Source organism: Eutrigla gurnardus (assembly GCF_963514095.1).
Source record: "Eutrigla gurnardus genome assembly, chromosome: 3".
Lineage (NCBI taxonomy): Eukaryota > Metazoa > Chordata > Actinopteri > Perciformes > Triglidae > Eutrigla > Eutrigla gurnardus.
Window position 1 is genome coordinate 23,206,461 of NC_139917.1, and position 138,675 is coordinate 23,345,135.

The 138,675-nt window shown below is 40.4% G+C and overlaps 17 protein-coding genes and 3 long non-coding RNA genes across 25 annotated transcripts in view; 16 read left to right on the plus strand and 4 right to left on the minus strand.

Annotated features, from left to right (window-relative positions):
* Positions 1–2,081, minus strand: part of dnaja1 (DnaJ heat shock protein family (Hsp40) member A1) — a 6,532-nt gene extending 4,451 nt beyond the window's left edge. Inside the window, exons 1-3 of the mRNA XM_084004330.1 lie at positions 1,987–2,081; positions 471–622; positions 1–146 (exon numbers count right to left, since the gene is read on the minus strand). The exon at positions 1–146 is cut by the window's left edge and continues 44 nt beyond it. Coding sequence (XP_083860456.1) covers positions 1–146; positions 471–602 — 278 coding nt within the window. The 5' untranslated portion in view covers positions 603–622; positions 1,987–2,081. The remainder of the gene's footprint in view (positions 147–470; positions 623–1,986) is intronic.
* An 86-nt stretch (positions 2,082–2,167) lies between these two features.
* On the plus strand, positions 2,168–4,515 carry aptx (aprataxin). Of its 2 annotated transcripts, none has more exons than XM_084004347.1 (7): positions 2,168–2,375; positions 2,594–2,640; positions 2,782–3,069; positions 3,205–3,264; positions 3,401–3,627; positions 3,897–4,000; positions 4,128–4,515. In XM_084004347.1, the coding sequence occupies exons 1-7, from the start codon at positions 2,246–2,248 to the stop codon at positions 4,280–4,282; spliced, it is 1,011 nt and encodes a 336-aa protein (XP_083860473.1). In that variant the 5' UTR covers positions 2,168–2,245; the 3' UTR covers positions 4,283–4,515. The 2 variants fall into 2 exon arrangements, with proteins under 2 accessions (XP_083860473.1, XP_083860474.1); XM_084004348.1 differs by having other exon boundaries at positions 2,171–2,375; positions 2,782–3,060.
* Positions 4,516–5,552: 1,037 nt separating this feature from the next.
* scpp1 (secretory calcium-binding phosphoprotein 1) lies at positions 5,553–8,440 on the minus strand. Its single transcript, XM_084004367.1, has 9 exons — positions 8,255–8,440; positions 7,950–8,003; positions 7,423–7,470; positions 7,044–7,097; positions 6,911–6,937; positions 6,756–6,821; positions 6,545–6,589; positions 6,366–6,425; positions 5,553–6,277 (listed from the first exon to the last, which is right to left on the minus strand). The coding sequence occupies exons 2-9, from the start codon at positions 8,001–8,003 to the stop codon at positions 5,768–5,770; spliced, it is 864 nt and encodes a 287-aa protein (XP_083860493.1). The 5' UTR covers positions 8,255–8,440; the 3' UTR covers positions 5,553–5,767.
* Positions 8,441–10,568: 2,128 nt separating this feature from the next.
* Positions 10,569–15,947, plus strand: sparcl1 (SPARC-like 1). Of its 2 annotated transcripts, XM_084004236.1 has the most exons (12): positions 10,611–10,663; positions 11,408–11,493; positions 11,688–11,743; positions 11,873–11,935; positions 12,016–13,080; positions 13,278–13,386; positions 13,768–13,889; positions 13,986–14,106; positions 14,190–14,326; positions 14,442–14,590; positions 14,739–14,887; positions 15,352–15,947. In XM_084004236.1, exons 3-12 carry the CDS (start codon positions 11,690–11,692, stop codon positions 15,378–15,380), a joined length of 1,998 nt encoding a protein of 665 aa, XP_083860362.1. In that variant the 5' UTR covers positions 10,611–10,663; positions 11,408–11,493; positions 11,688–11,689; the 3' UTR covers positions 15,381–15,947. The 2 variants fall into 2 exon arrangements, with proteins under 2 accessions (XP_083860361.1, XP_083860362.1); XM_084004235.1 differs by lacking the exon at positions 11,408–11,493 and having other exon boundaries at positions 10,569–10,663.
* Positions 15,948–18,981: 3,034 nt separating this feature from the next.
* Positions 18,982–20,281, plus strand: scpp9 (secretory calcium-binding phosphoprotein 9). Its single transcript, XM_084004479.1, has 6 exons — positions 18,982–19,087; positions 19,537–19,611; positions 19,712–19,771; positions 19,886–19,951; positions 20,029–20,079; positions 20,177–20,281. Exons 1-6 carry the CDS (start codon positions 18,983–18,985, stop codon positions 20,243–20,245), a joined length of 426 nt encoding a protein of 141 aa, XP_083860605.1. The 5' UTR covers position 18,982; the 3' UTR covers positions 20,246–20,281.
* A 1,051-nt stretch (positions 20,282–21,332) lies between these two features.
* odam (odontogenic, ameloblast associated) lies at positions 21,333–23,814 on the plus strand. The gene is made up of 10 exons (XM_084004448.1): positions 21,333–21,355; positions 21,441–21,506; positions 21,592–21,627; positions 21,705–21,752; positions 21,858–22,109; positions 22,224–22,280; positions 22,366–22,488; positions 23,280–23,312; positions 23,419–23,502; positions 23,622–23,814. The coding sequence occupies exons 2-10, from the start codon at positions 21,447–21,449 to the stop codon at positions 23,655–23,657; spliced, it is 729 nt and encodes a 242-aa protein (XP_083860574.1). The 5' UTR covers positions 21,333–21,355; positions 21,441–21,446; the 3' UTR covers positions 23,658–23,814.
* A 79-nt stretch (positions 23,815–23,893) lies between these two features.
* On the minus strand, positions 23,894–26,667 carry LOC311009960 (uncharacterized protein). The gene is made up of 14 exons (XM_084004426.1): positions 26,537–26,667; positions 26,363–26,461; positions 26,133–26,261; positions 25,613–25,723; positions 25,184–25,204; positions 25,074–25,094; positions 24,943–24,969; positions 24,793–24,819; positions 24,658–24,687; positions 24,550–24,579; positions 24,387–24,422; positions 24,260–24,295; positions 24,078–24,143; positions 23,894–23,976 (listed from the first exon to the last, which is right to left on the minus strand). The coding sequence occupies exons 1-13, from the start codon at positions 26,654–26,656 to the stop codon at positions 24,090–24,092; spliced, it is 741 nt and encodes a 246-aa protein (XP_083860552.1). The 5' UTR covers positions 26,657–26,667; the 3' UTR covers positions 23,894–23,976; positions 24,078–24,089.
* An 815-nt stretch (positions 26,668–27,482) lies between these two features.
* Positions 27,483–28,410, plus strand: LOC311010006 (uncharacterized protein). The gene is made up of 4 exons (XM_084004489.1): positions 27,483–27,533; positions 27,633–27,706; positions 27,812–27,886; positions 28,010–28,410. The coding sequence occupies exons 2-4, from the start codon at positions 27,650–27,652 to the stop codon at positions 28,190–28,192; spliced, it is 315 nt and encodes a 104-aa protein (XP_083860615.1). The 5' UTR covers positions 27,483–27,533; positions 27,633–27,649; the 3' UTR covers positions 28,193–28,410.
* A 562-nt stretch (positions 28,411–28,972) lies between these two features.
* On the plus strand, positions 28,973–29,436 carry LOC311010047. The gene is made up of 3 exons (XR_014596727.1): positions 28,973–29,048; positions 29,183–29,230; positions 29,319–29,436. It is a non-coding gene; the product is annotated as an uncharacterized lncRNA (long non-coding RNA).
* Positions 29,437–34,285: 4,849 nt separating this feature from the next.
* On the plus strand, positions 34,286–34,954 carry LOC311010017. Its single transcript, XR_014596725.1, has 4 exons — positions 34,286–34,332; positions 34,411–34,484; positions 34,584–34,652; positions 34,770–34,954. It is a non-coding gene; the product is annotated as an uncharacterized lncRNA (long non-coding RNA).
* Positions 34,955–38,331: 3,377 nt separating this feature from the next.
* On the plus strand, positions 38,332–40,204 carry LOC311010039. The gene is made up of 3 exons (XR_014596726.1): positions 38,332–38,507; positions 38,619–38,750; positions 38,846–40,204. It is a non-coding gene; the product is annotated as an uncharacterized lncRNA (long non-coding RNA).
* Positions 40,205–41,911: 1,707 nt separating this feature from the next.
* On the plus strand, positions 41,912–46,918 carry LOC311011552 (uncharacterized protein; the record flags this gene model as incomplete). Its single annotated transcript, XM_084006586.1, has 13 exons — positions 41,912–42,042; positions 42,137–42,433; positions 42,545–42,601; positions 43,064–43,186; positions 43,318–43,353; positions 43,445–43,483; positions 43,606–43,839; positions 45,813–45,857; positions 46,056–46,103; positions 46,193–46,237; positions 46,386–46,445; positions 46,536–46,640; positions 46,865–46,918. The coding sequence occupies exons 1-13, from the start codon at positions 41,989–41,991 to the stop codon at positions 46,916–46,918; spliced, it is 1,197 nt and encodes a 398-aa protein (XP_083862712.1). The 5' UTR covers positions 41,912–41,988.
* Positions 46,919–47,852: 934 nt separating this feature from the next.
* On the plus strand, positions 47,853–50,178 carry scpp5 (secretory calcium-binding phosphoprotein 5). The gene is made up of 11 exons (XM_084004474.1): positions 47,853–47,914; positions 48,004–48,077; positions 48,169–48,228; positions 48,369–48,440; positions 48,545–48,592; positions 48,692–48,751; positions 48,905–48,934; positions 49,035–49,082; positions 49,175–49,225; positions 49,318–49,398; positions 49,851–50,178. Exons 2-11 carry the CDS (start codon positions 48,024–48,026, stop codon positions 49,866–49,868), a joined length of 522 nt encoding a protein of 173 aa, XP_083860600.1. The 5' UTR covers positions 47,853–47,914; positions 48,004–48,023; the 3' UTR covers positions 49,869–50,178.
* A 3,681-nt stretch (positions 50,179–53,859) lies between these two features.
* Positions 53,860–55,472, plus strand: enam (enamelin). Its single transcript, XM_084006587.1, has 6 exons — positions 53,860–53,922; positions 54,035–54,064; positions 54,229–54,294; positions 54,403–54,444; positions 54,639–54,758; positions 54,969–55,472. The coding sequence occupies exons 1-6, from the start codon at positions 53,866–53,868 to the stop codon at positions 55,455–55,457; spliced, it is 804 nt and encodes a 267-aa protein (XP_083862713.1). The 5' UTR covers positions 53,860–53,865; the 3' UTR covers positions 55,458–55,472.
* Positions 55,473–56,587: 1,115 nt separating this feature from the next.
* On the plus strand, positions 56,588–62,126 carry cnga1a (cyclic nucleotide gated channel subunit alpha 1a; the record flags this gene model as incomplete). Its single annotated transcript, XM_084006588.1, has 7 exons — positions 56,588–57,033; positions 58,871–58,984; positions 59,375–59,560; positions 59,647–59,751; positions 60,004–60,110; positions 60,455–61,065; positions 61,152–62,126. The coding sequence occupies exons 2-7, from the start codon at positions 58,890–58,892 to the stop codon at positions 62,124–62,126; spliced, it is 2,079 nt and encodes a 692-aa protein (XP_083862714.1). The 5' UTR covers positions 56,588–57,033; positions 58,871–58,889.
* Positions 62,127–70,894: 8,768 nt separating this feature from the next.
* Positions 70,895–85,726, plus strand: tacr3a (tachykinin receptor 3a). The gene is made up of 5 exons (XM_084005485.1): positions 70,895–71,325; positions 74,764–74,952; positions 75,921–76,071; positions 82,725–82,921; positions 84,080–85,726. The coding sequence occupies exons 1-5, from the start codon at positions 70,958–70,960 to the stop codon at positions 84,420–84,422; spliced, it is 1,248 nt and encodes a 415-aa protein (XP_083861611.1). The 5' UTR covers positions 70,895–70,957; the 3' UTR covers positions 84,423–85,726.
* A 24,509-nt stretch (positions 85,727–110,235) lies between these two features.
* Positions 110,236–116,373, plus strand: bdh2 (3-hydroxybutyrate dehydrogenase, type 2). Of its 3 annotated transcripts, none has more exons than XM_084005711.1 (10): positions 110,236–110,263; positions 111,885–111,978; positions 112,748–112,826; positions 113,331–113,427; positions 114,435–114,543; positions 114,884–114,944; positions 115,123–115,236; positions 115,636–115,694; positions 115,822–115,914; positions 116,273–116,373. In XM_084005711.1, exons 2-10 carry the CDS (start codon positions 111,907–111,909, stop codon positions 116,324–116,326), a joined length of 738 nt encoding a protein of 245 aa, XP_083861837.1. In that variant the 5' UTR covers positions 110,236–110,263; positions 111,885–111,906; the 3' UTR covers positions 116,327–116,373. The 3 variants fall into 3 exon arrangements, with proteins under 3 accessions (XP_083861837.1, XP_083861836.1, XP_083861835.1); XM_084005710.1 differs by lacking the exon at positions 110,236–110,263 and adding an exon at positions 110,669–110,731 and having other exon boundaries at positions 111,888–111,978; XM_084005709.1 differs by lacking the exon at positions 110,236–110,263 and adding an exon at positions 110,672–110,731.
* Positions 116,374–116,598: 225 nt separating this feature from the next.
* LOC311008386 (sodium/hydrogen exchanger 9B2) lies at positions 116,599–127,039 on the plus strand. 2 transcript variants are annotated; one of them, XM_084002034.1, is made up of 13 exons: positions 116,599–116,735; positions 117,719–118,007; positions 119,007–119,208; positions 119,455–119,625; positions 121,511–121,653; positions 121,922–122,049; positions 122,433–122,608; positions 123,068–123,174; positions 123,676–123,825; positions 124,066–124,174; positions 124,592–124,728; positions 124,868–125,090; positions 125,469–127,039. In XM_084002034.1, the coding sequence occupies exons 2-13, from the start codon at positions 117,861–117,863 to the stop codon at positions 125,528–125,530; spliced, it is 1,755 nt and encodes a 584-aa protein (XP_083858160.1). In that variant the 5' UTR covers positions 116,599–116,735; positions 117,719–117,860; the 3' UTR covers positions 125,531–127,039. The 2 variants fall into 2 exon arrangements, with proteins under 2 accessions (XP_083858160.1, XP_083858161.1); XM_084002035.1 differs by having other exon boundaries at positions 116,600–116,735; positions 124,868–125,051; positions 125,469–127,038.
* A 295-nt stretch (positions 127,040–127,334) lies between these two features.
* cisd2 (CDGSH iron sulfur domain 2) lies at positions 127,335–130,852 on the minus strand. The gene is made up of 3 exons (XM_084002054.1): positions 130,643–130,852; positions 128,502–128,716; positions 127,335–128,392 (listed from the first exon to the last, which is right to left on the minus strand). The coding sequence occupies exons 1-3, from the start codon at positions 130,743–130,745 to the stop codon at positions 128,303–128,305; spliced, it is 408 nt and encodes a 135-aa protein (XP_083858180.1). The 5' UTR covers positions 130,746–130,852; the 3' UTR covers positions 127,335–128,302.
* A 1,241-nt stretch (positions 130,853–132,093) lies between these two features.
* Positions 132,094–138,675, plus strand: part of suclg1 (succinate-CoA ligase GDP/ADP-forming subunit alph) — an 18,220-nt gene continuing 11,638 nt past the window's right edge. The window contains exons 1-4 of the mRNA XM_084005413.1: positions 132,094–132,213; positions 134,989–135,089; positions 137,486–137,602; positions 137,886–138,098. Of these exons, the coding sequence (XP_083861539.1) occupies positions 132,180–132,213; positions 134,989–135,089; positions 137,486–137,602; positions 137,886–138,098 (465 nt within the window). The 5' untranslated portion in view covers positions 132,094–132,179. The remainder of the gene's footprint in view (positions 132,214–134,988; positions 135,090–137,485; positions 137,603–137,885; positions 138,099–138,675) is intronic.

The window sequence follows — 138,675 nt, forward strand, 5'->3', positions numbered from 1 at the left end:
TCAAAGATGTCCATGGGCGACGCAAAGCTCCCACCACCGCCGCCGCCAGTCCCTCCTTCCTTTATAGCCTTTTCACCACCACGGTCATATACCTCTCTCTTCTTGGCATCTGACAAAACCTCATATGCCTGAGAAATCTGCTTGAACTACAAAGCAAAAAAAACACACTTCTTTGAAGAGGGTACATGTAAAAACATACAGCTGATTAAAAGATTTATTTCACACTGGGAGCAAAAAAATACCAGCGGACTTCAAATTCTTCTTTTACATGACCTTTACATATGCCACAATAATATTTAAAAATGACCAAACACCCGAAATTTTGTCTTTCTGGTAAATTTTACACTATATTATAATATTAAGATTGTTATGAATAAATTGCCATCACAAATGTGTATGCACGCTAAATTACTTGCATACAAATTATATACCGCTGCAAATGTTTCGAAGGGCAAAAAAAAGGTACTCACTTTCTCTCCTTCCGTGGGATTTTTGTCAGGGTGGTATTTCAAAGCTAGCTTGCGATAGGCCCTTTTCAGTTCGTCAGGAGTAGCAATAGGTTTCACACCTAATGTGTCATAGAAGCCCGTTTCCTTGACCATGTTTGTCTTTGATGGATAACCTTAGGAAAGTAAAAAGAAAGGCAAAAATACAAACAATATTTCAATATTCAGTTCCAGTTTAGCTCTCAAACACCTCTGAAACAAGGGGAAATGGAGGACTTGCATGCAAATACAAACTAAGCATATCATCATGTGGTAATGTCTGCGAGAGGTGCCTTTACGTTGTCAGTGGTGGAAATGTTAGGCATGTTAGGCCTTGTATTCAGCTTTAGAGAGAGACATTTGTAAACACTCTGTTTCGCTCATGTAAATGTCGGTGGACAAACATTTTTAAAATGTTCCATATCATACAATCCAACGTAGCACAACTGTGTGGCCTAAAACGTAGCTTTCAATTGAATCATCATCTCTCCGACTTATTATTACAAGCTTTGTAAATGTACAACGACCACTAGTAGATTGCATTGCACTGTGCAGATGTAATAAGATGTAATGGCATCTCAGTCTGTTTCCACAATGAAATATATGCTTACGGTACACTTGAAATTCACTTCATGTCAAGGTCTCATTTTTCAACGTTGACAGTGTGCCCCAGTGTACTGCTCACTTATGGTTATCGTTTGAAGATAATTTATTCAGAATGGTAATATACGAGAATGAGAATATATCTGCGTCCAGATTTATAATGCTACTCATACATTAGCATAATAACCCAGATATGAGACTGAGATGAGCATCAGGTGTCGTCGTCGTTACACGTATTCTCTCAAGAACAGCTAGGCCTATACCGAATAAACAGGCGTTTTAGTTAATTAGTTATAGCATTCATGACTCACACCAAAGATGCCGCAGTTTCTCTTTCCATTGCGAATGTGAGCAAATGTTAGTTAGTTGTAGTGTTGACTAACAGTTACATTGTGTGATATGGTTTGTAGTAAATATCTAATCATTATCATTCTTTACGTTTGGACCATGAGCCTGACACGAAATGTAACGATTATTACACGGTAGACAGAGGAAAAAGAAAAACATACAGGGAGGTTCAAATATAACGCAACGTTACTTTTTACACGTCATGCTTGTTTCGCTTAACGTGAACGTTACTTGCACTAAATATTTCCTCAAATCACGAGAGGCAGGCGCTATCAACCACGGACGTTATGTAACCAACACTGGTTTATTGTGGTTGACATGAGTCTGGTTTATGCGAATAAATCAACAACTACTGCTCGTGATGGAGGTGACAAGGTTTCACATAGGCCCCTACGTACTTTAGCTAGCGTTACTCAACCTAGCCCAAGCTAGCCTCGCTAAAGCTAACACGCTATATCCATGTTGTTTCTCTAACAATTAGCTCCAGAATTAGAAAGTGACACTGGTACAAATAAAATATGTCATAGTCGATATTTTGATATTTTCCAACCTTGTATGAAGAGAGTAGTTTGAATCCTCGCAACCTCAGCTCTCTCACAGACTCTTCCAGAAGCTTCTCTTCAAACCCGCCTCCACAAAAATCTGATTTGGTGACGTCAATTTCCTGCGACGGAACGAGTCACCAAAACAAAAGCTGTGTCCCAATGTGTGGGGCTGCAGTGCTGTAATAGCTAGCTACAGGCTGCGTCTTGTCTGCCTAACTAAAGAAGAAGAAGAAGAAGAAGAAGCTAGCTACATAACCTGATAAAATGCCAATTTGCTGGCTTATCAGCGAGGAGGACAATCATAAACCCATTCGACTGCCTCACCAACAGACAGTTTTCCTGGGTCGAGGTCCAGAGACCACTATTAAAGACAAAAAATGCTCTCGACAGCAAGGTAATACAACGAAACATGTATGTATGATACACCGGCCACGTTAGCATGTAGATTTAAACATAAAAAAGGGTTTATTAAAAAAATCTCTCCCAGTTAAGCCGGTTATAACTGTATTTGCTTGTTTTGTTGTCCTTTCGAAAGGCGCCCATAAATACAGTGTGTCCTGATTATTAAGTGTATGAGACAAACTTTAACCTGTGTCTTTGATTCTCAACCAGTTGAGTTGAAAGCAGAATGCAACAAAGGTTATGTCACAGTTAAACAGGTAAGAAACATAGGGAACATTTATGTTATCATAGTGAAACTCATTGGACTTTAGAAAGCACATGTAATACTGAGTTTTGTGAAATACTTGTAATCAATCACTGTTTATTTAACTGTGTATCTCCTTGTCTTTGTTCCAAAGCTGGGCTTGAACCCCACCACAATAGATGCGACAGTGGTGGGAAAGGACAATGAGGTCAAAATGAGGGCTGGACAGCAGCTTCGTATTGTCAATCAGCTCTACCCATACACTGTACATTTCAAGGAGAATTCCACCAGGGACCACGGCGGCACCAAAAGACAACGAGAGCCAGCTTCAGAGGACAGAGAGGGTTGCAGAGAGGCTCAGAGTGTGAAATCAGCCAAAAAGACAGAAAAAGTCTCCTTGTCAGTCAGCCATGGAGACGCCACAAAAGACAGTGTAAGAGAAGTAAGACAGTGTGTGCACCTATTTAATGTATGATTTTGATGATGTCTACATGTTTTTCCACTTGTGTGGATTTTCTATAGAGCCAGTATGTTACGTTTTATAAAAAAAAAACACTTTACCTTTAATTTGTTGCAGGGACATTTTGGACATTGGAGCCAAGGTCTGAAGACCTCAATGCAAGACCCAAACATGCAGGTAGCTGTTGTAAAAAGAGATGTATAGTTTGTGTGATGCTACCTGATCCGGATCCCAGCTGGATTTGTTACTCCATGACTTTAGTGTGTTAATCTGACTGAGAATGTTTAACAAAACACGCTGCCCCTTTCTCTAGGTGTACAAAGATGATAAAGTAGTGGTAATCAAAGATAAATACCCCAAAGCTCGCTACCACTGGCTGGTCCTCCCATGGCAGACCATTTCCAGCCTGAAGGCCTTATGTAAAGAGCACTGCGACCTGGTGAAACACATGCAGCAAGTTGCCGACCAGTTGGTTCAGCAATGTCCAGATTCTGGCTCGCTACGCTTCCGCACAGGGTACCATGCCATCCCCAGTATGAGGTACAGTAAGTTATAGCTGTTTGAATGGTACTAATACATTGGTAGCACACTAAAAGCTTTCAAGACAACTAACATATTTTCTTACCGATAACTATTGATTTCAGTATTATTCAAGAATGTATTAAAAGCATCAGTAGGGTAAATTTAAACAAATCTGTGTTGCCATTTATGCAAATTTGACCCCAAAGTTTCGCGAGAAGGAGGTTCAGCACATATTTGATGTAGACGCATCAAAAAGTAATACATTTTCTGTATATTCTCTTTTACAGTCAGGTTCACCTCCATGTGATCAGCCAAGACTTTGACTCTCCTTGTTTAAAGAACAAAAAGCACTGGAACTCATTCACAACTGACTATTTCGTAGAGTCCCAGGGTGAGAGCAAATTAAAAAACAGTTTTGTTGTGATGTTGGTGTTTTATTAACTTTGCATACCACTGAAGGAAATTGTGTCTTTTGCTGCAGTTAAGTCGTTTTTTTATCCCCTTGTTGTTCTCTGCAGATGTCATTCAGATGCTTGAAACAAATGGAAGGGTCACTGTGAAAGAAGGAGCCAGCGAGTTGTTGAAACTGCCTCTCCGCTGTCACATGTGTCTCAAAGAGGTTTCCACTATTCCAGCTCTGAAGGAACACTTGAAGTCTCACTTTTCCAGCTGAGAACGTGTCCTTAAAATGTTTATAGGTTCAACATAGGACTGTTGTAAGGTTGGGTATTATTTTAGAATTTTAATCCATGGTCATTATATGACCGGACAGATGCCGTAGCTATAGTTGCGGTTTGAGCATGTCATTTCTCTCTGTATGTTTTAAGAAGAGGGTCACTGTGTGAAGAGGCCCAATCCCTGCAATGGGAAATCCCATATTACATCTATTGTCCCCACATGTCACATAAATTTGTTGTATTAAATGTTTTCCAAAAACTGAATATTGTATTTTTCAAATTATAGTCTTACAGCTTGAGTTTACAGCTTCGGAAGTTCTGAGCTGTTAATATTGCATTAGAGAACAACAACAAAACATGTTTTAAATGAAGCTATCAGGCTAGGAATAGACACACCAGTCTAATAATCTTTGTTGAAAAGAGACTGTTTCATGCCAGACAAAGTTACCATGGCATCTGATATTATTACTTAACAAGATAGATTTTACCCCTAGCGCCCAAAGCTTGCCGAGTCGACAATTGCCAAAGCTTGACAAAACTTGACTCCGTATAAAATAAGAAGGAAAAAGTTAGCCCCTGTACACCCATAATGTACCCATACACTTATGAATTATTATAGCTGAGGAGACTTCTCTAGTGTTCATCTGTGATTAGTGTTCACAGATTGTGCTCGATTGATTGTTAGTTTTGTTATGCCGGTTAGGATGGGACAACTTTAACCTTTATCAGGTTGATGACATTATTTATGCCCCAGCATAGAACTGCATAATGTTAAATATCAGGGTTGCAGGCCTTTTCAGAGCCAAAACAATGCAGCGTGAAGTGTTGACTTTGTCTCCATCTAGTGTAAGGTTTTTTTTAAATATATTTGCAAGGTTAATTTGCTGACAGGTTAAGCAGGGCTTCATAAATAAACTGGGAATTGAGCGACGACATTTAGCTCCAGGGTAAATTATTAAAAGACAAGTTTAATTTGATGAAATTGTTTTTCTCCTGGTAAAAGGTATCGTGGCCCGTACGGGGATCGAACCCGCGACCTTGGCGTTATTAGCACCACGCTCTAACCAACTGAGCTAACCGGCCGTGCTTGCCATATCTTTCAGAACAGAACTAATAATAGAGGCCTATTGCTTTGTCGACCGTCTGATTTGAACACGCATAGTTTTGTTATAGTCTGAGGCAAGTATTAATACCAAAATGCAAGTAAAAGTCCTGCGTTGTGTTTCTGCCCATATGTGAATGATAAGCATATATCAAACATGTATATAACATGGTTATATTAGTTTATTGTTATCAACACAAAAATAAATGCTTGGGTTATTTCATTGTTACAGTAATAATCACACATACAAAATTCAATCAGTTGCAGGTAACATTATAATGCCAGAATTAACGAGCAAAGAGCAAAATGCATCGCAGGCAGGTCATTTTAATGTTGCAGTAGTTCATTGTGGTGAAACGTAAGAGGCAACCACATGCCATCATCTCCTTAGACTAAACTCTCTTTCACTCTCATCCGGCACCATCAGATTGTCCACCGAGTACTGAGCGTCGTCTCCTATGTCCTGGAAGAAGTACTCTTCACTTTCGCAACTTTGTGTTCCGTTCACACAGTCCTGGGCTTTGATCTGCTGCGGCTCGGCGCTGTCGCTGGCGTTACTTTCCTCCGCGCTGTCGCTGGCATCGCTGCTGTCGCTGGTCTCGTTGCTCTCATCGCTTTCGCTGCTGCTGCTCTCGCTGCTCTCACTGGCGGCGGCGGCGGCGAGGTCAGCGTTTTCACTGGTGTCCGCGCTCTCGCTGCTGCTGCTGCTGCTGTCGCTGGGATTCTCCACCGCCAGTAGGTTCGTGTCGTTCCCCTGTACGAACGTGTTGATGGTGGAGGGAGTGGGCTGTTTCTCGGTCAGGTGCACCGATTGACCCTTGACCTCTGTGCTGCTGTTGTCCTCCGCGCTCTGCACTTTGATGACACTCGCAAACTCTTGAACCCAATTCTGAAAGAGAATCAGCAGAACAAAGTGTTACTCAATACTAAAAACCAGCTAATGTGTTGTATATAAAAAAACAAGATATTTCTCCCACCTTTCGCACGTTCTCCTCGCTGCTCATGCTGTTATCTCTGGTTTCAGTCACGGTGTCATTCTGTGGGAATACAGTGGACAATATGTGCTATAAGTGGAGACCAGGATGACGTGCCACACATAACCAACTGACCAACAACAACTAGGTTTGACAAAATATTTAATTTGAATTAGTCTTACCCCATCATCATCCTCATCTGATTGACTGTTACTCTCCTCTGAAGTCTGTTTGCGGAAAAAGAATAATAAAGATTCAGAAACATTTTAAACATGGAGAATGCACTACATTATTTCTTTTGTTTCACATTTCTTTTAGTGTTACAGTTTGTTATTAACCCATCAATAACATACTTAATGTAGTTGAGTGATAAAAATACACAAAACAACCTACCTTGTCCTCCGATGTGGATTCTAATGAGACTGATTCTGACTCTGAACTCTGACTCTGGCTCTGACTCTGAAAAGATGATACAAGATAAATTCAGACACATTGACAGAGCATGGTTAGATTAACTCCATCCAACCGATAAGATCAAGGTAACTTACTTGTTCTGAAGTATTTTCCTCAGAGCTCTGCAACAGAAAGATGAAGGTGAAACCATTGAGGTGAAAATCAGCAATCAAAAGCTTCAAAGGGTCGTCTGCATAATAATTGATCCTCTTTGCTGAAATAAATTACCTGAAGCTCTGAAGTGTCATTTTCCGAAGATTGAGAGAGAGACACACTTTCCGTCTGGGAAAGGAAAACAAAGTCAGCACCCACCCGCGATACATTTAATTATACCTTACAGCTGCAACACGAACAATCATCACAATCGAGCTGTTGCTGCATGTGGCTCCAGACACACGGAATCGTAAACAATAGTGTCTGAAACGGGAATCGTCTCGAGCTTTGAGGAACGACACCTATTGTTCATCTGTTGGTCCGATTGTGTCAGAAGAGCACAACCTGCCTGCAGTCAGATGACTGATGTGTAAACAGTTTTGAGGTCCGGCCCTGTAACACCAAGAGTCAAATGTGATGCTTTAAGAGAGGACTGATTTCAGGTTGCACTCACCGAGTTGGAGTCCAGCTCATTTGATTCCGAAACAGCGTTGTTAAAAATCTGTCGTAAAGAAAACGCGGGTCATATTTAACGAAGGTGATTTCTTGATGTGCACAAGATGCATTGCTATGAAGAGCCTTTCTGCTTTTCCTGACATATATTAGGTCACATTTACACACTGCAACTGGAAACTGACATTATGAAACAGTAAGAAAATGTACAACCTGATAAGACATGGGATGATATAAAAAAAAAGAAATTCATGCTACGACTATTCTGGCCTAATTAATTGCGATTCCTGATATTATTGAATTAAAGTCAACAAAATATACTTCAAAATCGTAAAAATTGCACTTAGACATTCTCTTTGCATTTTCAAGAAACAAATGTTATTAATGCCTCACAGATAGGACACACATCTTCTCTTTTAAATGTAAATTAATCTAGAAGCAACCCGATATCTTAGTAAATGTGTCACAAATTGCACAATGTTTACATTGAAAACTGCAGATTTTTTGATTTACTGTTTCCATACTTACGGGGTTGGCAAAAACTGCTCCAATCAGGCAACACATAATCATGGAGACCTTCATCTGTAACAGATATACAGTATGTGATTAATATTGCTACTTATTTGACTCCATCATAAAATATTCTTCTGCATATATGCATGCACATGCATTCCTCAAGTGAAATTTGGGGTAAACTGGTGTGTATTCATAATTCACACACATAATGTATCAATAATCCAAACAACAAATACGACAAATGCAAAACATGCAGCAACAGTTGCCATGTGGCAAATTGGAGGCAGTTAAAAAAAAGTAAACGTATGATCAATTACCTTTTTGTCCGTTAGATTTAGAGCTGGTGTGAGAATGTCAGCGTTCCTCGTTCAGTGTTGGTAGAAGCAAGCAGGAGCCTTTTCTCAGCCACGTATGGAAAGCTGGCAGTTGAGGCAGTGATAGCTCTCAGTGTGGATATGATGTTGGAAACTCCAAGGACAACTGTATATAAGTCGTCTTCATCAAAATGATTGCATCACTTCCTTCCGGATGTCTCTCCGCTGTCGACACGCAAAGGTGTATTTATTCCGGCAGAGCAAGCTCAAAAACAAACACACACACTGGCACGATAATGGTCACACACACACACACACACACACACACACACACACACACACACACACACACACACACACACACACACACACACACACACACACACACACACATTGAGCTACTACATGTCCTCCGCCCCTCTCAAGTCCCCAGTGAAATATAGTTTAGCATACTAAACCATAGGGTTTGTGGTCTGTTGAGAAAACAAGCTCACCCACTCAGAGAGGAAAGGAGGACCAGACGGGGTCACGCTTGTTTCCGGTGAAGTGGATGTTTTTTTTTTTAAGTTTTCTTTACTATCTTTACTATCCAACAGTTGGAGTTTGATTGTTGCCTGATGATTAAATATAAAGAACAGGTGAGAGGTATAGTGCTTTGTGCAAGTGTTGAAAATACTTCAAAATAGAAAAAACAGAGAAATCGTACTTCACAAGGACACATTCATGTACTTAAAGCTAAAAATTATAAAAAAAAAAAAAAGGTTTTGTAAGCCATTGTCCTAGTGTAACCTTATGTTATTGCAAAATGGACTTGTTTTTTTGGAAATGGGGCATGTACAAGAGAAAGCCTAAATAAAGACATATTTCCTCCCCGACGGCCATAACTGTTTCCTGGATATCCATATATGGTCAGGCCTTAAAATAAGGTTACAGAATTCCTTGTTTAACCTCACTTTGGATTTCAACCATGCAAAAGAAACCTGTAATTAGACTGGATGTTCACCAGTCTGGAGCTGTTTGCCAAGAAGACCACAGCTCCCAGTTGTTGTAAGGTCCTGCTCTAGAGAAGGGGGAGGAGTGAGGAGAGGGATGATTTATGCTTGTTGTGGCACACAGAGCAGCAGTCAACAGGCCTGTCCTCAAGTTACTTAAGTTTATATGATGAATCCACCGGTTCAGCCAGTGTTATTGATTTTCTGAACCAAACTGTAGATTCACAGAAGGACACGCAGGTAATAGACGAGTGGTTCTCATATCTGCTCCTCCAGGGCCGGAGTGATGTAGGCTTCTGCTGCTCCCTGGTGTTTAATGAGCAGCAGCTGCCCAATTGTGGCTCGTTTGGAAACTCAACATAGTACTTTTGGGCCAGAGCAATGTGTCCGGCCCTCACCTATACACACTGGTGGAAAGGAAGTAACTAAGTAGCCTATAATAACTATTTTATTAACTTACTTTACTTTAGACTCCCAATCCAATACATTTCAGAGGGAGTAAAGTACCACTATTAGTGGCCAAAGGAAGACAGATTTGTGACAGAGTGACATCTAGTGGACACAATTATGTATTATTTCTGTCCTAAAACTATGTGTATCCGTTTCACAAATTGATTTGGCTTTTATTCTGTCATTAACAGTTTAGACACAACACACCTATTCACATATCAACTCCCAATTCTCTTAATTCATGCTTTGTATATACATTATAAGTCATTCATAAGAGTGAATTTACACAATTAAAATCACTCACAATTTGTATTCATAATGTTTGAGTAACACGACGCTGTTTCTCCTTACAGGCTTAGAGGTTAATGACACGTCCATCACTCTTAGATCCTCAACAACTTTACCACCAATAGTGGTGAAAGCCTGTTGAGATACATGGAAATGTTCTTTTACTTTATATTGCACTCGTAAGTTAAAACAGTAAAACATATTTAACAGTGTGCAATTAAACTCATGATAGATAGTGAGTATAATAAACCATAATATACAAGAGAAAACTCCTCCTAGTGTCCTCCACAATATTCCTTTACTTATACTATTTCAAGTCCAATATCATAATATGCAATAAATGTGTGTCTACCTGTATCAAAACTTATCAGCGGCCCAACTCTCTGTATATTTCCCCCCAAAACAGAGTCAAGAAATAATGTATGGGGTGATTATTTTGCTGTTTTCTTTAATCTCTTGAGTTGTGCAGGATCTCTTTCTCTCTCTCTCATGTCCCCTCTGTAGCCAAAAGACCCTCCCAAAGCGTGTGTGTGTGGGTGTGTGTGTGTGTGTGTGTGTGTGTGCACCAGTACAGCACACCAGTTTGTGTGGACAGTGTGAGCGCTGTCTCAAATACAAAAAGGACACCTTCACAGGTTCAACAGACAAGGCTTCTCATTTCTCCAGCAACTGCCAGCCTCAGGTAAATCCTCACTTCTGAGACTTCCATCGGTTTGGAAAGGTTATTTGTTAATTATCAAATCAAGATGTGTGTGACATTGCGTTGGGTCACAACTTTGCAGTTGAACTTGAACTCTTATGCTGGAGCCTCTCTCGTGATGGCTAAAACTTTACTCTGATGTTGACGTTGACTCCGATGCCTTCATTATTTTGTACATATCAAGAGATATATGACTATTAATATACAGTTTACATTATGTACCAATATACTGTACTCTATAGGCTGAATATACTACTATAGAGATTGAAATGTACTTATAGCTGTGCATAATCTACGACAATAGATTTTACATTTGTAAAACATCAAAGAGATCAAATATTTGTATTTATTTAATAGTGTGAGAGATTCATATATCATATAATAGCGGCTTTATATTAAAGATGAAAGGTTTATATGTGTCTTTTGTAACATCACAACAGTGTTATGAAGAGTAATTTCCCCTTGGGGACAATAATGTATAAAAGTTCAACACACATAAAGTGATTTATTGCTTTGGGTTCATGTTCATACGCCCACCTCCCCTCCCGCCGCCAACTATTTGGGGTTCTTATGGGCCGAACCAGAGCGCTATTGTTCCCTTGGACAGGCCCACTAGTGTCTGTTTTGTTTCCGTCCAGAGAGATAAAAAGTTGGTGGACTTAGTCAACTTTTTCCAGTCTGGTAGCTTCTGATGTTTACTTTAGCTCTGAATGTGACTTTTGAAAGAGGGTCATCCCAGAAGCCTGTAACCGTGACAACGGTGGAGGCCAATCCCGTAGCTCTGCTGGCCACCAAAGTGTTGGCAGCACACGGTTGGGCTCATTTTGTTTTCACTTTGAAAGATTTGCCAAGTTCATGTCTTTGTTGCGACAACTTAGAAGTCAGATTATAATTATATAGTGTGTTCCAGCTTGGCAGTGATTCACAGTAACACAAATTAGCACTTGTTATTACATTTTGTTTGTGTTTTTGTCCGGTGTTTGAAGTATTCCTTCCAATGTTTCAGGTATGAGGGCCTGCTCAGTATTCCTTTGCTTGCTGGCAGCAACGTTTGCCCTGTCTGTGAGTAATGTTTATCTTGATTTGACACTAATCTTTGCAATGAGAGGCCTGCAAAACAGAGCATGTGATGGAAGATTTGTTTATTGCAGGACTGAATGAATCATTATTAATTATCCCCACTATTTCTAGGTAAAAGGTAAACCCCATAAACATCATGGATTGCATAAGACTTCACATACAGCCAAAGAAAAGGTAGACTCTGAACTTTTATATGTATTTGAAACACAAGATGATTTCATGTTAAAGTAATATTTCCTTTTCTCCCAAATAAGGACATCATCATAGAGGAGGCGATCGAGCCACAGATCTTACCCACTTTAGTCACGTTTGAGGCCAGCAGCCAGGAGCAGGAAGACGAGGAACTGAGCTCCCAAGACAACGCTAACAAGGAGGAGGGAGAGTTGGAGGTGACTGGAAGGAGCGACAAAAGCACCGCGGTCCTGCTGAGCGAGGAGCAGCTGGTCGACCTGCTGAAGAAAGAAGCGGAGGACGAGCAGGAAGAAGCAGAGGAAGGAGTGCTAGAGGAGGAAGACGTGGAAATGGACGGAGGCAAGGTGGACGGGGAAGCTGAGGTGGAGGAGAGGAAGTTGGGTGACCAATTAGAAATGGAGGAAGACGCTAAAGAGGTGACCGATGAGGAAGAAGAAGAGAGTGTGGGAGGTGCTGAAATACTGGAGCAAGACGTTGAAGAGGTGGAGGTGGAAAATATGCCACTCAAGGAGAAAATAGCAGACGGAGAGGAGCGAGGGGCCTTGCTGGAGGATGGTAGCACAGAGTCAGAGATCCCCGTCGATCTCGACTACGCTGCTGATAGTGGCATTTTACAGCCTCTCCAGATTGCATCTGCTAAAATAAAACCCCACAATGATGAAACCCAGCCTCCATCAAAAACTGATGGTAAAGAGAAGGAGAGCAGTGAGAAAGGACTGCCCACCATTGCAAATGACTATGAAGGAGACATGCAAAACACGGAGGCACTGGACAGCGAGGAAGAGTCTGATCAGGACAGAGACTCAAAGGTCGAATTCAAAGACGTCGATGAGAAAGAACCAGAAGCAAACGTGGACCCTCAAGAAGCAAAGAGCAGTGCGGAGTTTGAATCGGGCTCCCAGGAGGCCGGGAAGGAGGAGGAGAAAAATAAGAATGACAGCGGGAGCAACACCAAGGGAAAAACAAAGAAGCAGAAGAAGAACAAGAGGGCAAGGAAGCACTCTCCGCAGAGCGAGGAGACACAGTCTGGACAGGAACACAGCTTCCAACAGGACCGTCAGGCGTCCGAGGGCAGCAGCATTAACAATGCAGTCCAAAAGGCAAAGAGAAGAAGAGCAGGAAAATGGGTAAAGCATACACAACATGCAGTACATTTGTGGTTACAACCAATATTTCTGGATTTAGATTTGATCACATCACAAAAGGGATTCTCAGAGTGACAGAGTTATTACTCAACTCCGATAAATAAGAATGTTATTTGTTGTTGACGAAACAAATGTATGTTAACATGTCAAGAGTTTGTGTTTTCATGGTTCCTTTCCAGGGTCCTTTAGTGGGAATAAATCCAGTGCAGATCAGAGCCACAGTGGATCTCTACCCCAGTGCCAGGCCCTCGCTCAGTGGAGGCGTACATCTCCCAGAAGCCCCTGTTGGTTGGTTTATTCCACACTCACCACACTGACTAATGCACTATCCCAACAGCCTCGCACGGAATCTGCTGACTAGATCATTTAGCTCAAACTTCCGCATGACTAGTGTCGCTCCGCTTCACGGTCACTACCAAAACACGGCTCGCCGCGCGGCTTAAGGAGTGAATAATGGAGATCAAGTTGAATTTGATCGCTGTACAAACTCAAAAAGGCCCGAGGAATGTAGGGGACGGTGGGTCGCGGCTGTAGCTCGTGGATTTCCAGTCGCCGCCACTCTGTAAAATAAAAACAAATCTGTCCTGAAAATGCTTCCTGATGATACTGTTGTTTTTTTAAATTCAGAAAAAAAGGCTCAAAGGTCACCGCTGTGTCTTTTCTTGCTAGATCCGTGTGACAACTTTCCCTGCAAACGTGGGAAGAAGTGTAAGCTCAACGCGGACAATAAGCCGAGCTGTGTGTGTCAAGAGCCGTCAGATTGTCCTGCCAGCATGAATGAGTTTGATCACGTAAGTAAAGACGTTCTATTGAAAGCTGAACTGCAACGGCGTTCGACGGCTGCTGGACTGCAACCGGTTGCTTTTCTCATTGATCAACTTCTGTAGGTTTGTGGGACGAACAACAAAACGTATGAAACGTCGTGTGAACTCTTTGCCACCAAATGCAACCTGGAGGGCAGTAAGAGAGGACATAGACTTCATCTGGACTACACCGGGCCATGCAAACGTGAGACTTAACCACTAGTTTCAACATTTTAGTTGAACTATGGTGCAGGGAACATTTGTTTGACCCTAATCTTTCTCTCCCAGTAATACCTCTGTGTGAGAACGCCGAGCTGATCCAGTTCCCTCTGCGAATGAGGGATTGGCTGAAAAACGTGCTGCTGCAGCTCTACGAACACGACTCCATGTCCTCTGGCTTCCTCACGCCTAAACAGCGTTTTAAAGTAAGATCCACTGGATTCTCAGGCATAAAAAAAAAAATACTTAAATAGGGTCGTCTATGTTATTAACAGTCTGTGTCTTAGATCTAAGTTATATTGGTGTTCTGTAACCCCGTAGGTGAAGAAAATCTTCGAGAGTGAGAGGCGTCTTCATGCTGGCGATCACTCCGTTGAGTTGCTGGCGCAGGACTTTGAGAAGAACTACAACATGTACATTTACCCAGTGCACTGGCAGTTTGCACAGCTGGACCAACACCCTTCTGACAGGTACATTTTATTCCTCTGCGCTGACAGTACACTCTCATATCGTATATATCATAAAAGCCACGCGTAAGCCGAATTAAAATGCAAACATACCATATATGTATTAGATTCTCGCAATAATCATAATTGGACGTTCGTCCTTCCTGCGCAGAATCTTGACCCACTCGGAGCTGGCTCCACTTCGTGTCCCTCTGGTGCCGATGGAGCACTGCACCTCCCGCTTCTTCCAAGAGTGCGACGCCGACAAGGACAAGCAGGTGTCCTTTAAAGAGTGGACTTCCTGTTTTGGCATCAAGAATGGTAAGAGCACTAACACTATGTAACCAGCAGGCAATGGTACACTTTTCTAATCGTTGATGGTTCCTCCTCAGAAGAGAAAAAGATAGTCCCTCATTGATGTTTCACCTACACGACATTTGGTAGGCAGATACAACATTTATAACGAAGAGATTTAACTAGTTATAACGAAAAACCAACAGGAAGTCAGACATTTTTTAACTGAAAGTGCCATAGCATGGCGGTTAAAACCACAAGGTTGTTGTGACTTAAATGACTGACATTACGTATCAAATTCCAGTAATAATGTAACATCACATACTAGAAATTAGTAATGGGTGCTCAGTGAAAACACTGCTTTTTTTATCCATGATTTGTTTCTATTTGTTTGCTATAATTCTCTATAATGCATTTCTAAATGACTATGACAAAAAGTGTTGTCATTTATTTGTCGTCCTATTAATGCCTTCTATCTATTTTCTCCACAGACGATATGGATACCAACCTGCTATTCTGAGTTGAATTTTTGTGTATCATCTCCTACACAAGCCTCCATGAACCTCTGTAACATAAGAAACTCTGACACGTACAGATGAAAGAAACTCATTTTTACCTCCTGCTGTAGAGGGCGAGTGTCGGTTGGTCATGGCTGTTATTTTTGTATCAGGCTTTGGATCTTTGTTCTGTAATTTAGTCTAAGCTGCTATAATCATTTTATTAGAATATAAGAAAGTGTTATGTTTTTTCAATGCCTTCCAAGCTTCGGGAAAAAGTTTACAACAGCTCATTAGTAGAAAGCTTGTTGTACTACCAGGCTTTAGAGTGATTTAGTGCAGAACTTCTCTTGAAATCAAGGTCACGTGTGCTTGTGTTACAGTAGGAAATGTAAAACAATAACTGTGTTTCTTATCTTTGCAGCAAATGCTGTAAATGTTCGTCTTTGCATCCTACATTCCATTGTAGCTCTGATTAAAGCTTTATTGACAGCAGTGGACTTCTCAATATCGTGACGTACAGTAGAATACTTCAGTGTTGTTAATGATGACTTTCCTTACAGTCCTGAAATAAAGTTATTGCATTATAGTGGTAGGAACATCAGTTTTATGCTCTGATGTCTTGTTTTATTCACTGATCAATTCCACCGTGACATGAAAGTATGACCTCTGCAGTTTTTCAGAATGCAAGTCACTGATACCTGGTTTGGGTTTTACCACGTAATCCAGAATAATGGCCCTCTGCAAGGTAAGAAAGCAGAAAATAGCCTTCAGCGTGGTCATGATGATAACCCTAACATGTTTTGAGATGAAGCGCTGGACTCTGATTGGCCCTTTCTCCGTGATCATTGAATCTGAAGTTCTCTATATAAGCCGTGCAAAGAAGCAGCTCTTCACCTGTCGACCATCTGCTGTGACTGAGATGATGTTCTGCATGCTGTGGATTGTCTTCCAGACCGTGGCTGTTGTGGTGGAGGGTGGAGTGTCTTCAGGGAGTGCTGAGGCGCTCGCCAATGGGGGAGTGAATAATAACGGAGCAGCAGCTGGCAACAATGCCAACCCCGGGGCTCAAAACGGAGTCCCAATAAACGGCGGACCCTTTGTGGCACGCTTAGTCCAAATTGGTGGCTCGGTTTTTATCCAGCCAGTCGGAAACCAAGCAGGTCAGGCTCCCGTGCAGCAACTGATTCCCATCAGAGCTCTCCAACAAGGTGGGGCGTTTCTTTTCGGGCAACCGGGCGCAGCCAACGTGAATCCACAGGTGACTCAGGGTGCTCAGGGTGCTCAGGGTGCCACACTGTTTGCTGTGCTGCCACAGAGAAATGCTGGAGGGAACCCACAGGATGCCCTGTTGACCCCCGGCCAAGTGCAGCTGATCTCATTGGCCGAGCTGAACAACCAGCGACAGCCGGGAGCTGCCAGAGGGAGGGCAGCCGGCGGAGTGAGGTTCCAGCGTTCAGCGGGAGTCCGCCAAAGGAGGACGCCGTCTCCGGTGATGAAGGTGATGGCGGCTGAAGAGGAAGAGGAGGAGGAATGCTCCGGGGTGGATGTCGAGGAGAAACAAGCAAAATGAGACCACACAACTGTCAGATCTCTTATTCATCCCCTACATCCTCTCTCACTACTCGCTGTTCATGCTCAAATGTTCATAACTAATGACCAATAAATGAGGAAGTCAATTGTTGAATCTTTATGGTCTTTATTCCAATTCATCAACAAAATACATATTTAATTGTACATCATCTTTCGCCCGAAATATGTCCAAACACAGAATAACATCAACCATTGCCGAGTTTCTCTCTCTGATGTTATTTGTGTGTCAGACTGGTACAAATGATGCACACATTTCTATTTGTGGTATTGCAACATGGTGATTTGGCTCCCTAAATATGAATAACATCTAACAACCTAAACACTCACATCATTGCAGAACAGTTTTTATAAAGCCAGTGACATAATGAAAAATAGATTCCTCCATGAATTAATAAATCGTATATTTATAGATGAATGCTTATTTACATAATTACATTAGAAAAAAATATTTCTCAAAATAATTTAACAGCAAAAACATTCCAATTGTATGACAGTGTATAATTAGTCTACATCCCCAGACCAGACTACCACAGAGGGTGTTTACCTGGTCTGCTGTGGGCTGCTCAGTCAGCAGCAAAAGAAAAAAAAAACCTTTCCCAGACAGCATCAGGACTGACAACAGAGCCATCCAACCACACTGGGAATGAATGTAATGGATCTATAGGCCTACAGCTTGAGAAAATGTGCTGTTGTTGCATGACAGATACAAATCTGCTCCTGTCATTCAGCAACATCAGAGGTTTTTATAAATTAAAAGCAGTTTGACACTTAGTAATCATCACCGTTGAGTTGTTGTGCAATGACAAATTTAAGGGTGTGTGTGTGTGTGTGTGTGTGTGTGTGTGTGTGTCTTTAAAATCAGCTTGAGACATATATAAACTGAAAATTATAGTGAGGCCTCCCTCCAGACATGCCTGGGGGATTTATTTTAACTTTGCATTAAAATAGAGCAGCAGGAAACATGACATTTGGTAAGATGTCTGCTGAAGTCGCAGCCATCTTCTTAGTGTGCTGCTTGTTTAGTTGAAAGTTTAACTCCATTTCAGCATAAACACATAATTTCTTCATGCATTTCTTCTCTATAAAAGCTCCTGAAGAGTTGTTGTTTGCCTCCTGTGGCCACAACCCGCAACCTTTGGGTGGTTCATACTGGTTCCTCGTCAGTAGCTTCTAGAAACCTCCACGAACCCTTCCCGAGGCTCTGAATCACTCTGTTGTCGTTTGAGGTCACTCTGTACCGAGAACAATGTCACCCTTTACATTTTTTAAATCTTGTATGGTAGAAAAAGATTATGTCATATCACACATAGGTTCCAATGACACATAGGTGACAAATAAGAGCATACAAACAAGTCAGTGTTCTCCTCTCTAATTGGCTCGTTAGAATCTCTGGGACCGATAAAAGGTGCTCTGAATTCAGAGAGAGAACGATAGTCCTCCTTGGCACATAACGGCTGAAAGAAGAACACCCCCCAAAAATAATAAGGTATGTTTTGTGCAATGTAATGTATTCAGTTTTAAAATACAGAAACAGTCACACTCTACGTAATATCATGTATATCACCACAACAATTTCAATTCCACGAATAAAATGTGTATTTTACAGGTTTCAGCGTGTAAAATGAAGCTTCTCCTCTATACAACATTTGTAGCAACCGTCTGCTATGTGAGTACTGTCTGTCTGTCTGTCTGTCTGTCTGTCTGTCTGTCTGTCTGTCTGTCTGTCTTTAAAGCAGTGCATGTAACTTCTGTCTCTTTACCTATTCCCAGGTCAACGCAGGCAAAGTAAGAAACATTCCTACTAATACATTCTGTGTGATTAGTGGAATAATCCAAATTTAGATCACGACCAGAAACAAATGCTTCATCTCCCCCTTCACAGAAACAGAGAATGATGGCAGCTATGAACGCTATGAACGGAGGAATGATGGGAGGTATGAACGGAGGAATGATGGGAGGTATGAACGGAGGAATGATGGGAGGTATGAACGGAGGAATGATGGGAGGTATGAACGGAGGAATGATGGGAGGTATGAACGGAGGAATGGCGAACGGAGTGATCCCTGGGATGATGGCTGGAGGCCTGAACCCACGGATGGTAGCTGGTGGCGGAGCAGGGTTCATCGGGCAGCCGCAGGTACGTTTATCAGGTTGTCATTCGATTAAGTTGCTTCGACAGGAAAGAAAATGACACGACGTTATCTGACAGCGTGTTTCAAATGAATGAAGAGGAGTTGGGGTCTTGGATTTTATTTAATCTAAATTGTTAGACTAATTGAAGTAGATTAGGATGAAAATGATTCATTTAAATTTCATATTGTTTAAAACAAAATAAATGAGCAGTACATGGTATGGTATTGCTGAGTTTGGCAGACATTTTTTTTTACTCTCACTACACCACAAGATGGTGCTCTCTTGTTGTTTCCCTTGATAGTCCCAGCTGTCTTCAAAAACTCAAGCATTTGGCACCAGATTAAGCATTATGACATTATACAACAATATCTGCAAAGATAACTGATCTTTCATGTAAACAATTTTAAATTTAAATTAACATATTTGTATTCTCTCTCTCTCTCCCTCTATCAGTTTTTTCCAGGAGTTCCTGCTTTTGCTGCACCCGCCCCCTTTCCCAATGTGTACCCAGTCCCTGCAGTCAATGGGGTTAGTGTCCTGTTAACAACATGCATTATTTCATTCTGGTTCAGGCTTCAGAGCAACACACACAACAAAAACCCATTGATTTATGTCTTCCTACCAGCAGTTTCCCTTCATGGGTGTTCCTCAAATGGCACAAATGAATCCTCCTCAGCAGCCTCTGATGGTAATCACTCATCTCCATCACTGATTCTCAGTCCACGACACACTTTGACTATACAGTAGGTACACGATTTGTCAAAACTGAACACAATCACTAAATCGTGCTGCCTTGGTGTAGGGGATCACAGGTGGTGGAACGCAGCAGCAGCTCCCCCTTCAGCCCGATCCTTTCAGAAGATTCAAGGTAGGAACCAAGTCAACTTTACTGCATGTGAATACTGATGAAAGCTGGCTTATTGTTGTTTTTATTTTACTCCACAGCGTCAGCTTATGAAACAGGATAACATCTTAAAGACCACCGTGGACACTCAGGTAAGATTGTGTCATTTTCTTTTGTCTCGCTGCGTTTTCAATTCATTTTCTTTATTTGTCTTCATTCGTTTTATTAATTCGCTCTATGTTTCCTCAGATTCCAGCTCCAACTGAAACAACGACAACAACTCCCTGTCACGAAGAAGATCTCCATCGAGATAACTAAGATGACACTTTAATAACTTGTAATCAAACATACAAGAATGATCAACACACAAAACTTGATTTTGTCTATCACCAATGACCATGGAAGTTTTGTGTGTTATGTGTTATTTTAAAATGAATCACAGTAAAAGATATATAATAATAAATAAATAAACTGATGTGATTTTAACTTTCCAATAAAATAAATCATACTTAATATGAAAGTTTTCTTCTTTTCATTTTCTTTTACACAATATAAGAAAAAACACCACATTATAAAACAGAAATACGTCTCATGAAAGCTGAACAATTACACTGAGAAAATGTGATGTTTTGAACAAAAGTAAGAAGAGTTTTTTTGTGTTTCACTCACTGCAGTTTCAGCTAATTGAAACGAGAGAGGAAGTACACGCTATAAAAAAATGTAAAATCATGAAAAGTCCATCAAAAGCGGATTGCGGCAAAAATGATTATCTCTAATGCAGAAGCAGTCAAATCTCCAAACAGACTCACACAGCGGGTGTAATGACTAATTGAATTTAATTGAATTGAAATGAATTGTTTGCTGTGTATCTCCCGCATGAATCCCAGCTCGGCCAACTCTTACTGTCATACCCACGATTTACCAATTAGATGCCGACATCAGTCAACGCATGATGAATTACTTCTGACAAATGTCTGATTATAAGCTCTCAACTCCTGTTTGCCTTTTTTTCCTCATGACATGCCAAAAAAAAAAATACACCCTGAAGCTCCACACTGAAAAATATGCACATAAACTTTACAATCTAGCGAAGACGTAAGACGTGGGTTATCTATCTCTTCAACTGAGACTACAAAATGTTTGGAAAGTGGAAAGTAGATAGAGCTTTAAATTCAGAAACATTAGTGGATTGTTAACGCTGGCCATGTCATGGTGTTTGGAGACATGACTTACACCTAATAACATGCTTCCTCTGCTGTTGTGAGTGTCTGAGTGTGATGCCATGAGGAACGTCTGTCACGCTGACCACACATCGTCTGGATGGGCCGGCAGCGGTCCGTCACAGCTCACACAGACAGAATTTAAAAGGGGATCCGTATCAGGTGAGGAGACAGGCACACAGAAATGGAAAGCACAAAGAGAGGAACAGTAAGAGGATTTTTGTAACGCTGTGAACATTTTATTCCTGTCATGATGAAATTTGAAACAAGGCTTGTGTTTTTACCGACTGTAGGACATCATGAAGCTGCAGACTGCCACTCTGTTTATCTGTCTATTCACGACAAGCCTCGCTCTACCAGTGAGTTCAATCTCTTGCTAAAGTGTACGTTTCTCTTATCTTATCTAAAATGGAAGATGAATTGTTTTTTTTCTGTGTTTCACAGTTGCAGATTGGATTTATTGCAAGCAACAGCAATGAGGTAAATCTCTGTTAAATGTTAAAGTTAAAAATCCCTCGTCATTTAGGAATTTAACCAATTTGCTTTTGTGTGTTCAGATCCTAAGACTGAATGGACTAACACTTGCAACTCTTGGACAAACACAGGTACTGAAAGTGCACAAGATATTTTGTTTACTACCTTAAGTTAATGCGCTGATAAAATGCATGACATTTTGTGGAACCAACTAGACCACATCCCTTCTTCTCCAGGCGTCTTCGATATTACCCCAGTTTGTGCTGCAGCAGCAGCAGCAGCCCGAGCTGCTGCTCACTCCACAGATGGTGAACTTCAACCCTCAAATGACCAATCCCTTCGGCCCCCAGGGGCCCCAGTTGTTTCTCCCGAATCAGGGCAACCATTTTACGCCCATGTTCGTTTCCAACGGCCAGCAAGAGCAGCTCGGTCCTTCACAGGACCCCAACGCTCCTAATGGCCCTCAGCAGGCCCAGAACCCTTTTCAGGTATAACAAAGCAGCACGGTGTTACAGTGAAAGTGTTGTCTAATTATTCTGGTTCATCACTTCAGCTGCTGCACTTATATGGAGAAATGAATAACTCTTATATAATTCCTTTAGATGTTTCCACATTTTCAATTCCCGTCTTATGGATTTCCTCAGCTTCCCAGACAGCAGGTATGTTGGGAAACATATTGACCTGTGTGCAAACTTAATATCTTCATTAGATGTTCCCAGGAGATTTAAATGGATTTATCCACAGGGCTTTCCCTACATCGTGCCTCCGTACGGCTATCCCCAGCAGAGGAACACTGTGCTGCTGCAGCCCAACAACGGTCAGCAGAAGTTGGAGAGACCCACACAGCGACCCCGGCTCCCTCTGCAGGTGAGACGTGACATGACATAAAGCTCTAAAGAAGATGTGGATGTAGAGACCATTAGAAGCAGTGTGGGGGTTTCTGGCACAAGTCTGAAGAAGTCAAAACTTCAGGCACACTTGGAGTATTTAGAACAGCGTTATTGCTTAGAACATGCCTTTCAGCTTGTGGCCTTCATTGGGTTCAGTGTAGAAAAAACAATGTAAAAAATTATTTTAATATGATGTGTGTCTATATCAACCTCCCTTTGCCATTTTGAATTAAGGTTGAGAACCTGCAGCAGACTATTATAACTAAAGTGAAGACTTAATGATGATAACATAGAGGCAGATGCTGAGTCATGTTCGGTAACTATGATGCAAAGCCGACCCCCTAACCCTAACCTCTAACCCTTACCCTCTTCTCTTTGGCGTTTGACACCATGTACAGTGTTGATTTTATGTGTATATGTGCATACTTTTTACCTTTTTATTTTTAAATTTTATTTTATTTTATTTTTATCTTGTGCGGGCAGTGCACCCTTTTATTTTCTTATTATTTTAATTATTTTATTTGAGTTTTATCTGATTTTATCTGGTTTTATTTGCGTTTTATCTTATTTTATTTTATTTTATATTGATTCTATCCTATTGTGTCCATCATTGTTATTGCGCTTCTGTTGTGTTGAAATGTATTTATTTACTGTGAAGCACTTTGGAAACCGTTGTGTTTGTTTAAATTGTGCTATATAAATAAAGTGGATTGGATACTTCTTACCCCTAACCCCTAACCCTTTTTTTTGCATATCTCCCTGTTTTAGCAGGCTTCCCAGCCTAATGTGCAAACAGAAAGAGTGAGTACACTACACACCCATGTGTAACATTTCACCATTAAACCAAGCAAGTTGATGTGTGTACCAGTTAAATCTAATTCTATTCTATCCTTACTATCTCTATCAGACGTGGCCATTGGGGACACAGAAAGAGTCTCCAACAATTCCTCCTTATCCCCGTGGCGACACATCTGGCCCAGGGGTTGATGAGGTAGGAATTTAAACATTCATGTGCACACAAATACAAACCCTGGTTTGTCCATGTCATTGTGTTGTGCAGGATTTAATTCAGAATATTTCAACAATGATTGTTTTTAAATGTTTCTCCAGGGTCAATCCAACTTCCCCTTCCTGTTTGAGCCTTAGATGTCACCTGGCAAATAACAACGAGATGATCAGTCAAACATTCATTTCTGTGTGTTCCGCCACGTCACGCATTCTTCAAAATGTGTGGAGTGTGTCATTCTTCTCAATGCAATTTATTTGGACTCAATTCCTTTTATATTACTCTGAAACTGTCTTGTTTGTGTCAATAATCTGCTCCTTGCTCTTATAACACGTCAAATAAACAACGTTATCAAAGTCATTTGTTTAAGAATTTTATTCTGGTTCACACCTATGTTTGTAACAGAAAAGACAATTATCTTCTTTAAAGTTGTTCAAACTTGTAGTCGCTGGTTTCTTCCTGGGGGAAAGTGTGAGATAAGAAAATTCGTCAGCAGCAGTTATTTTTTGCAAATTAATGATGATGGATTCAAATCAGTTTGACTGCTTTAACACCCTCACCAATTAAAGCCTTCAGTAATCTTCTTCTGGGTTGTCTTCCTCAGCAAAGATATTACCAAGTTTAATCTTGAATATAAATGAAATTATTCAAATTAATCAAACGAGTGAGCTTCATGTGTGTGTGTTTGTGTGTGTGTGTGTGTGTGTGTGTGTGTGTGTGTGTGTGAATGTTATGTACTTACAGGCTTCACAACCCCAAACTCAACCGAGATTTTGTTCTTCAATTCGAAAGAGAGAAATTATTATTTTCATTAAAAATATTATATCAATAACAAACATAGAATGTCCTATAAATGTCAAAAAGCTTACCGGCTGTGTGGCATTGTAGAAGAGCTTCACGTATTGCTGAAATTGAGATGAAGAAAAACAAAAAAATCATAATGCTGTTGTTGTTGAAGCCTATAGAGTCGAAAAACAAAGGCTTAAAATATATATTTGAGTGAAATTAAAGTTTGATAATAAGCGACTATACCCCATTCTTTGGAGCTTCGTGTCTTCCTCCCTGTAAAACAATTCAAATCAGAATGAGTGTCTAAGCTTCCATCATGTAATCATTGCTTCAAAGAAATAACTTTATTACCCGATGGTGGTGAGCTCCTCTTCCTCCATGCTATGGATGGACTGTCATTAGTATTCATTGATAATGAAGTCTTTATCTTTCTTCTTATCATTTACCTGTAATACAACGTTGTATTGAAATTGATTCTTCACTCACCTTCAGCATCAGAAATACGTTCTCCCCCTGTAAGATTTTCACACCGAGGATCAGTGGAGTCATATCATTTCATTATCTGCTGTATTCAACAACACAGAGTGGATCGATCCTCAATAAAAGTAAAATCAAGTCATTAACTGTAGTATTTACCTCCTTCAGGGTTATATCAGTGACGTTCTATGGAAGAAACGTAACACGGTTAGTTGAACACTTTAATATCCAGTTGGGTCTTTCATGTCAAATATATAGAAAGTAAACTATAACATTTCTCATGATATTACCTGAAGTGTAACGTTGTCAACCTGAAAAGGAAGGAAATCAGAGTTTTTCCCAATTGTTCTGGTGAATACGAGTGTGTTAATATCGCATTGAGAGATAACAGGAGGCCTACCTTGAACACGGGGGAAAACACCTAAAACAAGAAAGACATGATTGAATACGGTATCTTCATGTAGTTTAAATACACTTTGCAGGGACATTTGAGGAAGTGAGTAAAGTTTAGATTAAAGCTACAGACATGAAATACAATGGAATTAAAATGGCAACAAATAAAACTGAAGAAAAATAAAATAAATGTAATTTTTTATTTTGTCAAGGTACAGTAGAGGTCGTTGAAGTTTGACTTTCTGACTGTAGGATATTGTGTTATACAATTCATAAAATAATATAGATCATAAATAGTTGTCATATGATGTACGTACAGGTATTCAGACTCATGAAAAAGCATCTGGAGTGAATTAAAGACGAGGTAGGCAGAAACCCAATTAATTACACTTTTGTCTTGTTTTCATTGGAGAGCATCTTGTCATTGTGAGCTTACTCTCGCACCGGGGTTCTTCCTGTTGGGCCTCTTGCCTCTTTTGTGTCTCGCAGCTTGCCTGCCGAGTCCAGGAACAGGGACTCCAGACTCATCTGACGTGAAACCGGGAACCTGTGTGAAACACAGAAAAAGTTCCAAACCCCCAACCTTGTAGTTAAAGGATGAGCCGCTGCACCCACTGAGCCAAAACCGCCTCCACTTAGCACATCTCATCTTGTTTGTTTCATGTCTAAACATCAAAGTGTGGTTTTAGAGGGAGTTGTATGGTGTAACTATTGACTGATGGACAACAGGTTATCTGCTCAATATGCTGGTTGCCTAGCAACGTCACTGTGATGACAAGAGTCTGGGAAGTCCCTGAGACTGGCGGCCAGAAAAAAAGCTGGAGCATAAAATTTCCCATAAAATGAAAACATGTAATTGTTCGTGCAACTAAACAAACTCTCGTAAAGAGTATTTCCCCAAATGTTCAAGTAATTCTTTAATTGCACCAAACTGGATAAGACTTTATGGTAAATACCTGTCTATTGCCCCGAGCCGAGACTTGAGAAGGTCTCCCCCGTTCATTCCTGTCGGTCCCTTTCATGGGGCTCCATGGATTTCCATTTTGTGGTCTTCCATTTGGTAACCAAGGGGGCATCTCATGTCCCTATATGCCAAACAAGAACACAGACCGGAATCACTGATGGGCTGAAACCGCCGTGTCATCACAATGAAGTAATAACTATACGACTTGAACCAGCAACACACCCATACTGGGTGGCGAGAGTCCCATCCTGGCCAGTCTCCACCTGACCCCCCGTCTCCGTCTTCCGGGGCTCGTGTCACCGATTGGTCATCGTCTCCACGCTAAATGAGAAATTATATGAGAAAAGACAGATGGCAAAATGACCTTTGGAACGTGTGTCTATACTTCTCTGTTACCTTAGAGTCCGGCTTGGGTCCACCAGCAGGCGGAAACCTTTCATCCTGCCATGGCCTCCAGAAATCTGGCTGAGCAGCTGCTGCTGACAAAAGTAAAGCTGCAATACACAAGACCCGCATCGCTTCTGAAGAACCTGCGAAAAAAAAAAAAATGTTAATCTGGACTCAAACAGATGTGACATTTCACATCACAAGTCACTTATACAGTAACACTCACCTGTGCTGTGTGTGTGTGTGTGTGTGACCCCTCATGCATCGATACTTATATCAGACATTGAGACGTTGAGACACACCGGACTCACAAAACAACACATCTTAGTCACGCTTGTGCAAAACAGCAATTACTACACACATTAAGCTAAGCTAATCTCTTGATCCCTGTTTTTTAACAACACATGATACATGATTGCAACAAGGATTAATAATAATGAAAAAACTGGCAATAGAAAACCTCTTTGTAACATTTACATGAGTGTACTATGACACGGTTTTGGGTATAGCAGCATTTACTTATAGAACAAAAGCAGATGAGAGGAAATGCAAGCTTGGCTGGGTGTTGCCTGTTACCTGCCTAAGCCACTAAGTCACTAGATTTGTAATAAGGCCAGGTGTTCCGATGTCTGACATCTGTTTTCTGATTTGACAACACTTAAGGGTGGCGAATAAATTAAATTAATATTCTCTATACTTAAACTGGAATTTAGATTTTAATTCCAGACAAATCCAATGCATTATATTATATATTATATTATTTCTAATATGAGCTGTTAAATGAATGCTACACATCCGAGGTGTTGTTTTCATGTCTCAGGTCATTAGCCACACCTTGACACGTGGAAGTGGAGGATTTCCTAATATCTGCAATTTCCCAACAATGCCGTATGCTAATGAGACGGCATCCGGTCCTGTAACTGTATATAAGAAAAGCTCGAGCTTTGGGGAAATACAACCGCCTCCTCGACTATCTGCCAAACAGTCTGCTGAAGTCCTGAAAAAGGTAATTCCATGAATCTTCTGCTTCTGTATGTTCTGTGTGAGGTTGCTGGTGATTTTGCTGATATTATGGAAAAGCTGAGCAACTCTTTTATTGTAACAGGAAAAAATAAAGAGACCATGATGAAGGTAGTACTTCTGCTTGCATGCCTCCTGAGCCTCACACTGGCGCAGCCCGTAAGTGTTACAACAACACTATCAACACCCATGCTCATATGCTCACGCCATCATTCTTATTGTAACAGTATAACAGCAATATGAGACTTGTGTGGTTTTCTACAGGTGGACATGGAGCACAAGCGACTTGCTCGCTCATCGTCTAACTCCGACTCTGACTCCGACTCCAATTCTCATGAGGTGAGTGCTTTCTCCATCCTCTACACTTCAACATTCAAATCCTCTGAATGTCAACTTCTGTAAAATCATTAGAAAATTGCCTCTGCTGTATGTTGACAATGAATCATTCTGATTTCCTTCAAGCGTTCCAACTCCAACTCCAACAACCAGCTTACCCCTCAACAGTATCTCCAGTTGTTGTTGAACATCCTACAAGCTTTAACTCCACCGCCTGCAACGACTGCGACCACCGCAGCGACGACCACGACTACAGCCGCTACGACAACTACTGCAGCTGCCACCACTCCTGCCCCTGCCACTACATAAATGCTGCTAATTAAAAGCTGACATTTCACCCATCGGTGAATAGAAATCATTATTGAATAGATTTGTATTAATCAGCGCTGGTTTGTGTCAGGACGACTGCTTCTTTCTCTTTTCAAATTTAAAACAATGCTTTCTTAACACTCATCGTTCTAGTTCAATTCAACTGTGTGTGTGTATTCTTTGTAGTATCTGCTTAATAAATTTCATTAACTGGAAAACAGATTGTTCTGCTTATTTGCTGAAATCCACATGAGAAAAATGAATGATCTGTCTAAGACAGAAAGAAAGACAGAAAGAAAGAAAGACAGAAAGAAAGAAAGAAAAAAAGACAGACAGACAGACAGACAGACAGACAGACAGACAGACAGACAGACAGACAGACACAAAGAAAGAAAGAAAGAAAGAAAGAAAGAAAGAAAGAAAGAAAGAAAGAAAGAAAAACCCGTCTCCACACCTTCACTATTTCCCAACAGCTCTGAGTGACTCTTGTGGTGACTGAGGGCAGAATGAGCCACCACATCCATGGTTTCATCACATTTCTCACAAATATTAGAAATACACAATCACAGCCCACTTTGGCAGCTGATTGGATGGCCGAGGAGTAAAAATGTCTTTAAATAGTGGACCTGGACGGAAGGAGAACCACTGCTAAATTAGATGCCTTCGGTGGCTACTATTCCAGGAAAGTCCTAATTATTTGCCACAAGGTAAGATGATCCCCTTGATGTTGTTTGTAATGTTGAAGCAGCAGCTGAACTTGATGCCCGTCTGTCTTTTGTAAAGGGTGACGCCCGTCTCAGCTATGAAACCGCTGGTTTTGATTTTGTGCTTCACGGTGTTGTGCTCCTCCGTCCCTGTAAGTATCGCAAACCAATAATAACAATCTTCAGATCTGCCCACAAGTTGCATGTTCTGTTAATTGCTGCGGTGGAATGGCTTGGAGGAATTGAGGGAAAAGAGCATTTGCTGTGAGATCATTTGTGTCTTAAGGTCTCTGAGGAGAGGAAACGAGTCAGACGTTCAGATGACAGCGATGAGGTCAGTATCTAGAAATACCATCGATATAATCACATAACATTCTATAATATAGCTCCATATTAAATCTGCTTTTCTTCTTCTTTTCCAGATGAATCAGATCTACATGCAGCCTCAGTTCCAGCCATTTCCTATCCCCATTCCTGTGCCGTTCCCACGGCCTTTTGCTCTCCCTTTTGCTTTTCCACCCGTTCCTCCTCCGGTGATCCCTCCATTTGGGAAATGAGACGAGCAACCGACTGACTGAGGAAAAACTGCATTGCGCACTATAAACCTTGTGAAATGTACACTGAAATGCTATAATTAATTAATAAAATGTGTGCATAAATGAATGACTTTTTTGTCAGAGTTTTTGGTTTTTACGTGAAAGTATTTTTTTCTTCATCTATTAAAGTGGCAATCCATAAGATTTGGGATGTGTTGCTTCTAGCGGCCTCTTTGGCGGTAGATGGAACTGCAGGCGAGCCTCTGGGATCTCATCAACATTTTTTTTCTTTTACAATTATTGGTCCATATACTGTAAATGTCTGTAAATCAATAAAAACTATATACAGGGTGAAGTTGGAATAATTTGCAAATAATTTTCTTTAATAGCGCCAAACAAATGTTATGTATGAATTAATTTCACCTGGGTAATTGTGACACTTAACGTAATCATTGCACCTGGTCAAAAGTGATTACTGATTCATTTAAATTAACAGAGGCTTGTGTCTGACAACAAACTATTCCAACTGCAACAGTGAATATGCATTGATTGCTTCCTTGAAACAGATATTTTGTTTTCCTCTGATTTTCCAGCACCTACGTGTTTGTGTCTGCGTCTGTGTGTGGGCGTGGCTTCGTTCCTTACTTCCAGTTCCACACACACACACACACACACCCTGGCCATCAATCAGCTCATCACCCCTTCCTTTCTGCACGCCTGCATCTCATCAGTTCATCAGCCTTGCATTATTTCAACACACGGCTCTTCACACATCCAGTGCCAGATCATTAATTCAGCTGCTGGTAGCTGCATGTGTTCAGAGCACGCTGTGTGACACAAACTCATTTGGGTCTCTGCACTGTGCTCCAGGATTCCTGTCACCCTGTCTGCCTGATTGCCTGATTGCTCCTTTGTCACTCAGAACAACTTTCAAACTATGTATTCAATTTGAAGTATCTTTTGTGTATATACGCACTGTTTTACTCAACAAAATGTAGGTTTATTAACAACACCAGTTTGTTTGTCTTGGGAGAAACATCACAGTTGGGCTTAAAATAAGTAGGCCTATGTGCAGTAGGACAGGGGTTCCCAAACGTTTCAGCCCCCAAAATAACAGTGCCAGAGACTGGTGACCCCCAATATTCAGGGGACTAAAACATAAGAATGTGTGCTTATAGGACGCACACACTTATAGGCGTATACAAGCACGGCATAACGACACCACAAAAGAACAGCCTGAAAACCATGATATGATTTTACATATAACAATTGAATATTAGATAAAAGCAGGATAGCCAAAGTAATCTCCGTGTAATTTATGAGTGAACAACTTAATTTTGACACAATACTTTCACTTCCATGTTACCAGAAGAAAATCTCAAAGTAATAAAAATCATCTTGCGAACCCCCCCCCAAAAAGCGCATTAGGGTTTAGAAAACGAAACCTTAAATTTGGTTAGGTTGAGGAAAACCGTCCATCAAAAAGGATCTTAACTCACTTTAAACATTGACATTATTTTCATGCTGAGTGACATGAAAAAAAAAAATAAAAAATTCATGAGCAGGAATCACTAGATTTCAGTTGTGTGACTATTTCCAGAACTGTAATGAGGCTGGGTTGCAGTATCAGATACCAGACCCCCAACAAAACTCCCATTTACATTCGTTTACATAAAGAGTTACACTTAAGTTCAATAACTATAATAAGACAAAATCACTGTTAATTAGACTGCAATTGAAATGCTTCTTTTAAGAAAATTAAACACATGGACGTCTGATTGGGACTGAGGATACTGGGTGTTTCTTTTGATTCCTTGGTAAGCTCTGTGAAAGAGCCAGGTGAGTAAAGGAGGCATGTTGTAATTATATGAGACCATATGGCGTTTCACCATTCTCTCCCAGTCACAGACTGGTTTACAGCTCTTCCCAAGATTATCCCCTAGATTACCTTTCATTCCTCAAACCCATAGAGGGATTATTTTCCTGGTGGAGGTGAAGTTTATGACCACATGATCAGATGTCTCTTTTTGATGCAATGAATGCCGGATGTCTGGATATCTGGGCAGGAGATTTACTGCCAAAAAGATTTGTTCTCACATATATTGCAAGAGAGGACTTTACAGTTTTTTTCAAAACACCTACAAAACACAATTGGCCGAATAGATAATTTTCTTCTCAAAAACACATTTTGTTAAATATATACTAACTCTTCATTTCAAAATAGAACACATCTTTCTCTGCACACACTTACTTAAACCAAAACACTGGAAGTCTGACTCAAAATGAAATTATTCTGTCAAAGAATAACACTTGTTTTCACTTCACAAGGTACATGCAGTCAATCAAAGTACACCAGGTTTCAAAATACTGGCTATTGTTGACATTACAAAAACAGCATAGACTTTTATGTTTCAGTTTTACAGGTATTTGCATGCAAAACATGCAATCCACCGTTTTTACACTACATTTCTTGGTTGGGAACTGTATGTCTACATGTAATGTTCATATTCAAAAGCATTCCAGTAAAAAGCAAATCAGTTTTTTTTACTGTTTACTACAGGAGGTACAGTAGATATACTGCTTACAGTATGATAGAACAGAAACAGTTTTACAGTGTTGCTTACAGTGAACAAAATATCCATGAAACACACAAGAGCATTCTGAACAAAAAACAACAGCAAAAAGCTCAGATAAAAAGTTTGTCTTTTTCTGTTTCTGTTTCCTAAAACACCACTCCTAAAAGTCCTCCTTTTACTGTATAAATGTCAATGTAATAGAAAAAAAATAAGTCTAAGCCAGACTGGAATCAGCTGTAGTTGGCCCAATTTACCCAACAAATCAGCTCTGTGTCAATTATTCAATTGTTTGTTTATTACAGTTTTTTGCAATTGTTTACATGCAATTTTGAAAATATAATCACAATTATCCAATCACCACACTCAATTTGCATAATTCCTAGATTGTTTTCAAAATGACACACTACAGTCAAAACATATACACATATTTGTGAAAATGCTATTAGTTTTCATTTAACCAACACAGTCATTTACATTTACATGTCCTCAATGATCAGACACTATTGCAGCCAGTTTCACACTGCTATGATAAATAAAAAACACATTTGTAAAAAAACTAATTTTAGGAAATAGCATGTGCTAGATTTTTGGCCAGACATTGTTATGTAAGGGATAATTTAAATGTCAAAAAATAGTGACAAACCCACAACATTCTTCATGATTAGTTTGAGATATAGGGAGAATGTACACACATAGGCCTACTATAAATTTACCAAGCACTGCACAACATTGATACTGCAGACTGAATATTTCAAGTATTTATTTTATCTACCTCTTCCTCTACCTAGGCCTCTTCCTCTATCTCCTTCTTCTTCTCTTCCTCTACCTGGGCCTCCTCCTCTACCTCCTTCTCCTCTTCCTCTACCTCCTTCATCTCCTCTTTGAGCTCCCCCTTTCATTCTCACTCTTCTTCTTCTTCTTCTTCTTCTTCTTCTTCTTCTTCTTCTTCTTCTTCTAGCTCCTTCCATTTTTGTTGAAGACAGGTGAACACACCTTTTATAGCACACCTGAGTGCTGCGTTTTCAAATAAGCACATGTGTGCTTCCACACTTGGTGGATGTGATTATCCAATTTGTTCATTAGTGTGGTCTTTGGCAATCCGGGGCATTGTAATGACAAGGAAGTAACCTCACAATCCTTATCTGTGTCTAAGGTGTGAAAATGTGTGTAGAGTTTTACAAATCCCTGTGTGTAATGTTTTGCAAAAAGGGTGAAGCAGACATTGTGTGTAATTTTGTGCAAATCTGTGGAGGTGTTTTGCTCCTTGGAGTAGAATTTTGCAAATTGTGTGGACATTTTTATTTTAGTGTGTAAACAATCGTAAAAAACTGTATCAGCTGAGATATATTGTTTTTGAACTGATATCATTGCAGAAGCAATAATGTTTTAATACAGTATCTAAGGTTTGGAATATTGTTTTTGCTATTGTGGGATGTTGTGTGTTAACATTCGGAAATAAACAATCCATAATTTTGTTGGGAGGTATAGCTTGTCTGTTAAGAAAATGTAAGCATTGTAGAAATGTGTTCACTGACTGCATATTGTGTGAAAACGACATGAAATGTGTGAATGGTATGGCCGCAAAAGACTGATGCTGTGCTTATTGTGTTTAGAGTTTTGAAAATGTGACAACTGGTTGGACAAACGCTTGTTAGCGACTGAAAAAAACTGTAAGTGTGATGTCGATGACAGCTTGTGTCCAAATGGAAAGGACAGTAGCTATCCTCTACAATATTGGGAATAGGTACAGTTTTGCATTTCATCACAGGAATAACCTGTGCACTTGGCATATTGCAAATTGATTCTGATTAATTTCTTTAAAAATACTGTAACAATGCATAGTGAAGTTATATTGGTTTATGCTCAATGCATAAATAAAATATACCTTTACAAAGACACCGTTGATACATATTGTAATGCAACCTGATGCTATTGTTTTCTCAGATCAGCTCATGTAATAAGTCACATGTTATTGTTCAAAGGCAAATGTTGTTAATGTTCTGGTCCAAGAGTTGATCATGAGATGTTGCATGCTGCATGTTGGTAAAGGGAACTGTGTGAATCGTTGTGAAAACATTAACAATTTTAACAATCAAAAGTACACATCACACAATCCAGGTGTTGGTTTCATGTCTGACCATTAGCCACACCTTGAAATGTGGAAGCGGATTTCCTAATATTTGCAGTTTCCCAACAATGCTGTATGCTAATGAGATGAAATCCAGGTCTGTAACTGTATATAAGAAAAGCTCGACGTTCGGAGGAATACAACAACCTCCTCGACTATCTGCGAGACAGACTGCTGAAGTTGTTTGGATTCAAAGGTAACGATATGAACCATCTGTTGCTGTATTTTCTGTGTGATATGTTTAAGTTATTCCTTGTTATCTCCTGTTCAATAGGATAGATAAGCGTAACCATGCTGAAGTTTGTCATTGTGCTTGGATGCCTCCTGAGCCTCACTCTGGCTCAGCCCGTAAGTGTAACACATGCTCAATATCAATACCCCAGCTGACAATTACTATAACTGTAGCAGTATGAATGAAAACACCACAAAACTTTGGTTTTCTATTAGGTGGACATGGAGCATAAACGACTTGCTCGGTCATCTTCTGACTCTCAATCTAACTCGGGTTCCAGTGAGGTGAGTCCTTTCTCCATCCTCTACAACCAAACGTTCAAACACATCGAAATGTCATTTACTGTACAATATTTCAGGAAACTCATCTGTTGTACAATGACTTTGAATATTTTCTTTTAGCGTTTCACCACCAAGCCGACTACGGTGAACACCCAGTCTACCGTGACCACCCAGTCTACCCCGGCTACCTTAAACATCCAACAATTGCTCCAGTTGGTTCTTGCCCTCAGCCGGCAGTAATAACCTGCTTCAACTACGACCATCATAATACGAATCCCTCTATTTCGATGGCATATACTAAATAAACTTCATGAATGAAAACAAATGAGCTGTTTTTCTTAAAATGAAGCTGTGAAGTGTCTGTGATGGAAATGATTAGATGGATATATTGACGGATGGATGGATGGACAGACAGTTAGACAGACAGTTCCAACACCTCTTGTTTGTCCGACTGTTGTGAGGACTGTTGTCAGCCATCATATACATGGTTTCATCTCATTATATTTGGAACAGCACATAGATGTCAGGTTGCCACTTACTCTCTGTTAAACAGAATCAAATCAATTTCAATCAATTTTCACATTATCAGTAGTGTTATTGTTGTACATTAAAAAAACTTTGATGATTAAGTCTTACAAATGTAAAACTTTATTTATGTTAACGTCTTCTGACAAAAGAAGGGGTTGACTTGGACCGAGTAAAGGGGTCTTTCAAAGACATATATAATGGGTTACATCACAGTCTTTAGGCAAGGCAAGGCAACTTTCTTTGTATAGCACCTTTCATACACAAGGCAGACTCAAAGTGCTTCACGTCATAACATTTCATACAATAAAGTGAAAAAATAGAAGAATCAAAAGAAAATAAAGGCAAAATTAAAATGCATTGCAGAAAGACAAGGAGAATAAAAACATTTGCATAATTAAAAACAGTGCAGACATTAAAAGATTTAGCAGAAAGCTATGGTGAACATGTACGTACACGTGCATTTCATTAGACATTGCAGTCCAGTCATCCTTTTCCGAGAGTTTGCCTGCAGTTTCTTTGGGGGTCTTGCGCATGTATAAATGGTAAATGGCCTCATTTATATAGTGCTTTTATCCAAAGCGCTTTACAGGAATGACTGACATTCACCCATTCATTCACACATTCACACACCGACGGCGGAGTGAACCACGCAGGGCGACAGCCAGCTCGTCAGGAGCAATTGTCCCCTGTCTTGCTCAGGGACACTCTGCTAGGAGGAGCCGGGGATCGAACCAGAAATCTTGGGGTCCTCCCGCTCTACCTCCTGAGCTAATGCCCACCGTATAATGTATAATGTATAATGTGAAAAAAAGAGGAATCAATTTCTCTTCCAAAATGCATCAATGTTCCACATCTAGTTTTTCTCACTGAAACTCAACCACCACAACGCCTTCACGCTCCCAACTCATCAAATACATACACATGTTCAGTGGCCCATATGCTTCAAATTATGACGCTCTATGAACCCGTCTAGTGTCAGTTGTGGACATGTGAGGGATGCCGTGTCAGTTTCTCCTTGTTATTTTCTAAATAATAACAAGGATTTTCTAAATATACTTCTGTCTTCACAGGAAGTTAGGTTTAGGCAACGAAACCACTTAGTTGGGTGACACTTTTAAATTAACATGGGACACGAACAGCAGTCTCCTGGACAAAAGTCCTGTGTTTGTTTCATCCATCCACCTCCCTACGAAACATGTTTGTAACAATAATACCAGAAAAAAAAGTATTGAAGGTCTGTGTGTTTGCTGGTCTGATCCCCATATAGCTGAATGAATGAAACAACCGGTGCTTGGGTTTATCACCAATCCCATCCAGCGCCACCGAGCGACTGTTAAAGTCGGCTGCTACCACACTGGGGTTCAAGCACAGACAAGAACTCCCAATGCAACACCATTGCAGGAAATACTGAATGTATATTTCACAATGTCACAGTAATGACTCAGGTTTGTATGTAACCCTGAGAGAGTCTAGCCGGAATGGGAAACCAGAAAGAAATCAAACAGACAAATGGCTGTTTGATTTAATACATTTCATGTGCACTGCTCATATCACATATCATTCTTTGTGCAAAGTGCAAATCCATAAAAAGTCTACATATAAAATGATTTATGCTCTGATAGCCTCTGTTGCAGTGTGACCAAGTCACACAGTATTTTGGGAATCTGTCTCCCCTCTGAAGTGAAACGAGTTTCTACAAAAATTGGGCTTTTCTTCACCTCAGTTTCACATCAGGGATGAAAACAACCATTTTTATGGGTTGTTTTGGCAAAGGAACACGAAGTTTTGTCATGTGAACATGTGTCATTAACTTTCTTGTAGCAAAAGCGAATTCTTTGGAATTAATGGAGAAAGATGAAGAATAGATGTGCCCATGATACGTGAGCAGAAAAGGAAACTTAAAGGAAGTACCATTTTACCAACAAGAGAGAGAGAGAGAGAGAGAGAGAGAGAGAGATCATTTTATACTAAATGCTCAATTATTCAATGATGATTCAACGTGTCTTTGTAATCTTTGGAATTTCAACAAACAGTTATTTACATTTTAGTTCAGTTTCTTAATGCAAAGCATGGCTGTGTCTAGTTATGGCAATAAAATATAAAGATTTAACATCGACTTTTGCTATATGGTGTCTTCTCTCCTTTCTATAGTGTCCACCTTATTTCATATGCTCTAACGCCATATTCACATAACTTTTGCACAGGATTGATCAAATGTATTATTGACCTTTTGACCCGAGGCTAGTTTTTTGTGAATGAGATTAATAATGGGCTTTGTGTCCATATCTGGAGGTTTTGACCTTATAATGATGATAAACAGCTGTTCGGCTTGTTGACTGTAGGTCTTTGAAAAAGGTATTATCCCAGATATTCTTTTGCAAGAAAAAAAAGAATATACTGTAAATAAAAACAAATAAAGAGCATGATGATGGAACCAGTGGTCTGTGAAGAATTACATTTTAATATCAGTGTTGGTCTACCCCCTTTTGCCCATCATTGCGAAATAAAACCTTTTTTTTTTTTAAATCTCGAGATAGTCAGAGATGGAATCTCTGAATGACACTTGCAACAGGTCGTAAAAATGTAATGACTTTAATGAAAAGGTTCACCGCGAGTAAACAATATGATTACAGGAGTGGGAAAAGGATTGAGCAAGTATTGTTTTGCAGGCGGAAATATAGCTCCAGGCAACATATTACTGTTTCGCAAGTGCAGAGTGCTTCAACAACATGTCAGTCTTCTCCGACTTCAACGGCAAATATTTGGAATTCTTTGCTAAATATAACTGAAAAGTGTTAGAGCGTATTTATATTCTACATTTAACTCAGAATTCAAATGTTTTGACACAGTGCGTGTGTGTGTGTGTGTGTGTGTGTGTGTGTGTGTGTGTGTAATCAGCTGTACAGACTGAGGTGAGTGGTTAATTCAGCACAGCATGTGTTGAAAATACTTTAAGTCTGTGAGGATTATAAACAGGATGTGAACCTTTAATGTTTCAAAAACAGTCTAGTCGAGTAATGAAATAGCGTTCACGCCTATTTTGGTTTTGTCTCCGGAGGCTGCCATGAGACCGACCACATCTGATATGAAGTAACACCTTTAAAGGGCGAAGGCATCCTGGACACACTGAGGCTGCTTTAAAGCTAATGGAGTTTCCTGAAGGGACCAGCTTGAAGAAAGCGAACGCGGGCTTAACATTTTATTCAGTGTTTATCGCTCGACGGCGTTCACCGGGAGCTTCACCTATCAGGGGATTTGAATTACGGTTTGAAGCTCAAGATGAAGCTTTTTCTTCTGCTGTTCTTCTACTTGATAAATGACCATGTAGCTGTAAGTACCACAAACTAATGCATCTTCTTTTCCTGCTACAGTCTTAATGATTTTCATCTCAATACGAAGAACGCACCAATATTTGATTGATATTTGAATGTTTTTGTTCAGAATTGCCATCATAGCAGTGATTCAGACAGTGATGAGAGAAGAGGGAATTCTCATCACTTCAGCAGTGATTCAGACAGTGATGAGAGAAGAGGGAATTCTCATCACTTCAGCAGCGAGTCTGACAGTGATGAGGTAAGAATCGAATCCATTCTATCATCAACTATAGTGAAATTACAGAAAAAACAACTTGTCACAATATTTTATAATCATATTTCGTCCTGCTGCAGAGAGGCAACCATCACCCAGTGTCTTGGCCGTTTCCTCCCTGGCCTTCCTTCCCTGTCTGGCCATTTCCTGGTCTGTGGCCGCAGCCACCACCAGCACCTGCCCCTCCTCCACCTCCAGCTCCAAAACCAAACCCGACCACAAGCCCGGGCCCGACCACAACCCTGGGCCCACAGCCCCCCGGGACCACAGGTGTTGCTACCACCGAGAGCCCTCGAGGAGACAACGGTTGAACTGTACTGATCTGAGAGCAGGAATAACAGATTGAGTTACTCAATGGAAATGTGTGTGTGTGTGTGTGCGTGTGTTTTGCATGTAGTGTTTTATCATGTTTCCATGGTTGAAAACAATTTTACAAAAGCACATTTACATTTACATGTCTTTGTCGGTATATTTCAGTATTGGTCCTTTCTACATGTATTGTTCTGTAAGTTTTTATATCCATTCAGTCTGTATTATTGGTCGTTCATCTCTTTTTAATGCCAGAGTCCACATAAACAAATACAAACTACAAAGGCAAGGCAAGGCAAGGCAAGGCAACTTTATTTGTATAGCACATTTCATACACAAGGCAGACTCAAAGTGCTTCACATCATACAACAAAGTGAGAAAAAAAATAGAAGAATTAAAAGAAAATAATAATAAATTAAAAAATGCATTACAGAAAGAAAAGAGAATAAAAACATATTTGCAATAATTAAAAACAGTGCAGACATTAAAAGATTTAGCAGAAAGCTATGGTGAACAAAGATACGTTGTGATTCCGAACTTATAATTAGTGCAGTTATGAGTCTTGTTGGGAGCTGGTCTCGGGTCAGCGGTGGAGACCTGTGGGAGGCTGCTGATGACACACCGCTGTAACATCCAGTCAGTGGGCGCACACAGCACCATCCCTGGATCAGCACAGCTTAAGGAATGGATGAGAATTGAGCCTTTAATATCCGACTCTTTGCTTCATCGGTGAAGTCTGTCGCACTGTACTTTTATCATGACTCAGCACATTTATTGCACTGCGCTGGCATGTCAATGTTTTAATTATTTAATGTAACATTCAAATCCGTACTCATTCCATAATGCAGAATTTAATCAAAGTTTTTATTCGTGTTTTGTGCCATAGGAGTGGATTTTGAACAGCTACACATTATGAATGTAATATTTTTTTGGGTTATCAATGTCAATTTGTCTTGCGAACTTTGTTAAATAATGTAAACCAGCCAAACAACAGGCAGGGGAAGGAGTGGAGTAAGCACTTCACGCACTGAATAATGACTTTTGTAGGTTTCATTACTGTTACTTGAGGTTTTGCTAAAAAAAAATGTAATTAATTTGTTATTGTTGAGGTTGCATTTTTGTGATAAAAGTCTGTCTGCCTGTCTTTCAGTCGATTTGTCCGTTGTGGTTAATATTGATGCTGTGTGGATTTTACACTTGATGAAGAAATTATTTCTGTCAAGAAAACCTTTTGGATTTTGTTTTTTCCACTTTGAATATGTAGCTTATAGTTTTGATGAGGCATCACTTAATTAATTGTTAATTTTGTGACCATACATACTGCAACCTAGACTCATTTACAATGCAAAGTTAAATTATACCCATTTTATCTTATTTTTAAATAAACTCTATCCAGATTCAAAGTACACTTCATTAATCCCCAAAGGTGAAATTCAAATGTTACAGCAGCACAAAAAACATTCTAATCTACATAACAATATAAACCAGAAAGTTGAAAGCAAAATAAATATGTTCAGAAGTAAAGAGTACTCCTTATATTCTAATTCAACTTTAAATAATGGTGATTCAGATTTCTGCCAGGTGACAAAGACATAATAGTCAGGTGTTTTTTTCACCTCGTAGCTATGAATAAGAGGGAGTGTGTCTGGCTATTAGTGTTCACCGTATCATTTAATAGTTACCTGTCCAGGGTGTCTCCTTGATTCCCAGTGCATGCTGGGATGGACTCCAGATAAACACCCGTATTTATAGATATATTTTAAGATGTACTTTTCTCCCCACGGCGCTGAAACCTATTTAGCTGTCACAATATGAGCACTGCTATGTTTGGATGAAACGTCGATCCTTGAGTGACAGTAAAAAGCCTCCAGCTTTAGCTTGCTCCCTTGAGCACTTGTGTAAACTTGCAATGTGCCATACAGGAAACTTTCCAACACACCAGGTAGAAGCTGCCTTTGGGAGTTTAAGACCTGTAAGACCACCGTTTTGATTAATTAAATGTCTCCATTGTCGGCCTGTCTGCTTTGGGGTCCCTCTTCTCTGGGCTGCCTCATCAGCCACACCAGGTGTGTAATCTTGTTATCAAGGAATGTTCTCACACTGTTATCATTTCTAAACTTACCTCTTAAGCAGGTTTAGAAAAATTAACGAACACGAAACAAACTAAAACGAGTTCACACCTGCTAGACCTTGGTAGACACCTGGTGTGCTGGGAATGTTGTATAAAAGAACATGTGAGTTTCTGCACAGTCAGCACTTGAACGTATTAGATTAAAAGATGTTTAAGTCATTGTCCTTTGTTAGGCATCAATTTCACCTTATGAATCAATATCTTTATACTTCATACAGCCCCCTTTTTTGATTGGTTCTTTCAACTTGTAGCTGTATGTGTGTCTAGCCATCTTGTTTATCTTTTTTTTTTTTCATTTCTTGCCCAACGAAGGTCCATGATGGAAACATTACTCCTACTTTTTAATTTTACTATGTTATCTTCTTATTTTTTCTCGGTTTTGTTGCACATTACGCATATTCGGTCTGACCATAATGACACCAGTGAGACACTGACACGTCAGCCGCACCCACAGGTGCACTGAGTAACAGGAAAACCGCAGGTCGTGGGTTCTTCTCTATATGTTTATTTATTTCTGCAGACATTACAGCATCCTAATTGAAGGAAAACAGGCAGTTTGCAGTATTCAATGGATTTTCTATGACTTCCAACTCATTGCTTCATTCACCCAAACGATTAGATCTTTTTTCTGCCCTGTGATTGGTCGTCTCACTTCATGAGCAGAGCATAAGTCAATGGCCCGTCTCATAGTGCCTCATTGAATCTACTCTTCTGTGCTGTAAGTGGACGTTCCCTGACAACGTTCATTGATCTTGTTGAAACCATTTTTTTGGGGGGGTGGAAATGATTATCTTAATCCTATTATCATGTTATTCCATAATGGTGTCTGCAGTACCAGTAAGTATGCTCATTTATTGACTATATTCAAACTTTATGTGAAAATCTGCCGTGTCAACGATCATTTGGTTTTTTTTTTCTGTTATATTTTCAGGTCAGTCTGGATGTCCTTCCTCCCCAGCTTTCACAAGGACTAGTTGTTGAAGCCACAAACCAGCTACGTGATGCTCACACGCTCATGACGCCAGCCCCACTTTCTCCCAATGTGGAGATACCACAGCCTGGGGTCCCCCAGCAGCCAGGTCCCCTGGGTGGCCCCCAGTTCTTGCCTTCCATGCAACACTACACTTGGCCTCCACTAGGGGGCAGTCCGATGCTCATCCCTCTGCAGCAGGGCATATTAGGATCTCAGATCCCTGCTAACCAGCCGATACACTCGCAGCAGCCTCTGGTAGGGCATGAAGTAGAAAAAAAAACATTAATTTACTGCAATACATCCCAAATATACTGCTCAATTAATCAGAATGCAGCTAATTTAATGTTTGCTTCTTCTTTATTTTAGATGTTCCCTCCTTACCGATACTTCCCTCTTGTCTCATCTTCCTATATGAATCAACTGGTAAGATCCAGTTTTTTTGATGATAGAAAAAAAACTGTCTTTGTGTTCTGAGGATGATGCACTGCAAACAGTATTCCCTGTACTGCTCTGCACTGAACTATAGACTGCAAATGCAAGAACATTTTACAACCACAAGACAGCTTGAAAGATTTCACCTGGGGGGACTTTAAGATAATTCTATAGTGCAGGATTCATGCTGTCAACATGTATAGGAAACCTGAAATGAGTGTGACAGACAGTGTGGAAATATAAACATCTGTACTTTGCTGCAATCTGTGACTTGACTCTGAGATGGAAACTTGGATACCGTTAATGTGTTTTTCTGCCACAAGTGATTTTGTAATTGTAACTGTCTGATTTTTGGAGTTGGAGAGGGTTTTAATTGCAGCTGTATTTCACGTCAGTGCAGAAACTGTTGACATATATGTTAATATACATTTTACAACATTTTTCTGTTCAAAGTTCTCCCCATATGGATTCCCGATGATTCTTCAATCACCTCTTCCAGCACACCAACCTCCGAACAGCCCAGCGTTACCTGCAGTAACGCCTTCTGGGGCTGCTCCTTCAGAAGACGCACCTCAGGTGTCTCTGCCTTTTTATAAACATGATCGGACAGCAGAGCTCATAATAAAAAAGATGAAATATTCTACTTCAAAATGTGTCAAAACTTAAAGCATGTAATTATACTCAGATTGTATGATTATCTTCCACAGAATCCCCAAATAATATACATGCTACAGCAACCCAAGGTAAAAGCAAAACACGCTCAATTAATGGTCAGTGTTGTTTTGTAATATGCTTTCTGATTGTGTTTATTTGACGTTTGCTGTCTTTCTTTAGAGCTCCCCACTTGGCAGTCTCAGCTCAGAGGAGCTCCAGGTAATACAGCCAAGATTTGTATCTCAGCTTGTTCAATCACTGAACTCAGTGATCCCACTGATGAGCCAATGGGTCCTCCTCCCTGAGCTCCTCCACCATCTTTCCTCTCTCCTGCGTTTCAGATGGCAGCTACAATGGACCAGCTGGGTGTGTACCTGAGCACCGTGCTCACAAACTTGCCTGCAGGAGCCATTCAGCCTGTGAGCCAGGGTGCAGGGCTTGTAAATCCAGAGCAGCGAGGCGTCGTGCCAACGGTGGGGACCTCTTCAGCTGCCGTCCCTCAGACACAGGGGCCGGTCAGCTCCGGGCCACAGCCAAACACTAATGGGCTGCCTGTAGGATTGGAGACCGCCACTGTGCAAGCACCTGTTTCACCCACTGCACCCATAACATACTGAGAAGATCCTTTTTGTTTTAATAATAAAGATTAAACGTGACATGTTTAAACCTTTTCATTATTTCATTTAAATATATTCTTATCTTAAACCTGCACAATGTTTTTGTCACCTGCAAGCAATGAAAACAAGCCATGAACAACCACATATTATCAGCTTTTTAGTCACTACGGGAAACATGTTACACAATAACATTCATTTGAAGTCATGCTTCTGTAAGCTCTGTTTATGGTCCCCGACTCCTGGGGGAAATATCGGACTCTTTATCTGCTCCACTGCTCAGCAGCAGTGAGCATTGCTTACACGCTCCACTATGTCCACCAGCTAGTTGCTAACTGTGTGTGTCTGCTGTGCAGGTATATTATGCGGTGGGGTTTTTAGTGCTTTCAAACAGCTCGGGGCTGAAAATGAGGTTGACGACAGTGCAGAGGCAGAAGCAGAACATTTTTAGAGAGGAACTGCTCAATTGGGCGATAATTATCTGTGGGTTCATCACTCTGAGTGGCAGCACAAATATGAATTATAGCAGCTTTAATATATTCAGTTTCATGCACATGCACATAAATTGGAAAATGTGACTTAGTACATTCCCTGATCATATTACAGTACATTGTACATGTGCAGTGATACGCAACCGAAACTGGCTTACGGCAATTTTACAACAGGCACATTTGTAAAGGAAACACGTGTTTTTTCCTATTTAAGAATTACAGTTTAACTCCCCTCAAATGCCTTAAATGGTCCTTATATTACTGAGTGATTCTGCCCAGTAACATTGTGATTTAAGAGGTTGTCTTATCATCGTGATAACTTTTCCTCACGGTTTATGGTGTGTCCAGTGTGCAGCATTAAAGTTTCACCACAGGCAATCAGGTTTCTGAGTACAGTACAGCGGTTAATTGGAACCGGCGAATCAGTCGCCGTTTAACAAACGGAGGGTGAGTTTGAGTCAATATAGGGAAGTCTTGATAGGCCTCAAACATGTTGTGATTGTCATGAAGTAATTAAGAAATGGTACAACTGTATAATAATAATAATAATAATCATTATATGATCAGAATCTGCTATAAAACGGGTTCAGAATGACCACCTAAATAAAATATATCTATTACAGTTTCATTATATAATATTTGTTTCCTAATCCCATGCAACCATGGTGTCCCTTTGGGCTGAGTACATGTTGCAAGGGTTCACCTGACAAACCTGATCAGTGAGGGATCAAATGTGATTAATGTGTCAAAAATGGGTTAAGACATTTCTTTCGGGGGTATGGCTTATGTCATCATAAAATTGAAAATCCTTGGCTTCTCACCAAACACCTGTCATACGTTTGCTTTGCCCTTTGTGTTGTCAGCTAATAAATAGGAGTAAATCTCTCTGCGGGGATCACACCACCTCCTCGACAAGCCTTCAGTACTCGTGTGTTGCCGGGAAGGAAAGGTAATGTCGACCACTAATATCATATAAAATGACATTTTGAAATTGATTTCAATGCTCTTTCAAATGAATATTGACATGTCTAATGACTCAACAACAAAAAACAACTCTCTTTGACAGTTTCAGTCACGATGAAATTCATCCTGCTTGCTGCCTGCATCTTTGGGGTTGCTGTTTGTGCCCCCGTAAGGAAAACACCCTCTATTACTAAAATATATAAACATATTTCTCTTCCATGTTTTAGTGTCTAAATATATGACAGAACAATCTTAGTTAGCACTTGTGGAGTTCCAAATAGTTTTGGGATTTGCTCAATTTTCCTGGAATTGTAGATGTTTAAACTTTTATGAGCATGTAAAAGACTTCTTGTGCATGTTTTTTTTGTGTGAATGTTATCAGTAAATAAAACTAGATTTACAATAACAGATTACACAATTATTGATTTACACTGACCTGCATTCCATTGATTCTGCTGTATTTTCTTTGCTTCTTCACAGATACAGATGTTCATGGAGTTTGACATCCGTTTCGCTCCGGCTGAGGTACATTAGCTCAAATGGGCTTACCGTATGTAAATTATGACCTACACATAGAAACCCACAGGAAAAGACACAATGTCAAACATCACTGAATAAGGTGCACACAGGTCTGCTATTATATGTTCACCACTGATGGTAATGTCTCTTTAGCTGAGCCTGTTAGTGACTCTGACTTCTTCTTCTTCTTCTTCTTCTTTACAGGCAGCCTTGGTTATTCCTGTTGGAGCCCCAGTTGGAACTCTGGAAGTTGTAAGCGCTCATTTAAATGATTACTTTTTATGAATGATATCTATCAAACACTCCTTTGTATGATATCTGGATCGATTTTTATTTTCCAGTTGCTCCCAGTTGATGCCCAGAGGAGGCCTGTTGTTGGAGGACCTGTGAGTGACACAATATAGCTTGAGTTCTGTGTTAAATACACTACTATGTAGACCAAATTATTTTGTCCGAATGAAAGATAATTAATAGTATATACAGTCCAACAACATCAAAGTGCACCTGTGTGCTTGCATGTGTTGTCGTTGAAAGGTCCGTGGAATCATCAAGCAGGAGATCCTCGAGCCAAACGGTGTAGACACCACAGATGTGGTGGGTGCCTGCAGGTTTTTAGTTCTCTGACAGAAGTTATGTGATTTTTTTTCTTTAATCTAACGATCTTTTTTCTTTCTTATGCTGCAGTACTTCCCCTTCGGTTTCGACCAGCCGAAAGCGGTCACTGTTGCCCCTGCAGCACCTACTACTAAGGCTGCACCTATCGTTCCCATCATTGTTACTACTGCCAAAGTAAGAATGACACCTTTTTATTTTGAGCCATTTATTTATTGAAGAATCAGTAAGTAAACCGTATAAATGCTTTGATTGAGTTAAATGGAAAAGCTTCAAGTGACGGCAGCGGTTAGGAAACTGAATTGAAGTGATGATGAGGGCGACGGGTTCATTTCATTTTCTGCTGAGGAGTTAAGAAACATGGATCTACAAGGGCTCATCAGAAGCCTCTGTTATTCCAGGCTGCCAGACGTCGCGGGGATGATGAGGATGATGAGGAGGAAGAGGATGACTAAACAATCAGACTCAGCAGGATGGGAGGAGGAAGGAGCAGGATAGGTACACATGAATCAACATTCATATATTTACAAGGGTTTTTATATTCATAATTCATAATTCAGCCTGTAACAACAATAAAACATGATCTTACATTCATATATTTCATGTCTGGGTAACAAAAGATGTATTAGCTTTAGGAGGAAGATGACCAGCCAACACTAGCTTTTCCCAAAGTATGAAACATGGTGAAATGCATTTGTAACAGAAATTTCTGCTCTGTATGGTGTGAAAAAAGTGTAAAGTGTCATAAAATAAAAATGTTGCTACGCAATGAAATTATCCCAGTTTTGCTTCCTCACCTTTGTTACAGCTATACTTCATAATACATAAAAATAACTCCACCAATAAAAACACGCCTATGCACTCAATCCACAAAACGATCATGCATCTGATTGCTTTAGCAGAGTCGAGTAAATCATGCATCACATTTAGCATTTTGTGATGAAATCATTCTAAAGGTATGTATTTTTAGTCCCATCAGTTGCCTGGATAGACTCGTGTCTGTGATTTAGAAACACAATCGACATGAATGCAACTGGAAAAACATCTACATTCATATCGTAGTAAGATAGAATGCATCTTTACTACCTATAACGTCAAAGTAACCGACGTAATATTGCAGTTGCCACCTAATGAAACTGTTATTATGGCAGAATGAGGCACAGGCAGCGTGAGGGTGTGCACCGCTCTAGACATTGTAATCAAAAAAAGGTCTGCTATTACACGGAAAGTGGATTTGACCACTGGTCATTTAGTAAAGCTGGAGACTAGACAGCTGTACTGCACCTACTTATTGGGTAGCATCACTCCCACGGACTGTGATTGGCTCTCAGGTGAGCTGGCGCCCTATAAAAGACAAAGTTACTCTGCAGAACATACGATCACCTGGCATCATCCTCGATATCAACATTCATCATCCGCTCCATCGCTGTGTTTTTTTCTTATCGCAGAAGGTGAGTTATAAAGAACTTCAACATAAGTTCATGCATCTTCTCCTAACCATCCATCTGGTACGAGTTATTGTTAATGTGATTGTCTGCAGGACTTGTATCATCTGCAAAAATGAAAGTGCTCATCCTGTGTCTCTGTCTGACTGGCATGGCCTCAGCTGCACCTGTAAGTATAAAGAGAAACTTATTTTTCTCCATCCAGGAAGAGTTCTGATGTCTTTTTATCTAACAATTTCTGTGTCTGTCTTCATTTTCAGTCCATCTTCCATTACCTGCCTCATTACGCGGGTTCCAGGCAGCAGCCACAACCCTCACAGGTAATCACATTGTGTATTGTTTCACTTCTGCATCAAAACGTGGACACGAATGAGCAAAGGCTCTTTGTTGTAGATAAAGCACAGCAGAAATATTGCTATGTTGCGTTCACTATCTGCTGACAATTTGTCCATCCATTCAGGTGAGAAATCCCTTCACAGCTGGACAGTCTCTCCCGCCACACGGAGCACCTGGCGCTTACAGCGTGGAGCTGGTATGTCAGACCCTTTCTTATCTCTGTTAAACAGCCTTTAACTGAGATGTATTTGTATTCCCTTGCTGTGATTATGATGAATGCTTGTGTTTTTTTGTTGACAGATTTATCCCCATGGATTTGGCGGTGCAGGTGGATCCACTGCTGCACAGGTGAGCACAGACAACCACCTTTTTAAAAAAATGTGGTAAAACATCACCTACCTCACTACTTTTCATTGATTTATTTCTCTGTTTTCTCTCTTTCTGCAGCCCTTTGGTTTCATCAAATACTCTATTCCTCAGCCAGCGGGCAGACAGAGTGTTGAAGTTGTAAGTGTGGAGTTGTCCCCTTTTCAGTTTAACAGACAAAGCAACACGACAATGTATTGAAAACACACATTGCTTGTAGAAGCATGCTTGAGCAAATAAACATAGCCTTGGGACATGAGATATGTTTATGCTAATTTGTTTTTACATTTGCAGTACTACCCCTACGACTTCTCCCAGCAGAGGGTAAACATTTTACATTATTAAAGAATATATTATGTAAATATGACTTCTAAACAATATGTTTTACATGGTTGAATACTAAATGTGGGTGTTTCTTTTCCAGATAATGACGAACATCCCTCCTATGACAAATGCCCCTCATATGCCAAATGTGAGATTTAATGAAAATACATTTTACTATTACTTTTTCATAGTTTTTTGAACATCCTGTTTTACTCACCAGCTTCATTTTTTCCCCCACAGGTGCTCCCATTTGAATATCCCCCTCAAAATATTCCTCAGCAAATCCCAAATGTGAGGAGAAACATGTGTTTGAAGATGTTAATTTGTTTGATTCTGAGCATTTTTTTACTTCTGAAGTTTCACATTTCTTCTTTGTTTTTCAGATCCCCTCATTTGCCAATGCTCTTCCATCCCAGGATCCCATGCAGCCTCTTCAGCAGGATCAGCCCACGCAGACAAGCCAGGTAGTTATCAATCTATATTTTACTCTAAATCTGAGTTTTAACTGCAAATTAATTATTGTAAATGACTGGCAATATGAATATATAGCAAATGTCCTCCCGATATTTGTCTGTGGAGATTCTCATTCATCCAGGTCCTGGTAATCTTTGAAAGTGTTTAGGGTTTTTGAGCTTCTCATCCAAGAGGCTTCTTCAGCTCTAACTGACTAGTGGGGAGTTACGGTATTAAACTTCTTGGTTGTTGATACTGTCAGAGAGACAAACATGGCTTCATTTAGCCGTCTCATTCATCCATCTCCGCCGTGTTATTGTACTGAAAGTAGGTGTTTTTAGGCAGAGTTCAACCAGGGAACACATGTGGATGGCAGTGAGGTTGGTCACGGTGTTATCCTGTAGCAGTTGTTTCCTTACTGTCTTCCCAATATTGCCGTTAAATTGCTTATTTATCTTTGCAGATGCCAGCAGCGGTGTGAAGTGGATGAGAAGCATGCAAAGAAAGTGAAACTATTCCTTACTCCTTCAATCAATGATGTTACATGGATAAAAATGCTAAGCGTGAAATAGCCATTTTCATTCATGCTTTTGCAATGCTTAACTATTAGAAGAAAGCCATCTGCATAGAATTAAACATATTTCTGAATAATTCTCTACTCTTCTTTATAGTCTTCATAGATTTCCCCATTGTTGTGCTACTTAAGTACTTTGTAATGCTGCATTTCCACAGTATGTAACAAATTTGCTGCATATCTTTAGTAACTCATTTGAAATGCCTTAAATGTCATATAATACTCAAGAATTAAAGTCTAAGTTTTCAAGCAATTCATTTTTTCAATTGCATTATTTCTATGTGGTAACGTAATGAGCTTCAAGATTATTTTCAATATCAATTAACCTGCTGATTGTTTTTTCTATCAATAATGATTTAATTGTTTGATCTAAAAAAAAGTTGTGCCAATGACAATTTCTCCAATTTCCCAGATTTTCAAACAATGTTTTTTGTCATTTCAACCAAGAGCACTTCCAACATTTTTACAAAGGTAGCACACAGGGGGTACTGAGAACTAGTCAGGAATCGCCACACCGTTTGACACGCCCCTGCTAGGTAGACTGAACTGTAGATTAATTATTTTCAGCTTTGGAATTCCAGTTGAAAGAATTTAAGATTGTGTTGACTCAACTAAAAAGGTCTATAGGAACTGAATTTTAAATAAGTTATCTAAACTAAAGGTTAAGTTTATTTGGCTAGAACAGTTTATTGAATCGTTACACATTTGTCTCAACTAATCTTAACAAGTTCAGCTAACTTAAAATTTTAAGGCAGCCCGGACACTAATTTTTGTTAGTTGAAACAACTAGTTTACCAACTGTCCACAACCCAAAGATTATCACTGTTTACAAAGATATAAAACAGAGAAAAGCAGAACAGTCTCAGAAGAAGATTCAAGAAGTTCACAACATGTCCGAGTATGAACACGTACTGGGAGCCTGAAAGTCCGAAGTGTAACTTTCAGCCAATTGTTGACCTCCTTTATACCTCGGTTCCGCCCTCTGAGCTGTTAATCACAACAGAGATAGAAGATAGAAGATAGAAGATAGAAGTTGAGCCAAATGCTATTACCCCTGGAAAATATGATCTTACAAGAACTGAATTTGGAACTTGAATTTGAGCTAGAAGGAGGATTTCAAAGATGGTTTTTTTTAGCTATTATTAGCTGTTCTTTGATATAAAATGTACAGTGCAGTTACCGTAAATGTATCATACAATTACAACTGCATCACAATTACAACACACGGTGAACATAATTTGTCACAGTGGTTGAGCAAATTCCCCCCCCAGTAAAAGTTAAATGTCTGAGAAAAATAAATACCATACAGGGAAAGTCCTTCCTGATCATCAGTCCCCTCCAGGAAAAAAGGCCTGCCACAACATGACATTGTATTTATCTCTTCAAAGACACTTAAATACATAGGCGCCATATAGTCTCTTCCCCTCAAGTTCCCTTTCCTTCACCACATACATTCTTAACTTCTGTCACTTCTGTCAGACAATGAAATTAAAACATCTGCAACCGTTTTTGTTTTTTACAATATATAGAACACCCGCCTATTCAAGTGCCATGTTTGCACAGACAGACATCTAAGTAAGAATAGGAAAGACAGCCATAACTCAAATGAGGTCATATATTTGGAATTTTAAAGATTAACGTTTCAGCAATACATTGTGAACACACTGCATAGTCAACACATGTTTAGAAGTAGTATGTAATATAGTTAGAGATAAATATGAACATCAGCATGCTAACATACTCCCAGTATTGATGAAGGAGGTTTAACATTTCCCATGTTTGTCATCTTAGTTTATTCTGATAGCATGCTAACGATTTGCTAATTAGCACTAAATACCAAATACAGTTCAGGCTGATGTCATTGGTTTTCACACGTTTGGTTCGAATTCAAAGTGACAGACCAATCAATGTTTTAATCTGATCAGACCATCACAATTATGGGAAATGAGGCTTGGTTAAAATACGTTGCAATCCATCCAATAGTTTGACATTTCACTCAAAGCCACAAATGTCAACCTCACGTCCTCGGGTGAGAAGCTGAGATATTTAATTGAATAAGCAAACACAAAGTCAGGGGGTTCATCATTTTTGTCTAGACAGAAGTGGTGGAGCAAAGGGGGGACCAGCCGGCATTGTCACCCGTAGAGTCATGTCATGAGTGTGGCTTAGAACCAGGAACAAAAAGACATGATCCATGTTACAAATGACAGCCTACACAGAAGAAATCACAGAGGAAAAGTCTTAAATTGGATTTAGACCCACAAAGAAGCAAAGGTATCACGCAAACCATCTGAGATAAAAAATGAGTTAAAGAACAGGGCTCCTCTTGGCCTCAGAGGCACTTTGGGCTTTAACTACCTACACAGTAGTGAATTCAATGCAAGGTTAAGTTTCTCCCACATGAAGGCAAATCAACCCTTTACTGTTGATATTTTACCTGGATATTATAGCTTTTTGTTGCTTTGCAAGGTTTTTGAATCCAAACTCAAACCAAAACTACACCTGCTTCAGTATTAATGACGATGTGACTGATTTGTATTTTTATTCATCCAATTGTGTCATCTTGTAACAAAGAGAATATCCTTGTTACTCCGCTCGCTGCCCAGTTTCTCAAGGGAGCAAACAATGGAACAATCTCACTGTGTGCCAATAAAACAAGAGAACAAGTTTTGAAAAATGAACGAAGTGATCCTACGTGTAGTGAAATTCATTAGCTCAGCAGCTTGGATGCAAAAATGTCTAGAATACAGTTTTGCAGATTACAAAGTAAGTCCTTCATTATCTATTTGAAACCCCAAAAACAAACATAAGAAGCCTGCGATGTTCAAAATCACTGTGATATACAACCACACCAGCTAAAACAAACACAGGGATCAGTGGAAACTCAGACAACATGAAAGTACTAGACACACACACACACACACACACACACACACACACACACACACACACACACACACACACACACACACACACACACACACACACACACACACACACACACGGTGATGGGTAGTCTGGAAAACATATTAAATGCTGGTCGAATTGGAACAACAACTTATTCAAAGACAGTAAAATCATATAAAAATGCTCCATTACAAATAAATGTCCTGTATTCAGAATGTATGTAAAATTACAATAGTATTATCAATAAAAATGTACTTAAAGTATTAAAAGTATCACTCTGCAGAATAAATGAACTCCATGAATGATTATAGGCCATTATTAGATAGTAAATACTTTGTACTTAATTTACTGTAAGTCACTCTATGTGTTATATATATATATATATATATATATATATATATATATATATATATATATATATATATATATATATATATATATATATATATATATATATATATATATATATATATATATATATGTTTTCAGTCAACTAAGTCATTCATTATCATTGCATGCTTATGTCAGCTTCATGCCGTCTCATCTTTTCTCTTTTCAGTTGAGTGAAATAAAGAGAGGGACCTGTGTGCTCAGCATACTTGCACAGCATGTAATTAACTATAAGAGGGGCCTTGAGCCTAAATGCTTTTTTTCAGGATATCTCTTCAAACACATAGCTCTGTGAGTTTTACTGGACGTGATTGGCTGTCACAGGATGTTCCTGTATATAAATGGCATCCATGTTAGGGATGAGGGAGATTACTTTCCATCCCTGAGGAGACACATCTTTACTTTCTCTCTGCACCAGGAACAAAAACAGGTTTGAGATGGACTTTTCTTATGGAAACAATTTGACTCTGTGTTAAACAAAGTCCTGCTGATATAAGTCCTGAATCCACTTATCTTATCTGTTGTTTTATTTAATTTAGCAAAGAAAATGAAGGAAAGAATGTCATTATTGTACATAATATGTGTGTGTTTTTTTGTAGGAACAATCATGATGAAGCTATTGGTGGTCATGATGTGCCTGCTGGTCACCACCTTGGCTGCTCCTGTAAGTCTTTCCTAAACATGATATTATTCTGATCACAAATCTGATCTTTTATATGTTGTTTTGCTTTAAAAAAAGTGCATAATGTTCCTCGTTCCTCTTGCTTGATTTTCAGGTATCGGAGAGTGAAAGCAATGAGGAAAAAGTAAGACTTTTGCTCTTCTGCAAGGTTTCCGAGTCTGTCTGCCGTTGCATGTGATACCATGTTTAAGTCATGTCATCAAATGTGTGCTATGATAGGTGTCTGACAGAGGGAGGATAATTGGCTTAATTGCAGCGCATGTCTAGAGATGTCTGGTATTTCCTCAGCAGGTTGCAGCTCATGCTAATGAGGCCCTGAGGTGGATGGAGATGTACAGACAGTACCAGCAGCAGGTAGTGGGGGTTCATTGTAGTTTCACCAAAAAAGACATATAAATCATCATTCATTTTGATGGTTTGACATTAAACATTAATTATAATCCGTAATCTGTATTTTTTCAGGGAGTAGTTGGAAACCCCTTCCTGCCTGCTGCTGATGCTCCTGTAAGTTTATGTCTTGTTAGACTATATGATTTTAGTTTCAGACGTATCTGAAAACAAACAAATAACATTATATTAATGAATAATTCATGAGCTCAGGTTGATCCAGCTGCAGCCGGAGTGCTAAACTCACATACAGCACCGCAAATTCTGATCTGTCACAATTCTATATGCTGTTTTCATTACAATGTATTCAGGTGGATTCTGCTCCGGTCCAGTCAGCGGATGTCCCTCCTCCTGCTCCCCAAGCTCTTGAAGATGCATCTGAGGAGGAGACAGAGGTGAGCAGGCATCTACAGAACACCTACCTGTTGATTGCATGATATGCACATTAAAAAGAGAGCTGTAGGATATCCTCTTTAGTTTCTCTGTCGCATTTACATGTGAATGTTTTATTTTTTAATACCGACACTGGCATCTTATTTTGGACCCTCCCTGCCTTGTAAATGTCCATCTTCGTAACACACTGCCATCAGTTTGGGCTTTCTGTGTAAAGTACTAATTTCCTGTCCATCTTCTCTGTGCAGGATGGCCCGGCCCCCAAAGCTGCAGCACTCGGTGCTCCTGCTGTCCCGCTAAACTCTGATGAGGAAGAGGAGGTCGAGGAGGTGGAGGCAGCTGAGGCTGAGCCAGCTGTGGTTGAGGAAGCACCAGCAGACCCTACAGCAGCTGTCGAGCCAGCCGTGGTTGACGTTCCCGTAGATGCTGCAGCAGTTGACGCTGCTGCATTGGATGTAGCTCCCGTTGATGTGGTTCCCGTTGACGTTACCCCTGCAGCCTCCGAGGTGGCTGTTGATGCGGCTGCTGATGTCCCTGCTGTTGATGCTGCAGCTGATGTCCCTGCTGTTGATGCTGCAGCTGATGTCCCTGCTGTTGATGCTGCTGCTGTTGATGCTGCTGTCGATGCTGTTGTCGATGCTGTTGTTGATGCTGCTGCTGATGCCGGTGCTGCTCCTGATGCCAGTGCTGCTCCACTGACAGCTGAGCTTGACACAACTGGAGTGGCAGAAGTGTAGTTAGTTTGCTCTTATTAGCACCGTAAGTGCTCCTCTGTTAGCCGTTAGCTGTTAGCAACAGGAAGTATGCAAGTGCAGAGGATGGAAAAGCTGTGGCATATTGAACAGAGAAGAAAAACAAGTGAAGTGTGTGTTTTAGTTCAGAATTGGAAAAATGTTGTTCTTCTTTCTGTCTCCAATTAAAATACGGTTTAGAATTCTGTACTTGAAATTCGGCGGTGATCAATTAGTCGGGAATGTTTGTGGAAGAGAAATATACAAATCCGATAAAAAATATGAGGCATTTTTCACAGCAAACATTTGGAAGTGTTACAGTATTAAGAGCACAAGTGTTACTCTTAACATTCATTAATTAATGGTGGTTCTGTCCTATTCAAGTGGCCCAGTAAGCTTAGACAGAATGCCAGCATGCACAACACCAGCACCGTGAAACTGAAGCAGGTTATTATGTTTATAGGGTTGTTATTTACACAAGTGCTTTTCCTGCTGGTACACGTCAAAATGTCTTCTGTGAAAAGACTATTAAATAAGGGCAATACTGATTATAATAATAATAATAATAAAAATAACATGATCATCTAAAACATACAGTAGCTGGTGCAAAGTGTAGTATTTTTGCCTTTCCCCTAAGCTGACCCAATCAACAAAAACATGTAATGCCATGATCATTCATATCCAATGCAAAATGATTCAATGTGAATTAAACATCCAGAGATGTCACTTTATGTAAGAGCAGTGCATTTTGTTGTCTGAAAATAAAACAGCCAACCATTGCTTCGGGACAACGGGAGGTCTATGCAGGGGAGGAGGAGCTCCTGCTATTAGGATGTAGCATTCAACACTGATAGAGGATCAGATTTAATTTCACCCACATGATTATTATTCATGTAATAGGAACCAGATCCACCTGACCTGGAATCTGAATGCCCGGCACGATCTAATAGGATCAGAGGTGGACGTGGCTGAGGGTGCTGACTGAGCAGCGTGGCGTGTGTGTGTGCAGACAGACTTAATCCTCTGATGTTCCACAAATGGTCAGGAATATGATAGCCTGTCACAGATTTTTTTTTTAAAAAGAAGAGGTGTAAACACTTTTTTTCAGTGTTCACTAACAGATAAGTGAAGGTTGTCCAAGCTTCACTAAACGAATCTCATCTCCCACCGGAGTGGACAAATAAGGAGGATGACTGACTTTGTCTTTCCTCCTCTCAGCCAACTCTAATCCACAAATCCTTGTCAGGGTCACTGAGACTCTATGACACAGTTAGTTAGTCTCAATGCAGGTGATACTTGTCGAGCTACATTTGGATATTATTTGAATTAGCACTTTATGATTAATAAGATAAATCGGCTGCTGCTGTGAGTGTTCAGCTTCCATATCTTAAAAAAACGAAAGGATAAAAGGAAAATGGACTTCACATTACAATAACAAGTGGAAAAGGTCCATCCATCCATCGTCTACCACTTATCCTGTATTCAGGGTCGTGGGGGGCTGGAGCTGACCCCAGCTGACATTGGGCGAAGGCGGGGTTCACCCTGGACAGGTCGCCAGTCTATCACAGGGCTAGTGGAAAAGGTAAGTTGTTCAAAATTGAATGGACTATGAGACATCACTAGACTTATTATTGTGTGATCACCATTTCAGCTTATCCTCTGCTCTTCTGCCCACTGTGGTTTTGGACTGCAAGTGTGGATGGATGCAATCATGAAATGTTTAATGATTTGTGGTCTTTTATAACACAGCTGTGGATATTTCAATTTCAAGTTTGCATATTTATAGGACATTTACAAACAACAGGTGTTGGCCCAAAGTGATTTGAGGCAGATTGATTAGTAACAGGTGCATTAAAAAACAATTAAAGACACATTTAGGAGAAGTGTTGAACAAACTATTTTGCAGTAGGCTATTTAAGCTCAATCAGGACAAGGGCAATATTATTGTAGGTGTGATGTGGATGGAATTCCAAATAAATCAAATAAATAACAATTAACATACTGTGTGAAACATTTCACACATTGTATATTGTGTTTAGTGTATCACCATTAAATGACTGCAAGTGTGAAATAATGATTTGATGCACCGTTTTGGAAAGGGTTGTTTTTTTCATTTAAAAAATACAATATATTTGTGTGAATGCAGCTTGAAACACATCTGTTCTTAAACTTTTGATTCTAAAAAATCATCAAAAGCATCAGAACGGTCATACATACATTTATGTTCTTTCTTAATCATTTGGTACGACGGCGTATTAGGGCCACTGTAAAAAAAAAAAAAAAAAAACGGAGCCGAGAGAGGTGGGCAATATTCTGAGATTAAAAGTCACAAATTTGCTAGTTTTAAAGTGGCAAATTTGCGACTTTAAAACTAGCAAATTTGCGAGTTTTAAAGTGGCAAATTTGCTAGTTTATTAAGATGCTAACAACCGGCATTTATGCTAGCTAACTTCGCTTCCGAATGTCGCTTTTATCTTTCTAATGAATTCATCCCAACGTGTGACGCTTTGCTAAGGCCCTTAAGGTAATGGCTGTTGATGGTTATTGTTGGTTAATTTTATATGGGCCAAATTGTTATCTTATTTGTGTTTATTGAGCAGGTAGTTTGCCTAAGCTAGCGGTAGCTTTCACTTGTTGTCATAGCAACGGCAAACATCCGGGTCAAGCTACGTGATTACTTCCTCTATGACCGCTAGCTTAGCCAAACCACCCGATCAACAAACACACATACCGTAAGATGACAATTTGGCCCATATAAAATTAACCAACACTAACCATCAAGAGCCATCACCCTAAACCTTAGCAAAGCATTGACACACGGGATGGATTAATTAGAAAGATAAAAGCTACATTCATGGGAAGTTAGCTAGCATAAATGCCGTTTGTTAGCATCGTAATAAACTAGCAAATTTGCCACTTTAAAACTCGCAAATTTGCTAGCTTTAAAGTCGCAAATTTGCCACTTTAAAACTAGCAAATTTGTGACTTTTAATCTCAGAATATTGCCCACCTCTCTCGGCTCCGTGTTTTTTTTTTTTTTTTCGACAGTGGCCCTAATACGCCGTCGTAATTTGGTCTCTGAATGCTAGAAAATAATAAAAAAACTCTCCCTGATAAAATCCAATCACCTCAAAAGTCTTGTTTACCCAACCAACAAAGATATTAATTTTACTATTACATAAGACCAAGAAAACAATGAAATATACACATTTGGGATGGTGGTAGCAGTTCATCTTGCCATTATGTCTTTAAAATGAATAAATGACACATTTTCTATTGAATAATCCCATAATGGACAACTAGTTTCAGCTGTATGTAATCCGAGGGTCTATTTTGCATATCATACTGCTAGGACAGACCAAGTTGGTATGTGGGAGTATTTAACCTCCAGTCATTTCATGCTTCCAAAATGTTTCCAGGGTAAACATATCTGCTGCCATGGCGACATCAACCACTGATCCTCACGTCACTGAGCCACCTCAAACTGAACCACAACTCTCCAAAGACCGCAACGAGTCCAGCGATGGTGACCCGTAAGCAAAAGACACGTTTCATACTATCCAAACAGAGAGCTTATAATACGTTAATGAGTAAAATAACACAGTTAATTAACTTCACATGTAATATGCTCTGTTTCTTCCAGTGCGCCTGAATTAAACCTTCATTGTCTGCAAAATATGAATAACAGCAATAACAATGAAGAGCATGATTATGGAGTCACACAGAGATAAATGCCCTTGTGAGACACTGTCTCTTTGATGCATTAAGCCATTTCAGAAAGGCCTATTAAATGCCTTAATTAATGATTTTTCGAAGAAAGAGAAGAAAGTGTAATTGTCTTCTATTACAACCCTTTTAGCAAGCTTTGCCTTAAAAGAGCACTTGATGCACAGTATTCTACAATGTATGTATGTGTGTTGCAGAAAGGAGGAGGAGGACCAGAAAGAAAAGGAAGAAAAGGAGGCAAAGGAAAAAGAAGAGAAGGAAAAAGAAGAGAAGGAAAGGGAAGAGAAGGAAAAAGAAGAGAAGGAAAGGGAAGAGAAGGAAAAGGAAGAAAAGGAAAAGAAGGAGAAAGAAAAGGAGAAAGAAAAACAAAAGGAAAAGGACAAGTAAGTGCATCATTCAGAGAGACTTCCTCAAGGCAAGTTTTTCACTTTCTAATATTAATTTACTCTTTATGTCCCTCTTTCCATAGGTCCAAAGAGATATTTGTCATTAATCCTGCTGGGAATTTATATTACAACTGGCTATTCATCATCACACTACCCGTCATGTACAACTGGACCATGATCATAGCCAGGTATTTTCTATAAATAACACTGCAATTTTCTGCAGGTCATATGGTCACAATTCAATCCAGCTCCATTAAGTGCTATTCGTATACTTGCAAAGAATATCCACAGGGGTTCTGCATTTGTGCCTTGTTCTTTCAAATCTGGTGCCAAGTTGTTAGATTTCATTTGAATAGACTTCAATAATGACAGCAGCGGGATGTAGCGAATTTGGTGCTTTACGAAACACTCTCAACGCTGATGGTTATCTTCTCCTACAGGGCTTGCTTTGAGGAGCTGCAGCATGATTACCTCATTTACTGGGTTGTTCTGGACTACACCTCAGACATAATCTACCTGGCTGATATGTTCTTCAGGACCAGAACAGGTGAAAGATGACTCCCAATCAAAATGTGGTAAAGGATTGAAAGTTTGAATGGAATTCAGGAGCTATTTGATGTAGTGGACAGATGAATAGATGTTAAGGGGGAGGAGGGAAGGTGGACATACTGGGGGGGTTATCATTTTTTGAAACACTGATCAACAGAAAAGAAACTTTAATTGCAATGTGAGAACAATTCTTGAAAAATGTATTTAAATTGTGAACGCATATAAAATAATGATCATTTGAATTAATCTGTGTGTAATCAATGATTACAAGTGATTATTATACTTTCGTTTTCCAACCTTTCTCTTACTTTCTTAATAGTACATTTTTCTACATGAATGCAGGTTACCTGGAGCAAGGCCTGATGGTGAAAGATAAGAAGATGCTACGTGATAGCTACATCAACACCTTCCAGTTTCGTCTCGATTTTATCTCCATGCTGCCCACCGACTTCCTCTATTTCTTCCTCGGCCTCGACTACCCAGAGATCCGCATCAACAAGCTGCTGAGAATCGGCCGCATGATGGAGTTCTTCACGAGGACGGAAACTAAAACCAACTACCCCAACATCTTCCGCATCTCAAACTTGATCATGTACATCCTCATCATCATCCACTGGAACGCTTGCTTCTACTTTTCTTTCTCCAAATACATTGGTTTCGGTGCTGACGACTGGGTTTACCCCTCTCTGACTGATCCTGACGAGCCAGCGTTTGGGGAGTTTGGCAGGAAGTATTCGTTCAGCCTCTACTGGTCCACGCTGACACTGACGACCATTGGAGAAACTCCACCGCCAGCCCTGGACTCTGAGTTTTTCTTCCACGTGGCCGACTTTTTAGTGGGGGTCTTGATCTTTGCCACCATCGTGGGGAACATCGCCACAATGATCTCCAACATGAATGCTGCCCAAGCTCAGTTTCAGTCCCGGATTGACAACATCAAGCAGTACATGCAGGTAGATGGAAATCCTCTTTTTTCTACTTAATAACAAAAATAACAAGTTCTCTTATGATACGTTAAAGCTTCCCATTTCATCCACAGGTCCGAAAGGTCAGCAAGGATCTTGAGTTGCGAGTCATCAAGTGGTTTGACTTCCTGTGGAATAACGGCAAGGCACAGAACGAAAGAGAGGTGCTGAGGTATCTCCCAGACAAGCTAAGGGCCGAGATCGCCATCCAAGTCCACATGGAGACGCTCAAGAAAGTGCGCATTTTTGCAGACTGTGAGGCAGGCCTGCTGATAGAGCTGGTGCTCAAGCTGCAGCCGCAGGTGTTCAGTCCTGGAGACTATATCTGCAAAAAGGGCGACATCGGCCGTGAGATGTACATCATCAAAGATGGAAAACTTGCCGTTGTCGCCGACGATGGGGTCAAGCAGTTTTGTGTGTTGGGAAGCGGCAGCTATTTTGGTGAGATCAGTATTCTTAACATTAAAGGCAGCAAAGCAGGAAATCGTCGAACAGCCAACATCCGCAGCATTGGATACTCAGACCTCTTCTGCCTGTCCAAGGATGACCTGATGGAGTCACTGACGGAGTATCCTGATGCCAAAGGCATGCTCGAGGACAAAGGTCGGGAGATCCTGATGAAAGACAATTTGATAGATCTGGACCCAGCTAACATCATGCCTGAGGCCAAGGAGCTGGAAGAGAAGGTCAACAAATTGTACAGCATGATGGAGCTGACGCAATTCAAGCTAAAGAGGATTCTGGGAAAGAACAAGACCACTGACAAGGCTCTGAGATATCGCATTGCAGACCTAGAGCGCCTAACGGGAGAGGAGGTGGAAGATGAGGATGAAGAGGAAGAAGAGGTGAAAATGGCAGAGAAAGAAGTGGAAGGGGAGAAAGGGGAAGAAGAGGAAAAAGGTGAGGTGATAAAAGAAGACAAAGAAGAAGATGAAGGAGAAAAGAAGGAAGTTGAAAAAGAGGAGGAGGACATAAAAGATGAAGGAGTAAAGAGTGAAGAGGCAAAAGAAGAAGAAAAGAGTGAAGAGGCAAAAGAAGAGGACAAATAAACCTATAGTTGCTGTAAAACACTTTTCTAATAAGTTACAGTAGATTTGTCATCATAAATAAATCTTTCTTACTGGACTTATTAAATGACTCACAGATAATTAAAAACCACAAAGGACAAAGAACACTAGAAACTGGCTGAAAATCCTACTGGAACTTGTCTTAAAATAGTATTGCCATTGTGTATATATTGGAAAATTAAAAAACAGTAATTCAATGGACAAATGTTGCCAATGACAATATTGATATTTGATTCAAATAAAATACTGGCTTCAGTTGTCCTATTTATTGTGATTTTCATGACTAGATATGCATGAGCTCAGTGTTTGACATTCCTTTACTGATCACCGACGGAAAAGATCGCCATTAATACAAAAACACCACCAGCCTATTTCTTGATGTTGTTAAAACTCAGAAATGTTCTAATCATAAAACTCAAACCCCAAACAAGCTTTAGGTTGTGCAAGTAAGCCTTCCTGTGACTTCCCGGGAAAGTCTTACTTAAGCCACATGCTTACAAATCCAGAAATATCCTGGGGTTGGGGCATCTAAACATCAGAAGTATGAAAAATCAATAAAAATGAATCACCTGAGAATATCATAGACTGACCCTCATATCCTGGTTCTGACAGAAACCTGGAGTAAACAGACTATATATAATTCTGAGGTTTAATAGACTTATAGGAAGAAGGGGTGGTGTGGTATGTAATTCATGTTTCTCAGTTACTGTTTTCAGTGCCGAACCTATTTTTTTTGGAATATATTGCTCTGAATGTTAACCTAATTCGGTAATGATTCAATTAATCTGGCCATTAAACTATAAAAAAAAATGCAGATGCACTTGCTCAGTACAGTAACTCTGAACTTGTCAGGAGAACAGTTGGTAAGTGGTTGCTGACAAGCAAGACACCATATCCAGGTGGTCTGTGTCCAGTCCCTGGTGAGGTTTTTTTAATAAAAAAAGAATTGCCTGTCAAGCTAGCTAGCTTACTAAGCTAGCTAGCTCAACCCCTTAGGCTTGCATGGACTTACCTGTTCTCTGTTTGTTCCTTCCTTGTTGATTGATGATGGAAATTCGGAAATTCGAAGTTGAAATTGACGCGAAATTGCAATGAACAACGCTTGTGAACGCAAGGTTTGAGATTTGTAGTTGTTGTTTTGAGCTCACACACACACACACATTCACACCACACACGCCTGTGTGAGATACCTCAGGCAGGGTTCGAACCCGCGTGTCAATGTCGGCAGACGGTGTCCTTAGCCACTGGTCCACCTCGGGGCTGATGAATGCCAATAAGCAGAGAGAGAAAGCTGCAGAAAGTTCACCTTCATCAAGCTGCAGAGAAAGAATGTTTATAGACTGAACCCAGATCTGGTGTTCTTTGGTGGTGAATGGTGTTTTTTTGATGAGGGGGGCATACAAGCCAGGACCGTTCTCGAGTCTAAATCTACAATATCTATGTGGGCAAATCATTTCTAGACTCGAACAGGTGGCTGTGACTCAGAGGTAGAGCAAGGTGACCTCCAATCAGAAGGTTGGTGGTTCGAAACCTTGCCACTGCAAGTCTGTGAAAATACACTTCTTTGGCCAAGATACTGAACCCAAATAGTATTTGCTAGAGCACGACCATTTGACGAAACTCTTTGGACACTATGCATTGACAAATCCCAGTTTAAACCTATTTCATCTAACCAGTGAGCAGAGCACATTGCAGAGGGCCTAAAGAAATGCAGCTACCCAAAACTAATGTCTTAATGAAAGCACGGTTGTGATTCAAACATTAGCTTGGGTTACGTGTGCTCTTCTGGGTCTCTCTTTCTCTCTCTGTGTCTCCCCTGCTGTCAGTTTCTGTCATATAGCCGAGTCATGTTCATCCAGAAATGCAGGCGGTCCTTCAGGAGCAGAAAGCTGGTCCTCAAGCCTTCCTCGGACACCGATCCCCGACAGATCCCTGTCATCGCTTTCTGTGTTGCCTGTGTCCTCTTGTCATCTGGGTATGGGCCACTCCTCCTCCTCCAGGATATCATCTGCTGCCACACAAATCTTGTGGAGGATGGCACCAATCCCCTTTGGAGACTTAAAATGATAGAGCGCTCGCTCGTTTTCAAAAGTAAACATGACTTACTCTCTCCAGTGTGAAAGCAGCTAAGCATGTGACTGCTGATCATCTTTTGTCTGTGACTTATGAGAAGGTGGCACCAGCCCAGACTCACACTCACACGTTCTATTACATTAATGAAGTGCCTGCTCCTGTCATTTTCTCTGACTTGATAATTGTCAGTGTGGTGCATTGTGGGAGTAGAACAGTCTATTTGCCTTAATCAATGAAGAGACAATGACAGCAGATGGTTTGTTACTGTACTGCAGATGGTAGCAGTTCAGCAATTAAGGAACAATGGGCCTTGGTATTCTATTCTTATCTTATTTAATGTCTTATCCTTTCTCCCACAATGTTTTCTTGGACATGCTTCAAGTCTTATTCATTAAACTCTATTAACCTGACAAACGTGATGTAAATTGTTCATTTCAACCTGATTAATGCCATCTGTTTATTCGCTATATCCTCTTCTGCTCCATTTGAGGGGGTTTTCTTTCACACAAATGTTACAAAACACTCAAATGAAGAATTTCATACGAGATCTTCAAATCCCACTTTTGGAAATCAGCAGAAAAAAAGACTAAGGTTAAGATTTGGGAAAGATTGTGGTTTCGGTATAAACGCAGCCTTTTTCTGTGTTAAACCAGAGGATGATCTTTCTTTAACCGAGTGCTGTGATGCTGTGGTCACAATGAAAAACAAATATGTGGTCATTATTAAACTGGTGCGTTAATGAACAATAACATTTCCTCATTTTGTTACCAGAAAAAATTATGTGGCCGCTAATTTTCATTGCAGCTTTTTTGTTGGGAGTTGGGACTTTGGACACAAATAAACTGATGAGCCTCTGCTAAATTGTTAAGATTGTTTCTATTTGTGCAACAGGTTTCCTCTTTTCCCATCACCAGGGCTGCTACTTTAAATCCTTAGCTTATATCCGGACTTGTACAGCACAGTCTAAATATTAATGTCACATACTCTATGTTGACATGAACTTAATTGTGATGGTCAATGAAAACATCTAAGCAGACCAGGCATGGTGAGTAATGAAAGGCATTTCATTTACTTTGGGAAATGTGTTGCCTATTGGGCTGATTTCCCAGTGGAGATATTTCTCTGTGGGATTCATAGCCTGGGGGTCTTCAGTGTATTGACCCGTGTTAGTAATGAACTAAAAGAGGGAAGAAAACAAAGTGTAAAAGGGTCATTTTTTAGATTAGACACCGTTAAAGATGTGTAGCAGAAAAGCTGTTTGCATTGAATTTCTTTCTTCTTCCAGCTTCTTGCTGGCCAACTCAGTTCACCCTGAAATGTTTCCACTGTGCCAGCAGCAATGCCTGGGGCGGCAGCTGTCGCTCAGTGGTAGAGCAAGTTGTCCTCCAATCGGAAGGTCGCTGGTTTGGATCCCGGCTCCTCCAGTCTACATGCCGAAGTATCCTTGGGTACTGAACCCCAATTTGCCCCGAAGGCTGTGCCGTTGGCATGGGAATGTGTATGAATTAGATCCTGATGTGCAGGTGGCTCCTCTGCCGTCAATGTAGTGCAAAGTGCCTTGAGTAGATATTTAGCTATAAATGCAGGTCAATTTACGTCAATTCTGACTTCTGTAGCCTATATTTGTATATGTGTTTCTAACTGTTTTTACCCTTTTCTAATTTGTTTCAAACTGCGACCGTTAATGTTTCAATGTGACAATAACGCAAGCAAAGCATTAACAGCATTTAGGCAGCATTGGCACTCATCAAACCATCAACATACATTTACATAAGTAGGAAATTAGGCAATGACCCTGAAGTGACATTTTTCATTATACAACATGAACAACTGCAGATGGAGTACTTCATGCATGGACCAACATGCCCTCTAATAGCCTTCAATCGATTAGTGGGTCTTTTTAAATGAAATACTACTTATTTCATTAATACCTGTAGGAGCCGGGCTGCAAATGACCTAACAGGAAGTGGAAACGAAAGTGGGGGAAGGGAGGTGATTAGAGAGACACCTGGGAGCTGCAGTGGGAGAGAGTCAGTCAAACCAAGAGAGTGGAAGAGGGCAGAGAGAGGAGTGAGAGAAAGAGAGAAGGATCACCTTTCCTTGGTGTCTTTGCTCCTTTCCTTGGTGTCTTTCCTTGGTGTCTTTGCTAACCTGACAACATAGCGGAGATATAAATAAGAGAAGATGGGATCGATTGGACTTTCGAGGCCCAGGATCAAATAAGACTGAGAAGGAGATGATCTGTTTTGGAGCGAGCTTTGGGGTTCAGAGTTCGGCCTACAGCACCGCCTTGACCTGGTTGGTTCTGGTTGTGGTCATCTTGCTCAGGATTCGGCCTAATGGAGCTAAGTCGTAGCACTCTCTAGGCTCCCCTCTTAACTGGCCTTCCACCCACACAAAACTCTTTCTCACACACACACACACACACACACACACGCACACCAACATGCACACACACACACATACATGCACACCAACATGCACACACACACACACATGCACACCAACATGCACACACACACACACATGCACACCAACATGCACACCCACACGCCTCAGCCTCTAACATTTGGATAAGTAGGAAATAAGGCAATGACCCTGAAGTGACATTTTTCATTATACAACATACAACAGCAGATGGAGTACTTCATGCATGGACCAACATGCCCTCTAATAGCCTTAAATTGATTAGTGGGTGACAGTCAATAGTCACATTGGCTTTGCACACAAAGACAATAAGCCACAAAGTAAAGCTTTCTCGTGGCATTCTTCTCAGTGTAGTGCCTCTCTAGCGTGTACTGGCTAATATGAGAGGTGTCTAACCTGTGTTCTTTTAAAATATAGCTAGGGTTTCAATTATCAACTTATCTGTATCCACCTAATGTCTATATTACTACTAAATGCTATATTCACTCAAACATTAACATTACCCAATAGGCATTTCTCTCATAGGAAAACATTGCTGGTCAATGAATCTTAACATTTTAACCTTAAATTCTATGTATTCAACTATGAGCTTATTTATTTATTTATATTCTAATGAATACATTTCAACAGGGACATAGAGTTCAGCTGTTAAGGTATAAGGTAAGGACTAATGAAGAAATATTTGTAGAGCAATGGTCTTTCATTCGCAAATAGATAACTCTCCCTGGTTACATTCTGAATTGATCAAAGCAAATAGCCTCTAGCCCTGACACGAGTTCTGAAACACCATAGAGGCAGCTGTTAAAAGAGCAGGCAACAATGCAGCAGCTGAACTGAAGTACTGATTGCCCTGATGTTTTCACAAGAAATATGCAGTGGGAGACGTGCAAGAATGACATTCATTTAAAAACATGAAAGTCACGTCTCTACACATAACAAAGCCATGGACATATAATGGGCCAACCTCATTAAGCAGCCAGTCTTTCTAAATGAAAGAAAAGGCACGGGTCAAGACTGGACACTGGAAATGTGCATCACATGCACATTTTTCAACCTTGTTTTTTGTCGTATTACTGTGTTCCTTGACAGCTATTACTGTAAATCACATACTGCCTTAATGACATGTACACAATATGCCTAATGGGGTCCTAGTGGTGCTTTGTCACATATTTGAAGACTAAAACTTTGCATATTGACCTTTGTCCCCTTTTAAAATACTTTGACAGCTCTTCAAAATGTGCTTCCCTTATTTTGCATAATATTTATGAGACATGCCAGGATATATTTCCCCAGAATTCCTTCAAATTAATCTGATATGGTCTGCACTGGCGGAAACCAAACGGCTCAGGCAATGCGATGGTTCAGGATTATTTACTGACAAAACCTTAGAGACCATTGTGTTGTGGTCTTATTTTTTTCTTTATATCTCTTATCATCCTATCAAATCAAAACCATTTTTATTTTTAAAGAAATCAGTTGTGAAGCATTAATTTTGCAACTCTATTCCTCTTTACGAAACAATGTTTTTTAAAACTGGATTTGTCATTTAGGTTTCCCATTAGTTTGAACCTGTTTGAAATGAGTATATTAGTGTGTACATATATTCTCTTGGACATAATATTTTGCTTATTTGCTAAGTTGTTTTGTTCACATGCGTTCTTTATTGACATCTCCCTTTTGCAGGGCTCAACATTCACCCATGGCACAGCTTCGGGGGGCAATTTGGGGTTCAGTATCTTGCCCAAGGAAGGACACTTCGACATGTGGCTAGTCATAGCCCAGAGGGCTCTGGCTGAAGCTCTATTCAGTAAGAATGAGTATTGGGGGAATGTAAATTATAAAGTTGTCATGATAACTACATGTAATCTTGTAAAATGTAGTTTTGTCAAGAAACTTGAATAATAGAGGGAATGATCTATTTAACATCCAACGCTGACTCTACACACCTTAAAATTTAAAATAAAAATTTGAAGTTTAAAAAAAAAATGAAAATCCAATCGTTTATTGCTTGATATTTTGAAATGTGGCTTTTTATGCAAACAACCACTTCAGATAACTAAAACAACAGCTGAAATTATTTTTTGGACGGTTGTGAAATAAAAAGTGTGGTGCCTTGTATACCATGTGCTATAACAACAAAAACGGAAGTCTTTTGGTAGCCCCAAACACCAGCTATGGCCGGTGCATGCTTGAAGTGCTCAGGCATGTATAATTTTTCAACAAGGCTACATAAATGGGCATAACCCCAGCTCTGTGTCCCTGCAGCTTCAGATGGCACCAGATCACAGTTAGTATGTGCAGATGAACAGCACACAATCTCCCCGTGCCAAAGCACAGAGCGGTCCAAGCTCACCTGCTCAGAACTTTTGCTCTGTGACCAGCAATGTTCTTGGCCCAGACACAAGCTTAGCTCGGACTTTTGCCGAAGAATACCCATGTGTAATGTGAGCTCTGTTTACTGCGGCATGGAGGGTACAGTTCATCTACAGCTTGGTATCAAGGTTCATACAGTTGTCCTAATGGAGATGAACAACTGTTAACGTTGACACAATTTCACCAATTTCAATCAAGTCCCACACAACTAATATCATTATAGCGAGCTTGTATGCCGTTAGCTACCGTTAGCTAGTGTTAGCTTTAGCTAAACCCCTACTAGCTAGTTGAAACACAAATAAACAAGTTTTTTTTTATTCGAAACGCCAATAAAACTCACCTTTTCAGTGTTCTTGTTGAGTGTTACTCTTTTTTAGGCTGTTTGGACATCATGATGTATTGGAAGCTCCGACAGTTGTTTTACGTGCATGCACCGTGGAAAGAAGTTTAGTTTTCTGAATCTGTGTATATGAGACACACGTTTTAACTTCAAAATTGCGTCTCATTTGAATTTCAGCATTAAAATGCAGGATTGCACAATAGAGCAAAACACTCATTCGATGTACTCGGACTGGGCTTGAATCTAATCTCTTGTTTTCAATAAGAACATCCATTATTTTAACAGCTCCTTGCAATGATTTATTGATTTCTCAATTAAGGATGATTTGGGTTTCGGTCCATAACCCTGATATTACTCAAACATACCTTTACTGTCGGATGCATTTGAGAACATCATAGTATATGAATAAGACATTTGCTTGACTTTTTGCATTTGAATGCATTTGTTAACATTTCTGAACACTAACAATTCTTCTTTCAAAACTGTTGCATTGTGACACCACAAGTGAGGACTACAGTAAACGGGAATCACTGCATTCTTCTGCAGTGTAGTCTGGTGTAGTGATTCAGATGTAGCAACTTTATTTTAGAATGCTGATATAACGTTATACGGCTGTGCACTGCTGGCTTCTAGATTTCTTATGAATCACATTATAACAAGAAAAACCCGAATGACTCTGGACATCTGCTACTGTAGAGAAACACAACTGTCTGTTGAAAAGCTTGGCCTGATTGGATTTGATCAGCCATGGAAGACATGTAAATGAACCCGTGCAGAGGTTAACAGCACTGAGGGCTATGTGAGAAGAAAGATGAAGGAAGTCCATCTGATGTGAACACTTAAATGTCTGGGGGGGATTCAGCCTGTTAGTTGTGAATATTGATGTGACAGAAAGAGGGACAGTCACAGTCATTCGGATCCAGGATTGTACATTTCTAATATCTGTGGCGAACTGTGAGGATGATGTAAGCAGAGACGGTTCAACAGTGGTGGAAAACTCAACAGAGGGAGTTGAAGCTGAAGTGGATGAGCTAAAAACTGAGCGTCACTGCGCACACACACACACACACACACACACACACACACACACACACACACACACACACACACACACACTGCCCTGCAATGTATCAATATCCTGTATACAGCACACAGATGATTAAAGTACACATCCACGCTAAAGATACGGCTCATGTGATATTCATGAAGTTAAATCAGCCACAAGTATCAATCAATCTCTTTCCCCGTGTGTGCCACTCGTGCGTCACTGAGTGCGCACGGCGCCCTTCCCTGCTGCCGCTGCTGCTGAGGAGAGGCTGTGCGCTCACACCTACATTCAACAGGCACCGGAGGATACTTGCGTTTCACCGCGTTTTTATTTGGAGGCCTGTTACTTTATACTGACACGTGCGCAACGCGCTTGCAGACATTCGCCGTGGGAGATTCTTTTTTTTATTTTTTAAGGGATGGCGATGTGCTAAAAGTTGCGCGCTATGGTGCATATACGCCAAAACCTCTCTCGCTGTTCCAGCTTTGCACCTCAGTGAGTAGACTGGACCCGTGAAACACTATTCTATATTCGGGTAAAGGAGACAGGAGGATGGCGGCTCCGCACAACGGATCCAACGTAACGGCCAACTACACCAACCAGTTTGTGCAACCGCCGTGGCGCGTCGCTCTCTGGTCGGTAGCCTACAGCTCCGTGCTGGCCGTGGCGGTGTTCGGGAACCTCATCGTGATCTGGATCATCCTCGCCCACAAGCGCATGAGGACGGTGACGAACTACTTTCTCCTGAACTTGGCGTTTTCGGACGCGTCGATGGCCACGTTTAACACTTTGATAAACTTTATTTACGCCACACACGGGGAGTGGTACTTCGGGGAAGCGTACTGCAAATTCCACAACTTCTTCCCGGTCACGTCGGTGTTTGCAAGCATCTACTCCATGACTGCGATAGCTGTGGACAGGTGGGCTTCTGAAATGCTGCGAAACCATGTTTTAGTAAATGGCTGATCATGCTATAACTCGTCCCCACGCCTCTCACCCTGATCAGTTACATGTGTGGTTGATTGATATATATTTATAAATTTTAATTCTTCTTACATGCATCTCTGCGGAAATATTGTCCGTATATTGGGATACATTGTAATTAGTTTTTGCATTGTAGAACAAAATGAGTTGAAAGCAATAAAGCCATTGAGGTAAAATCCTAATGTTGACTACATGAAACGCACCTTAACCATCATGAAATATCCATATATGCACATAGCAGAAATATTTCAAGCTGGAATTTTAAATGGAAAAAAAGTCCAGAAACTAACCCATTTTAAGTCAAGTGCAAAATAATAAATAAAGTGAAAAATGTGATCTCTGTGCTTTAAACTCGGGTGCCAGTTGTTTCTAGCTTGAAGACCAACATCATGCTGTTCATTGGCTGTTGTAGCTCATGTAGAACTTATGGAGTCACGTCGACTTCATTTAGATCCCACTGATGGCATCTTATGGAGGCGTCGGCTGCAATTTATTTCATCAGAGTTTTTGCTCCCTGCTGATTTGAGTACATTTTTTTTTATCACATTGGAGGGTGGATAATTACTTGTTTGTGATTTGCATCGTGGTAATGCAATTTCCCAGCAGGGTGACTGCCATCGCCTCCACCATGAGTCTGTTCCACACGTTTATTTTTACATTTCACCGCCAGTGAATCATAAAGTGAAGCGGTTGTCTGTCTGCAGTGCAGTGAATGGCTCGTTGTGTGCCAACATCCTCGAAAAGATCACCCTTTCCTCCGTGTTATTACGCTCTCTGACTCTCTTTCTATCACTTTTCCATCTCTTTTGCTCTGTGACACTTCTTTGTTCCTCCGTCTCTTTCTCTCCCCCTGCCTCTTGTCGTCTTCCAGTAATGTGGGGATCCAGTCATCGCTATCGGCCGGGCTTTGATACTGATCAGTCATACGTCATATCGTTTGAATAAAGGGATTAGGCTGATGAAGGAAGCTGCCACCGGGGCCGAACATAATGAAAACAAAATGTGTGGAGAAGATGCATGCAGGCACAATGTATGTGTGTACGGCTGGTGTCTACAAGTGTCATAGTGTGTGATGATGTGTGAGGTGTCTTCCTCCTCCAGTACGTCTCCTTGACACACAAAGGGAGCAGTGCGTTTCCTTAGGCCCTGCTCGTTTTGGCTCCTCCACAGCGACTTCCGTGGGTTTGTATTTTGGGGTCCGCAGTGTCCGTTTGATTCCGTCAACCGCGAACTGAGAAAGAGAACATCGGCATGACCTACATGATGTGGACGTAACCTCGGGTCATGCTTTTTCATAAACCCCAGTATGTTGCTGTCTCCACTCTGATGTCTTGAAATGGCACGGGGGCACAGTTCGTGACCGTTTGTGAATTTGCCCTTCCTGTTGACCCTCTGTACTGCCGCGTGCGTTTCCTCAGGCATTGGAGCAAACCAAACGCAGATTGCTGTGTGAAAGGTAGCTGGCGAGGCCTTGAAGCGTTTTGGCTGCACACAGCTGATGCCTCTTTCCATTACTCGCACCTTTATTGTCCTATGTTGAAGCTGTGGGTGTCTCATCAATAGGTCTTCACATATGACATGTATACACACACACTTTAATGTTACATGCGCAAGAACTGGAGATGGTGGCAAAAGGCACACATCACTGAGAAAACTAAGTGCAATTTTCTATAAAGGATCAGTTCACTATAAACCAAATATTGTTTTTGAGATAATTCATTTGTAAAAATTCGGTCAGCGACTCAAATAAAAGTCCAGAGATTTAACTTCTATTGCAGCAGGAATCTTGGAGGTGGATATCTCAAAATCCAAACAAACAACGGACTACTTAAGTATTTTTTTTTAAAGATGCTGTGAAATGAGGGTGGCTGAAACATTAAACATAATCCTCTGAGGACGCCGGAGCCAACACTCCGACATTTAGCTGTGTGCATAATGTTGGGCTGCTCGTGGCGCGAGTCTCAGCCAATGTAATCTCAGCGAGTTAAACACCAGGCGGTGATGAAGTGAGTGTTTAGTCGATGTACTCACACCGGGGTGATGCGGTTTCTAAACAATAGGTTGTGTAAGCTTCCATGCAGCCTGAGGCATAGCAGACTCCCAGGCTGAACAAAAAAAAAATGGTATAATGATTTCCTGCTGTACTGTCTGACCATGCCCAGTCGATGCTGATGCTCTGTGAAGGTGCTCCGATGTGTGATTGGATTTGATGTGTTTGGTTGGATACGGAACAGGAGCGTGAGCGTAATCGCGTTATTTAAGAGTTTGCATTGTTCAGTGCTTACAAGTCTATTAGATCAGCCATCTTTGGATCCGAAATAACGCAGACCGCTGTAGCACCTACTTGATTGAACATCTAACAATCTATTCACACACTGCCAACCACGAGGGCCAGCGAGACGCACAGAATGAATGCCAAGCAATTACTGGTGAATAGACAGGGCATCTTTGTAGTCGTCCCTCAGCGAGTTCTGGTCACCGAGGTGATAGGACAAAACCCATTCTTTACCATCCTATGAAGATGGAATTAGCACCTCTAAGCCTGTGTTAATCATGTAGCATCCTCAGTTGGGTTCATGTTCGGCTGGTAATCTCCAGCCAGTTCTGGCAGCTTCGCTGTGTGGTTCAGACAAAATCCCATCACAGTTTCGTGGAATGAATCATCCAACCGTTTACCTGAAAATCAAACACCCCAGTGTCAGGTAATTGGACTTTCATGTGCTGCCAGTCAGAAAATAGTAATAATGTGGACTTAAATGTCAAACAGCTTTAATAATTTATTGACTTTTAAGCCAGAACATTTTAATTGAAACTTAGAGCAATGTGGAAGAGCATTCTGCCGAAGTCAGAGTTCAGCATTTCAAAGACAAGATGAACACGTGGCCCTAATCCTCCGCTATATAAATGCTCCCCAATTATAACATCTGTCCATTCTGTGTAAGCCCAGCACTTCTTCACGGTTGCAGATAAAGATCTGGCTACATTAATATTATTAGCATAATCATATCTGTAAAAATCCTTCCAGTGGTGGCTTCGGATTGTTTCAGACTCATGAGATCCAAACAGTTCCAATAACTCCAGAATGTTGTCCAGTCAAAAAGCCACAATATATTATTTGTGTAATCATGTCAAAAAAATGTCATGATTCAAAAACCTCAAAAGAAGCTTTGAATGTAAATAAATATACATTATGTGTACAGCCAACTGACTTCACAAGTTTACAATTACTTCATAAAAAAAAGTCTATATGGTGAAAACTGCCACATGAATAAAGAAAAACTGAAAACATGAATACAAAAAAGACTGATGATGATTCAAAATGTTTGCTTTTAACACAACTATGTCTTAATAGCCAACTGACCTCTGACCTGCAGGTACATGGCCATCATCCATCCCCTGAAGCCTCGTTTGTCGGCGAAGGCCACCACAGGAGTCATCGTCTGTATCTGGAGTCTGGCTGTGGTTCTGGCCTTCCCTCTCTGCTACTTCTCCACCACCCGAATTCTGCCCCGCAGGACCCTCTGCTACGTGGCCTGGCCCCGCATGGCCGACGACTCCTTCATGTGAGAAATATTTTGTTACCTGCTCATACAATAACGGAATGTAAATTTGATACCAGGGAGTGCTCAGCTCAGTCCCATCACAAATAACTGTTGCAACTTTGAGTTTAAATGTTACTTATTTTAACAGGTTGTCATTATAATGTAATTAAGTGGTGAATTCCAGGCGCCCCATGGGGTTACGTCCTCTCACACTGGCTCTTCTCCCTCTACACAAACCAATTGACTTCCCATCACAGCTCAGTCACCACTCTTTAATATTCTCACAACCATAATTGAGCAGGTAGCCCAAACAACCAGCTGGTGTCTCGATAACCACCTCCAGCTCAACACATCTAAAAGCACAAGAACTCATTATAGAGTTCAGGCATAATCCCCTCCCCAAATTCCCCTGTATATGACTCAGGAGAACCCATAACCCTCACTGAGTCATCCAAGTTTGCAAATGGAAACACAAATCACGACCACACAACCCAAACAACAAAACAAGCCCATAAAAGGCTGTTTTTCCTAAGACAGCTCAAACTGTTGGTTTTACATAGATATCTCTCACCTCATCCATAACAGTTTGTGACAGCAGCACAGACAGTCACAAAACATCCAAGACTATTGGCTCCCTCCTCCCATCAGTTGAATCATAATATGAGAAACACAAACCCAAAAGAGCAAAAAAAAAAACAACCCTGCTTACCAGCTCTCCTCTCTAGGAGGTACTACAGGTCCCTACCCGTCAAATCGCCCTGTTTTTGAAACTTTCTTCCCCACTGCGATAAGAACTCTGAATGCTTGCAGTGGCTCTCAAAATTCAGATCAAACCTACTTTCACCTGGTGAGACAGGAACCATGAGGCTCAACCTGGGTAGGAGAGAAAATCCACTGTGTATGAAATGATATGATATAAGAAATGATATAAGTGTAACTATTTTATCCATTTAAATGCCTTTTTTTTTTATCTCTCCCCCTCCACCCAGGTATCATATCATAGTGACAGTTCTGGTCTACATGCTGCCCTTAGTGGTGATGGGCATCACGTACACCATCGTGGGGGTGACCCTGTGGGGTGGGGAGATCCCAGGAGACTCATCTGATAACTATCATGGACAGCTCAGGGCTAAAAGAAAGGTAAGCATCGCCATCAGAAATAGTGCACCATTCATCTTAGAATTCAGATATGACCCTGGGCAGCCCCATTACTAACTGTGAACATGATGCTCTTTGAATGCCAGAAGTCAGAGACTAATCTATCCTCTTCTGCCTCCGTGCAGCCTGTCGCTCCAGGGAATTATTACCTCGTTTCTGGGAACAGGAGGGAGAGAGTTTTACAATGTTTGATCTCTTTTTGTACCTTTAGGATTTGTATTTAGGTGTCTGTCAAAATGCCAGAAGTTAACACAAAATTAAAGCACAGACACTGATGGATTTTAAGATTAAGATTATTATTGATCAAAAATAGGAGACAGACACTCACACAAAGTCAACATTGTCTCATCGGAACATTAGCAAGCTAGCTTTTATGTATTTGGAGAACAAAATCTCAACCTATAAATATTATTCCAATGACTTCTATCATGAATACATATGTATGTAAAACACATTTAGTTGCTGTGACAAGAAAATGTATTGTCTGATTGTGTTAGACATGCAGCAGGACTATTTAGAAACTAAAGCTCTGGGCTTTTTACAGAAATGAATTAAAAATATTACACTCAGTACCCTCTGGTGAGATTGAAAAGAAATATGCCAATAAAGGTCAACAATTAATAACATGTAGTTGTGCTTTTCTCTGTCAGTTTTGAGGACGATTATATAACTATATAATATTGCATTGATCAAGACTAATGATTTGGCCTTCTCTATGCAGGAAGACACCTGCTGCACACTGTTACCATTTCAGGAAAGAAAAGCTTGATCCCACAGAACACAACCTTTGTGGTTGTCACTTGTCCTCAATCAACTCTTTGTCCATGTACACAGACAGGCACAGGCTCCAAAAACCAATAGTATCTCGAGGCGTTGCGAGATTCTCTCTGCACTCTGCTTAGCGTCAAGGCCTTTATACCTCAACGGCTTATTCTATACATCCTTTTACAATAAGACTGTTTGCTGTCTCGGTGAAGAATGACACATTTAGGAAAACACATTTTGCAGCGGACAACTAAAGGGTGATAGAGGCAAATAACTGCAGCATCATCGGCAAAGAAATGATATAACACTTGGCACAGACTGGGGGAGTTCATTAAAGTTGCTTTGTTATAATGAATATTGGTAGTATTTATTTGGTCACCCCTTTCTATGACGTCCCTGCCTCTGCCCAAGCTCCCGAGCAACAAACAGAATTGTTCCTGCAAATGCAGCATCTCAAGTTCTGTCTTTGCCTTTACATGCTTTCACCTTTTCCTTGAAGGATTGTATTGGATTCACCACAATGATCGGTGTTTCCGAGTTTCCCAGCCAGATAATGAGTTCCAAAGGGAGTCCAAACTGTGAAGAGAAAAGGAATATTAGTGTCTGGCTGTGTGTATGTTGTTTGTGCACAGCAGAGTATTCTGGTTTATCTATCCGTTCACTGTGATATTTCAAACAACCTTAAATCAAGTTGAAAGAAAAGAAAATGCCTATTTTTTTTTATAACCCTTTTAGATCACATCCCCGGACATATTGTGCACCGTTTTAATAATATATGCCAAAATCCAATATGTTTTTCTTCCTAGCATGTAGAAGCCTTGTTGTTTGAGCCGTGCTGTAACGACCTGTCAGACGAAGACGAAACAAGATACGACGCATGCTTCCAACAGCTAGTACCAACCAATAATACCAATTATAAATAGAGATTTTTTTATTTTTCCCTGTCACCCCTCCATCCTTGGTTTAGCCCATATAGTACCGTGTCTTTTCTCATGATTGTCATGCAGGTTGAGAGTTCTGTGCTGGCAGACTTTGGTCAGAAAAGGTTACTGAAAAGAGAGAACATAGCCCGTGGCAGAACTGTTAAGCATCTCTTGCTGGCTCAACTTTTAATTTTTATTTTTTTTGCTGTACTTCAGACTTCTGCTAAAAATAAAAACAATTATGGTGGCCTTCGCCGAAAGCTCTGTGAGGCTGTTATTACACACAGCGGTGCTGCAGCTTGTGTCGGTGAACTGACCCTTTGAGGAGACATTAACGCTCCATCCGTGACCAGAACTTTCTTCAGCGGTGTGTACTGAACTTTGTCAGTTACATCTTGGAAAGAAGCTGCAAACCACTCAAGGGATCAAGGGTGATTTATTGTTTTGTTGATGGTCTGATGGTGACAAAGGTCACTGCAATGAAATCAGTGAAGTAAAGAAGGAGAACATGGCAATTTCCTTCAGAAATAACACTTGAAGAGTGTTATTATTTCTCAACATTGTCTAGTGTTCCACCTTAATGATAAATCCCCGGGCCCGCAGCCATCACAGGTGATTGGAAGCAATAAAAAGCTATCATTACTCGCACACCTTTATTGAGATACAGGTTGAGTTTTGTTGTAAGCACCGCTGTCCATCTCCCCCCTCTGCCTCCAGACAAGTACTCTGTGCGTTGGGCTTGGGATGGATTACCTCTACAAGATCATAGTTCTCCTGATTTGAAGCACAGCAGTGTTGAGCTGTGGGTGTCTTGCTGCCTTGCAGAGATAATAGGGCAGTTCTAATCCTGAATGGACAGGGATCAATCAATCTATATTTGTATCCTGACAGAGATAAGTGTAGGTATTCACAGTCAGGTGCACAGGCTTGATCCATAATGATAATCACAAAAGCAATATCTTCGGGCGTCATTGTGCAAGCCACGCCGCAGCACAATAACACAGGCTGTTGTTTATGTAGTACGGCTGGACGCTCCCTTGTGACCACAAGTCACATTGATTGATGAATGGATGTCCTGATATCGTTTGGTCCTGGCGTAAAACACACTTCATATACAGAAATAAAATATGTAAAATATTGCTAAATAGGTGACATGACTGGGGATTTGATAGAATGGGTTAAAAGGGCATTTTATTCATTTCATCTTATACTGTAAGTGCTGTGGCTGCAGTCTCACAACCTCTTACACTCTTTCTTGACACCAATGATGGTCTAAGAGAAAAATTGAATTTCTTTCTTTCACACCCTGACAAAGCCTCCTGATGAAACACTTAGTGTAAGCCAGTCACTCCCCTGTACCTTTCTATCCTTTCTTGCATGCATGGCCTTTAATGACGAGCTCCAAAAGATGACATTTCCTCATAAAAAAAGAAAGAAAAAAAAGGTACCTACAGGTCTTGAAGAGTAAGTAGGGCAGCGTTACAGTGTGTTTCACTCAAAATGTTTAAATTATAAGAAATGAAATGGCACTTTACGCTGTATTTCTACATTCACACATTCATACGGTGATGGCAGAGGAGCCGCCTGTCCATCAGGAGCTAATCTAATATAACTCATTCACACATACACAGTGGCACAGCCTTCAGGGGCAATTTGGGGTTCAGTATCTTGCCCAAGGGCACATGCATACTGGAATTGAATCCCTCGACCTCAGCCACAGCTGCCCCAAATACAGTATATTAGCATTTTACAGATTCCTTTGCATTTAAATTGCAATTGATTCTCATTTGATTTGTTCTCTTTCTTTCATCTTCGTGTTTTTGCTGAATCCGTTTTTTTTATCATTCAATAACCCTGTTGCTGAGCTTTGTTCTTAACACATCACATTTCAAAATTGTGGGACTCATCCTGCCTTCAACCTAACTAATGGGTAGTCATTTAATGGATTAATGAAGAAACATCAATCTAGTGCTGGGGCAAGCAAAGCTCATGAATATGTGAGTTCCATTACTTTCTCCCCCAAAGCAATCAGCATTAAACTAATACAATTTCCTCAGCTACTCCCAATTGTTGCCCACTGCATATTTGAATTTATATGTGAAATGCTGAGGTAGTGGAGGTTTTGATAGAGTTGGTATGAACTATTTACTTCAGCTTCTTGAAATTATTACTAATTAACTAAAGTAAATACTCATTTCTGCAGCCCTAATGTTTCATAAACTCCACTGGTGTACATTAGCAAATTCACACAAAGCCGCTAGTTTTACATTTACAGTCCCCTCTCCTTTTTTCAATCATATTTGTTGATTACAACTCTTCTCAGTAGTAGATGAAGAGTCGGTGTGTACTGACATCTCCCTCACTCTGAAAATAATTAATGTTCTGTTAACAGCCAGTATCTCAGCACAACAGCACTACTGTAAAATCCTGCCGCTCTTGGCTATACAATTACCATTATTATTCTTATATGTGACGTGTTTTTTGGCCCTCTGGTCTTTGTAGTACAGCAATCATGAAACATCAAAGTGGGTAAAGTGATAAGAAATCCTACCTTTGAGGTCTGCTCTACTGTATGTAAATCTAACATATTGGCTCTTCACTCTTATTCTCTCTGCTCTCTCTGAGCACATTTATGTTGGATTTTTAAGATTTATCCAGGTATGAAAACCATCAAAGGGTCTCTGAATGCACATACATTCACTCCAAACTGTACTTGCTCATATAGCGTATATACTATGTATTAACTGGGTGCCATTTATTTTCATAAAACCTGATCAAATTATGCATCTTCTTCTGTTCCGGCTTTTTTTTCCTCGTTATTACAGTTTGGTCTGCATGATGACATTAATTTATTTTTATCTTCTCCATTTTAATTTGGATTGTGAGTCACACCATCTGCTTTATATATTAAGCTTGCGTTGCCTTTTATCTTGCCTTACTAATTGGCGAGAGGGCAAACTGTTGGAAAAATGGAATGGAAAAATGTCCCATAACTTACTTTTCAGTAAAAATAAATCTTTCACTGGCATGTAATCTAGGAAATAATGGAGTTTAGGATTTTTGCTATCTTGTCTTCCAGCAAAACTAGAAAGGAACGTCTGCCAAGATAAAATCATATTCGGAAATCCTGCTATATGATAACCTGAAAACCCAGCAGTGCTCAGGAGATTACATTGAAAAAAAAGCATGGGGTTGATCCAGGGGTCGGTGGGTTGAAGCGAGCTACTTACAAAAATTGCAGGTTCAGGCAAGCGTATCAAACAGTCATAAAACAGCATTCAGAGTAAATTATTAATAAGTAGGGATGCACTATGTGGAAGACACGGGAATCAGTATTTTATGTGATGCAATTGGGGGGAGAGGGGGACGCATTACTTCCATTTTTGCCTCGTTCCACTGGCTTTCTATGATATATAGAATCCATTTTAAGTTGAATATCTGATCAATTTGAAGACATACTGCCAATACACATTTACCTGACCTGCCAGATGGTTTGTTTGTTACACAAATACAATTACATAGCTCTTAATCTGTTTGGTTTATTACACTGTAACAGTGTAACATACTGCATAAAATACATACAAAAACACCCTTAACAACTCCTTTGTTGTTCTCTATTCATGCACCGGTTTTCTGCTTTCTTCCTGCAACAGTTTGCAGAATGAGAATGTTAAGTTCAGTTGAACTGTGTAACCATACTCTTGCCATCAACAATATTATAAAATATGAACACAAGACGTGGGATGAAGTATGTGTTGTGACATTCTCATATCAACCATGATGAAAAATGTGTGGCAGGGGGACAAAAACCTTTCGACATCTCAGTGTTTTTGTAGCTCACAGCCCTAAAGGGTGTCCAATGACGTTTATATACACGACTGCATGAGCTCACCTAAATCTTCGGTGCTACACAGGATATACTTTAAGTGTGTATGTCACTGTTTATGTAGCTGTATGAGGAAGAGACCATGTCTTTCTCTCATTCTCAAAATCTGCTCTGCTCTGGCATTTGCAAAAGGACACGGGTTGATTTACCCTGAGGTTATCTTTTTCTCAATTTTAGTTGCCTGTTTATAAATTCTTAATATTTTAGGTCAATTAATGTTTTTCTTTTTAGAAGAATTCAAAAAAATCCAGTGTCTCCAAGTCTCCAGTAGATAGAGGTGTTAAAGCAGGCACATACTTTAGATTTTCCAGAAGCCAGCCTCATAAAACACATATATGTGTTTACATACATTCACAGTTGTGTGTTAATATGCAGCTGAGAATAGTCCCCGGCAAATGCAAATTTTTTTTTAATTTTTTTTCTGGGGAACAGAGCATGTCACATGCCATGGGAAATAAAACGCCATAACAGCTACTTTGATCTTTTCAGTTAGTCTTCACATCCAAGCCTTAATATAACGTCAACACTGTCATCGAACAAAAATACTGACTGACTGCTTCAACACTGTTTAGCAGCCACCTAGTGTAGTTTACAGCATGGCTTGTGTTGTGTCATAAATTTCTATAAAGCGTGCACTCAAAACAACGACAGTGCCAGCACTTCTGTTTGGATTTCGGGAGGGACGCAGCGACGTCTGCTTTGTCTCAGTATTATGGATTATATACCCAATCATCATCCAGAGACAATAAACAGCAGTTCAGAATGCTTTCCAGAGGAAAGAAAGATGGAGAAGCGATCAAAACATGTCTTAAAAGTACATTATATGTTTTACGATTAAAGGTTTGTAATCCAGAAATGGACTGAAATAGCATGCTCTACATTATTTCCTCCAAATATTCTTGAGTTTCAGAGAGAGTGACTGGCTGGCAGCGCTCTTGTCTTTCCTGTGTAATTTCCTCTGTCTTACACACTGCTGTCCTGCTCTCTCAGTGCTTCCAGGACTCCTAACAATGACAGCTCGCCAATGTTTCTCGTCATCGTTCACTGTCTCCGCCTTGCAGGTGGTGAAGATGATGATCATCGTAGTGGTGACCTTTGCCCTCTGCTGGCTGCCCTATCACGTCTACTTCATTGTGACGGGTCTCAACAAGCATCTGAACAAGTGGAAGTACATCCAGCAGGTTTACCTGTCGGTGCTGTGGCTGGCGATGAGCTCCACCATGTACAACCCCATCATCTACTGCTGCCTCAACAGCCGGTGAGTAAAAACAGCAAGGTGTTGACTATCAATTCATTTCTTTACAATCTGTAGCGTGTACGACATCCTCTGAAAAAAAATTAAATGTTACAACTGAACATACTTTAGCTACTAAATGAGACAGTAAAATTGTAATTGGAAATGTAATGGTTACATCACATCACTGAGTGTTATCTAGTTCCACTCTATGTTCTACTAGAAGATCAAAGTTAGGCATGGATTCATAATTGTACGACATGGCAATGTAAAACTAATTATTTTTTAATTGAATCCATTTTATCAAGATTGCAACTAATCTTTATGTGATGTCTTGTTTCATCACATTCTCTCCATCCGTCGCTCTAAGTACTTTATATGCGTTGTCCATGATCTTTTGGTCTATTTAATTAAAATGTCTCTCAAATGATGAAAGGCTTTTTTCAATAAATTGTAGATATGACTGTTAAAACTGCAAACAAAAGTGTATACATAAATGTTATCATTTTTTGTAGTGAATCTCTGAAATCCCTGTCTATTTAATAAAAATGGAGATTTTTCATAAAAAAAAAAAAAAAAAAATGCTTCTCTCAAGCATCTGTAGCTGTTTTGTGCACTCAGAAAATGGTCCACGGCCAGGATCTCAAGTAGGCTGCAATTGGTTTACACTTGAATAGCCTTCTCTCCCCGTAAATACTCCACTTCCACACCAATTGACCTCTTTTTCATCACTGCACAAACATTTAGACGTGCTTCTGTTGCACACTTGGATACAAAAAGGACTTCCTGACATATTATTATTTTGCCTCGTTCCTGACCATCAGGAAATACAGAACAACATGCCTACTGTTGGCTAGGTGCTGTAAATATTCACATGCTAACCTGCTTAAACCTTCAGTTGCTGTTTTTATGCACATATATCTGATTACAATGAACAATCACACACCAAAAAACAGCATCACATGTCTCTGATGTCTCTTTTAAAAGCTTCAGGGACACTTTTCAGCTGATCCATTTGTATGCTAGTGCATACAACATATGCTTCTTCTAGGCTTATTAACGAGGGAAGAAAGGAAGAAAACTAAATAACAGCTCACAACATGTACTTGCATTTATTTTCTCTGTCATCCTCTCTTCATTTTCCAAACAACCACCTCTCCTGTGTTTCCCCTCCCTTCCCAGGTTCCGAGCCGGCTTCAAGCGAGCGTTCCGTTGGTGCCCCTTCATCCAAGTATCCAGCTACGACGAGTTGGAACTCCGCTCTACGCGCCTGCATCCCACACGCCAGAGCAGCATGTACACGCTGTCGAGAATGGACACCACCGTGGTGGTGGTTTACGACCCCGTCGAGGGCGATGGCGGCAGCGGCGGGGGCGGCAGCGGCTCTGGAAGGAAGCACTCCCTGTCCTCTAGGAAGAGAAGCTACATCACGTCTCGCCACACGGAGATCACTGAGTGCAACGGTGGCGTTGTGAAAACGCAAAATGGAGGGGTTCCAAGCGCTGAACCTGAGGAGTTCTCTTGAAGGGCGGTCTCACAGACATTATGCATGTAAGAAATGTACACACATCCATAACGCACTGTACGTGCAAGCGGTGCACAGATGTTTGCTTAATTTAGACGTAGAAGCATTGTATCAAAGTGGTTACTTTAACACGCAAAGAGTGACCACATGGATATAGAGATTATTTAATATTTTACCTCAATATATATATATCTTTTTTTTTTTTATGAGATACTCAAAAGCATGGCTGGATCACTGAGTGGGCTTCCGAAACAGAAGCTCAAGGAATTTAAATTAAAGTTACTAGCAGTTCTCATGTAAAAGTCACACAGCTCGGTCAAGAGGAGTGAAATCCTACAAGTGAATTGAAGTTTTTTGCTCTTGATTCTTTCAAATTTAAAATCAGCCGATATGGAGCATGATCAAGAACTATCTTTATTACATGTCTGCTCATTCTTCCCTACATAATACACAGATGGCATGACAGTTTAATATGTTTCCCAGCAGAATAGCTCTGGTTGAAGAAAACACAACATGGGACAAATGTTGTTTTTTCCCCCGCTGGTTGCCCAAACCGGTTGTTGTATTGCTTGCTATGTTATCTGTGGAGGAGCCGGAGCCTGTTTCACAAGTGGCAGCATTACAATTCACCAAGGAGCGTTGCTTGCCAATTCTAGATGAATTTGTTAGCCCTACAGGGCTCTTCCTTCCTCGTGTATGGGTCGCAAGAACTGTGTTTGCTTTTAATTAGCGAGGCATCTCGAAATCAACAGGAGAGGAAATCATCTTGCAGCTTCGGTGAAACAGGCATCTGCTTTGGCAAGACGCTCTGGGAAGGATTTGTACAGCCTCCGTCACCTCCTGCATGAACAAACTCCTGACGTTCTGGGTTTGTTCTCAGCCAACAGCATGACTGTGGAGCACCAGTTATCCTGCTGTATAGACCAGAAAACCATGTGACTGAGAGCGACTGGAGCTGCGGTGCTTCACATGTCATGCTCAGGAGACACCTTCAACTTAAAAGGTGAAGAATGCTTAATTTGCAAACTTTGCTGCTAAGTCCAAGGCACTCGTTGAGTGGTACATTCAAGTTTTCTCCTCATCCAGTGAGGCTCCCATTAATGAAATGCTACAAGTAGGTAGTACATCCCGCTCTGATTAGGATGACCATTTCAACAAAGCCAGTGCAGTTTCATTAAGGTGATAATGAAATTAATCATTTCTGCCTGGAGATTCGGGCGTGAGATCGCCTGAAAATATGCCGTGGTGATTGAAATAATGTAAGTATGTCATATGTTTCATTTCCATCTGTAAGTATTAACTGTGAACAGAGGAAGGACTCTGCATCCGTTTTCCCCACCGAAGCTGTGCATGAAAAGTCGCAGATGGAAGAGCTGTAGATTGAACTTTAATTGTCTCTATATATGGCTTTGAATTTCACTCTGAAAGTATTGAAATTGAGTTTGGCTTTCAGTTGTGAGGAACGTGCTTTCTGAACCTGGCAACAAGCCAGAGGCCCTAATCCAGTGTTTGCAGCGAGCTAAACAGGCTGCTGGAGAATGAGCAGGTTGAAAGTGAAAGCGACCAACTAGGGCGTCTACTTTCACTTCACACAACTAAGCAAAGGGAAAAAAATGAAGGGAGCTGCACAGTGAAGTGGTAACGAATCTATAATGCTCTTTTAAATGCCTTCGTACAGAGCGTGATCACAAAGCATGCTGTTATCCTGTGTGCAATCTTTATTCAAACCCCTGCTTGAATGCGCATCGTGTGTTGGAAGCAGCTCCACTCGCCTGTGCCATGTTTGGTTTACAATAAGATGAGTTGCACCGCACTGTGACAGGACTTATATAAACCTCTGACTCTCAGCAGTACATGGACAAGTCTCACTGCTGGGAACGAAGCATAATAATAGTTTTGTTTGACATTTTAAAGCAAAATATAAAAAGAAAAAACATGTATGGAGTATCCTGCTAGTTACTCTTTGTTTTTTGATGGCAGATAAAATGCAACCACATTGAAACATGTTATAAATGTCCTTAATTGTTCTTACCAACAGTTTTGAATGTTAGAAGACTTCATGAAAGTATTTACTTAAGAATGTGAAGAAAAACAAATTGTGCATTTCAGTGTCATGTATTTTTAAGCTGTTGTCTAATATGATACTGTATAAATGTGTGTTTTGTATGAATGTACAGTACAATGTGTGCCTCTATCTCTTGTCAAGTGGTGACTATATTATCTGTTGTGTTTTTAAAGGAGAATTTGTTCATTTCGACCTGAGCCTCATTTCTTTGTTGGTAAAAAAAACATGCAATCAGTTGTGATGTCATTACTTCAATACATTTTGTCCTTTTTATGTTGCCGTAAGTACTTTCACCACTCTTATTCAAAAACAAGGCCCGGGTTGAAATAAACGGTTATCCTTTAAACTATATTATTATTGCCAGCAAATGACAATTCATTTTGCCAATTTGAGATGATGAATAACTCTTGTTATTGATGATACTAAGTGACTTTACAATTCTATATCATATTTCTTAAGGCTTTTCATGGCTCTGTATTGATCAGACTGATGTATTTCCTTGATGTAGCTTCATTGCAACGGTCTTCTTGACAGAATCATCAGTGTTTACAAGTGACATGACACGCTTTTGATGAAATGTAGCTGTGACTTGTTGCAATTTTAACGAAGGGAAAAAATAGCAATCTGTAGTGTTTTATGTTTGTTGTCAGAAACAGTGCAAGCTATTGTAATAATCCGCAACTTCTAACAATCTCAATTTTTTTTCAGATTTCTCCATTCAATTCAACATCTCATAATTACCTGAACATCAAGAATTTTCATTTGTAATTATGAGATCTTTAATGAATTGCCACAAATGCCTTTCAAACTAAAAACGCACCGAATTGTGTTTGATATGTTTAATCTTAAATCTCCTTTTTTTGCTTTAAAAGCAGCCATCAGATCATTGAAACGTGATGACAACTCATCACCAAAGGAGTCACCGAAAATGTGAGATCGACACAAATGTTGCGGATTGTAACATTAAATTGACCTTTATTTAGGTGTTAGTATGTGTTGTTGTCGATGTCTTGCTATACAAAATGGGTTAATAAACCATTCCTACTGTAAATGTCTCTTTTGCAAAAATCACACGTGTGAGTACTTTAGTTTAATGTGTGGGCTAAAGGCTATAAGAAGGATATCACATTTTACAGCCATCATCCTGCCGTTGCTGTTCTGAGAGGAACCAAACAACAGCTTGGCTTATCTGAGCTGGCAGAACGGCCACAGTCTCATTGGCCTTTCTTCTTCTGCCACGCTGCATGGATTTAATGTTTCATCTCACTTCTTCTGCAGACATCATTACAGCATGCCGAATCTGAGCTTCGCCTTGAGTATTGAGCACTCAGCTTCCAGATGTGCTTCCTGAGGTGTACTCCATGTCCTCGGAATCGTAAACGGCTGCTTCGGCTGACAGATGTGCATGTTGCCAGGCAACAGCCGTCAAACGACAGCCTTTGTGATTGCAACGGCCCCAAACTCATCAATCAAGGGGTTAAGGTTAGAAAAAAAGCTCATTTATAAAACCTCAAACATTTAAGTTGATGATGATGAAACACACAGTTGACAGCTTATTTTTTTATGAGAGAAAATCTCTTTTTCTTGAAGATTGTAGCTTAATTGTTTATACAGTCGTATCCTACGGAATGTAAGAAACGTACGCTTTTTTAAGGATGACTTGACATGGAAGAGCAGCAGGAAGATGTCCTCGAAATATCGCTAGTCTTGCTAGTCTGAAATATAAAACTAATGCCATTTTAAAATGCTTTAAAAATCATATCACATTTACTTTTTTTAAGTACCAGAAAAAGAGGGGAGGTTCCACCTTCGTCCTTTCAGATCCAACGTGTTAAACTGATATGGAGCTTGTAAAGTTGTTAATTTCACAACACGTGAAACCTAAGGTTGCTCAATTATTCATCGCGGTGGTATTAAACTATTATTCCACCCTGCGACTGCTACTAAATAAGGCAATAGGTATGCAGCAGCATGTCTCTGCTATCCGACGATGCTTTATAGTGCAGTCTGGTCTGAGGCGATACATCTGTCAACGCAGTTTTACATATTGAATTTAATATAATGCATCACCAGAACGTTCTAGTGGAGGACTAAGTTCATTGGGCGGGTGTTCAGATCGGTTGAGGCCCAGTAAATACTGAATCTACTTGAAAACTTCATGCATGTTTTTTGTGGCACCATGTCCTGTTTCTAAAGAAGAATATTACTCAATGAGCATGAAGCTGCACCACTAAATAAGGCAATTGTTACGCAGCAATCCGTGTGTACTGCGTATGTCTCAGGAGTGCTGGTCTTTGTCAGACCACTTGGCAGGTCAGTCTCTCGCCCACCACAGCAGTGGAGAGGGAAAGTAGCATAAAGCTGTCAATTTCCTTGACACTGTTGTTACCAAAATAAACACTTTTATTCCTGGTAGTTAAAATGATTTCCCGCTTCTTCTTTAAATGTCGTTGCCACTCATTTTTATGTAAACAGAACACCATGAACGGAGTTTCTTTGGAAGTCTCTCTAATGGCAGCAATGAAGAAACGTTTAACTTCTGTTCTCCTCGGCCGATTGTAACAATTAACGTATCAGGAATGACTTTAAACTTTGTGGTTCTCGTCCCAACATGCATTTTTCGCGACTTAGAAGTGTTTGAGGTGTTTTCACTGAGCTTCATCGTAAAGTTCAACTTGTCACTCTGTCATTTCAGTGACAAGTTAATTGGATAGCTGTGAGTGTGTGCAGGACTGGTTGACAGTGTGTAGTAAATGTTTAATGATTGACATTTTTCCTTCCTGACGTAAAACCACTTTGATAAACTGGGGGGTCTGAAATATGAAATCGAATTGGTTAACGGCGCTGACATCAGCGACAGGTGATTAGTTGGGAAGTTTGCACATGTCTTTCTTCACATAAATAATGATTATTTTTTTTCTTTTAATTTACTGCCCGGGTTCGCTCTGGATTAATATGCACTGCAAATTATGTTTTGCATGATGATTTAATTCACAGTAGCCTTCAGTTCAGTTATGAACATCATATGCATGTGTGAACGTGCTTGGTGGAGCTTACAAAGGGAGATGCAGAGCAAAACACTGTTTCCAAATTGCAAACATACCCTTACAAAATACTGTTGCATGCAGTTTGCATTCAATTAGGATATGCTACTCCCTCATAACACTGGACCTGGAACTGTAATCTTCTTGCTCATATACTGTATCTGCTGTGCAAAGGATTGTGGGTCAGCATCGTCAGAAAAGCATGGCTTGCATACTGCCCAATATGACTGGATGCAGTAGGACATCCTGGTATTTTTGGCTTCCTGCATTTCACATACTATGGAACATAATACATTTTCTTGGCATGATTAATAGTATGATGAGGATTAGTATGCACAGTCAGTCATCATCAGCTGAATGTAGAGGCTCATCAAGGCCTTCTTAATTACCCTAATGGGAGACACCTGGGAGTTCGTCCATTTGGGTCCTACTTAGGGTTTCATGGAAGACATGTTGACATGTTTTCCAAGGAGGAAAAAAGCAGGAGCTTAAACAGTAAAATCAACTCTGGCTAAATTCCAGTTAGGGGCTTCTGTTTTGGGGTCTTGGTAGTGTGATTGCTGACTCACTGTAACCGCTCACTGGGACACTTGAATAGAGTAGAGCGAAGTGAAAAAGTCTGCTGTGAAAATGGCGAATTGAGACAGCATTGTCTATCTACCAGGTTACGTCATAAATCTGTGTGTGTTCTTCTGTGGTTGGGCTTGAAGTGTTTACAATTTGTGGATTTTCCAAGTTAAAGTGAACTATGTGGAAAAGTGAAGGATGCAGTGAAGGGTGTTTGTGTTGTGTGATTGTCTGGACATGATAGACCTTTTCAGCAGCACAGCAGGCCACGGTTTGTCAAACAGGAGCGTAATAAATAGCAGTAATAATGGCTCCAATCCATTCAAATTTGGCAAAATCTGTTCCCAGGCTAGTAATGCACCTTATATGAACAGAGCCATCATTAATGTCATTAGTTATACCGGCTTTTCTGCTACGACCACGTCTGTTGCAAGGAAGACCATTTGAAGTGCATATGGCAACAACAACAAAAAAAAAACGAGGTATGAAGAGCTGAAGTTAAAGTGTGTCCATCTGCAAAAAAAGTGTTTGGAAAGAAGCACTTAAGGAGCACTGAAAGGAATGGGCTCCTTGAGATGAACTGGAAAGAGATCAGGTGGAGACAAAAGACACTTTCCAGCAGCCTTCAAAGGGTTTACAGGAAGTCAAATAGTTACATCCTGTTTGATACCATGCTTTTAGATAGATAGATAGATAGATAGATAGATAGATAGATAAATAGATAGATAGATAGATAGATAGATAGATAGATAGATAGATAGATAGATAGATAGATAGATAGATAGATAGATAGATAGATAGATAGAGTGTTATATATATTTATTTATTGTTATCAAGGACATGGAGATTCTACACTTACCAAGAAATGAATTACAGGTGTGGTGACTTACATACAGAAAAATACAGCTATGTTGTTGCAACAACTCCTTTCTTGGAATGAAGACATGTTTATATACTGACATGTATACGGACCCTTAGTGAGAATAGTGCAACATACAGCATCTCCGGATGTTAGGCCCTTTTGGTTACTTTCTTCATCCATGTTGTGATAATTAGCTTGAAAGTAAAGTAACAGGTTATATAACAATTGTCATCTGTGATACCGTCAACCAACAAATAGAACTGTGAAACTGTGAGGATTTGTTGCTGCCTCTCAGTTCAAATTAATCCTCTACCTAATCCTCGGTGGATTTTCCACTGTCAGTGCCAATGTTAATTATCCACTGTGAAAGGGAAATTACAACAGTACCCTGAACACTGAGTCGATAATCTAATCTCCAGTCTATTCTAGTGTACGTATGAGCAAGGCCTTGACACAGACGTGTTTAACCAATATTAATAAAACATCAATTGAAAGATGAGAGAGATTCACAGTGAGAGTCATCGGTCTACCAGAGATTAAACTATAAGAAAAGCTGAACCCAAATATAGTTTGTCTTGTAAGGCCCATCCAAAAAGATGAACCATAGCAAAAAGAGTGTTTATGTACATTTTTGTAGTTTTCGCAGTATGAAAGTTGAATATCATGTTAGCATGCGGGGGAACAGTGATGGTTAATATTTATTTTTTCTCTGAATATGTTATTTTCAAAGCAGTCAGCCTCTATGACGTAACATTTGTGTTCATTAAGCGCTCAATGCACCTGCTCATGTCTATTTCAGTGATTAGCTTCAGGGTCAACATTCTGAGGCAGAGGGTTATTTAAATGTTGTCTTCCATCCAAGTGAGCATTCAGTGTCTGTATTGAAATAATGTTATATAAACTGATCATTACCACTAATGAAGGCTACATGGGTCATAATTATATTAAAGTAAAATAAACAATTCAACATTTCATCGACGTGAAGGCAACCTTTTACATATTCCATGAAGTATTCAGGACACAATTCTTTTTCAAATAAATTATAAATAACAAGGTCATCTGTCATTTTAGCATCGAGTTCAACGAATAATTAGCCATGTTGTTTTCCTAATTGATAAATATTTGTGTGGTTGATATGATTTATTCTCAACCCAATGTAGAGATTTCAGTTTTGTAATATTGTATCACACATAGCCTCTGTGGAAATACTGGACATAAACATTGGTTTAATTGCCACAGGCAAACATTTCATCCTTGGAGAAAAAGAAGATGTCCGTGAGATCACGACGATCGCTTTGGGGACCAGCTGCTGGATAACAGCATGAAAAGTTTCTCTTTTAAAGTGAACATGTGACCGAATCAAGGATTTACACATGAAATGCTGAGTAGAAAATAGGGAAAGGAGGCAAAGATGGTCGGGCTTACTAGCATTACGCTCGAACTCCAGGAGGTGAACATGAAAGAGAGACTAGGACACACCAGCTGATCTGTTCATCCTTGAGCCCGCAGCAGTCTGAGCCATAAAGACGGGCTCCACAGCACCTGCAGCAGCAGACGAGGGAGACAAACAGGCTGATAGATCTACTGTGTTTGGTGGCTCTGCATTGACGACGGGTGGTTTGACTTTCTCCAACGTATAGAAAAATAATGCTTGTTTGTTTCGTGTTGCCTTGCAGGTGGTAAGCAACATTTACTCCGTTAAATGCACAATAACTTTTTTGAGTTAATTGTACTTTTCAGAATACTTTTCAGTCTTACTTGAGTAAATTTTTTTTTTTTAAATCATTACTTTTACTCATTTAATTTGGATACAATATTGGATATTATTTAAATGCATGATCTATTAAGAGGAAGGTGGTCAGCTGATCGCCGGTATGCTGGTTATTCTGGCGCCAAACCACCACATGACTCCGTTCAAAGTGGCATGGCTGAAGCTACAGTAGGAGCAGTTGGCTATGGAATGCCATTTCAGCCCATATTAAATATATTAATAAATAAACAAATAAATAAATATGCCTATGAAATAAGTAAATTAGGCAATTAAATGTGTAAATAAATGCAAGTATTACTATAGATTATTATTTTTTTTTTATTTTTTTTTCATCGTGCCACATTTATTTAATGGGGCGTGGTTATCTCACAGATTCAGACCAATATGCGGGCGCACCGACCCAGTATGCCTTGCGGGAAGACCCACACCTGCTCAGCCTCCGATTGAAGAAGGAAAACGTGGTTTAATCTCTCACTTGCTAATGACAATTGCTTCGAATCAATCATCAAACATCACGTGTTTTAAATTGCACTCTTTCAAAACAAAACGTAAAGCAACACAACACGTAGCAATCACTTGTAAACACTGATTAATGTATATTTTAAATCATGCTTTGCCGTCACAGAGCAGTTGAGCAGATTGTGATGATATCCGTTGTATTGCGTTCTCTTTCATGATGATACGGTGCAGAGACAATCTGGTGTAAAGAACATAAGAGCTATGTCTTCATCTCACCACGCAGACTTTCCTCCAACGTTGTTTACACCCTGATTATTTCGAAGGAAATGCAAGTTCTCGTCGATTCATTCACAGCACAACATGTCGACGCCACACCGGGGGCCATAATCATAAAGACGTTTTATTAGAATTTCCTCTTGCAGCTTAGACAAGGCAAAAAAAAAAGAAAAGTTATTCACAAAAAGATGAAAAAATTGTTAATTTGGTTGACTGGATGAGGGAGGGAGACTTTAATGAGGATTACGTTTTTCTTAATTAGAGGAGAATAGGCAAAGAGTGGGGAGAAAAAATTCTCTAACTGCGGAACGACTGAACGTGAATTAATGAAACGCTGGAGATTAGATCATGCAGGGTTTGTTAGAGATTGATCACATGGTAAATAGACCTGCGTTTCGAGAGCGCTTCTCCAGTCTTTTCCACTACTCAAGGCACATTTACATTCAGTCTACATTTAGACTGACTTACATTAGACTCATTAACACACTACATTCAGTCTACATTTGTGTGAATGAGTCAACTCATTCAGAATGTCTTTGCTTTGAAAGTAGGCCTATGGCTTACAATTTAATCAACAGAGAGCTTCATTACATAATAAAATTCATAATTACACCCATGACTGAATAGAGACCACATTCTATGATTAGGCCTGTGGATGTCACTGCCCATTTTCACTGAGTGTATTTTTTTCTTCTTTGGGGATCAACCAATCGGACCTCTTCAAAAGAATGCGTCCTAGCAACGGGGTCATCCACACCTCCTCGTAACGGAAGACGTTTCAGTGCCTTCTTTGCTCAGATTTTCTCGGAGAAGTTCCTTTATTTCCTGACATTCTGCAGCATCAAATATTCATGGAGTTTTATTATTAAACCACATTAGCACAGTGTTGCACAATCTTCCACAGTTAATGAATGTAAATAAAGCGGCGAAAAACTTTATAAGCTTCATCATATGTGACATTCAAAATAACGTACTGTTATATAAACACATCCTTGTGCAAACCGGTTGGAGCAAGTTTGATTAAATGCAGGCAGCGCTATCTCAGCTGCAATTAAAGTTGAAGTTGAACCAGGAAGGTTGAAAAGGTAACACACCTCGACCTGATCCATCATCCCTTCAAAGTGCACATTATGTTCTCTGCATGGGTTTCAGCATAACTGCTTGTCATATTCCCTCCCTTCATTCTGACATATTCTTTCAGACTCCGTTGAAAAACAGCCAGGTTGACCTTTGCCCCTTTTCAGACATCTCAGGCACCTCGTTACATAAATGCGATGACGATTTAACATATTGTTCACATGTCTGAATAAGCACCCGACTCACTTTTTCCGAAAAAATCCCAACGAGGGTCTAATTAGATTGGACACAAGTCTGAACCGAATGCCATCAGATTGTAAGGCGCAGCAACTGCGGTAGTAATGAGTCCAGCTGTCTCCTCTTTATATTCCAACTTTCCTTCATGACAACTCCGTGGATGAAATTAGCAACGACGATTAGGGATGTGGCCTGTGTAGAGCAGAGCGGACGTAATTAACACCAGAATTAGAAAATGGAACGAGCCTTGATTCTGGTTCTTCCGTAGTCCATTAGTCATTAGTTATTCATTTTCTCCATAAAGAGTTGACTTATCGCACCACTTTACATGCATGTTTATGAAAAAAGAGGAGGAAAAAAATGTCTGAAATGGAAAAGTTGGGATTTCCATAAAAGCAAATAATTTGAATATTTTTTTTCCAGTCTCTTGGAAATTCAGTCAAAGGTCCAAAGAGAAACAACACAGCATTGAGTCCATCCATCCATCCATTGTCTACCATTGGAGCCGATCCCAGCTGTCATTGGGTGAAGGCAGGGTACACCCTGGATGGGACGCCAGTCTATCGCAGGGCTGACATGTAGAGACAAATAACCATTCTCACACACATTCCAACGGGCAGTTTAGAGTCATCAATGAAACTACCCCCATCCTGCATGTCTTTGGACTGTGGGAGGAACCCGGAGAACCCGGAGAGAACCCACGCTTACACGGGGAGAACATACAAACTCCACACGGAAGGAGCCCGAACCAAAATGGGAATCAAAGCCGGGAATCGAAGCCTGGAATCGCTGTGAGGCGACAGTGCTACCTGCTACACCACTGTGCATTAGAGTCGATATATGATTATATTTTGACTGTTGAGAAAACTGATGATACAATCTGCTGCTTAAATGTAATTACCTTTAGACTTTGGATCAATTTTGGATGAGCTGTCAAACAGGAACTCAAAGCATTTGCGTGGCATCCTACGGTGATGTCCATTACCTCGAAGCTCAGGGCTGCAGGTTTAAAGAGCTTCCCTGTAGGAGATCCAACTGTGTGTGTTCCTTTACAAAAATCCAACAGGGGAAAGTGCTTATCTAACACAGCACACACTGCTGTGCAACTGAAGGATAGCTCACATCAGAGACACAAACAACACATTTAATAGTTGTCTGGTGCTGCAAACGGCTTGTTTAAATCAATGATATTTTCCTTTTGTTTGCCAACTAAAACATGTGTTACTTTTTGGTCTTTGTTCAAAAAAAGACTGGACTGCCTGGAGAGCAACTTTTAAAAGCTAAGACATGTAGAAGTTGAGCTCTCATTAAATAGCTTTTTATTGTGATTTTTCTGTAATCTGATTGGTTGGAAGTTGCTTTTAATTTAGTATCCAAATTACGGCTGAAGGACAAATAACAGCAGTTCTTCTGGAAGCAATCTGGTAGAAAACAATTTACTCTGCAGTGGAGCTGATGCCTTGCAATTGCAGCAGATTTAAGATGTAGCACAGATTTAATAGTTAATGGGATCAAAAACTAGATTAGTTTTATGTGGATGCTGGAGTGATGCAGGGTTTTTTGATTTTACTGATATGGAGGGACTGATTGCTAGAATAATCTTCTGAAATGTGTCACAAAAGAAGGAGCCAAAGGAGAGAGTCCTCCCGAGAAGTATTTCCAGAGCAATTTGTGATTTGTTTGGAAAGGACAGACACATGTTGTCCTGCCAATAGAGATGAGATCAGTAAACACTTCTATGAGTCGTTCCAGAGGTCACGGACAAATTATGTTGTTTAACTTGGAGGACTTGTTCAGCCAAAGTCTTGTTAGACTTTAATGACGTAGATGCAGAGATGTCATTTAAGTTTGTGCTTTAATTTTGAGTAATTTCCCCAATATGGTGTTTATTTATGAAAGTATATTTCTTCAAAAGAAATTACATGAGCATCAAGGAAACTTATTAATTACAGGGTTATTGACAGGGGCCACAGTGAGGACAGATAAAGTAGAATAAATCTGAATAAATATTGGCTGATGTCTTCAGTCTTTTGTGATTACACACTGTATACGGTTTAAATGAGGTCACACACAAGAAGGGGAATGATATGAAGTCAATCACTTCAATCATAGAGATATGAAGATATGTAATTATATTAAATCCATAGTAGTGTGGAGCTGAGTGAGTTCCATATTCAGAATAGAGAAGAGCGTTTGGGGGTGTATAAAATCTTTTGAAAGGATTCGAGGTCAGCAGTTTCATCAAAAAAGTGGAATATTTTGACTGACTGTAAGAGCAGCTCTTTCCTTCCCCGGTGTTATGTCTGCAGTTAGAGTCTAATCTCATTCATGAATTTTAAGGACTCAATTGCTTTGCCATTATTTTGCTCCAACCAATCGTCAGTTTGAGAGTCGCCAGGTGGAGGCGAACTGCTGGTGACCTCGTTGACCTCATCAGTCCCGTCCGCCCGGGCAGAAGAGAGCTCTTCAATATTAGCCAGACAGAAACAGACTGTGCTCAGGTCAGAGAGGTGGTAGACAATGTGGGAGAGCTCGCTAGTGAGCCACATGTAGGGTTTCAAATAAATAATAGAAGGAATGGAGGTGCTGCTTGATTTAATGCCATTCCATTTTCTGAAACCTAAAAGTGAAGTGAGTGGACTAGGAGTCAGAATACTGATCCACGAGCTGGTTATCCACAAACTGAGGCTGCTTGTTTTGTCCTGTTTTTGTTCAGACTGCTGCACAGAATGTGGATGAGAGTGCTTGCTCAATGTGTGGGAGTGAATATCGTCAACTCCTGCACTGCTTCATTACATTTTGGATGAAACGTGTATATTCGCTACATGGATTATGGTCCTTGGAATGATTTTTCCACTCTCCAAAGAAAGAACATATGTTTGATAAATTAAGCTACATACCTAAGTAGTGTAAATAGTGTAAATAACTAAACCGTTGATTTTTTGTCATCAAACATTTTTGGTGTTTGATGACACATCCATCCACCCCGGCCCCTTCTAGACTTTCTGTCTTTATTCAATGTCACCTGACTGCTGGAGCACCTGTGAGTGTTTGAACTTGTTGCTGTGTGAAATGACACAAGAAATGCCTTGTGTGTGTGTGTGTCTATGTGTGTGCGTGTGACTATTGTCAGTCCGTAAGATTTGAGATATGTTGCTTCTAGCGGCCTCTCTGGCGGTAGATGGAACTGCAGGCGAGCCTCTGGGACCTCATCTCCCTCACCTAACAGTGTCGACTGTCTCTCATCTGCGTGATGCCTTCAAATGCTCCACACTGAAAGGAGGTCCGTTGTTTTCCCTCGTTCACGGTCACTTTGCTTCTTGATGACGTTTCTTTTTCTTCAGACTGGTAGTTGAATGGTCTTCTTTGTCTGGCTGTTGAAACTCCATTGTGAGTCAGCAGTAATGAAATGTACCTGGCTGCACCGGTCAAACACTTTAGACCAGAGGGAGCCTGACTAGCAGTTGGAAGTTACCGATTTCCGATCACAATTAAACGCAGCGTACTTCAGTGACTGGGCAGACAACCGCTGCTGACTGACGTAAAAAGCCCCAGTCATTTTGACTTTTGGGCAGGTATGTCGCCACAGACACAGAGATCCTATTTCTGGACAAAACAGTAAGTACAATCACTTTCATTAGTGGGTCACATGATCAATCACCATTGTTTTAACTCACTCTTTGATAGATAGTAACTTGAAAGACAATTAAAAGATGAAAATGTTACGGACTGCCACTTTAAGATCATATCATTCGGAGACTGTTTCATCCCTAAGTCTTCCATAGAAAGCACTGACCCACTTATGTAATGAAATGCATCCATCAACCTGTCAGCGGGTCTCTGACTGTCTCATTTGTTCTTTCATACATACTGTATGTGCTGGGATTTAAAGTCAGGTTGAGCTGCACTTTGCAAAGGATTAATCATGTCAGCCCGCTCACTCTAATTGCCGTATGAATGCCACATCAGTTTGGAAGTCATTCTGCATGTAATAACAACAGCTCAGCAGGTTTGAAGGCGGTGCCACAATCTCGTCTTTTATCGCCGAAGAAATGGTTGAACAGACATCCTCTTTCTCTTTAGTTAGTTACACATGCATTCAGAGTAATAATCTCTTAAAGGAATTTCTGAAGCTTACACACCCTTGAAACGTTGAATTTAAACATCTGCTGTTTCTGCCTTTAAAGTTTTTTTGGCCGTAAAGGTGCCAGCAGCCAGATAAATGTATTTTGAAGTGATGAGTGATTGTTCTACAAGAACACTAGCATGGCCCTTTGCTCCTTCAGAGGGATGAACCTGTGAAGACTGAGAGAAGAGTGTGCCCGTTCTTCTTTACCACGCCACTCAGAATGGACCCCATAAGAGCACCATAAGAGAAATGTTGACCACATCCATCACTTGACCTCAATACACACCTCTATAGGAGGCCTGACTGCAAGCGGCTCTGACACGTTCTTCAGGTCCCTCTCTTCATAGTTTGAGGAATCAAAACCACAGTCGATCCAGCTGCCGTGCTTTCAGAGGCAATCAATGTGCAAGTACTCCAGAACAAAGCCAGGAAACGCCGCAGTGCGATAAGTGTCGAGGGGCCTTTGACATATATCACACGTTGTTAAGACGTCGATGTTGCTGGCATGGGTCGTTTGAAGTGTTCTACCTCCGTCCACGGTCTACACACCTCATTCAGAGGTTTCTGCGGGAATAATTGCCACTACTGACATGGAAACCAAGGCCATGTCTATATAGTTACCACGGCGGGTCGGATGCATAGCCGTGGGAAGTGGGGGTGCTGGGGGTGCACGTATTTATGTGTCATACCACTCGCGATAGAAAAATAAATATTAAAAAAATGAATAAAAACTCTCCGTCCCCCTGTCTATTATGCACTATTATAATGTTACATTAAACCTAGGAGATCCAAACAAAAACAAAACAAATGAACAAACCTGTTTGTTTTCACCGTCAATTTCGGTGCAAGGCTGTACAGCAACATTTGTTACCTTAGCAAACGGTTACTTTGTTTGCGTTAGTATCAATCATTTTGTCACCTTTTTTTTACACTGATGTATGCCTGTGCTGTGTGCCATGCAATGCTAGTATGCTGTCCTGTTACAGAGGCGTTTCAATAAAATACAATCAAATTTGTACCATTTCAAATAAAGCCTATTTTTATGGATTTCTGGCAAACTACCCCCCACAACAGCACCCCCAACCAAAACTCACTTCCCACGGCCCTGGTCGGATGGGTGTGACATTAATGTTTCCAGCTTTGTGGTGCTTCGGGGGTTTTGTTCTGTCACCTTTTATTCACCACAGTTCCATAATAAATCAATAAATGTAGCTTGAACTTACTGTACATTTTTAAAACCATGTTATCTATAGGGAGAACAAGGTATTCATATTAAACTATTCACATAATCAATGCGTACCTGTATATGATGGACACATGGAAGAAAATGTTCTTTAATAGTACATTATGTATTTACTTACTACTTTACTTCATTATGTTCTAAGAACCAATGGGTTATGGTCAGTGCCCCAGAAAGTGGGTATGCATTATATGCGGCGCATAGGGGAACCACACCAGGGGGGGGGGGGGGGGGCGCCAAAGCGATGGTTAAAAAAAAAAAGTATTGTTTTTTTGTTTTGGGGCTTTTTCAATATTAAGCTGCTGTCGATGACTAAAAATAGAAAATGTGTAATATTGTTAATAGAATACAACGTGACACGTTCAGCTACTTAGCCTGGAAATTATGCAGATTTTTCTAAAGCATTAGTAATACATTTGATGGGGGAATTTAGTGCCACTGAGGAGTCTGCTGGTAGTGACAGGGATATGTCATGAGGAAATTGCAAATCTTTTTCATAAATGGATATTCATAAGAAATGCACATTATAGCAAAGAACTGAATATAAAACATCAGTGATAAATGGGCTCCATGAATAACATTATCAATATCGTCTGCAGGAGGAGGCTTCAAGAATGGAATTTTGTGGAACTTGGAAATGGCTTGAATGGAGAATGATTAATTTTTTGTGGCTGAACTAAAACACAAGTTTTTTGTGTTCGTTAGACGAGACAGAACTCGGTTGCCGCTGCAGCTTTTATTTCTCACTCAGACATGAGGTTCACAATACATAAAACTGGTGTTTCTTTTGGCATAGTGGACAAACGACACAGCTGAGCACATATTGCTAGAATACAATATTTAATTAAAGTTCAAAGGTGAGTTTATTCTCTGGTCCGATCAGTCTTGCCAAATATCACAAAGAGGAAAGAAGAAAATCTCACCTCAGTAAGAGATTTCAGCTTGTTATCTTTGAAAGCAGCCCATGAGCCGTGATACATTAAGGACACCCTGAATCAAAAACTGACCCGGGGGGTGTGCAATTATTACAAATTACTGATGACAAGAACATTTGATTTGCTATATCATTCAATCCATCATTAATTCAGATGATTTGATTTGTAGGGTGTCAAAACCCTAAAGCAGCATCAGGCTTTAGTTAGCTTTATGTCACCAGTTTCTATTGAAAATGTGTCTGTGTCGCTAATAGCGTGAAGTCGTCATGAGGGAGAACATTCCAGATGGATAGGGAGGCACCAAGCCACACAGAGATTTACGCACAAGGAGAAATGCTTTAAATCAAATAAACTTTCTGAAGGGAAATTCTTCAAAGACAGCGTGTGGCAAAGAACTCCTGCGGCTGAATTCTCAATATAGTGTTGTTTTTCACCTCTGAGTGGGTCCACGAAGGAGAAGGGAATGACATGAATCTAGTCGGATGTAATAAAGGATGACTCTGAGTTGAAGATGTTTTTCATGTCACGGGTTTCAGAGTTCAAAGAGGACTCCAATACAAAAAGCCAGGCTGGCAGGTTGAATTGAACATAAGGCGAGCTTTGATGACAAAAGCTGGTTCCAAAACCAAAACTGACAGCAACAAACACAAGGAAGCAGGTTAAGGCAATAAAAAGTACAAAGGAAAAATACCAAACATCTAAACTGAAGACAAACCACATATGGCATGAAGAACACAGGCAGAAAGATCCAACGAGAAACAAACGTGGCAGGAACATTGACACAGACAGGCATGGAATTTCAAAATAAAACAGGAAATTAACTAAACCAAATCCAAGAACGTGCATGTCAGGGCAATTTTGTGATGTTTCTGACATGTGTGTCAAAAAAAGTCCAAAGTTAGACTAAGATTTTTTTTTTTACCTCAGGTAAAGGACAGATACTAAAAGAATAATCTACTTTTACAGTACAGTAACAAAGCATCTGTCATCCCCACCACATGGTAGCACAAACCAAGCAAGTTGATTGGTTCATAGTCCTGATATAACAACCAGACTATGAAATTGAATTCCTGAGAACAAAAAATGTTGCAAGAATCACTTCCGCAAACAGATTATAGTGAGAAACTTAGCAACTAAAACTGGCTACAGAATTGGAACATTTACGGTTAAATTCTAAGGAGGACTGGATTGAGTAGTGCTCATTTCCAGAAAACAATCCACCTGCTGAACCACATAATAATAACATGCAGATTCGCCTAAAGAGGAGGTCGACAGCGTTACCCAGAATACACACGAATGCAGCTGCTAATGTGTTCTGTAGCAACTAGCTGCCGTGAGATATTTCTTAAATGTCAGGATTGCCTACTGTACTTCCAAGACCTTCTGCCACAAAAGACCAATATAAGGCCAAAAACAATCGAAATTTACAAAGTTATTCATCTTATTTTACATATCAAACAAAGCCATGTTACTTATTATGTTACCCATTATTCTTTGGCAGCAATTCACTACCTACTGTACCTTTTTATTCCAGGATGTTTTTCTGCTGCTTTTTACTGCAACCTTAACACGCAGGATGAATCATTTGCTTGCGTGAATGAATGTTCGAGCCCGCCAGACAGAGAGTGCACTCTCAACCCAGGAAAAATGTACTCTGTTATTCTGTACAGTGGCAGTCACCCTTAACAGAGAGCACAATGACTAAGTAAGAGAAGATTCACTCAATGTGGCTTTTGGTACATTATTCTTTACCAAGGCTGCATTTTAAGCCAATCACATTCATACAATGCTCTCTCAATGTGATTTTTTCCCATTTTTTGCTGTCTGCTGTCTGAAATTGTCTACACCATTTAGTCCTTTTACCATCAGTGGTCTGGGGCAGTGGTGGAAGAAGTATTTATTGTCTCCCTTTTGGAAATGGTTGATTTGGAATGAGAATTGTTTTTTTCTAGTTATTTGTCAGATTATGACTCGTTGTTGCATGGCAAGGTCTGTGGGCAATGTGCTTCTGAAACATAAAGCTTCGTGTTCGTTTTTAAAAAACATGACGACAAAAGCATAGGATTATTTTCTAATTTTTCACATTTGGAGCTACAGCATGACAGCACCTTGACACCCAACAGGTAGTGATTACAATCAGTCTGATAAATAGATGTCTGCATAGAGCACGATTTCTCATTTCTTTCACAGAGATCCCCAGACACAGAAAGTAAGTTATGTGAAAGTCAGTTTGTCTGCTCGATGTGGAAGAAATCTCTCCAAGTTTTCCATTTGGTGTATTTATTTGTGAGGATGTACACGTCCTTCAAGAATTTAGATGTGACGAGCCTGAGTGCTTAAATCACAAATATTTAGTTAGTTACTTATTGTTAAAGGACAGCGTCAAACCCCCTTAGATGCATGCCATGGCAGCCTGAGTTGCCTCGACTGTAAAGTCTTAAAAAGAACAACATGCTGTTGTAAGGTGGAACTGTAACTAACAGTGTTTCAAATACCATCAAAATGAGAATATATATTTCCACTTACATATACAGTTATTTACCAGATACATATATTCACACCTAAAGTAATACTTGTTCTTTTTTTATATATTTTAATTAAAATTTCTCAGTAAGCACCACATGCAGCATCGGGGGAGTTCCTAAGCAGCACGGCAACACGGCTGCCTTGTAATGTCAATTAAGGCTGCCATCAGACAACACAGTCAAACCGAAAATGTAAAGTTATTCAAGCGCTGAGAGGAGAAAGCAGACGCAAGAAGTAGAAGCATGGTAATTAGCATGAAAAGTAAGCGCTAGAGTGGTTTGCAGGCTATAACTGCTTGCCAGGAGTCACTCAATAAAGCTACGCAGCCTCCCGAGTCACTCCGTGTCAAACTAACAAGGCAGGGTCAATTGGCAACTGGCAACACATTCGTCTCGCCCTGTCCATCACAGAACTAAATAGGAAGGGTTTGAGTATGTTCACAACATATCTGGATAGACTGCTTAGGTTATGTTTGAAAGAATTTGAATCAATCAATCAATTATTCAAATTTATTAGATTTTATACTAACTTCAAAAGTATTGAAAAAAGTGTTAAAAATAAACTACAAACGGTAATTTTTATATTTGTATCTGTGTACGGATTTAACAAAAGAGATAAAACATGTTAATTAGAGATCTTGGGGGGGGGGGGTGTATCTTTACTTTTTTACTGTGAAACCTTTGCTTTAAAGGCACAGTGTGTGAGTTTGGTGGCAACTAGCAGTGAGGTTGCAACCAACTGAAACGTCTACCTTGTGCAAAGCATGTACAAGAACTGCGTGCATCTAGAGCCAGTGTTTGGTTTGTCCATTCCGGGCTACTGTAGAATGAAAAGACCCATATTGACATATGTAGATTAAAAAGGCTCATTCTAAGGCAACAAAAGCACAACAATTCTTATTTTCAGCTGATTATTGATTATACAATGAATAAACTTCTTTACACTTGCATAAAGCACTTAAATTGGAAGGTGATAATCATTAGTTATAGTCACAGGACTGCTTCACTGACCTCTGGTCTGCCGCTGCCCCTAATCCTCCTCTCTCAGCAGTTGTGATTATTGGGTTTGAAGGTAGCTCATCAGTTGGCAGCAGGGCTGTGGTGGAGGTTAAACGCATGGAAACGCCGTTTATGCACCTCTGGAATTTTGGAAATAACGTTTACGTTCCTGTAAATTAGTTTATCCACATTAACGTCTTCCTAAATACATTTTTGCGCTGCATTATGGTACGTGTCTGTGACCAATCACTGCCTGTGGCAGCTACCAGGCAGTGGCACGTTGTCTCTACTGATCAGCGGCTCGATACACGTTGGTGCGGTTTGTAGGACGGACTCTTAAATGGATATGAGGTGTTTTGTGAAGCGTCCTGCAGTGTCTCACCTCCTATTCAAGCACAATGCCTCGATTACAAATTAAATCCAAAGATGAATCACCTTTTGTTAATGTTGTTTTGGTTCGTCATAAGATGACGCATTCTGTCGGTGATGATAACGTCACCACGATCGTATTTGATTACACATTCAGACATGCTTTTGTAGGTCTTTTAGCGAGGAGTAGATTATAATAAAGTGACAGGATGCCCATCAGGTGTAGCCAGGGCATAATTCTCCAATACAATTAATTTTCACACGTATTTTACAGTCAGTGGTGAGACAGGCAGGGTGAGAGAGGAGAGACAGGAGGTCAAAGAGAGGGAAGAGACAGAGAGAGGACAGTCCATTGCATTGCACATTTTCATCTCCTGTTTTCTATTTCTTTACACTATTTAGAATTTATTTTATTTATATATATATATTTTGTACTTTTGCGCTGTGGGTCAGAGAGAAACGTATTTTCGATTCCTCTGTATGTCTGGCACATATTGCAGAATTGACAATAAAGCTGACTTTGACTTTGAAGAGGAAATAAAGAAAGAGGCGAATCAGACAGTGGAGGAAAGGAGAGGAGAAACAGAGAGAAGAGGACCAGCCCTGATTGGAGGTGTGAGAAAATAGCAAAGAAACGAAAAAACACAGATAGGAGTAGCTTTTCATGCTTTGGCATCATTAAAGCTGAAATCGAAATCCACATTTCTCAGGTGCCAAATGGCCGGATGCTGCCTGAAATAAGCAAAGTGTAAACAGTAGCTATGTGACATTTCGGTGGCAGTTTTACTGTAACGGACGAAATAGAAACAATCCCTCTCAGTGTTGTCATATTCCTACAATGATAGAATCCAACTCTGGCAGATTGGAAATAGCTGATGGGATTTTCCAGCAAATCTATGGAGGTCGGCGTCCGAGGCTGCTGCTCGGTCCCCCGACGAGACGTTGAGCCATCAACCATGTTGCCTCTTACATAAGCTGTTCTCTCTCAAAAAACCTTTTAACAGATGAACTCATCTGAAATGGAAAATACCACGTTTATGTAAGTGAAACAGACTGAAGGAGAAATGACCTCCTAGACCTTTTTGACACGGTACATTTTTGGGGGTGATTCTATGGTGTACACTGGATCGACACGACATGAAGCATCATGTTGGCGGAGTAGCAGAAACATTCAGGACCAGTATTCAGCCTTCAACTGGTCAATAAATCATTGAACTGTCCTTGTCTCCCTCAATCGTCTGCATTCGAGTCCTCCTCCCCAATTCATCCCAGACATGCCCTGACGGCAGTTCCTCTCCCTCTCTGAAACCTTTTCAGAAGCCCCAGTGACCTTTTCATTCCCCTCAGGGCACATAAATGACACCATGCACCAGAGATTCCTAAAAAAAACCCCTACAATTGTCTGTCTGTCTTAGACAAAGCCTAATTTAGTATCGCTGTCTATGTTTTCCTGTTTGAATACTGATGTTGATCATTCTTTTTCAAGAAGGTATATCACCAAACTTCTCCGATTAGCTTTGCTGCGTGTCAAAAGAAATAATTGCCTCATCTTTCTCTGTAATAATCTTTACAAGCCTTGTGGGGGGAACAACTCAATCAATAAGTCATTTAAGGTGCGCTGCAAGTAACTGTTGACGTAGAATCTGTACAAAGGGATTGATTCTCGGAGGGAACTGCCGTGATTTCATTTTGCATCCCGTTAGGGACACAAAAATGGTCAAAATCAACACAACAGAGGCAAAGACACCCTGACTTTGTATGGATCGAGCTTGGATCGAACTGTAAGGTCCCATCCATCCATCCATTTTCTTCCGCTTATCCGGTACCGGGTCGCGGGGGCAGCTGCCTGAGCAGGGACGCCCAGACTTCCCTCTCCCCGGACACTTCCCCCAGCTCCTCCGGGAGGACCCCAAGGCGTTCCCAGGCCAGCCGGGTGACATAGTCACTCCAGCGTGTCCTGGGTCTTCCTCGGGGTCTCCTCCCGGTGGGGCATGCCTGGAACACCTCCCGAGGGAGGCGTCCAGGGGGCATCCGATGCAGATGCCCGAGCCACCTCAACTGGCTCCTCTCGATGTGGAGGAGCAGCGGCTCTACTCCGAGCTCCCCCCGTGTGACGGAGCTCCTCACCCTATCTCTAAGGGAGCGCCCCGCCACCCTGCGGAGGAAGCTCATTTCGGCCGCTTGTATCCGGGATCTTATTCTTTCGGTCATGACCCAAAGTTCATGACCATAGGTGAGGGTAGGAACGTAGATTGACCGGTAAACCGAGAGCTTCGCCTTTCGGCTTAGCTCTCTCTTTACCACGACGGACCGATACAGCGACCGCATTACTGCAGCCGCTGCACCGATCCGCCTGTCAATCTCGCGTTCCATCCTTCCCTCACTCGTGAACAAGACCCCAAGATACTTAAACTCCTCCACTTGAGGCAGGAACTCCCCCCCGACCTGGAGGGAGCAAGCCACCTTTTTCCGGTCGAGAACCATGGCCTCAGATTTGGAGGTGCTAATCCTCATCCCGGCTGCTTCACACTCGGCTGCAAACCGCCCCAGGACATGCTGGAGGTCCTGGCTCGAAGGAGCCAACAAGACCACATCGTCCGCAAAAAGCAGGGATGAAATCCAGTGGCTCCCGAACCAGATCCCCTCCGGCCCACGGCTGCGCCTAGAAATCCTGTCCATAAAAATAATGAACAGGACCGGTGACAAAGGGCAGCCCTGCCGGAGTCCAACATGCACCTGGAACAGGTCTGACTTACTGCCGGCAATGCGAACCAAGCTCCTGCTCCGGTCATACAGGGACCGAACAGCCCTTAGCAGAGGGCCCCCGACCCCGTACTCCCGAAGTACCCCCCACAGAATGCCACGAGGGACACGGTCGAATGCCTTCTCCAAGTCCACAAAACACATGTGGACTGGTTGGGCAAACTCCCATGAACCCTCGAGCACCCTGCGGAGGGTATAGAGCTGGTCCAGTGTTCCACGGCCAGGACGAAAACCGCATTGTTCCTCCTGAATCCGAGGTTCGACTATCGGCCTAATTCTCCTCTCCAGCACCCTGGAATAGACTTTCCCGGGGAGGCTGAGAAGTGTGATCCCCCGATAGTTGGAACACACCCTCCGGTCCCCCTTTTTGAATAGAGGGACCACCACCCCGGTCTGCCAGTCCAGAGGCACTGTCCCCAACTGCCACGCGATGTTGCAGAGACGTGTCAACCAAGACAGCCCCACAACATCCAGAGACTTGAGGTACTCAGGGTGGATCTCATCCACCCCCGGTGCCTTGCCACCGGGGAGCTTCTTAACTACCTCGGTGACTTCAGCCCGTGTAATGGGTGGATGAACCTCTGAGTCTCCAGCCTCTGCTTCCCCAATGGGAGACGTGTCAGTGGGGTTGAGGAGATCCTCGAAGTATTCCTTCCACCACTGTAAGGTCCACTTGCTGAAATTTCTCACGCTATCCATCATACTGACTCTAAACTAACACTATCGTGATTTCATTGTCAGTCAGGAGATTAAGTGTCAGGCAGCACACCCGCTTTGAAATGTATCACCCCATTAAATCTGCACTCTAGATGAAGGCTAACGCAGTGCCCATCTCCACCTCTGAGTCGGCTCAGTGCCATCGTCATGGCAGAGGCAATTTGAGGCCAGTCTGTATAATTTCTTTTTGAGAAATGTATGAGACTTTCAGTGGGCTTTGAAGATTCCAAAACTATGCATCGCAAACGATGGAAAGAATTAGAAAACGAAAAAGCTGGCCCTCCCTGTTACAAATCAACCAGAAAGAGAAAAGGGAGGCAAAAATGCTTTATTTTTATTTATATTTTTGTACATGGCTTCATTTATTTGTTTTTAAATGATTAAATTGGTTTCAACAAATGAATAGAAACATTTACGGGGTGTTCGAATCAAATTATTCATACATGCCTTGTAAACCCATGATATACGACACAAACAACACGCAGGCATAGTGTGTATTGTATTTAGATAAACTAAGTAACAGAAACTGTAATGTTTCACATCAACAAGCGGAGAGTTGCAGAGACGACCACAATTGGCACTTCCTCTGTCTTTGTGTGTTGATGAAGAAAATGATGGCGTCCTCGTCTCTCCCCCTTGGGCTCATTCATCAACAGCTGTTAGGCCGATCACGCCTATGGCAAGTGGAGAATTGTTCATGCATATTTTAGCAGTCTATCGGCAGGTCATTTATTTCAGTCACTATTTGCTGTTTGTTTGTCATCATGGTGACCAGAAACTGACAAATCAGGGAATGGTCGTATCCACTAGCTTTTGACGTGTTTCTGGTCATTGTGGCCAGAAAGGCACACATTCATTTTCCATTCACCTGCACCATTTGAAGTGGTTTTATTCATGTGATAAGATTTTTCTCTGTATAATCTTTAATCCTATTCTGGTTATTGTGAATTCTACTTCAAATGTGCTCAAGACAATTGAGCTATTCCTATGCAGGGTGAAAATTACACTGAAAATGAAAAGACGCTTTTGCACATTTATTTTATATCATATTTACACCCAGAAATGAAATGCTGCAGAAAGCAATGACAGACTGTTTTCGTATTCAGTTTAGAGCAGATGAAACTCAAAGCAAATACTAGCATGTTATAGCAGTGAATAATAATTGACACTTGCGTCTAAAAATGGCATAAGACGTGCTGAATTACCAAAAGCAATGAAAATGTGAGTTAGACTTATCAATAATGTGGCTTACTTGAGTTTATAATGACAAATAGAGACAGACAATTGAGTTTCAAACAGTAATTGGCAAGACGGTGTCATCCCATGGTCCACTGAGTCGCTGTTCTGGAGCATTCAGTCATATCACATGATACTCATCGGCAGATGGAGTTTGCCCACGTGTCATCGAAATGGTAGCTGTTAGTTAGAAACTGTATGTAAGAAGTGGACGTAGTCATGGTGATGACACCCATTGGTTTGTGGACTACAATTTGTGAACTATGGTTTTGAAACCTTGGGTTCGGCTTTCAGCCCAGAACCATCTTGGAATTTAACGTAAGTGACCATATTTGGAGTGCGGAGGATCTGATGAACACAAGGCAGAGCGGCACCCTAAGCTGGAACCTTTTTTTTCAGTTAACACTAGCAGCCAATCGTTAAGCTCAATGATATCGTTTTCTACAAACCATTAAACCTCACCTCAGTGATAATAAAAATTGAGCCCATGAAGAACTTTGTGCAGATCTCAAAGGCCAAGTCCAAGGCTTGATTTTATTATCAAGATAGTTCACAGCCACAGAAGAAGAGGTATGTTGTGTGCAAATTTTTTTTTATAGCTGTTTCACCATTAGTGATAACAAATAGCTGCTGGAACAAACAGGGACCTCTAAAACAGCATTCAATACAATTAAAATATAGCGTAAAACTGTGTATCTTGTGGTTTATTTAACCAAACGTGTGCATGCCAGACAAAGAATATACTGCAATGTCATGCTCTCACTTTCATTCAGTTACAAATCGCTATCGTCCTTTTCCTTTTGTTGTTATTTTTAATCATTTTATTTTGTATTTTGTATCGAATAAATTAAGTTTGTAAAAACATTTAAATAATGTATATAATAATATTTTAATAATATAATACAATAAATAATAAAAAATCTCTATCGTGCCCATTCCCTTGTCTACAACCAATAGCGGTACAGGCAGAAGGTCACGTGGTGCTCCGCCTGCTCTTTTCGTGTGTGTAGAACCGAGCGCACTTGACCTGAACGCAGGGTGAGTTTCCGTGGTTTTTTTTCTCGGCTTCTTGTTGACTTTGCAGCCTATGAATAGAATCTGCCATGTTCTGCATTAGAGCAAAGTACTACGTGTAGAGTTGGTGAGGCACTTTTAACGTGTTATGCAACGATCTGAATCAAAGACGAGTTCAGAGTAGCTCCTCGTGTCGTGCAGACGAAACGTCAGCAGCAGGAGCTCACTGCAGCACTGCGTACTACTTTAATGTGCCAAATAAAAAATATTACAGCGATTAAACCGCCCCTTAAAAGGCACTGCGCACGTATTCTACACTTTACGGTTAACGTTGTATCAATGCCAAAACAGTGTGGAAAGTGTCTGCGAGTTTTAGACTTTTATACAACCACGAATCCGCTGAGAAAGGTGTTGAAACATCCACAAAAGTATTCACAACAAGTCACGTGGCTCGCAAAAGGCCATTCACTAACGTGGAGTTATTTGTATCAGTAAATCTGTGCCTCTAATTTACAACTCTTATATCAACTCCTAAAATGTCACGTGACGCGTTAAATACGATGCACAAATAATATGCAGCGTGTTTTGTATCTTTAAATCCGTATCTGTCTAATAAACGCTTATTATGTGTGAACAAAGACAAACAATTGTAAAAAAAAAAGTGTCATATATTTACTAAAAACATTCCCATTTGCAGGCCTTAATACCGTTCACAGTCAATAATTTGCAAATTTCCAAATTGGGATTTTAAAATGGATAAATATATTTGTGACTCTGCGCGGGTAATACCCAGCGCTCTCCAGTAGATGGTGGTAATGCGACATTTATGGATGACGCAGAGAAAAACAAACGTATAACTGCATGGGTGTCAAATCTGAGAGTAAACTGCTGACAAATCTGAAACTTTTCTGGAATTGCACATTTATTATGGACTGCTGCCCTATTCATTCAGACTTGATTTGTTTTTTTTAACCAAAAATTTGCTGAAATTGGATCAACAAATGAATTGTCTAACATCAACAATAACTGTAAACTCACCGCTGAAACAACCGTTCAGATACACATTCGTAAACATCTCATGAACGCTCATGAGGAGATTTGCATGATAATAAACACTGTCTCCAAATGAACCTGTTGTCATTACGCACTGACTTGTTCTTGTTTGTTTTGATGGCAGCAGCAGCCGTGAAACGTGCATTATGGGTCGCCTGGACGGGAAAGTGATCGTGTTGTCGGCTGCCGCGCAGGGGATAGGACGTGCTGCAGCAATAGTAATGAACTTCTCACTGACACAAACATTTTTCTTTCCAGATTACCGTTGGAGAGCAAGACTTGTCCCCACACACACACACACACTCATCCTTGATTGTCATTATCGCATCCATTCCCTTCAAGTAATGCCTTTAAAACTGAGCATTGTATTACAGGGATTTGTGTTTTGTGTTGTGTGGTGGAATTAAAATGCAGAGAGGTCTATTTTTTATTTACGTCTCACATCATTAGTTTCAAACCACATAGGATTCAGAATTTGCAGATGATGTGAGGGGTCTATTGACCTTTTTTCTCATTTAGACTTTAAAAGGCGTACTTTGCTAATGAGGTCTGCTCCGTGGTTAATGATGCGGTTGCTCCATCAGCTTGCATGCTGAACAGAGTTGGAATGGATTTAAAGGGAATTCTATGTTTCCATGTCTACAAATCTGTTGTTATGACATCTTGGTGTCTGCACTGTGACCTGAATTCTAACCTGTGTGTGTGTGTGTGTGTGTGTGTGTGTGTGTGTGTGTGTGTGTGTGTGTGTGTGTCTCTCTCTCTCTCTCTCTCTCTCTCTCTCTCTCTCTCTCTCTCTCTCTCTCTCTCAGTATTTAACAGCTATTTTAGAATTAAAACATGCGTTTAAATCACACAATCGTGCAAAAACAGTATAACGTTTTCTACAATGGAATACTGGGTTGCAAGTTTTATACCATGACCTGTGCTGAAGCTGCGTAACTTATTTCTACTTACAAAAGTTTTTTTTTTTTTTTTTTAACTGTGTAGGCGTTTGCAAAGGAGGGAGCTCAAGTCACAGCAACAGACATCAATGGAGAGAAGCTGAAAGAGCTTGATGGCACTCCAGGTAAGATTTAATTTGCGTTGGTGGGAGGCTGCCATCTGCTGGTTATCCAATGTGATGCAGCCATGTCGATCTTGATCATGCACTAACCTCTGTAACTTGGTGTCTTTTAACAAGATGCATTTTAAAACATTTAAGTCTTGTTGTTCAAAATGTTTAGGGCTGAGCCAACGATTGTTTTCATTCTGTGAAACATTCTGTGAAAAAAATATGTTCCGGCGTATTGTAGAAAACTGCCTCTCAATAGGAGGTGATCAATACCCTTCGCTCTCTCAACACCTCCTTTCAGGTAGCTCACAAACAGAGCACTTCAGCTCTAATTGCCTTCTGTAGAGCTGTTGACTGGCCAGCAGGAAAAGATGGAGGCAGAGTGTTATCAGAAAAGAGGCTCCAGTATTTATTTAGGGGACTGACTGATTCATTTTTAACCAGTATCTCCTGCAGTAAAATGGTATGAGTCATGAAAAGAAATGGGAACCATAGCTCTGCGTTTCTCTTCACCAACAGGGATCAGGACCAAGGTTGTGGATGTTACTAAGAAGGACCAAGTTGAAGCTCTAGCCAAAGAACATGAGCACGTGGATGTGCTGTTCAACGTTGCTGGGTACGTTTTCCCTCTGTCCTGTATGTTGTCCTGAATGAGCAGAGTAGTCATGTTGATCTTCTCCACTTAAAGCATTAAGTCAGATGATATTGTATTTTTTCAGAATATCGAATGAATCAAAGAGCCACCCTGTTGCACTGGGTGACATGTTCCTTCATTACCCATGAAAATTAGTAATGATTCCACCTGCACCTTCGTGGTGCCGTAAATATTTGTTAGCACCAAATAGTCCCCAACAAATGCACTATTTGCGACAGCTTAAGGTCTCATTTATAAAACCGTGCGTAGGATCCACATGTTTACGTAATAAATGAGGGAATGCGTGTACGGAAAAAAACGTACGCCTGCCGGTGCACAATTTATTTTTATAAATCCCAAATCAGCTTGGAAATGTGCGCTCGTGTGCCTCATATATCCCGTCCTCCCCATTCAACCATATGTGGTCGACGTAAAGCACCTCATGAATGTTAATGCGTAGGAATGAGCCTGATGGTTATTATGGTAAATCACGGCAATGACCTACGGAGAAAGAGAGAGAGAAAAAATTTCCAGACAGTTTTGTGCAAATGCAATGCATTACATGAGAGCTCATATGTTTACCTAATTTACTTTTAAGAATGACACATTTATATTCTGCACTCTTAATATTTGTTGATAAAAACATATCTATGGAATATTACCAGCCTTCTACTTGTCCCGTTGTCTCCACATTAAGCATGTTTATCCATCTACTGCTTAACTGCACTGCTAAAATCCCTATACCTTGAGGTTTAACCTCTACTTGACCTTTTATCAATCTCCTTAACAGAAGTCTCTAAAATGACACCTTTTTAAAGGCTTAGTCAAACGTTGAGGGGGGATAACGCAGCGTTTCAACCAGCATGTATTTTCAGTTTAATAATGACACCTCTGAGGTATTTTACCGCTCAGTTGAAGCCATATGTATAGATTATATCGTACACTATCCTTTGTCATGCCGTGACATCGGAGTTTACACATGTCTACAGGTTTGTGCACCACGGCTCCATCTTGGAATGCAAAGAGGCCGACTGGGACTTCACAATGGACGTAAACGTGCGGAGCATGTACCTCATGATCAAGGCGTTCCTACCTAAGGTGACCTTTGCCCACCTAACCAAGCGCTAAACGCCGTTCATCCTGTTGAAATAGGCGCTGCTGTATGTGGAGTGGCATATGCTTTTCATTTGTTCTCATCCTTTTGTCTGCCCGGATTAGCTGTAATACTCTGAACCTGTGACATGATGGGCGGTGACTGCCCAATCACTAATCCAGCTTTAGCCGCAAACTTAACAAAACTGTCAAAGGGGAATTTAATCTTTGGATCAAAGCCCCGATCCTCATTTACCTGCTACACAAAAATGAACACCTAACACTGTTGCGTCAATATTATATTCCCGTTCACCTGCCAGCTTCCTTATTTATTTTGTCCTTCTAGATGTTGGCCAAGAAGTCAGGAAACATTATCAACATGGCATCCGTCGCGTCGAGCATAAAAGGTAAACGCACCTCCGTAGGTGTTTTCACTACGGATGATCGTAGAACAAATACCGTGCCCAATTAAAGCGACATTAAGACGTTGAAGTATGACCGTGTGCATTGTAATCCTCTTAGCTCAGATAATTGCTCTCTGTGTGTCGTCTATGTGTGAGTGACATATGTGTTTGCGCGACGCAGGTGTCGTGAACCGCTGTGTCTATGCTACCTCCAAGGCTGCAGTGATTGGGCTCACCAAATCTATAGCGGCTGATTTCATTGAGCAAGGCATTCGCTGTAATTGTATTTGCCCCGGTAAGTATAGAGCGCCCTACAAACGGCATGTGTCCTTTTGATTCACCCTCATGAATAACTCAGGGCTAGCATTGTAATAGATTGACTTTGTACTGTGATCTTCTTGAAAACCAATCACATTTTTTACTCACATCTAAAGGTTTTTCATGTTTGAGGACATTGTGTATTTCAGCGATATACAATTCTTGAGTTTGTTCCTTTTTAAAACCAGTCTAAATACATGCTGTGCAAGGTCGGCCTTCATTTATTTGTGCAGCAGACATGAACTGAACCCAATCAAACTCATTTGGTTTCATAAAATCATATACTTTGTCAAATGGTATCTTATATTTCTGTATTCAATATTGTGTTAATGGAGTTTAAAAAAAAAAAAGAAATTCAGAGCTCATATTTTCTCAGGTACTGTTGATACTCCATCACTGAGGGGTCGGATCCAGGCCCAACCTGACCCAGAACAGGTATGGTAGGCTCTGCTTTACTCTGTTATTGTCTCAAGTCATGTAGCAGGTGTACCTTATGTTGGTTTCCACAATAAAATAATCCTGGGTATTGGAGATAATGGATGTTATAATTGTAACTCCTCAGGCTTTTAAGGAGTTCATGGCAAGACAGAAAACGGGCAGAATGTGCACAGCTGAAGAGGTGGCGTACCTGTGCGTATACCTGGCCTCAGATGAGGTGAGTGCTTGCCGATAATGGGCCCAAGTCGTACATGTATACGGTAGAGCACATCAACAGCCAGGCAGAGTTTGCAGGGCCGGAGGTATACCGTACGTTGCATTTATTCTCAAATTTTTAGGTGTTTTGCAACCTAGTGAAAGTTAGCGTAGACCAATAAAAAACAAACACCAGAATTATTTGACTTATTTGTGTCTGATGAAATGTCGTTTTGCCTCAGTATTTCTAGTAAATCCTGGCTACACCCCTGTGTGTCTATGCTTAACCCAAATTAAACGTTTAATATTACATAGTTCTAAATGCACAAAGGTGTTAGTGAAATGAAGTGATCGTAAGTCTTTTTTTGTCTCCTTCACAGTCTGCCTACGTGACCGGGACAGAGCATATCATCGACGGAGGATGGAGACTCTGAGGAAGCAGTCCAGTATATGAAGTACAAATAAAGTGCGCAAAATTTGACTTGAATATTGTTTTTTTTTTCTCTCTTTTTTTGCACATGATGTTTACTGCTTCTGGGGGAGATGTACCCCCATTTTCAAAAAAATAATATGTAATGAAATCGTAATAAATAATGCATCATGTTACATCATGTTTACAAAACAACCTGGCAATGTGATAAACAATACAATAAGCGTTTATTAAATTAGATCAGTAGTGGCTTGAGTGACTTGACCCCCCCCCCAACAACAAGCACTCCTGCGCGCGGGACATACTTACTTGGACATCACTAATCCGCCTCACTCCCAACTCCCAGCTGCTTTATCTGCCTCACGACTGCCAGAAACGCTGCACACACGCGATGACGAAGTTTCCGATATGAGGTGAGACGTTCTTTCTACTCTTAAATGACGTTTTATATTTGGGTGTTCTGTCAGAGAGGTCACGAGCGCGCTCTGGTTTTTCTAGCTACTGTGCAGCTCCTGTGGAGAGTTCACTGACAGCTGTGGGTCGGAAGCACACACACGCCCAGCTACTAGCAATGATTCCAATGTCGGACAGGGCTTCCCCTCTCGTAGATTGATTATTAAACCCATAACGTGTCAGAGTAGGGCGTCGAATGATCAGTTAACGTTGTCGGCGGACCGTTCAACTTGCTGACAGCGTTTGCGTTACATTACAGGGGGGGGGATTTTGTGAACTAGCTAGCGGCAAAATCACGCTTTAATGTGATGGAATCGGTAGTAGCGCTGCTGCTGCTACTGAGAAAGCATGTCCCTGTCCTACAATGGGCCTCTTGGTCTTGGTTTTAACACGAGGCGTGGATTTGCCGTCCTCACTAACGTGAATAGCTAATTACTTCAGCTGTGGTTCCGTGTTTCGGTTTGCCGGCTAGCTAACGGCAGATCGCTAACCGAGTTAACTCAACCTAGCTTAGCATCCGCTAGCTAGATGTGCCATATGGTTGAGCTGTAAGCATTGATTAGTGTGGTCTGTTCGTTAGTGGATTAGCCAACGGCTGTTGCCATACGCAAGTGGCAAAACATTGTAGTAGCGTCAGTGTAGTTTTCACGTGTAGATGTTTGTGTATAACATAGCTTTAACGAGTTTAAAGCACCTGTCCATTGTAATGAATTCATTTATTTATTTCCCCTCATTAGCATCTCCCTTTAATACAACTCTTTTTTTTTAAACTTCCGATGTAAAAGCCCGTATGCTTGGCAAAAACAGGGCTGTGTGCGAGATTACATGTATCATTTCATGCCATGCCAATTTCTACACCTGTGCCAACACTGCTTGTAATTCATCATGTATTAAGTAAACACTCGTTTGTTTCTCCACTGATAAATCCGTGTGGCGTGAATAGGCGCATGCAGGCAGAGCTGGACATACAAAAAGCAGAAGTGAGGGAACTGCCCATCAATGGCCAACCCCACCCAGTGGCTTGATGTGCTGTGAGAGAGAGAGAGAGAGAAGCCAGTGGATCAGAAGTACTGTAGCCAGTTGTCATGGAGGACAATCAGCCCAAACCTGCCACCCCGGAGCCCATCCGAGCACCCAGTCCAGCACCCAGTTCGGCACCCAGTCCAGCACACAGTCAGGCACCCGGCCCACTGCTGGACACAATTGCTTTGCCTGCAGCAAACCATGCGGAGGTATAGTATTTTACTAATATCTGTTCTCTGGTGTAACCTTGTTATATTCATGCATTACTGCCATGACAAAACTGGAAAATGTGTTATTATGCTTTATTCTTCATAGGAAGACAAGATAGCCATGTGTTTCCCCCCTATATTCACTAAATAAGAACTTTAAAGCTACATATAAAATATGTGGTTGCTCTGTTTCATTGTCTCTCACATTAGTCTGCTGTGTTGATTCACTTCTATATCTTAATATACTGTTTTACTGTAAAATGAGGGGTGCGTCTGAGGTACTTTGTTAATTTGTTTCAGCAGTTCTAAAAGTCAAAACTCTTGAGTAAATGTACCATGACAGTATGAAAAAAAAGAGGCTCTTCTGTGAGTCACAGTTATCAGGACGTTCATATCTTCACTCGTATTATTTGCCAAGAAACAGTAGCCTGTAATCTGCTGGTATGACGTACCTCTGTGTCAACAATACTGATAGGGCACGATACTTAATAAGGGTTTGGCAATTAAAGAGGCTACAAGGACATCTACCTGACATTCATGTCACTGCGAAGCCTTTGATTTGATGCTTTTTGTAAGAAGTACTTCTGTAAGGCCTGGATAAGAATGAATATTTGATCCAGGAGTTGATTAGCAGAGGAAAAACCGGGTGATCTGGCTGCTGGGGTTGTAGGGTTGATAAGGCAGGCAGACAGGATCCTGGGAGCAGGAGAATGCTTGTAAGGAGGCAGGTAGATACTATAGCTGGAGCGTGGCACACAAACAAACCATGTGGAACAACAATCTGGCATGGATGGGCTGTTGTTGCAGAGTCTTTGTAGTGTGGAGTTGGTGACTGGTGTGATGATTGCAGATGCAGCGATGGAATGTGGAGAGGGGGAGGTACAGATACAGACAGACAACAAAACCAAAACACACCGCAATCACACCAAACTGGCTGATAAGTAAATATCAGCAGCACTCACTGAGGGACTGTGACACATTATGATCTCCCCTCTCCAGCACCTGAATGTGAACCAGATCCAGGTGGTGGTACGGCGCTGCTCCAGTCCAAATGTCACCGAGGAGACCACCTATTTTCTTCCTCGAAACCCTGTGGTGGACGCTGGTACCAACACAGACCCGCCAGTGGTCTGCTGCCCCTTGCTCCGCAGATTTTGCCCATGTCCCCCAAGAGGCCTTCTGGCCTCCCTTATTACGAAAGGTAAGCAAGTGGGGTTTCGTCAGTCCCTTCTTTCACACAAAACTGCAGATAACATACTTAAAACTATTTGTAAAGAAATGTTGTAGATTAATTAAAATGAATACATTACATTACAAAACACACTCACAGACATAGGCAGTCACTCTTAGTACGAGAGGTTTGACAAAGATATGTGTTATAATCTTTTTGCCACAAACATTACAGTGACATACACCATGACTAACATCGAATGTCCGTCTTCTCCAGTCCTTCTGGCAGCTGTTCTCTTTGGAGTGGTGTGGTCTGTCACCGAGGATGAGTGTCTTCCAGGAGGTAACCTGTTTGGCATCACAACCCTCTTCATCTGTGCGCTGATCGGTGGCAAACTGGTGGCTCTCATCCGCTTGCCCAAACTTCCCCCGTTCCCACCTCTCCTGGGTAAGGTTAAGAATTTAGTGGTTCTGCTTTATGAACTGGTGCAGATAAAGGCTCAATGTTGGAACCTTTAGTTATGAGCAGGCATAGCTAGCATTAGCTACCAGGCTACTTCAACTGTCTCCATGTGATTGTTGCTCCTTATGTAAAGCACATTACATGTACAGAAAATTACCGATGGGTGAGTCCTACACTGAGTATTCTCTATGTACAGTACAATTAATTGTATTAATACCAGTATTAGAGGAAGTTTTTTTTTTTTTTTTAATAACCACTTTAGACTCAAATCTGGCTATGAGCTTAATTTATTTTTTATTTTATTGTTTATTTAACAGGGTCAATACATACAACATTGCCACAAATAATTGAAGACAATGAAATGATACAATAAATATGGTTTGACAGATTAAAAAACTTGATGAAATTTACTGAGCATTACTGTTCACATCTCTGCTGCTGCTTAAGAAAAGAGTTCAACTTTCACACTAAACATCTTCAGTTCTGCGTGAAATGTAATTTCCAGTGGTAGTGAGTTCCATAAGTGTGCTCCTTATGTTCTCATAATGCTGTTCTGCACTTTGGGATTTTACTGTTCTGCTTGGATGTGCAGTCTCACAGTAGGAGCACGTGCTGACCGTTCACCTTCATCTTGTAACATAAATACCGTGAGAAAGATGAAAGATTATCGGGTGATATTTCAGTTGTTCTGCCTGTCCTACAGCTTAATGTCACGAGTATGACACGGTATTTTTTACCATGAACCTATTTACTTTAGAGTCTAATGACTGAGTCATTTCACCTCTGTCATTGATTTAAATGAAAGACGAAAGGGTCAAGTTTGAGTTCCAGATTAACTGAACAACCATGTTGCTCACCTTTTCCTTTCAAATATACATTAGTCTTACCCTTACAAGGTAACAATCACATTGTGGTCTGTCCCCACTCATTAACACTTTATAACATGTGTTCCTTTTGTATTATTCCCCTTGTTGTTGTTCTTCACTAGTCTAGAATTGGAATTTAATGTCGCAGCAATAACCATATTTTCCCAAATTTATAAATAATTTGAAAGTACTTTGTGACCTTCTGTGTTATGATGCAGTGCTCTACTCACATTAAATATATTACGTTCATGGGTTTGTCCAATCGTGCTCTCTCTTTCTCTACTCTTGTCCATCTGCCATTTTTCCTTCAGCACAATGCATGATGGTAAATAATGCTTGATTAGTGACCATCTACACTACATTCCAAGAATCTGGGATGCTTTTGTTCAACTATATAGAGTATGATTATTACCCTTACAAGGTAACAATCACATTGTGGTCTGTCCCCACTCATTAACACTTTATAACATGTGTTCCTTTTGTATTATTCCCCTTGTTGTTGTTCTTCACTAGTCTAGAATTGGAATTTAATGTCGCAGCAATAACCATATTTTCCCAAATTTATAAATAATTTGAAAGTACTTTGTGACCTTCTGTGTTATGATGCAGTGCTCTACTCACATTAAATATATTACGTTCATGGGTTTGTCCAATCGTGCTCTCTCTTTCTCTACTCTTGTCCATCTGCCATTTTTCCTTCAGCACAATGCATGATGGTAAATAATGCTTGATTAGTGACCATCTACACTACATTCCAAGAATCTGGGATGCTTTTGTTCAACTATATAGAGTATGATTATTCTCAATACATTCAGACAGCACTACAACATGGCGGTCTCGCTATATAGTGAGTAGTGAGTGGTTTGGGACACAGCCTTGTGTCTCAGGTGTCCAACATGAGCACTCTGAGTTCAAAAAGCAACGGGTTGTCTTTCTTCGTGTTCTGTATCCGTGTGAGAGAATAGTCCTGAAGGATCACCTTTCCACCCCCTGCTGTGTTGCAGGTATGCTGCTGATGGGTTTCATGCTGAGAAACATCCCGGTTGTAAAAGACGGGGTGAACATTAACTTCAGGTGGTCCGCGTCACTGAGGAACATCGCTCTGGCTGTCATTCTGGCCAGAGCTGGTCTGGGACTGGATCCCACGGTACGCCGCATACTCCACTATTGAATCTTATTATCTGCACACAGGAATGTTAACAATCCCAAATATTCCATTTCCAGTGATATGATATGGGGGAAACGCAAACACGTCATCAACTAGGCAATGCAGCTGTGTGATCAAAACAATTTCCAGTTAATTAATCAACAAATCAGTCCGTAGCACTAAGCATCTCCACGTGTTAACCCCCTCTTTATTTCTGTGTGAAACTTAATTCATACCTGTAACAAATGTGTGATGTCTGTGTTGTCAGGCTCTGAGGAAACTGAAGTCTGTGTGTCTACGTGTGGCAGCTGGGCCTTGCATCATTGAGACTTGTACCACAGCTCTGATCTCTCACTTCCTCATGGGATTGCCCTGGGTGTGGGGCTTCATCCTTGGGTAAATACAACACCACTCTCTCTCCCACTCCATCTCCACGTTCCAGTTCCTACTTACATTTCCTATTTCCTAACAGGAAGCTGTGCATTACCTTTACAGTATGTGGAGGACACACTGACTGTCACGGTTCCCTTGATGAATATGAATATATATTATTTTCTATAATACGATGTGTAGGGAGAAAGGGAGGTGTGTGACAAAGGTTCTCAGAAACTTTTTTTCAGATTGGTAACAGAATTTTAATTATTAGACATTTCAGAATTTAAAAAAATCTGACGTATCCTGCTGCAGGAATGCCTCCCCTTTGCATATCACCAAATGTATTTAAAGGCTTCCCTTTTTCTAAGGCAATTCTTTATGTTTTCATCTCCTCCACATTGTAGCTTTGTGCTGGGCGCCGTGTCTCCAGCAGTGGTGGTCCCCTCCATGCTTCTGCTGCAGAAGGACGGTTACGGCGTGGAGCAGGGCATCCCCACCCTGCTGATGGCTGCAGGCAGCTTTGACGACATTCTTGCCATCACAGGGTTCACCACGTGCTTGGGCATGGCCTTTGCCACAGGTAACCTGGGGATTTATGTGTTTTGCGTGTGGCGATGAAAAGACAATTAATAAATGCTGACTTCAATGCTTTTTTTTATTGAATTGCAACACCACCTTATCTCCAGGGGAGTGGCAGCAAGTTCAGTGTGCTACAGTTTAGATCAACACTGAGACGCATTTGAAATAAGTAACTTCTCTGTAGTTTGTCAGGAGCTCAGCAGAGGGTGTGAGTGTGCTGTTTCCTCTCGTTAAAATGTTTTCTTTGTGATAAGTCACAGTGCATTTTGTGTTTCATTACTCCAGTATACCACAATGTAGCGTGACTATGGAGCTATATACTAAACTGCATTTTAAACGCTAAATCATACCATAAATGATTACGCAGCTGCCGTCATACATTGTCATTGTCTACACACATTAAAGACAGTGAGCTCAGTTTATTCTATTGATTCTATGTTTTTCCTGCTAATCGTTTTAGGCTCTACTTGGTACAACCTCCTGAGAGGTGCAATGGAGGTAGCTGGTGGGATGATTGTCGGGATTCTTCTTGGCTTTCTCATCCAATACTTTCCTAGTGTTGACCAGGTAAACATGCTTGTTAGCATTACATTGATATTAGCTTCTTTTTCTATGGCTTAGTTGTCCTTACCACACTTGACACGACAGCCGGTGTGTGAAACAACTTGGGAAGAGCCAACAAAGGCTTGGGAGAAAAATTGGTCTGAAGTGTGTGAAGGACTTTTGAAGAGATCACTTTGGATTCATTTAAGATGGGGAAATATACAGGAATGGAAGATACGTTCTTGTGAATCAGAAATTTCCATATACAACAGATATGACTGTACTATATCAACCCAATATATATCAATGTGATTTGACAGCCTGTCAGACTCGTGAATTGTCAAGAAATGCTTCTTTATGAATCAGTGTAGGTTAAAAACAAGTTAAAACTACATTTTGAGATCTTCAAATATCATGAACTACCTAAAAGCTGCCTACATTACAAGTGTTATATGCTACATTTGTGTTTATAGATTAAAGTATATTCTAATATTCGTTATTTAAGCATTGACTCCTTCCCCCCAGAGACACTTGGTAATGAAGCGATCCTTCTTGGTGCTGGGCCTGTCTGTCTTTGCCGTGTTTGGCAGCGGTGTGGCTGGACTTCCTGGCTCTGGAGGCCTTTGCACCCTGGTGTTGGCTTTTCTAGCTGGCCTCGGCTGGGGATCAGAAAAAGTAAGGACATATGCATACCATATCTGTTGCTCGTACACAGTATATTTCAGTTCTCTATTCGCATTTGTCCACCTCGGGAGCTGACTTTTGGAAGGAGCGGTACTGTATATTTCACAATGAATTATTCAAGCATACTATTTACCGACCCACTGGGTTCTACAGTAAGTTCTTCGTTGTTTATGCTGCTGCCTGTCAAAGATAAACTTCCTCAACATTTCTGTGTGTTGTGTTTGTCTTAAGGCACGTGTTGAGGAAGTGGTGGGCTGGGCGTGGGATGTGTTTCAGCCGCTACTCTTCGGACTTATAGGAGCAGAAATTCAAATCTCCAAGTTGGATGGACAAACAGTCGGTGAGACGACCACACACACAAACAAAATAACAAAGTTAGGTGGCTGTTATCACTGTGAGAGATTCAAATGTGGATGTAAATACAGTATATTTCCATAGCCAAGTCCAGGGAGATTTGTATCCGTCTGTGTGTGCAGTAAATACTAAAACCTGAGTCAGCGTTTGCACTCTTTCTTTACTTCAGTAGACGTTTTCAAATGAGAGATACCTGGGAAACAGATCTCAAATTTCTTAGGAGAAATTACAAGAAAGCTCTTAATGTTCTGGCAGAAGAAATATGATGAATGTATGTTACTAAAAAAGGTTTTAGTTACCGTCGCTGTACGCTTCAAATTTCTACTTTTAAGAACATGATATAATGATTGTTTTTTTAACAGCATAATTGTGAAACACCTCTGTATGACTCGTGTCTGTTTAGGTTTGGGAGTAGCCACTCTGATGATTGCCCTGCTGGTCCGAATCCTGTTCACGTTTGTCTGTGTGTTTTGTGCGGGCTTTACCATGAGGGAGAAAATCTTCATAGCCCTAGCGTGGATGCCCAAAGCCACAGTGCAGGTATGTCGAAGCTGAAATATGTGTCAGCGGTACACACATTATTCTGAGTGTTTTACTTTCTCCTCGGTTGAGTTTTTTTTTCTTCAGTAAATGTAATTTGTGAGTATAGAGGAAACACCAGTGTCCTTTCCCTCATCAGGCAGCTATAGGCTCCACAGCATTAGACATGGCCAGGACGAAGGGCGACGCGGAGCTGGAGAAGTACGGCATGGATGTGCTGTCAGTGGCTGTGGTGGCCATCCTGCTCACAGCCCCTGTAGGAGCTCTTTTAATTGGGCTCGCTGGACCACACCTGTTACAGAAGCCAAAGAACTCTTCCTGTGGTGAGCGAGTCAAACCCAATTTATCAGCCTTTTTCTTGGGTAGGTATATTCAACAAGTCAGCTCAGCTCAACATCCCCCCCCCCCCCCCCCACCCCTCAGTCCAAACCTTGCTTCGTAGTCGTGTTGTGAGTATACCTTCCGGCAAAGCTTTTCCTCCTTCACCTTTTGTGGTAGAGGTAGGATTTGCATATTTGTAGTTATTTCCTTTTACCTTGTCATCTACACCATTACGTCTCTTACATCCACACAACACTTGCATTGTTTCTATTACTGACTGAGTACAATGCAAAATTGCAAGTCATGGTTGCAGACTTTTGTCTCGTTTTCTCCAGAATCTGACTTGTATGTAATCAGTCTTTTACTGCAGCTTTTCTCATGACTTTCTTCCTCCCTCTGTCTCCTCTTTGTCTCCCTAGGCAATGTAGGAGGGGTTGAGGATGAAGATGAGACTCCTGTCACCTATGAGAGCACACTCTGACATCACCTGTCTTCAACCAGTCAGCAAGGACATTAAAAGAGACTGCCCAGGTGCTTTCACATCTTGAATATTTTCCTTTAGCCACCGAGTGGCTCTCTTTGGTCTCGCCGTCTGCCGGTCAGCTCCTGAGGTCTGCCGTGCTGCAGGAGCACATGAATCACTCTGTATTTGTAGCCTCTGGTGGTTTCCCGGCCTCAGGCTCCAAACAAATGACCCACATCATCATGCTGTATGACTGAATACAAGAGGCCGCTCTGTTTCTGGTCCCAAATTAACTTTTAATCAGCTATATTAAGCGTGAGGCATGAATATGGTTTACATTTTTGTAAAGGTGGATTTTTTTCCTGCCTCTCATATTCACTCATTGCCTATTTTTATCAATACATATCAGGTAACTTATTCACTGTATTTGGACTTGAACAGGTGGTGATGCTGCATTTAGTTAGAAGCGGTTTCCTTTTGAGGGCTGTATAATTTAATGCACGGATAGCAATATTTTCTTTTAAATTAGACCACAGTTGGCACACTTAAGTTGTTAGATTTGTGATTGTGTATTTATGCGTATGTTTTAATAAAATGTGTGTTAGCTGTGTCTTGGTGATGAGAAAGGTGTGGGCAGTTAACAAATACTCAGGAGATCAACAATTCACAACACTTTCCTCTGGTTTAGGCACAGTGCTGCTCAGACTCACATCGTTATGGTGCATTCGGTCGCTATGTCAACTAGAGATGTTCCGATACCGATTCCGATACTTGTGCTATGGGTATCGGCCGATACCAATATCGGAGAAAAAAGAAAAAAAGAGAAAGATCATACTACGCCTGCATGACTGTGATATGATTATTATTGTGGTAAGGCCTGGCTCAGGTTAAACCCTTTGTAAAACATGAATGAATACAGCAAATGTCATGGAAGTCATTTATTTTTAAATTTAACTAGCCAGTCTAACCAGTAAATAAATTCCTATTTCTAATAAATTACGTGGTATCGGATCGGTGCCTGGACTCCTACTTGGCGATTTTCGGCAGTATCGGAACAACTCTAATGTCAACTTTCAATGTCTTGAATGACCAGCAGTGATCACTTCCATATTCCAAATATTTATGTAAACCCAACCTTTGATTGTAAGGGAATGTTGATTTTTCACATTTGATTTTTTATTATTATTATTATTATTATGAAGTATGCAGTGTAACTTAATGTTTTTGATTTGAATGTATTTACATTGCCTCATTGTGTATTATTAGCAGATATTCATGATACATTTACAGAATTGAGTTTTAATTAGTTTTTTACCAAATATTCGTTAAACAATAAATGATGAAACATAACAAGAACTTGTCTTGCATTTTGAATGTATTTTTGCTTCTTTTTTTGTTTGTTTCAGCTTGTTATCGGTTTGCTTTTCCATAATATCAGCTTGGCTCTAGGGATGGCAGTGCTGGGTCCGTCTGGTGGTCCAGACTGAAATATCTAAACAACTTGGATTGTTATGAAATGTGGTGTGTTTCCTCGAGCACCAACATGAAGTTTGAAACCTCTCAACAACCAATGCACTCCTAGAAATATGAATGAGTAGCAGACAATGACAGATGTACTGAGTTACCATGTTAATTTCAAATGATTTCCGCTCAAGGTGACATGAAGTGTCCTATTAGTGAAAAAACGGAAACTAAGCTGCAGTTCTGTTTGCAAAAACTGAGTTTAACATCCTGACTATTCTTTTTTACAGATTACAAATGAATCAGAGAGTGAATCATTAAAACCATCCTCTCACAAAGGGATTATAAACGCAATCATTCATGAAGTTCCGATCTGACGACACAATCCATTTATGTAGAAAACGTTGAATCAACAAGGAATATTCCAGCAGGAGGTCAACTATATACAGTCATTGACAATACAGAATCTCGAGGGGGGAAAAAAACAGTACAGAGCAAAATTCTCATGCCGCAGATGTTACTTACTGAAACCTCAACACATAGTGAGGTCAAAGCTGTAGAACTGGATATTACTTAAAGCCCTAGAGGTTTGAAATGTTTGTAGGTAACAGAGTTGAACACAAATGTAAAACAAATGTTTACAAAGGCTTTGAACAAAAATCCATTTGAAGAATAATAGGTAGCCTCCCATATACACAATAACTTATGAGAATATCACACATCGTGAAAGAGTCAACGGTAAGTTGAAATTTGGCACACAGGCAAAATACCAAAAAAAATCGGGCAAAATTAAGACGTACAGAACAAGTTGTTGATTACGGGTCAGAGTAGTATTAAGTGTTTCATTTAACCGGGAAACTTTTTTTATCCTGATGGGTTCAGAATATTGAAAGTCATAAAGTGACCACATTTATGTTTCAAGTTTTCCTCTCAAAGTGGTCCCGATGATTTGCGATTGGTTCCAAAAAGAGTGAGGCATGACTAAAAAAAATGCATTTATAGTCACATAAAAGGCTGCTCTGTTACCAATAAAAGTAAACAATGGACCATAAAAGAAGAAACGGAAATGGCTTTCTAAATGCATGATGCCATGTACGAACCTAAAACCTACAGTTTTCACACAATCAGACTGGAATTTTAGATTTCTAGGTGTTTGAGGACTTCAAATGAAGACTCTGGCCGTCCATATTTCTGAGCAACATAAACATGACACCAAGGCGAGTCCAAGACTTCTGTTAAAATAAAAAGAGAACAGAAACACACAACAAATTGTGAACTATGAAAACTACAGACTGGGGAGGTCAGAGGAACATTCCCATCAGCGGTCGATTATAGAATCTTCTTTTTGAGTATGAGGGGTCCCACGTTGTCTCCAGTGAGCTCGTTGTGCTTTAAGTGTGACTTGTCACAAACAGGAAACTAGAACAAGGAAGAACTCAATGTAAGCTGATCAATACACCGAAACACTCATCTCCACCCCGCTGTAAAAGATGTTATCTCATACGCATAAAGAAGAAGTACAACTTACAGTTTTGGAGCGCCAGCAGCGACAGTAACACACGTTTGCGCTGTTCAGGTCCTCGATGTCTATCTCGTTGACCACTTTCGGGTTCTCTTTCTGGATCTTCAGGTTGATCAGGCTGTCTCTCTGCTTCTTCTTCTTAGGCAGGAAGGGGCGAATGGTCAGATAGCCCAGCAAGGCCAGGATACCCAGGAGAGGCAGCAAACGGAGCCACTCTGACACTACAGACACATACATATTACACATTAGCAAACAGTAACACCGGCATACCTTGTATACTAGTATAGGGGCCGGGGCTTATACATTCTAAACGCCTGACATGTTAATTTAGGGCTGAAATTATTAATACATTTGTTAATTGGCAGAAAATGACTGAGTTTGAGTAATTTTTTAAGCAAAAATACTAAATATTTACTGGTCCCAGCGTCTCTAAGTTGAGAACTTGCTGCTTCCTTGTTGTCATACATGAAAGTAAATTAAATAGTTTTAGGTTTTGGACTGTTGGCTGAACTAAACTATCTGCATACATAACCATTTTTATGGGAAATTATAGTGGGCATTTTTCTTTATTTTCAAATATTTTAAAGACTCAATTATTAATTAACCCAGAAGATAACATACTGAATCATTAATAAAAAAAAATGAGTTAGTTTCAGCTCTACTTCAATGGCAAACCGACATCCAATTAGGAAAACAAGTGTTCATAAAGGTGCTCTGGGAAAACCCATCGTACAGTGAGGATTAACCACCATTATGTAATCGTGCAAGGGGCTATAAACCACCTCCTGGAAGATATCATAATACTCTTATGGCAATTAAAATACTTTCAGTAAAAGGATTTTGATGTCTAATGGGACAATACTTATCCTTAATCTCTTTAAGGAATTATATTTCACATAGGGGCCCCTTAATAAATCTTCTAATCTGCTGTGGTTGACTAAACTGCTAATTTATGACAGAAAACACAACTTCAGAAACAGACTTCATAAACGCCAATCATAGAAAGACTTTCACAAGCATTATGAATCATAACAAAGTACCACAATCACGGAAATATTCCATCCGTTGTGTGTCGTGCATGTTTTTGCTTTTACAGCCTTCTCAGAGAGGTACAACTGAAATGGCTGTCGCTTGTCAATTATCACAGGATCATTTCAGTAATGCAGGGCTAGCTCAGCCCTTTTCACTTTTTGGGGCTATTTTTAGGCTAAATGTGATACTTTTCAAAGACCTGTGTTGGCTGAAAGGTCAAGTTTGCCTCACGATGGACCTTTGCTTTGGTCTTTACCACTGCTCTCTCTCTGTATACTGATTATGATACCTCATGTCAGTATCTGCCAATACCAAGCATGGATCCATATCGTTAACCTGTGTACCGCACTACGTGGACATCGGTTGTATGTTAATGTAACACTGACTTTTAGAATTACACCGTTTAAGACACTGGATTGTTTATGTTATGGCTGAAACCCAAGCCACTTCATTAAGGTCAGTATCTCCGCAGATACCAATCCACCACTTTGGAGCAGTGCATCCATAGAGACTGATGCCATAAAATGTGTTTTAATGAATTAAAAATGACAAAAACAATAATCCAGCTGGAGCTCACCATAGCTGCTGAAAACAGAACATCAAAGTTTGCCATGCTTCAATTTTTAAAGAGCAATTTAAGATTATTTACATAATTTATTGTATTAATCATTTGATTTGTAATGCACCAGAAAATAATCCACGGCCAAGGTGACAAGCCATGTTTTGAAAAAGGGGGCCATGAGGGTATGGGGACATAGGATGGGTCCACAGACTTGATGAGGTGTGTGTACCCTCTAGGACTACCTGTCTTACCTGTGCGTCACTTGATGGCAAACACAGCACAACAGAGGACAGGTTAAGTATGTGAAACTTTCAAGCACAAAAGCTAACTTAACTGTGGAGAGTAAAACTTTATTAAGGTCATTACTGAGTCGACGGTGTTCCTAAACACAACAACAAACACTGTTTTGGTAGCAAACCTCCACGTACGCCTGTGGCTGAGTGTCCGCTTGCAGGCTAGCTAAAATAAAGAGCTGTGTGCCTGAGAAGTGGGTCTAGAAGTCATCTTCACTTGACAGTCAGAAGTTCAACACAGCTGCCAGTTAGTTAGTTACCTGTTAACCTTGCAAATCCGCCGATCGTCTCCGGAAGCGGAAGCCTCTTGAGGTAGGCTGGCAGCTGGACTTTTATTATCCTTGAAATAGATTCTAAAACCATCTTGAATTGCTCAATGCTGCAGGTTTTGTGTTTGACTCGGGTAGTTCCTGGGGCTCATTTATGTCATTGCGTACGTTTCGGTGCGCAGCTTGTCAACGCTACGTAAACTCTCGTCGTTGAACGGGGAAACAACCCGAAGAAATGCGTTGAAATGTTCGTGAATATGCGTCACAACGACCCGTGACGCTGGAGTTTGTGACCAATCGACGTTGGAGGAGTTGGTGGCTCCTGATTGGACAGCTTGAATTCGGCGTGATGGGGGGAGGAGGGTTCTCTCTTCTTCAGGTACGCCTTGTAAATGTCAGCTTCCAAGCAGCTAATTTGGGTTAAATAAATAAATCAAGTAATTTGCGACAAATAATAATAATAATAATAATAATAATAATAATAATAATAATAATAATAATAATAATAATAATAATAATAATAATAATAATAATTGTAATAGAATAAAGTATGTGCACATGGACTTCATGTTCTTACAAAGTTGATTGACAAAATAAATTATAAGACACATTTTTTTTTATCTATACTACATAATTAGGCTACATCTTTTACATACCATTTATTTAGCTAAGAATTATCCAAAGAGACTTACAATAAGTGTATTCAACCATCAAATCGTGGTACTATATAGGTGCAATATATAGGGTTCTACTATTTGTTATTTAAAGCACTATTGCCATGTTGACAGTCATTCAGAAGCAAAATAAATGCTCCAAATCATGTAGACCTTTACCCATTAACTGCTGAAAGGACCTGCAGGCTCTCCACCATACAGTGACCTTTCTTCAATATTTTGATCAGTGTTAAAGTTAGCAGCTCATCTTTTTCCTATACAGATAATTACTGTCACAGCCACTTTGAACAAGAGCTTCTGTTCACTGAGATGGATTTTGAGCAAAACCACCATGAGCCTAATAATTAAAAAGATGTATTTAAAAAAAAGAATTACCACAAACTGATAGTTTGTGATAACTATTGTCAAGTAAGTGATCTCTGCACATTTTTATTAACTTATTTATTTAATTTTCAAGGTCAAGAATAAACTTTCAAATTATTATTTCTATTTTTTAAGTTTAGGGCAATCCGAGTCCATTTAGTCTACCGAAATTATCTTTATGGTTCCTGCGCCCTCTAGTGCTGGCAAGATTTCGTTCACGCACTCTGTATACAACTACATAACCCAGAATGCATTGTGAATCATAGCAGGCTACTTTTTCGCCTAGAAAATGTCATGTACTTGTGTACTATTCATGCGAAGCCCATATCTAAACCCATTGGTGGACAACTATGCACAATACGGCAACTTAGGACTTTATTATGAAACGAGAAAATGTTTTCAAGCTCATTTTAAAATGCAGGGTATTTTTAGTCAGCTAAAATCCGTGTGTCGGGTCCTCGGCTTCTGGTGTCATTGGTGAATGTCCGAAGATGTCTCACAGCAGGTTGTTTGCCAGGCTGCTTTGTAAGTAGTTTGATCAATTCTGGTTTTAATCACGTGAAATGTTTGACAGTTTATTATCTGTAACACAAGTATACTCACTGGCTCAGTGTTGTAACGTTACATTAGCCGAGCTTCGCAGACTCGCACAATATTGTCACTGGCTAGCAAAGCCCTCCTCGGTTGGTTGGCTGTCAGTTAGCTTCCAGGCTAGTTAGCCACATTAGCCTGCCAACCGTCCAATGTTGTTATAACTAGCTGCCAGTTAGCGGTCAGCTAACTAACTAGCTTTTCGCTAACGTCCAACTGAAGTCTTACTTCGTGACCCCAGCTGCCTGCTCCCAGGCCGGAGCAACTACGGGTTTTTGACCTTGCATGTCCTCCGTACTAAATGTAGCCTGTCCATTCACCATGCTCATGTTGTTTTGTCAAAGTAACGTTGGTTCATGTGTTTTGACCTCCAACAATGATTTAAAAAGGCTAAATTACCTGTTCAACCCGCCTGTAGTACTGCAGTATTTATTTATTAGGTATTTGAAACCTAAGTTTGCTTTAGGGTATGCATTGGCAAAACTACAGTTTGCTGGATCATTAAGATACAGCCAGAGTTTAATAACTTTCACAATCACATTGAGCTAAAGTAGACAACTGGACTTTGTACAATGGGCTTTGATAAGTTGTCTCTGACAGTAGACCAAGGTTCAGTGTCAGTCAGGGTTAGTAATGTTAGTTTATTGCAACTTGGTTAGAAGCTTCTGTTTTGATTGCCCATAATAACAAAAATGTCTTACTTTGTCAAACTAAAATGAAAAAAAGAAGAAGAATAAAGTAGAGTCTTATGCTTCAAGAACATATAAGATCAATAGTAGTCATCAGCTTTAATTCTTCTTTTTGCCTTATTAGTTGATCAAGTGGTCAACAAAAAATGTCAAAGTAGTGGTAAAAGGCAAGTTCCCAGCTCCCTGGGTGACATTTCATAAGCGGTGTAAATGTGTGTTTTTGGATCATACATAGAGAGATTGCTGCAGTGTCACTACAGACACCCAGTCCGTACTACTGCAAATGCAAGGGCTTTTATCGATGGGCTATAGCCTCAATCATCATTGTGTTACATCATTCGGCAGTAGTGACTTAAAAGCTAACTTTGGTTTTCCTATGTTTTTTGTGTTCAAGTGACTGTCAACAATTTTCGAAATAATTCCAGTGTTGACAGACAGCGATGTATATGGCAGCTGTTAAACTGGCTGTATTTCATTGACTTGAGGAAACTCTTCACCTTCAATTTATGTTCACTAAAAGTGCTTGTTTTTTTGCTACTGGCAGGCTCAGATTATAATAAGTGTCTGGAATCATTATGGAAAGGATCATTCCATACAGAGAAATGAAATGTTTTTCTTTAACTTTCAATTCCTGTTTGTTATTGTATCATGCGACTTGTTGCTGGAAGACAGTCGTGGAAACGGGAGTGAGATGGAGAGAGGAGTGCCAAGGGACACCAGTGTTGTCAGTATTTGTTGTGTTGGAGTAGAAAAAATGAATCTTAGTGCTTTCTAAAGGATTTTCAATGTCATGGCTGAATATTAAGCTGATTTCAACAATTTTCATGCAACTCAGGGACTGAAAAGTTTGAATCACTTCTTCCTGAAAAATCACAAGATACCAATTTTAACCTTTGACGTTTGTTTATTTAGTCAGACATAGAATAGAATTTCACAAAATTGATGTGACGTTAGACTACGAAACCATATTGAAGACCCAGTTAAAAGACCTCTCAAACCAGTATTATGTCGACAGTAGCTCATAGTGAGATTGTGCAGCATGATGATAGTTTTAACTGTAGGCTGAGGTTGTTTATACAACAACTGTGGTATTTGTCTTATCAACTGTCTCGCAGTACAATACAACTTGACAGGGCCTCCACACTTGCACTTTGACCTGAACTGCTACATACTATTGTGTGCATAAGTCTGATTTGAAAAAAGCTGTCTGCAGCTGCTCGAACCACTTGATAAGTGCCATGGGACTAGATACTGGTGTCCTTGAAAAGCCACTGGTTTTCGTTGGGCAGCACCTTGCATGGCAGAATGTTTGTATGAATAAGAGGCAAATTGTAAAGTGCTTTTGTCCGGTAAGGTCGAAAGGCAATCCATTTACCATGTACAATCAAGAAAATCTGAAATTGTAGGACAGCAACAATAAAAGATTATCACAAAGCAAAGAGATTGGTGCCAAAATATGGTGTGAAGAAAAGTGGATAGACAGATTTTTTTGTTATTGTCATTTTGTTTTAAGGGGTTGTTTTTTTTTTTTACACCTCCAAACGTTTTTTTAAATGAAAGTTTTTTTTAATCTACCTTTCAAATGCATTCAAGTATAGTTATAGTGTTTTGCAGATAAACAGCATTTTTGTAGGCCATCTTCAAAAAGTAAGCATTGCACTGGTTTTCTTGATAGAAAGCCAATGAGATTTTCAAATGTTTTTTTTTGGATTATTGCAGAAAATACGATCAATAAACACAAGAGTATGATATATTTTGATGATCTTTACAAATGAGCATCACTTTTATGATTGTTGAAGCGTGAAATAAAATGCTAACGTTAGGCTGTATACAAACCACGCTGTTGCATGAGTACACACAGCAAGGCTGAAAAAGGCGGACTAATTGCCGAGGTGATGTTTTGTACTCATCAAGCTAAGATTCACAAATTGGGTATTTACTCACGTACTTTGTATCGTAGAAATTAATTTGGGTTTTTTTTTTTTTTTGTCTTATGAACCCTTTCTCTTTCTCCATGTAGTGCAGCAGAGTGGAGTCAGACACTGTTATACAGGCTCCAGGCAGAACCTCTACATCACCAAGAACACCAAGGTCATCTGCCAAGGTTTCACGGGGAAGCAGGTTTGTACTGCCCACTTGTTACATCACCAAATTGTATTAGAATTGCTTGCACATCAGATTGGGTTACTGTAATATTGTTGAGAAATCTCAGTTTTTCCTCAACACGCTCAATTCCTCATTATTTCTACATCGAATAATTTCTATATGACTAAGATCACCAGAGATGAGAGATTGTAAAAGTTTATTCACAACTACCTTTTATTAAATGATAGAAATTATGTCAATTCAAACCAAGTTTTCTTTCTTTATATTACCTTAAATCTCAGTTTTGTCTTTTGATATTTTAAAAACTGTACTATTTGCACCAGCCTCTATCCTTAGACAATCAATTTAGATAAGGGGAAACTCTTCTGTTACCTCAGGAAGAGCAAAAAAAAAAAAAAGACAGAAGAAGCATTAGTAGATAGTCTACAATAGAGAAACACAGAATTTTCAGTACTAGATCCAGTTAAATATCTATTAAATGAATATCGAGTATAATTAAAGAGTTTCAGGTGAAGTGTATTGGGAGTAAAGCCAATATTGGATCTGAGAGATCAATTATTATTCATAATAAGATTAATGATATGTGTAAATGCTGTCCTGAACCGTTAATTTGTTTCTAGTGTTAACCCTGCTGTTCATAGTGTGCATGTTGCGAGAGTTGTTTCTTTCCCTTAAAAGCCTGTAATAAAAACAAAAAAAAATCATGTGAAAGCATGAAAAATCTCAGTTGATTCACTTAAAACCGTGTTTAGTCAAGGAGAAAAAGGAATCTTGCCAAATGTGTTCAACAAGCCAGAAACGTGGACTTTATAGATTTATATCCCCCCACTGTCCTTACACACATACCATTTTTCATCCTCCATTTTCTCCTGAACATTATAAAAGGTTGTTAAATATAGTTCCAGTGAACACTCCGGGTAATTAGAAAGGGATGAGAAATGAAGCGAGTGCTATTGAGTGCACATTGTTGCGTCTTTCAGGCTTGATAAGCAGGCAATTTTACAAATTTATTGTCTCAACATTTCCGATAATAATGATGGGAAAAAACAGCAAAGTTAGCAGAAGGTGAACAAGTATATTATGATTTGGGGTAAAGATGCTGATTCATAGCTTCTAATTCCTCTTAATAGGCTAGTTATCATTTTACATGAAGGCCATTAATTTGAAATTGTGGTTAAGACCCTTGGCAACTTTATCTATATTGTTTCAACATCTTCAGTAATTAACTGACTTCAAACTTATAGGATTTGTCCAACAGGAAATTCATTTTCAACTGAGAATCACTCATAATATTTTGCCTTTTATAAATACACTGTGTGCTCCCTTTAGTGTTATTGCTGCTTTGTCTTGTTTATTTTCCATTTCAAATGAGGCCTCATGTGATATTTGTACACGGAACACTATGAACAGCAAGTAATAGCCGTTGACTGAGAATACCAGCATCAGTTTCCCTTTCTTTACGTACCATACACATATTTATTATAATAATACTTTTTGTTTTTATAGCGCTTTTCAAAACATAAAGATGCTTTAACATTAACTTCCAGTCTTTTCCATAGAAATTATGTACCTGCTTGTTACAGTTCATCATTGTAGCTGTATGAAGTTTACATTGGGTAAAATAATCAAACACTTAACTGCATTTTGACAAGACTTCTTTTCAAAGTTGCTATTTCCAAGATTAATAATGAGACCTGAAGCTCAATCTACAGTCTGTTTTTTATGGCTACTCTTTTTTTATTTATATATATCTATGTACATACATGTTTCCCTATATAAAAATTACATGACATGTTGGTATCTTTGGGTTTGAGGTGTAGTAGTTGATCTATTGGTACTGACAGCCACACCAAGTTATAAATGATGGCAAAAAATGCATACACTCTTTTAAAAAAAGAATGTTATGATAATCTTCTGAAGTTAGGACAAAGTTGTAAACTATATGTTTTTTCTGTTTGGTTTGAAGCCAATGAATCAACTTCTTAAATGTCAAGAATCTTTCAGCTGTGGCAGCGCCGCCATGACAGGTTCCCAATAGCCTCCATGGAAGTGACAGTGTGTGAAATATATTTTTAGAGCTAATTTTTTTTTTGGAGAATATCCAAGACTGCTTCTGATTTGTTTTCAAATATTCTGCAGGAGAATAGACTAAGCTCAAATCATTTTTTATTTGTCCAGAGCATTTTGATTTCTCCTCATCGATATTTACCAGTAGTTGAATCCCCTTGAAGAACCCAGCCTCACTTCTGTATCCCTCCCTTTACTCAGAAGCACAGGTGATTAATCCTGGATGGCAGCATATTTCCTCCGTCCTCGCTGTCTCTAATGATTTCTCAAGGATGACGCCACAGAAAGTGGCTGTACCCCACTTCATTACACACCCGTATACACTGACTCCTCTTTCCTTGTAGGGAACGTTTCACAGTCAGCAGTCTCTTGACTATGGCTCCCAGTTAGTTGGAGGTGTCTCCCCTGGCAAGGGTGGTAAGACACACCTTGGCAAGCCAGTTTTCAATTCAGTCAAGGAGGTATGTATTGACTTCTTATCCATCTGTGGTTGTACTTTTGTAGAATTGTTAATATATTTAAGTGGAAATAATATTTCCGCTTAAATATATATATATATATATATATATATATATATATATATATATATATATAGTGATATGGATTTGCTGTTAATGTCCTGTGAGGGACTGTGAAGCTTTTTTAAAGATTTCTTTTAAGAAACATTAGGTGGCACTATTTCATAACTTTATAATTTTCTTTTTTTTTTAATGCACCACTAATACCTTTTATTCCTTGCCTCAGGCAAAGGAGGGCACAGGGGCAGATGCCACTGTGATTTATGTACCTCCGCCGTTCGCGGCAGCAGCCATCATTGAGGCCATTGATGCCGAGATCCCCTTGGTGGTGTGCATCACTGAGGGCATCCCCCAGCAGGACATGGTGAGAGTCAAACATAAGCTCCTGCGCCAGGGCGCCACCCGCCTCATAGGCCCCAACTGCCCGGGAGTCATCAATGTAAGCTCACACACACACACACACACACACACACACACGTTAAGACAACCGCGGCCAGAGGCATTCTGATTTCAGGTTGTCCGTCCGTCCAGCTGTCCCATTCTCGTGAGCATGATATTTCAGGAACACCTTGAGGAAATTTAATTATATCTGGCACAAATATCCTCTTAGACTCGAGGAACAACTGATTTGAATTTGGTGGTCAACAGTCAAGGTTACTGTGACCCCACAAACCTGTTCTCAGCCATAAAGCATTAATATGCTTTTTATGACAATTTCACGCAAAAGTCTAATAGGATAAAATGATGAAGTGGTGACATTTTGGACGGATATGGATGTAAACTGCAGCTTGACTTGTTGGAGGAATAAAACCACAGGCTGGTAATTCCATTTATTTTTGGTTGTGGCTGAGAGAGATGAAAGTGCAATCTTCCTCTCAGCAATAATTCAGATTGTATGCATGAATGTATCTTTTGTGAATGCAAGGCAATAAAAAAATCCTTTAAAGGAGCACAATGTACTTATACTGTGTTGTTGTTTTTGTCTATTTCTGTGTTTTTGGTAATAAACAAGTACG

Excerpts from the sequence above, each read along its gene's own strand:
- aptx (XM_084004347.1), top strand. The coding sequence starts at position 2,246 with ATGCCAATTTGCTGGCTTATCAGCGAGGAGGACAATCATAAACCCATT. Across the intron at positions 3,070-3,204 it reads CAAAAGACAGTGTAAGAGAA|GGACATTTTGGACATTGGAG; the intron begins GTAAGACAGTGT and ends AATTTGTTGCAG. Across the intron at positions 3,265-3,400 it reads TGCAAGACCCAAACATGCAG|GTGTACAAAGATGATAAAGT; the intron begins GTAGCTGTTGTA and ends CCCTTTCTCTAG.
- scpp1 (XM_084004367.1), bottom strand. The coding sequence starts at position 8,003 with ATGAAGGTCTCCATGATTATGTGTTGCCTGATTGGAGCAGTTTTTGCC. Across the intron at positions 6,938-7,043 it reads ATGACACTTCAGAGCTTCAG|AGCTCTGAGGAAAATACTTC; the intron begins GTAATTTATTTC and ends TTTCTGTTGCAG. Across the intron at positions 6,590-6,755 it reads AATCCACATCGGAGGACAAG|ACTTCAGAGGAGAGTAACAG; the intron begins GTAGGTTGTTTT and ends TTCCGCAAACAG.
- sparcl1 (XM_084004235.1), top strand. The coding sequence starts at position 11,690 with ATGAGGGCCTGCTCAGTATTCCTTTGCTTGCTGGCAGCAACGTTTGCC. Across the intron at positions 11,936-12,015 it reads CACATACAGCCAAAGAAAAG|GACATCATCATAGAGGAGGC; the intron begins GTAGACTCTGAA and ends CTCCCAAATAAG. Across the intron at positions 13,387-13,767 it reads TCTCCCAGAAGCCCCTGTTG|ATCCGTGTGACAACTTTCCC; the intron begins GTTGGTTTATTC and ends TTTTCTTGCTAG.
- scpp9 (XM_084004479.1), top strand. The coding sequence starts at position 18,983 with ATGAACGGAGGAATGGCGAACGGAGTGATCCCTGGGATGATGGCTGGA. Across the intron at positions 19,772-19,885 it reads CTCCTCAGCAGCCTCTGATG|GGGATCACAGGTGGTGGAAC; the intron begins GTAATCACTCAT and ends GCCTTGGTGTAG. Across the intron at positions 20,080-20,176 it reads AGACCACCGTGGACACTCAG|ATTCCAGCTCCAACTGAAAC; the intron begins GTAAGATTGTGT and ends ATGTTTCCTCAG.
- odam (XM_084004448.1), top strand. The coding sequence starts at position 21,447 with ATGAAGCTGCAGACTGCCACTCTGTTTATCTGTCTATTCACGACAAGC. Across the intron at positions 21,507-21,591 it reads CGACAAGCCTCGCTCTACCA|TTGCAGATTGGATTTATTGC; the intron begins GTGAGTTCAATC and ends TGTGTTTCACAG. Across the intron at positions 23,313-23,418 it reads CTAATGTGCAAACAGAAAGA|ACGTGGCCATTGGGGACACA; the intron begins GTGAGTACACTA and ends TATCTCTATCAG.
- LOC311009960 (XM_084004426.1), bottom strand. The coding sequence starts at position 26,656 with ATGCGGGTCTTGTGTATTGCAGCTTTACTTTTGTCAGCAGCAGCTGCT. Across the intron at positions 26,462-26,536 it reads GACCCAAGCCGGACTCTAAG|CGTGGAGACGATGACCAATC; the intron begins GTAACAGAGAAG and ends TTTCTCATTTAG. Across the intron at positions 24,580-24,657 it reads GAGGAGCTCACCACCATCGG|GGAGGAAGACACGAAGCTCC; the intron begins GTAATAAAGTTA and ends ATTGTTTTACAG.
- LOC311010006 (XM_084004489.1), top strand. The coding sequence starts at position 27,650 with ATGATGAAGGTAGTACTTCTGCTTGCATGCCTCCTGAGCCTCACACTG. Across the intron at positions 27,707-27,811 it reads GCCTCACACTGGCGCAGCCC|GTGGACATGGAGCACAAGCG; the intron begins GTAAGTGTTACA and ends GGTTTTCTACAG. Across the intron at positions 27,887-28,009 it reads CCGACTCCAATTCTCATGAG|CGTTCCAACTCCAACTCCAA; the intron begins GTGAGTGCTTTC and ends ATTTCCTTCAAG.
- scpp5 (XM_084004474.1), top strand. The coding sequence starts at position 48,024 with ATGAAAGTGCTCATCCTGTGTCTCTGTCTGACTGGCATGGCCTCAGCT. Across the intron at positions 48,752-48,904 it reads GCAGACAGAGTGTTGAAGTT|TACTACCCCTACGACTTCTC; the intron begins GTAAGTGTGGAG and ends TTACATTTGCAG. Across the intron at positions 49,226-49,317 it reads TTCCTCAGCAAATCCCAAAT|ATCCCCTCATTTGCCAATGC; the intron begins GTGAGGAGAAAC and ends TTTGTTTTTCAG.
- enam (XM_084006587.1), top strand. The coding sequence starts at position 53,866 with ATGATGAAGCTATTGGTGGTCATGATGTGCCTGCTGGTCACCACCTTG. Across the intron at positions 53,923-54,034 it reads TCACCACCTTGGCTGCTCCT|GTATCGGAGAGTGAAAGCAA; the intron begins GTAAGTCTTTCC and ends CTTGATTTTCAG. Across the intron at positions 54,295-54,402 it reads ACAGACAGTACCAGCAGCAG|GGAGTAGTTGGAAACCCCTT; the intron begins GTAGTGGGGGTT and ends GTATTTTTTCAG.
- tacr3a (XM_084005485.1), top strand. The coding sequence starts at position 70,958 with ATGGCGGCTCCGCACAACGGATCCAACGTAACGGCCAACTACACCAAC. Across the intron at positions 71,326-74,763 it reads ACTGCGATAGCTGTGGACAG|GTACATGGCCATCATCCATC; the intron begins GTGGGCTTCTGA and ends TCTGACCTGCAG. Across the intron at positions 82,922-84,079 it reads TACTGCTGCCTCAACAGCCG|GTTCCGAGCCGGCTTCAAGC; the intron begins GTGAGTAAAAAC and ends CTCCCTTCCCAG.
- bdh2 (XM_084005711.1), top strand. The coding sequence starts at position 111,907 with ATGGGTCGCCTGGACGGGAAAGTGATCGTGTTGTCGGCTGCCGCGCAG. Across the intron at positions 112,827-113,330 it reads AGAGCTTGATGGCACTCCAG|GGATCAGGACCAAGGTTGTG; the intron begins GTAAGATTTAAT and ends CTTCACCAACAG. Across the intron at positions 114,945-115,122 it reads CGTCGCGTCGAGCATAAAAG|GTGTCGTGAACCGCTGTGTC; the intron begins GTAAACGCACCT and ends TGCGCGACGCAG.
- LOC311008386 (XM_084002034.1), top strand. The coding sequence starts at position 117,861 with ATGGAGGACAATCAGCCCAAACCTGCCACCCCGGAGCCCATCCGAGCA. Across the intron at positions 118,008-119,006 it reads CTGCAGCAAACCATGCGGAG|CACCTGAATGTGAACCAGAT; the intron begins GTATAGTATTTT and ends TCCCCTCTCCAG. Across the intron at positions 125,091-125,468 it reads TTTATCAGCCTTTTTCTTGG|GCAATGTAGGAGGGGTTGAG; the intron begins GTAGGTATATTC and ends TTGTCTCCCTAG.
- cisd2 (XM_084002054.1), bottom strand. The coding sequence starts at position 130,745 with ATGGTTTTAGAATCTATTTCAAGGATAATAAAAGTCCAGCTGCCAGCC. Across the intron at positions 128,717-130,642 it reads CGGATTTGCAAGGTTAACAG|TGTCAGAGTGGCTCCGTTTG; the intron begins GTAACTAACTAA and ends ATGTGTCTGTAG. Across the intron at positions 128,393-128,501 it reads GCTGCTGGCGCTCCAAAACT|TTTCCTGTTTGTGACAAGTC; the intron begins GTAAGTTGTACT and ends TCCTTGTTCTAG.